This window comes from Myxocyprinus asiaticus, chromosome 4 (assembly GCF_019703515.2).
Source record: "Myxocyprinus asiaticus isolate MX2 ecotype Aquarium Trade chromosome 4, UBuf_Myxa_2, whole genome shotgun sequence".
NCBI lineage: Eukaryota > Metazoa > Chordata > Actinopteri > Cypriniformes > Catostomidae > Myxocyprinus > Myxocyprinus asiaticus.
The window spans coordinates 5,931,189-6,075,367 of record NC_059347.1 but is presented as its reverse complement, the minus strand read 5'-3'; the positions used below and the strand labels follow the sequence as shown (position 1 = coordinate 6,075,367).

Sequence of the window (144,179 nt, the reverse complement as noted above, 5' to 3'; positions counted from 1 at the left end):
AACTTAACATCTCTCCAAGGCCCATAAGCACCATTTTAAGCTTTGAAAGCTGTTTGGAGCCATTTCTCATCAGAATTAACTTTTTCAATGAAACGTTTTTTCACTATTGTTACTAATTTGCAGCTATGCACTGCCAAACAAAGCATATCCATTCAAAATGAAACCTTACTATATGTTTGCATATATTATAAGAAATATACAGTCATACTTTGAAGATATCTATATGTCAACACAAAACTGTGGAAACTTAATGAAATAGCTGTTGATATATCAAAAGCAATTTGTATGCTTAGAAATCAGTTAGAAGCAAGTTCTCATCAGAATTCACCTCTTATTTCAGTTAAGCATGTCTTTTCACTAATGTCTCTCATAGGCAGCTATGTATTGAAAATAAAAAAGCATTACTAGTCAAAATGCTTCATTGTAATATGTTGTACATGCATTATAGGAAACATACAGTCATTTTTATGAAGAAATATACATTTCAAAACAGAACTGTGCAAAGTTCATGAAACAGCACTTCAAGGCCAAAAAGCAACTTTTTAAGCTGTGAAAGCTGGTTTGAGCCATTTCTCATCAGAACTAACTTTTTCAATGAAACGTCTTTTCACTATTGTCACTCATAAGCAGATATAAATTGCAAATGAAAGCATAACCAGTAAAAATGCATCATTGCAACATGTTTGCATGCATTGAGATATACAGTCATTTTATTGTAAAAATTGAATGTCAACATATAAATTTGCCAACATCATGTAATGTCTGTCCAAGGCCCAAACGTATTTTTTTAGCTGTTAAAGCTGTTAGGAGTCAGTTCTCATCAGAAATAACTATTTCAATGAAACATATCTTTTCACTATTGTAACTAATTAGCAGATTTAAATTGCAAATGAAAGCATAACCAGTAAAAATGCATCATTGCAACATGTTTGCATGCATTGAGATATACAGTCATTTTATTGTAAAAATTGAATGTCAACATATAAATTTGCCAACATCATGTAATGTCTGTCCAAGGCCCAAACGTATTTTTTTAGCTGTTAAAGCTGTTAGGAGTCAGTTCTCATCAGAAATAACTATTTCAATGAAACATATCTTTTCACTATTGTAACTAATTAGCAGATTTAAATTGCAAATGAAAGCATAACCAGTTAAAATGCATCATTGCAACATTATAAGAGATATACAGTCATTTTATTGTACAAATCTGAATGTCAACATTTAAACTTGCGAACATCATGTAACATCTCTCCAAGGCCCATAAGCATATTTTAAGCTGTGAAAGCTGTTTGGAGCCATTTTTCATCAGAAATAACTATTTCAATGAAACATGTCTTTTCACTATTGTAACTAATTAGCAGATTGAAATTGCAAATGAAATCATAACCAGTAAAAATGCATCATTGCAACATGTTTGCATGAATTATAATAGATATACAGTCACATTATTGAAAAAATCTGAATGCAACATTTAAAATTGCCAACATCATATAACATCTCTCCAAGGCCCATAAGCATCTTTTTATGCTGTGAAAGTTGTTTGGAGACATTTCCCATCAGAAATAACTATTTCAATGAAACATGTCTTTTCACTATTGTAACTAATTAGCAGATTTAAATTGCAAATGAAATCATAACCAGTTAAAATGCATCATTGCAACATTATAAGAGATATACAGTCATTTTATTGTACAAATCTGAATGTCAACATTTAAACTTGCCAACATCATGTAACATCTCTCCAAGGCCCATAAGCATATTTTAAGCTGTGAAAGCTGTTTGGAGCCATTTCTCATCAGAAATAACTATTTCAATGAAACATATCTTTTCACTATTGTAACTAATTAGCAGATTTAAATTGCAAATGAAAGCATAACCAGTAAAAATGCATCATTGCAACATGTTTGCATGAATTATAATAGATATACAGTCACATTATTGAAAAAATCTGAATGTCAACATTTAAAATTGCCAACATCATGTAACATCTCTCCAAGGCCCATAAGCATCTTTTTATGCTGTGAAAGTTGTTTGGAGACATTTCCCATCAGAAATAACTATTTCAATGAAACATGTCTTTTCACTATTGTAACTAATTAGCAGATTGAAATTGCAAATGAAATCATAACCAGTAAAAATGCATCATTGCAACATTATAAGAGATATACAGTCATTTTATTGTACAAATCTGAATGTCAACATTTAAACTTGCCAACATCATGTAACATCTCTCCAAGGCCCATAAGCATATTTTAAGCTGTGAAAGCTGTTTGGAGCCATTTCTCATCAGAAATAACTATTTCAATGAAACATGTCTTTTCACTATTGTAACTAATTAGCAGATTGAAATTGCAAATGAAATCATAACCAGTAAAAATGCATCATTGCAACATGTTTGCATGAATAATAAGAGATATACAGTCACTTTATTGTAAATATCTTAATGTCAACATTTAAAATTGCCAACATCATATAACATCTCTCCAAGGCCCATAAGCACCATTTTAAGCTGTGAAAGCTGTTTGGTGACATTTCTCATCAGAAATAACTATTTCAATGAAACATATCTTTTCTCTATTGTAACTAATTAGCAGATTTAAATTGCAAAAGAAATCATAACCAGTAAAAATGTATCATTGCAACATGTTTGCATGTATTATAAGAGATATTCCGTCACAATATTGTAAAAATCTGAATGTCAACATTTAAAATTGCCAACATAACTTAACATCTCTCCAAGGCCCATAAGCACCATTTTAAGCTTTGAAAGCTGTTTGGAGCCATTTCTCATCAGAATTAACTTTTTCAATGAAACGTTTTTTCACTATTGTTACTAATTTGCAGCTATGCACTGCCAAACAAAGCATATCCATTCAAAATGAAACCTTACTATATGTTTGCATATATTATAAGAAATATACAGTCATACTTTGAAGATATCTATATGTCAACACAAAACTGTGGAAACTTAATGAAATAGCTGTTGATATATCAAAAGCAATTTGTATGCTTAGAAATCAGTTAGAAGCAAGTTCTCATCAGAATTCACCTCTATTTCAGTTAAGCATGTCTTTTCACTAATGTCTCTCATAGGCAGCTATGTATTGAAAATAAAAAAGCATTACTAGTCAAAATGCTTCATTGTAATATGTTTACATGCATTATAGGAAACATACAGTCATTTTTATGAAGAAATATACATTTCAAAACAGAACTGTGCAAAGTTCATGAAACAGCACTTCAAGGCCAAAAAGCAACTTTTTAAGCTGTGAAAGCTGGTTTGAGCCATTTCTCATCAGAACTAACTTTTTCAATGAAACGTCTTTTCACTATTGTCACTCATAAGCAGATATAAATTGCAAATGAAAGCATAACCAGTAAAAATGCATCATTGCAACATGTTTGCATGCATTGAGATATACAGTCATTTTATTGTAAAAATTGAATGTCAACATATAAATTTGCCAACATCATGTAATGTCTGTCCAAGGCCCAAACGTATTTTTTTAGCTGTTAAAGCTGTTAGGAGTCAGTTCTCATCAGAAATAACTATTTCAATGAAACATATCTTTTCACTATTGTAACTAATTAGCAGATTTAAATTGCAAATGAAAGCATAACCAGTAAAAATGCATCATTGCAACATGTTTGCATGAATTATAATAGATATACAGTCACATTATTGAAAAAATCTGAATGTCAACATTTAAAATTGCCAACATCATGTAACATCTCTCCAAGGCCAATAAGCATCTTTTTATGCTGTGAAAGTTGTTTGGAGACATTTCCCATCAGAAATAACTATTTCAATGAAACATGTCTTTTCACTATTGTAACTAATTAGCAGATTTAAATTGCAAATGAAAGCATAACCAGTAAAAATGCATCATTGCAACATGTTTGCATGAATTATAATAGATATACAGTCACATTATTGAAAAAATCTGAATGTCAACATTTAAAATTGCCAACATCATGTAACATCTCTCCAAGGCCCATAAGCATCTTTTTATGCTGTGAAAGTTGTTTGGAGACATTTCCCATCAGAAATAACTATTTCAATGAAACATGTCTTTTCACTATTGTAACTAATTAGCAGATTTAAATTGCAAATGAAAGCATAACCAGTAAAAATGCATCATTGCAACATGTTTGCATGAATTATAATAGATATAAAGTCACATTATTGAAAAAATCTGAATGTCAACATTTAAAATTGCCAACATCATGTAACATCTCTCCAAGGCCCATAAGCATCTTTTTATGCTGTGAAAGTTGTTTGGAGACATTTCCCATCAGAAATAACTATTTCAATGAAACATGTCTTTTCACTATTGTAACTAATTAGCAGATTGAAATTGCAAATGAAATCATAACCAGTAAAAATGCATCATTGCAACATTATAAGAGATATACAGTCAATTTATTGTACAAATCTGAATGTCAACATTTAAACTTTCCAACATCATGTAACATCTCTCCTAGGCCCATAAGCATATTTTAAGCTGTGAAAGCTGTTTGGAGCCATTTCTCATCAGAAATAACTATTTCAATGAAACATGTCTTTTCACTATTGTAACTAATTAGCAGATTGAAATTGCAAATGAAATCATAACCAGTAAAAATGCATCATTGCAACATGTTTGCATGAATAATAAGAGATATACAGTCACTTTATTGTAAATATCTTAATGTCAACATTTAAAATTGCCAACATCATATAACATCTCTCCAAGGCCCATAAGCACCACTTTAAGCTGTGAAAGCTGTTTGGTGACATTTCTCATCAGAAATAACTATTTCAATGAAACATATCTTTTCTCTATTGTAACTAATTAGCAGATTTAAATTGCAAAAGAAATCATAACCAGTAAAAATGTATCATTGCAACATGTTTGCATGTATTATAAGAGATATTCCGTCACAATATTGTAAAAATCTGAATGTCAACATTTAAAATTGCCAACATAACTTAACATCTCTCCAAGGCCCATAAGCACCATTTTAAGCTTTGAAAGCTGTTTGGAGCCATTTCTCATCAGAATTAACTTTTTCAATGAAACGTTTTTTCACTATTGTTACTAATTTGCAGCTATGCACTGCCAAACAAAGCATATCCATTCAAAATGAAACCTTACTATATGTTTGCATATATTATAAGAAATATACAGTCATACTTTGAAGATATCTATATGTCAACACAAAACTGTGGAAACTTAATGAAATAGCTGTTGATATATCAAAAGCAATTTGTATGCTTAGAAATCAGTTAGAAGCAAGTTCTCATCAGAATTCACCTCTTTTTCAGTTAAGCATGTCTTTTCACTAATGTCTCTCATAGGCAGCTATGTATTGAAAATAAAAAAGCATTACTAGTCAAAATGCTTCATTGTAATATTTGTACATGCATTATAGGAAACATACAGTCATTTTTATGAAGAAATATACATTTCAAAACAGAACTGTGCAAAGTTCATGAAACAGCACTTCAAGGCCAAAAAGCAACTTTTTAAGCTGTGAAAGCTGGTTTGAGCCATTTCTCATCAGAACTAACTTTTTCAATGAAACGTCTTTTCACTATTGTCACTCATAAGCAGATATAAATTGCAAATGAAAGCATAACCAGTAAAAATGCATCATTGCAACATGTTTGCATGCATTGAGATATACAGTCATTTTATTGTAAAAATTGAATGTCAACATATAAATTTGCCAACATCATGTAATGTCTGTCCAAGGCCCAAACGTATTTTTTTAGCTGTTAAAGCTGTTAGGAGTCAGTTCTCATCAGAAATAACTATTTCAATGAAACATATCTTTTCACTATTGTAACTAATTAGCAGATTTAAATTGCAAATGAAAGCATAACCAGTAAAAATGCATCATTGCAACATGTTTGCATGCATTGAGATATACAGTCATTTTATTGTAAAAATTGAATGTCAACATATAAATTTGCCAACATCATGTAATGTCTGTCCAAGGCCCAAACGTATTTTTTTAGCTGTTAAAGCTGTTAGGAGTCAGTTCTCATCAGAAATAACTATTTCAATGAAACATATCTTTTCACTATTGTAACTAATTAGCAGATTTAAATTGCAAATGAAAGCATAACCAGTTAAAATGCATCATTGCAACATTATAAGAGATATACAGTCATTTTATTGTACAAATCTGAATGTCAACATTTAAACTTGCGAACATCATGTAACATCTCTCCAAGGCCCATAAGCATATTTTAAGCTGTGAAAGCTGTTTGGAGCCATTTTTCATCAGAAATAACTATTTCAATGAAACATGTCTTTTCACTATTGTAACTAATTAGCAGATTGAAATTGCAAATGAAATCATAACCAGTAAAAATGCATCATTGCAACATGTTTGCATGAATTATAATAGATATACAGTCACATTATTGTACAAATCTGAATGTCAACATTTAAACTTGCCAACATCATATAACATCTCTCCAAGGCCCATAAGCATCTTTTTATGCTGTGAAAGTTGTTTGGAGACATTTCCCATCAGAAATAACTATTTCAATGAAACATGTCTTTTCACTATTGTAACTAATTAGCAGATTTAAATTGCAAATGAAATCATAACCAGTTAAAATGCATCATTGCAACATTATAAGAGATATACAGTCATTTTATTGTACAAATCTGAATGTCAACATTTAAACTTGCCAACATCATGTAACATCTCTCCAAGGCCCATAAGCATATTTTAAGCTGTGAAAGCTGTTTGGAGCCATTTCTCATCAGAAATAACTATTTCAATGAAACATGTCTTTTCACTATTGTAACTAATTAGCAGATTGAAATTGCAAATGAAATCATAACCAGTAAAAATGCATCATTGCAACATTATAAGAGATATACAGTCATTTTATTGTACAAATCTGAATGTCAACATTTAAACTTGCCAACATCATGTAACATCTCTCCAAGGCCCATAAGCATATTTTAAGCTGTGAAAGCTGTTTGGAGCCATTTCTCATCAGAAATAACTATTTCAATGAAACATGTCTTTTCACTATTGTAACTAATTAGCAGATTGAAATTGCAAATGAAATCATAACCAGTAAAAATGCATCATTGCAACATGTTTGCATGAATAATAAGAGATATACAGTCACTTTATTGTAAATATCTTAATGTCAACATTTAAAATTGCCAACATCATATAACATCTCTCCAAGGCCCATAAGCACCATTTTAAGCTGTGAAAGCTGTTTGGTGACATTTCTCATCAGAAATAACTATTTCAATGAAACATATCTTTTCTCTATTGTAACTAATTAGCAGATTTAAATTGCAAAAGAAATCATAACCAGTAAAAATGTATCATTGCAACATGTTTGCATGTATTATAAGAGATATTCCGTCACAATATTGTAAAAATCTGAATGTCAACATTTAAAATTGCCAACATAACTTAACATCTCTCCAAGGCCCATGAGCACCATTTTAAGCTTTGAAAGCTGTTTGGAGCCATTTCTCATCAGAATTAACTTTTTCAATGAAACGTTTTTTCACTATTGTTACTAATTTGCAGCTATGCACTGCCAAACAAAGCATATCCATTCAAAATGAAACCTTACTATATGTTTGCATATATTATAAGAAATATACAGTCATACTTTGAAGATATCTATATGTCAACACAAAACTGTGGAAACTTAATGAAATAGCTGTTGATATATCAAAAGCAATTTGTATGCTTAGAAATCAGTTAGAAGCAAGTTCTCATCAGAATTCACCTCTTTTTCAGTTAAGCATGTCTTTTCACTAATGTCTCTCATAGGCAGCTATGTATTGAAAATAAAAAAGCATTACTAGTCAAAATGCTTCATTGTAATATGTTTACATGCATTATAGGAAACATACAGTCATTTTTATGAAGAAATATACATTTCAAAACAGAACTGTGCAAAGTTCATGAAACAGCACTTCAAGGCCAAAAAGCAACTTTTTAAGCTGTGAAAGCTGGTTTGAGCCATTTCTCATCAGAACTAACTTTTTCAATGAAACGTCTTTTCACTATTGTCACTCATAAGCAGATATAAATTGCAAATGAAAGCATAACCAGTAAAAATGCATCATTGCAACATGTTTGCATGCATTGAGATATACAGTCATTTTATTGTAAAAATTGAATGTCAACATATAAATTTGCCAACATCATGTAATGTCTGTCCAAGGCCCAAACGTATTTTTTTAGCTGTTAAAGCTGTTAGGAGTCAGTTCTCATCAGAAATAACTATTTCAATGAAACATATCTTTTCACTATTGTAACTAATTAGCAGATTTAAATTGCAAATGAAAGCACTACCAGTAAAAATGCATCATTGCAACATGTTTGCATGCATTATAAGAGATATACAGTCACATTATTGAAAAATCTTAATGTCAACATTTAAAATTGCCAACATCATATAACATCTCTCCAAGGCCCATAAGCACCATTTTAAGCTGTGAAAGCTGTTTGGTGACATTTCTCATCAGAAATAACTATTTCCAATGAAACATATCTTTTCTACTATTGTAACTAATTAGCAGATTTGAAATTGCAAATGAAATCATAACCAGTAAAAATGCATCATTGCAACATGTTTGCATGAATTATAATAGATATACAGTCACATTATTGAAAAAATCTGAATGTCAACATTTAAAATTGCCAACATCATGTAACATCTCTCCAAGGCCCATAAGCATCTTTTTATGCTGTGAAAGTTGTTTGGAGACATTTCCCATCAGAAATAACTATTTCAATGAAACATGTCTTTTCACTATTGTAACTAATTAGCAGATTTAAATTGCAAATGAAATCATAACCAGTAAAAATGCATCATTGCAACATTATAAGAGATATACAGTCATTTTATTGTACAAATCTGAATGTCAACATTTAAACTTGCCAACATCATGTAACATCTCTCCAAGGCCCATAAGCATATTTTAAGCTGTGAAAGCTGTTTGGAGCCATTTCTCATCAGAAATAACTATTTCAATGAAACATGTCTTTTCACTATTGTAACTAATTAGCAGATTGAAATTGCAAATGAAATCATAACCAGTAAAAATGCATCATTGCAACATGTTTATGAATAGAGATATACAGTCAATTTATTGTACAAATCTGAATGTCAACATTTAAACTTGCCAACATCATGTAACATCTCTCCAAGGCCCATAAGCATATTTTAAGCTGTGAAAGCTGTTTGGAGCCATTTCTCATCAGAAATAACTATTTCAATGAAACATGTCTTTTCACTATTGTAACTAATTAGCAGATTGAAATTGCAAATGAAATCATAACCAGTAAAAATGCATCATTGCAACATGTTTGCATGAATAATAAGAGATATACAGTCACTTTATTGTAAATATCTTAATGTCAACATTTAAAATTGCCAACATCATATAACATCTCTCCAAGGCCCATAAGCACCACTTTAAGCTGTGAAAGCTGTTTGGTGACATTTCTCATCAGAAATAACTATTTCAATGAAACATATCTTTTCTCTATTGTAACTAATTAGCAGATTTAAATTGCAAAAGAAATCATAACCAGTAAAAATGTATCATTGCAACATGTTTGCATCTATTATAAGAGATATTCCGTCACAATATTGTAAAAATCTGAATGTCAACATTTAAAATTGCCAACATAACTTAACATCTCTCCAAGGCCCATGAGCACCATTTTAAGCTTTGAAAGCTGTTTGGAGCCATTTCTCATCAGAATTAACTTTTTCAATGAAACGTTTTTTCACTATTGTTACTAATTTGCAGCTATGCACTGCCAAACAAAGCATATCCATTCAAAATGAAACCTTACTATATGTTTGCATATATTATAAGAAATATACAGTCATACTTTGAAGATATCTATATGTCAACACAAAACTGTGGAAACTTAATGAAATAGCTGTTGATATATCAAAAGCAATTTGTATGCTTAGAAATCAGTTAGAAGCAAGTTCTCATCAGAATTCACCTCTTTTTCAGTTAAGCATGTCTTTTCACTAATGTCTCTCATAGGCAGCTATGTATTGAAAATAAAAAAGCATTACTAGTCAAAATGCTTCATTGTAATATGTTTACATGCATTATAGGAAACATACAGTCATTTTTATGAAGAAATATACATTTCAAAACAGAACTGTGCAAAGTTCATGAAACAGCACTTCAAGGCCAAAAAGCAACTTTTTAAGCTGTGAAAGCTGGTTTGAGCCATTTCTCATCAGAACTAACTTTTTCAATGAAACGTCTTTTCACTATTGTCACTCATAAGCAGATATAAATTGCAAATGAAAGCATAACCAGTAAAAATGCATCATTGCAACATGTTTGCATGCATTGAGATATACAGTCATTTTATTGTAAAAATTGAATGTCAACATATAAATTTGCCAACATCATGTAATGTCTGTCCAAGGCCCAAACGTATTTTTTTAGCTGTTAAAGCTGTTAGGAGTCAGTTCTCATCAGAAATAACTATTTCAATGAAACATATCTTTTCACTATTGTAACTAATTAGCAGATTTAAATTGCAAATGAAAGCATAACCAGTAAAAATGCATCATTGCAACATGTTTGCATGCATTGAGATATACAGTCATTTTATTGTAAAAATTGAATGTCAACATATAAATTTGCCAACATCATGTAATGTCTGTCCAAGGCCCAAACGTATTTTTTTAGCTGTTAAAGCTGTTAGGAGTCAGTTCTCATCAGAAATAACTATTTCAATGAAACATATCTTTTCACTATTGTAACTAATTAGCAGATTTAAATTGCAAATGAAAGCATAACCAGTTAAAATGCATCATTGCAACATTATAAGAGATATACAGTCATTTTATTGTACAAATCTGAATGTCAACATTTAAACTTGCGAACATCATGTAACATCTCTCCAAGGCCCATAAGCATATTTTAAGCTGTGAAAGCTGTTTGGAGCCATTTTTCATCAGAAATAACTATTTCAATGAAACATGTCTTTTCACTATTGTAACTAATTAGCAGATTGAAATTGCAAATGAAATCATAACCAGTAAAAATGCATCATTGCAACATGTTTGCATGAATTATAATAGATATACAGTCACATTATTGAAAAAATCTGAATGTCAACATTTAAAATTGCCAACATCATATAACATCTCTCCAAGGCCCATAAGCATCTTTTTATGCTGTGAAAGTTGTTTGGAGACATTTCCCATCAGAAATAACTATTTCAATGAAACATGTCTTTTCACTATTGTAACTAATTAGCAGATTTAAATTGCAAATGAAATCATAACCAGTAAAAATGCATCATTGCAACATTATAAGAGATATACAGTCATTTTATTGTACAAATCTGAATGTCAACATTTAAACTTGCCAACATCATGTAACATCTCTCCAAGGCCCATAAGCATATTTTAAGCTGTGAAAGCTGTTTGGAGCCATTTCTCATCAGAAATAACTATTTCAATGAAACATGTCTTTTCACTATTGTAACTAATTAGCAGATTGAAATTGCAAATGAAATCATAACCAGTAAAAATGCATCATTGCAACATGTTTGCATGAATAATAAGAGATATACAGTCACTTTATTGTAAATATCTTAATGTCAACATTTAAAATTGCCAACATCATATAACATCTCTCCAAGGCCCATAAGCACCATTTTAAGCTGTGAAAGCTGTTTGGTGACATTTCTCATCAGAAATAACTATTTCAATGAAACATATCTTTTCTCTATTGTAACTAATTAGCAGATTTAAATTGCAAAAGAAATCATAACCAGTAAAAATGTATCATTGCAACATGTTTGCATGTATTATAAGAGATATTCCGTCACAATATTGTAAAAATCTGAATGTCAACATTTAAAATTGCCAACATAACTTAACATCTCTCCAAGGCCCATGAGCACCATTTTAAGCTTTGAAAGCTGTTTGGAGCCATTTCTCATCAGAATTAACTTTTTCAATGAAACGTTTTTTCACTATTGTTACTAATTTGCAGCTATGCACTGCCAAACAAAGCATATCCATTCAAAATGAAACCTTACTATATGTTTGCATATATTATAAGAAATATACAGTCATACTTTGAAGATATCTATATGTCAACACAAAACTGTGGAAACTTAATGAAATAGCTGTTGATATATCAAAAGCAATTTGTATGCTTAGAAATCAGTTAGAAGCAAGTTCTCATCAGAATTCACCTCTTTTTCAGTTAAGCATGTCTTTTCACTAATGTCTCTCATAGGCAGCTATGTATTGAAAATAAAAAAGCATTACTAGTCAAAATGCTTCATTGTAATATGTTTACATGCATTATAGGAAACATACAGTCATTTTTATGAAGAAATATACATTTCAAAACAGAACTGTGCAAAGTTCATGAAACAGCACTTCAAGGCCAAAAAGCAACTTTTTAAGCTGTGAAAGCTGGTTTGAGCCATTTCTCATCAGAACTAACTTTTTCAATGAAACGTCTTTTCACTATTGTCACTCATAAGCAGATATAAATTGCAAATGAAAGCATAACCAGTAAAAATGCATCATTGCAACATGTTTGCATGCATTGAGATATACAGTCATTTTATTGTAAAAATTGAATGTCAACATATAAATTTGCCAACATCATGTAATGTCTGTCCAAGGCCCAAACGTATTTTTTTAGCTGTTAAAGCTGTTAGGAGTCAGTTCTCATCAGAAATAACTATTTCAATGAAACATATCTTTTCACTATTGTAACTAATTAGCAGATTTAAATTGCAAATGAAAGCATAACCAGTAAAAATGCATCATTGCAACATGTTTGCATGAATTATAATAGATATACAGTCACATTATTGAAAAAATCTGAATGTCAACATTTAAAATTGCCAACATCATGTAACATCTCTCCAAGGCCCATAAGCATCTTTTTATGCTGTGAAAGTTGTTTGGAGACATTTCCCATCAGAAATAACTATTTCAATGAAACATATCTTTTCACTATTGTAACTAATTAGCAGATTTAAATTGCAAATGAAAGCATAACCAGTAAAAATGCATCATTGCAACATGTTTGCATGTATTATAAGAGATATTCCGTCACAATATTGTAAAAATCTGAATGTCAACATTTAAAATTGCCAACATCATGTAACATCTCTCCAAGGCCCATAAGCATCTTTTTATGCTGTGAAAGTTGTTTGGAGACATTTCCCATCAGAAATAACTATTTCAATGAAACATGTCTTTTCACTATTGTAACTAATTAGCAGATTTAAATTGCAAATGAAAGCATAACCAGTAAAAATGCATCATTGCAACATGTTTGCATGAATTATAAGAGATATACAGTCACTTTATTGTAAAAATCTGAATGTCAACATTTAAAATTGCCAACATCATGTAACATCTCTCCAAGGCCCATAAGCATCTTTTTATGCTGTGAAAGTTGTTTGGAGACATTTCCCATCAGAAATAACTATTTCAATGAAACATGTCTTTTCACTATTGTAACTAATTAGCAGATTGAAATTGCAAATGAAATCATAACCAGTAAAAATGCATCATTGCAACATTATAAGAGATATACAGTCATTTTATTGTACAAATCTGAATGTCAACATTTAAACTTGCCAACATCATGTAACATCTCTCCAAGGCCCATAAGCATATTTTAAGCTGTGAAAGCTGTTTGGAGCCATTTCTCATCAGAAATAACTATTTCAATGAAACATGTCTTTTCACTATTGTAACTAATTAGCAGATTGAAATTGCAAATGAAATCATAACCAGTAAAAATGCATCATTGCAACATGTTTGCATGAATAATAAGAGATATACAGTCACTTTATTGTAAATATCTTAATGTCAACATTTAAAATTGCCAACATCATATAACATCTCTCCAAGGCCCATAAGCACCATTTTAAGCTGTGAAAGCTGTTTGGTGACATTTCTCATCAGAAATAACTATTTCAATGAAACATATCTTTTCTCTATTGTAACTAATTAGCAGATTTAAATTGCAAAAGAAATCATAACCAGTAAAAATGTATCATTGCAACATGTTTGCATGTATTATAAGAGATATTCCGTCACAATATTGTAAAAATCTGAATGTCAACATTTAAAATTGCCAACATAACTTAACATCTCTCCAAGGCCCATGAGCACCATTTTAAGCTTTGAAAGCTGTTTGGAGCCATTTCTCATCAGAATTAACTTTTTCAATGAAACGTTTTTTCACTATTGTTACTAATTTGCAGCTATGCACTGCCAAACAAAGCATATCCATTCAAAATGAAACCTTACTATATGTTTGCATATATTATAAGAAATATACAGTCATACTTTGAAGATATCTATATGTCAACACAAAACTGTGGAAACTTAATGAAATAGCTGTTGATATATCAAAAGCAATTTGTATGCTTAGAAATCAGTTAGAAGCAAGTTCTCATCAGAATTCACCTCTATTTCAGTTAAGCATGTCTTTTCACTAATGTCTCTCATAGGCAGCTATGTATTGAAAATAAAAAAGCATTACTAGTCAAAATGCTTCATTGTAATATGTTGTACATGCATTATAGGAAACATACAGTCATTTTTATGAAGAAATATACATTTCAAAACAGAACTGTGCAAAGTTCATGAAACAGCACTTCAAGGCCAAAAAGCAACTTTTTAAGCTGTGAAAGCTGGTTTGAGCCATTTCTCATCAGAACTAACTTTTTCAATGAAACGTCTTTTCACTATTGTCACTCATAAGCAGATATAAATTGCAAATGAAAGCATAACCAGTAAAAATGCATCATTGCAACATGTTTGCATGCATTGAGATATACAGTCATTTTATTGTAAAAATTGAATGTCAACATATAAATTTGCCAACATCATGTAATGTCTGTCCAAGGCCCAAACGTATTTTTTTAGCTGTTAAAGCTGTTAGGAGTCAGTTCTCATCAGAAATAACTATTTCAATGAAACATATCTTTTCACTATTGTAACTAATTAGCAGATTTAAATTGCAAATGAAAGCATAACCAGTAAAAATGCATCATTGCAACATGTTTGCATGCATTATAAGAGATATACAGACATTTTATTGTAAAAACTGAATGTCAACATATAAATTTGCCAACATCATGTAATGTCTGTCCAAGGCCCATAACGTATTTTTTTAGCAGTGAAAGCTGTTAGGAGTCAGTTCTCATTAGAAATAACTATTTCAATGAAACATGTCTTTTCACTATTGTAACTAATTAGCAGATATAAATTGCAAATGAAAGCATAACCAGTAAAAATGCATCATTGCAACATTATAAGAGATATACAGTCATTTTATTATACAAATCTGAATGTCAACATTTAAACTTGCCAACATCATGTAACATCTCTCCAAGGCCCATAAGCTTATTTTAAGCTGTGAAAGCTGTTTGGAGCCATTTCTCATCAGAAATAACTATTTCAATGAAATATATCTTTTCTCTATTGTAACTAATTAGCAGATTTAAATTGCAAAAGAAATCATAACCAGTAAAAATGCATCATTGCAACATGTTTGCATGAATTATAATAGATATACAGTCACATTATTGAAAAAATCTGAATGTCAACATTTAAAATTGCCAACATCATATAACATCTCTCCAAGGCCCATAAGCATCTTTTTATGCTGTGAAAGTTGTTTGGAGACATTTCCCATCAGAAATAACTATTTCAATGAAACATGTCTTTTCACTATTGTAACTAATTAGCAGATTTAAATTGCAAATGAAATCATAACCAGTAAAAATGCATCATTGCAACATTATAAGAGATATACAGTCATTTTATTGTACAAATCTGAATGTCAACATTTAAACTTGCCAACATCATGTAACATCTCTCCAAGGCCCATAAGCATATTTTAAGCTGTGAAAGCTGTTTGGAGCCATTTCTCATCAGAAATAACTATTTCAATGAAACATGTCTTTTCACTATTGTAACTAATTAGCAGATTGAAATTGCAAATGAAATCATAACCAGTAAAAATGCATCATTGCAACATGTTTGCATGAATAATAAGAGATATACAGTCACTTTATTGTAAATATCTTAATGTCAACATTTAAAATTGCCAACATCATATAACATCTCTCCAAGGCCCATAAGCACCATTTTAAGCTGTGAAAGCTGTTTGGTGACATTTCTCATCAGAAATAACTATTTCAATGAAACATATCTTTTCTCTATTGTAACTAATTAGCAGATTTAAATTGCAAAAGAAATCATAACCAGTAAAAATGTATCATTGCAACATGTTTGCATGTATTATAAGAGATATTCCGTCACAATATTGTAAAAATCTGAATGTCAACATTTAAAATTGCCAACATAACTTAACATCTCTCCAAGGCCCATGAGCACCATTTTAAGCTTTGAAAGCTGTTTGGAGCCATTTCTCATCAGAATTAACTTTTTCAATGAAACGTTTTTTCACTATTGTTACTAATTTGCAGCTATGCACTGCCAAACAAAGCATATCCATTCAAAATGAAACCTTACTATATGTTTGCATATATTATAAGAAATATACAGTCATACTTTGAAGATATCTATATGTCAACACAAAACTGTGGAAACTTAATGAAATAGCTGTTGATATATCAAAAGCAATTTGTATGCTTAGAAATCAGTTAGAAGCAAGTTCTCATCAGAATTCACCTCTTTTTCAGTTAAGCATGTCTTTTCACTAATGTCTCTCATAGGCAGCTATGTATTGAAAATAAAAAAGCATTACTAGTCAAAATGCTTCATTGTAATATGTTTACATGCATTATAGGAAACATACAGTCATTTTTATGAAGAAATATACATTTCAAAACAGAACTGTGCAAAGTTCATGAAACAGCACTTCAAGGCCAAAAAGCAACTTTTTAAGCTGTGAAAGCTGGTTTGAGCCATTTCTCATCAGAACTAACTTTTTCAATGAAACGTCTTTTCACTATTGTCACTCATAAGCAGATATAAATTGCAAATGAAAGCATAACCAGTAAAAATGCATCATTGCAACATGTTTGCATGCATTGAGATATACAGTCATTTTATTGTAAAAATTGAATGTCAACATATAAATTTGCCAACATCATGTAATGTCTGTCCAAGGCCCAAACGTATTTTTTTAGCTGTTAAAGCTGTTAGGAGTCAGTTCTCATCAGAAATAACTATTTCAATGAAACATATCTTTTCACTATTGTAACTAATTAGCAGATTTAAATTGCAAATGAAAGCATAACCAGTAAAAATGCATCATTGCAACATGTTTGCATGAATTATAATAGATATACAGTCACATTATTGAAAAAAATCTGAATGTCAACATTTAAAATTGCCAACATCATGTAACATCTCTCCAAGGCCCATAAGCATCTTTTTATGCTGTGAAAGTTGTTTGGAGACATTTCCAATCAGAAATAACTATTTCAATGAAACATGTCTTTTCACTATTGTAACTAATTAGCAGATTTAAATTGCAAATGAAAGCATAACCAGTAAAAATGCATTATTGCAACATGTTTGCTTGAATTATAAGAGATATACAGTCACTTTATTGTAAAAATCTGAATGTCAACATTTAAAATTGCCAACATCATGTAACATCTCTCCAAGGCCCATAAGCATATTTTAAGCTGTGAAAGCTGTTTGGAGACATTTCTCATCAGAAATTACTATTTCAATGAAACATGTCTTTTCACTATTGTAACTAATTAGCAGATATAAATTGCAAATGAAAGCATAACCAGTAAAAATGCATCATTGCAACATGTTTGCATGAATTATAAGAGATATACAGTCACATTATTGTAAAAATCTGAATGTCAACATTTAAAATTGCCAACATCATGTAACATCTCTCCAAGGCCCATAAGCATCTTTTTATGCTGTGAAAGTTGTTTGGAGACATTTCCCATCAGAAATAACTATTTCAATGAAACATGTCTTTTCACTATTGTAACTAATTAGCAGATTGAAATTGCAAATGAAATCATAACCAGTAAAAATGCATCATTGCAACATTATAAAGAGATATACAGTCATTTTATTGTACAAATCTGAATGTCAACATTTAAACTTGCCAACATCATGTAACATCTCTCCAAGGCCCATAAGCATATTTTAAGCTGTGAAAGCTGTTTGGAGCCATTTCTCATCAGAAATAACTATTTCAATGAAACATGTCTTTTCACTATTGTAACTAATTAGCAGATTGAAATTGCAAATGAAATCATAACCAGTAAAAATGCATCATTGCAACATGTTTGCATGAATAATAAGAGATATACAGTCACTTTATTGTAAATATCTTAATGTCAACATTTAAAATTGCCAACATCATATAACATCTCTCCAAGGCCCATAAGCACCATTTTAAGCTGTGAAAGCTGTTTGGTGACATTTCTCATCAGAAATAACTATTTCAATGAAACATATCTTTTCTCTATTGTAACTAATTAGCAGATTTAAATTGCAAAAGAAATCATAACCAGTAAAAATGTATCATTGCAACATGTTTGCATGTATTATAAGAGATATTCCGTCACAATATTGTAAAAATCTGAATGTCAACATTTAAAATTGCCAACATAACTTAACATCTCTCCAAGGCCCATAAGCACCATTTTAAGCTTTGAAAGCTGTTTGGAGCCATTTCTCATCAGAATTAACTTTTTCAATGAAACGTTTTTTCACTATTGTTACTAATTTGCAGCTATGCACTGCCAAACAAAGCATATCCATTCAAAATGAAACCTTACTATATGTTTGCATATATTATAAGAAATATACAGTCATACTTTGAAGATATCTATATGTCAACACAAAACTGTGGAAACTTAATGAAATAGCTGTTGATATATCAAAAGCAATTTGTATGCTTAGAAATCAGTTAGAAGCAAGTTCTCATCAGAATTCACCTCTATTTCAGTTAAGCATGTCTTTTCACTAATGTCTCTCATAGGCAGCTATGTATTGAAAATAAAAAAGCATTACTAGTCAAAATGCTTCATTGTAATATGTTTACATGCATTATAGGAAACATACAGTCATTTTTATGAAGAAATATACATTTCAAAACAGAACTGTGCAAAGTTCATGAAACAGCACTTCAAGGCCAAAAAGCAACTTTTTAAGCTGTGAAAGCTGGTTTGAGCCATTTCTCATCAGAACTAACTTTTTCAATGAAACGTCTTTTCACTATTGTCACTCATAAGCAGATATAAATTGCAAATGAAAGCATAACCAGTAAAAATGCATCATTGCAACATGTTTGCATGCATTGAGATATACAGTCATTTTATTGTAAAAATTGAATGTCAACATATAAATTTGCCAACATCATGTAATGTCTGTCCAAGGCCCAAACGTATTTTTTTAGCTGTTAAAGCTGTTAGGAGTCAGTTCTCATCAGAAATAACTATTTCAATGAAACATATCTTTTCACTATTGTAACTAATTAGCAGATTTAAATTGCAAATGAAAGCATAACCAGTAAAAATGCATCATTGCAACATGTTTGCATGCATTATAAGAGATATACAGTCATTTTATTGTAAAAATCTGAATGTCAACATTTAAATTTGCCAACATCATGTAACGTCTCTCCAAGGCCCATAACGCATTTTTTAAGCTGTGAAAGCTGTTTGGAGTCAGTTCTCATCAGAAATAACTATTTCAATGAAACATATCTTTTCACTATTGTAACTAATTAGCAGATTTAAATTGCAAATGAAAGCATAACCAGTAAAAATGCATCATTGCAACATGTTTGCATGCATTATAAGAGATATACAGTCATTTTATTGTACAAATCTGAATGTCAACATTTAAACTTGCCAACATCATGTAACATCTCTCCAAGGCCCATAATCTTATTTTAAGGTGTGAAAGATGTTTGGAGCCATTTCTCATCAGAAATAACTATTTCAATGAAACATGTCTTTTCACTATTGTAACTAATTAGCAGATTGAAATTGCAAATGAAAGCATAACCAGTAAAAATGCATCATTGCAACATGTTTTCATGAATTATAATAGATATACAGTCACATTATTGTACAAATCTGAATGTCAACATTTAAAATTGCCAACATCATGTAACATCTCTCCAAGGCCCATAAGCATCTTTTTATGCTGTGAAAGTTGTTTGGAGACATTTCCCATCAGAAATAACTATTTCAATGAAACATGTCTTTTCACTATTGTAACTAATTAGCAGATTTAAATTGCAAATGAAATCATAACCAGTAAAAATGCATCATTGCAACATTATAAGAGATATACAGTCATTTTATTGTACAAATCTGAATGTCAACATTTAAACTTGCCAACATCATGTAACATCTCTCCAAGGCCCATAAGCATATTTTAAGCTGTGAAAGCTGTTTGGAGCCATTTCTCATCAGAAATAACTATTTCAATGAAACATGTCTTTTCACTATTGTAACTAATTAGCAGATTGAAATTGCAAATGAAATCATAACCAGTAAAAATGCATCATTGCAACATGTTTGCATGAATAATAAGAGATATACAGTCACTTTATTGTAAATATCTTAATGTCAACATTTAAAATTGCCAACATCATATAACATCTCTCCAAGGCCCATAAGCACCATTTTAAGCTGTGAAAGCTGTTTGGTGACATTTCTCATCAGAAATAACTATTTCAATGAAACATATCTTTTCTCTATTGTAACTAATTAGCAGATTTAAATTGCAAAAGAAATCATAACCAGTAAAAATGTATCATTGCAACATGTTTGCATGTATTATAAGAGATATTCCGTCACAATATTGTAAAAATCTGAATGTCAACATTTAAAATTGCCAACATAACTTAACATCTCTCCAAGGCCCATAAGCACCATTTTAAGCTTTGAAAGCTGTTTGGAGCCATTTCTCATCAGAATTAACTTTTTCAATGAAACGTTTTTTCACTATTGTTACTAATTTGCAGCTATGCACTGCCAAACAAAGCATATCCATTCAAAATGAAACCTTACTATATGTTTGCATATATTATAAGAAATATACAGTCATACTTTGAAGATATCTATATGTCAACACAAAACTGTGGAAACTTAATGAAATAGCTGTTGATATATCAAAAGCAATTTGTATGCTTAGAAATCAGTTAGAAGCAAGTTCTCATCAGAATTCACCTCTATTTCAGTTAAGCATGTCTTTTCACTAATGTCTCTCATAGGCAGCTATGTATTGAAAATAAAAAAGCATTACTAGTCAAAATGCTTCATTGTAATATGTTTACATGCATTATAGGAAACATACAGTCATTTTTATGAAGAAATATACATTTCAAAACAGAACTGTGCAAAGTTCATGAAACAGCACTTCAAGGCCAAAAAGCAACTTTTTAAGCTGTGAAAGCTGGTTTGAGCCATTTCTCATCAGAACTAACTTTTTCAATGAAACGTCTTTTCACTATTGTCACTCATAAGCAGATATAAATTGCAAATGAAAGCATAACCAGTAAAAATGCATCATTGCAACATGTTTGCATGCATTGAGATATACAGTCATTTTATTGTAAAAATTGAATGTCAACATATAAATTTGCCAACATCATGTAATGTCTGTCCAAGGCCCAAACGTATTTTTTTAGCTGTTAAAGCTGTTAGGAGTCAGTTCTCATCAGAAATAACTATTTCAATGAAACATATCTTTTCACTATTGTAACTAATTAGCAGATTTAAATTGCAAATGAAAGCATAACCAGTAAAAATGCATCATTGCAACATGTTTGCATGAATTATAATAGATATACAGTCACATTATTGTAAAAATCTGAATGTCAACATTTAAAATTGCCAACATCATGTAACATCTCTCCAAGGCCCATAAGCATCTTTTTATGCTGTGAAAGTTGTTTGGAGACATTTCTCATCAGAAATTACTATTTCAATGAAACATGTCTTTTCACTATTGTAACTAATTAGCAGATATAAATTGCAAATGAAAGCATAACCAGTAAAAATGCATCATTGCAACATTATAAGAGATATACAGTCATTTTATTATACAAATCTGAATGTCAACATTTAAACTTGCCAACATCATGTAACATCTCTCCAAGGCCCATAAGCATATTTTAAGATGTGAAAGCTGTTTGGTGACATTTCTCATCAGAAATAACTATTTCAATGAAACGTCTTTTCACTATTGTAACTCATAAGCAGATTTAAATTGCAAATTAAATAATAACCAGTAAAAATGCATAATTGCAACATGTTTGCATGCATTATAAGAGATATACAGTCACTTTATTGTAAAAATCTGAATGTCAACATTTAAAATTGCCAACATCATGTAACTTCTCTCCAAGGCCCATAAGCATCTTTTTATGCTGTGAAAGTTGTTTGGAGACATTTCCCATCAGAAATAACTATTTCAATGAAACATGTCTTTTCACTATTGTAACTAATTAGCAGATTGAAATTGCAAATGAAATCATAACCAGTAAAAATGCATCATTGCAACATGTTTGCATGAATAATAAGAGATATACAGTCACTTTATTGTAAATATCTTAATGTCAACATTTAAAATTGCCAACATCATATAACATCTCTCCAAGGCCCATAAGCACCATTTTAAGCTGTGAAAGCTGTTTGGTGACATTTCTCATCAGAAATAACTATTTCAATGAAACATATCTTTTCTCTATTGTAACTAATTAGCAGATTTAAATTGCAAAAGAAATCATAACCAGTAAAAATGTATCATTGCAACATGTTTGCATGTATTATAAGAGATATTCCGTCACAATATTGTAAAAATCTGAATGTCAACATTTAAAATTGCCAACATAACTTAACATCTCTCCAAGGCCCATAAGCACCATTTTAAGCTTTGAAAGCTGTTTGGAGCCATTTCTCATCAGAATTAACTTTTTCAATGAAACGTTTTTTCACTATTGTTACTAATTTGCAGCTATGCACTGCCAAACAAAGCATATCCATTCAAAATGAAACCTTACTATATGTTTGCATATATTATAAGAAATATACAGTCATACTTTGAAGATATCTATATGTCAACACAAAACTGTGGAAACTTAATGAAATAGCTGTTGATATATCAAAAGCAATTTGTATGCTTAGAAATCAGTTAGAAGCAAGTTCTCATCAGAATTCACCTCTATTTCAGTTAAGCATGTCTTTTCACTAATGTCTCTCATAGGCAGCTATGTATTGAAAATAAAAAAGCATTACTAGTCAAAATGCTTCATTGTAATATGTTTACATGCATTATAGGAAACATACAGTCATTTTTATGAAGAAATATACATTTCAAAACAGAACTGTGCAAAGTTCATGAAACAGCACTTCAAGGCCAAAAAGCAACTTTTTAAGCTGTGAAAGCTGGTTTGAGCCATTTCTCATCAGAACTAACTTTTTCAATGAAACGTCTTTTCACTATTGTCACTCATAAGCAGATATAAATTGCAAATGAAAGCATAACCAGTAAAAATGCATCATTGCAACATGTTTGCATGCATTGAGATATACAGTCATTTTATTGTAAAAATTGAATGTCAACATATAAATTTGCCAACATCATGTAATGTCTGTCCAAGGCCCATAACGTATTTTTTTAGCTGTTAAAGCTGTTAGGAGTCAGTTCTCATCAGAAATAACTATTTCAATGAAACATATCTTTTCACTATTGTAACTAATTAGCAGATTTAAATTGCAAATGAAAGCATAACCAGTAAAAATGCATCATTGCAACATGTTTGCATGCATATAAGAGATATACAGTCATTTTATTGTAAAAATCTGAATGTCAACATATAAATTTGCCAACATCATGTAATGTCTGTCCAAGGCCCAAACGTATTTTTTAAGCTGTTAAAGCTGTTAGGAGTCAGTTCTCATCAGAAATAACTATTTCAATGAAACATATCTTTTCACTATTGTAACTAATTAGCAGATTTAAATTGCAAATGAAAGCATAACCAGTAAAAATGCATCATTGCAACATGTTTGCATGAATTATAATAGATATTCCGTCACAATATTGTAAAAATCTGAATGTCAACATTTAAAATTGCCAACATCATGTAACATCTCTCCAAGGCCCATAAGCATCTTTTTATGCTGTGAAAGTTGTTTGGAGACATTTCCCATCAGAAATAACTATTTCAATGAAACATGTCTTTTCACTATTGTAACTAATTAGCAGATTGAAATTGCAAATGAAATCATAACCAGTAAAAATGCATCATTGCAACATTATAAGAGATATACAGTCATTTTATTGTACAAATCTGAATGTCAACATTTAAACTTGCCAACATCATGTAACATCTCTCCAAGGCCCATAAGCATATTTTAAGCTGTGAAAGCTGTTTGGAGCCATTTCTCATCAGAAATAACTATTTCAATGAAACATGTCTTTTCACTATTGTAACTAATTAGCAGATTTAAATTGCAAAAGAAATCATAACCAGTAAAAATGTATCATTGCAACACGTTTGCATGAATTATAAGAGATATACAGTCACTTTATTGTAAAAATCTGAATGTCAACATTTAAAATTGCCAACATCATGTAACATCTCTCCAAGGCCCATAAGCATATTTTAAGCTGTGAAAGCTGTTTGGAGACATTTCTCATCAGAAATTACTATTTCAATGAAACATGTCTTTTCACTATTGTAACTAATTAGCAGATATAAATTGCAAATGAAAGCATAACCAGTAAAAATGCATCATTGCAACATTATAAGAGATATACAGTCATTTTATTATACAAATCTGAATGTCAACATTTAAACTTGCCAACATCATGTAACATCTCTCCAAGGCCCATAAGCATATTTTAAGCTGTGAAAGCTGTTTGGAGCCATTTCTCATCAGAAATAACTATTTCAATGAAATATATCTTTTCTCTATTGTAACTAATTAGCAGATTTAAATTGCAAAAGAAATCATAACCAGTAAAAATGCATCATTGCAACATGTTTGCATGAATAATAAGAGATATACAGTCACTTTATTGTAAATATCTTAATGTCAACATTTAAAATTGCCAACATCATATAACATCTCTCCAAGGCCCATAAGCACCATTTTAAGCTGTGAAAGCTGTTTGGTGACATTTCTCATCAGAAATAACTATTTCAATGAAACATATCTTTTCTCTATTGTAACTAATTAGCAGATTTAAATTGCAAAAGAAATCATAACCAGTAAAAATGTATCATTGCAACATGTTTGCATGTATTATAAGAGATATTCCGTCACAATATTGTAAAAATCTGAATGTCAACATTTAAAATTGCCAACATAACTGTAACATCTCTCCAAGGCCCATAAGCACCATTTTAAGCTTTGAAAGCTGTTTGGAGCCATTTCTCATCAGAATTAACTTTTTCAATGAAACGTTTTTTCACTATTGTTACTAATTTGCAGCTATGCACTGCCAAACAAAGCATATCCATTCAAAATGAAACCTTACTATATGTTTGCATATATTATAAGAAATATACAGTCATACTTTGAAGATATCTATATGTCAACACAAAACTGTGGAAACTTAATGAAATAGCTGTTGATATATCAAAAGCAATTTGTATGCTTAGAAATCAGTTAGAAGCAAGTTCTCATCAGAATTCACCTCTTTTTCAGTTAAGCATGTCTTTTCACTAATGTCTCTCATAGGCAGCTATGTATTGAAAATAAAAAAGCATTACTAGTCAAAATGCTTCATTGTAATATGTTTACATGCATTATAGGAAACATACAGTCATTTTTATGAAGAAATATACATTTCAAAACAGAACTGTGCAAAGTTCATGAAACAGCACTTCAAGGCCAAAAAGCAACTTTTTAAGCTGTGAAAGCTGGTTTGAGCCATTTCTCATCAGAACTAACTTTTTCAATGAAACGTCTTTTCACTATTGTCACTCATAAGCAGATATAAATTGCAAATGAAAGCATAACCAGTAAAAATGCATCATTGCAACATGTTTGCATGCATTGAGATATACAGTCATTTTATTGTAAAAATTGAATGTCAACATATAAATTTGCCAACATCATGTAATGTCTGTCCAAGGCCCAAACGTATTTTTTTAGCTGTTAAAGCTGTTAGGAGTCAGTTCTCATCAGAAATAACTATTTCAATGAAACATATCTTTTCACTATTGTAACTAATTAGCAGATTTAAATTGCAAATGAAAGCATAACCAGTAAAAATGCATCATTGCAACATGTTTGCATGAATTATAATAGATATTCCGTCACAATATTGTAAAAATCTGAATGTCAACATTTAAAATTGCCAACATCATGTAACATCTCTCCAAGGCCCATAAGCATCTTTTTATGCTGTGAAAGTTGTTTGGAGACATTTCCCATCAGAAATAACTATTTCAATGAAACATGTCTTTTCACTATTGTAACTAATTAGCAGATTGAAATTGCAAATGAAATCATAACCAGTAAAAATGCATCATTGCAACATGTTTGCATGCATTATAAGAGATATACAGTCATTTTATTGTACAAATCTGAATGTCAACATTTAAACTTGCCAACATCATGTAACATCTCTCCAAGGCCCATAAGCATATTTTAAGCTGTGAAAGCTGTTTGGTGACATTTCTCATCAGAAATAACTATTTCAATGAAACATGTCTTTTCACTATTGTAACTAATTAGCAGATTGAAATTGCAAATGAAATCATAACCAGTAAAAATGTATCATTGCAACACGTTTGCATGAATTATAAGAGATATACAGTCACTTTTTTGTAAAAATCTTAATGTCAACATTTAAAATTGCCAACGTCATATAACAGCTCTCCAAGGCCCATAAGCACCATTTTAAGCTGTGAAAGCTGTTTGGTGACATTTCTCATCAGAAATAACTATTTCAATGAAACATATCTTTTCACTATTGTAACTAATTAGCAGATTTAAATTGCAAAAGAAATCATAACCAGTAAAAATGTATCATTGCAACATGTTTGCATGTATTATAAGAGATATTCCGTCACAATATTGTAAAAATCTGAATGTCAACATTTAAAATTGCCAACATCATGTAACATCTCTCCAAGGCCCATAAGCATCATTTTAAGCTGTGAAAGCTGTTTGGAGACATTTCTCATCAGAAATAACTATTTCAATGAAACATGTCTTTTCACTATTGTAACTAATTAGCAGATTGAAATTGCAAATGAAATCATAACCAGTAAAAATGCATCATTGCAACATTATAAGAGATATACAGTCATTTTATTGTACAAATCTGAATGTCAACATTTAAACTTGCCAACATCATGTAACATCTCTCCAAGGCCCATAAGCATATTTTAAGCTGTGAAAGCTGTTTGGAGCCATTTCTCATCAGAAATAACTATTTCAATGAAACATGTCTTTTCACTATTGTAACTAATTAGCAGATTGAAATTGCAAATGAAATCATAACCAGTAAAAATGCATCATTGCAACATGTTTGCATGAATAATAAGAGATATACAGTCACTTTATTGTAAATATCTTAATGTCAACATTTAAAATTGCCAACATCATATAACATCTCTCCAAGGCCCATAAGCACCATTTTAAGCTGTGAAAGCTGTTTGGTGACATTTCTCATCAGAAATAACTATTTCAATGAAACATATCTTTTCTCTATTGTAACTAATTAGCAGATTTAAATTGCAAAAGAAATCATAACCAGTAAAAATGTATCATTGCAACATGTTTGCATGTATTATAAGAGATATTCCGTCACAATATTGTAAAAATCTGAATGTCAACATTTAAAATTGCCAACATCACTGTAACATCTCTCCAAGGCCCATAAGCACCATTTTAAGCTTTGAAAGCTGTTTGGAGCCATTTCTCATCAGAATTAACTTTTTCAATGAAACGTTCTTTTCACTATTGTTACTAATTTGCAGCTATGCACTGCCAAACAAAGCATATCCATTCAAAATGAAACCTTACTATATGTTTGCATATATTATAAGAAATATACAGTCATACTTTGAAGATATCTATATGTCAACACAAAACTGTGGAAACTTAATGAAATAGCTGTTGATATATCAAAAGCAATTTGTATGCTTAGAAATCAGTTAGAAGCAAGTTCTCATCAGAATTCACCTCTATTTCAGTTAAGCATGTCTTTTCACTAATGTCTCTCATAGGCAGCTATGTATTGAAAATAAAAAAGCATTACTAGTCAAAATGCTTCATTGTAATATGTTTACATGCATTATAGGAAACATACAGTCATTTTTATGAAGAAATATGACATTTCAACATACAGAACTGTGCAAAGTTCATGAAACAGCACTTCAAGGCCAAAAAGCAACTTTTTAAGCTGTGAAAGCTGGTTTGAGCCATTTCTCATCAGAACTAACTTTTTCAATGAAACATGTCTTTTCACTATTGTCACTCATAAGCAGATATAAATTGCAAATGAAAGCATAACCAGTAAAAATGCATCATTGCAACATGTTTGCATGCATTATAAGAGATATACAGTCATTTTATTGTAAAAATTGAATGTCAACATATAAATTTGCCAACATCATGTAATGTCTGTCCAAGGCCCAAACGTATTTTTTTAGCTGTTAAAGCTGTTAGGAGTCAGTTCTCATCAGAAATAACTATTTCAATGAAACATATCTTTTCACTATTGTAACTAATTAGCAGATTTAAATTGCAAATGAAAGCATAACCAGTAAAAATGCATCATTGCAACATGTTTGCATGCATTATGAGAGATTATACAGTCATATTATTTTAAAATTCTGAATGTCAAAAAATAAATTTGCCAACATCATGTAACATCTCTCCAAGGCCCATAAGCATCTTTTTATTCTGTGAAAGTTGTTTGGAGACATTTCTCATCAGAAATAACTATTTCAATGAAACATGTCTTTTCACTATTGTAACTAATTAGCAGATTGAAATTGCAAATGAAATCATAACCAGTAAAATGCATCATTGCAACATGTTTGCATGAATTATAAGAGATATACAGTCACTTTATTGTAAAAATCTGAATGTCAACATTTAAAATTGCCAACATCATGTAACTTCTCTCCAAGGCACATGCATAGTTTAAGCTGTGAAAGCTGTTTGGAGCCATTTCTCATCAGAAATTACTATTTCAATGAAACATGTCTTTTCACTATTGTAACTAATTAGCAGATATAAATTGCAAATGAAAGCATAACCAGTAAAAATGCATCATTGCAACATGTTTGCATGCATTATAAGAGATATACAGTCATTTTATTGTACAAATCTGAATGTCAACATTTAAACTTGCCAACATCATGTAACATCTCTCCAAGGCCCATAAGCATATTTTAAGCTGTGAAAGCTGTTTGGAGCCATTTCTCATCAGAAATAACTATTTCAATGAAACATGTCTTTTCACTATTGTAACTAATTAGCAGATTTAAATTGCAAATGAAATCATAACCAGTAAAAATGCATCATTGCAACATGTTTGCATGAATTATAAGAGATATACAGTCACTTTATTGTAAATACCTTAATGTCAACATTTAAAATTGCCAACATCAAATAACATCTCTCCAAGGCCCATAAGCACCAGTTTAAGCTGTGAAAGCTGTTTGGTGACATATCTCATCAGAAATAACTGTTTCAATGAAATATATCTTTTCTCTATTGTAACTAAATAGCAGATTTAAATTGCAAAAGAAATCATAACCAGTAAAAATGCATCATTGCAACATGTTTGCATGCATTATAAGAGATATTCAGTCACTTTATTGTAAAAATCTGAATGTCAACATTTAAAATTGCCAACATCACTGTAACATCTCTCCAAGGCCCATAAGCACCATTTTAAGCTGTGAAAGCTGTTTGGAGCCATTTCTCATCAGAATTAACTATTTCAATGAAACGTTTTTTCACTATTGTTACTAATTTGCAGCTATGCACTGCCAAACAAAGCATATCCATTCAAAATGAAACCTTACTATATGTTTGCATATATTATAAGAAATATACAGTCATACTTTGAAGATATCTATATGTCAACACAAAACTGTGGAAACTTAATGAAATAGCTGTTGATATATCAAAAGCAATTTGTATGCTTAGAAATCAGTTAGAAGCAAGTTCTCATCAGAATTCACCTCTATTTCAGTTAAGCATGTCTTTTCACTAATGTCTCTCATAGGCAGCTATATATTGAAAATATAAAAGCATTACTAGTCAAAATGCTTCATTGTAATATGTTTACATGCATTATAGGAAACATACAGTCATTTTTATGAAGAAATATACATTTCAAAACAGAACTGTGCAAAGTTCATGAAACAGCACTTCAAGGCCAAAAAGCAACTTTTTAAGCTGTGAAAGCTGGTTTGAGCCATTTCTCATCAGAACTAACTTTTTCAATGAAACGTCTTTTCACTATTGTCACTCATAAGCAGATATAAATTGCAAATGAAAGCATAACCAGTAAAAATGCATCATTGCAACATGTTTGCATGCATATAAGAGATATACAGTCATTTTATTGTAAAAATCTGAATGTCAACATATAAATTTGCCAACATCATGTAATGTCTCTCCAAGGCCCATAACGCATTATTTTTAGCTGTGAAAGCTGTTTGGTGACATATCTCATCAGAAATAACTGTTTCAATGAAACATATCTTTTCACTATTGTAACTAATTAGCAGATTTAAATTGCAAATGAAAGCATAACCAGTAAAAATGCATTATTGCAACATGTTTGCTTGAATTATAAGAGATATACAGTCACTTTATTGTAAAAATCTGAATGTCAACATTTAAAATTGCCAACATCATGTAACATCTCTCCAAGGCCCATAAGCATATTTTAAGCTGTGAAAGCTGTTTGGAGACATTTCTCATCAGAAATAACTATTTCAATGAAACATGTCTTTTCACTATTGTAACTAATAAGCAGATTTAAATTGCAAATGAAATCATAACCGTAAAAATGCATCATTGCAACATGTTTGAATGCATTATAAGAGATATACAGTCACTTTATTGTAAATACCTTAATGTCAACATTTAAAATTGCCAACATCATGTAACATCTCTCCAAGGCCCATAAGCATCTTTTTATGCTGTGAAAGTTGTTTGGAGACATTTCTCATCAGAAATAACTATTTCAATGAAATATATCTTTTCTCTATTGTAACTAATTAGCAGATTTAAATTGCAAAAGAAATCATAACCAGTAAAAATGCATCATTGCAACATGTTTGCATGCATTATAAGAGATATACAGACATTTTATTGTAAAAACTGAATGTCAACATTTAAACTTGCCAACATCATGTAACATCTCTCCAAGGCCCATAAGCTTATTTTAAGGTGTGAAAGCTGTTTGGTGACATTTCTCATCAGAAATAACATTTCAATGAAACATATCTTTTCACTATTGTAACTAATTAGCAGATTTAAATTGCAAAAGAAATCATAACCAGTAAAAATGTATCATTGCAACACGTTTGCATGAATTATAAGAGATATACAGTCACTTTATTGTAAAAATCTGAATGTCAACATTTAAAATTGCCAACATCATATAACATCTCTCCAAGGCCCATAAGCACCATTGAAAGCTGTTTGGTGACATTTCTCATCAGAAATAACTATTTCAATGAAACATATCTTTTCACTATTGTAACTAATTAGCAGATTTAAATTGCAAAAGAAATCATAACCAGTAAAAATGCATCATTGCAACATGTTTGCATGCATTATAAGAGATATACAGTCATTTTATTGTAAAAATCTGAATGTCAACATTTAAAATTGCCAACATCACTGTAACATCTCTCCAAGGCCCATAAGCACCATTTTAAGCTGTGAAAGCTGTTTGGAGCCATTTCTCATCAGAAATAACTATTTCAATGAAACGTTTTTTCACTATTGTTACTAATTTGCAGCTATGCACTGCCAAACAAAGCATATCCATTCAAAATGAAACCTTACTATATGTTTGCATATATTATAAGAAATATACAGTCATACTTTGAAGATATCTATATGTCAACACAAAACTGTGGAAACTTAATGAAATAGCTGTTGATATATCAAAAGCAATTTGTATGCTTAGAAATCAGTTAGAAGCAAGTTCTCATCAGAATTCACCTCTATTTCAGTTAAGCATGTCTTTTCACTAATGTCTCTCATAGGCAGCTATATATTGAAAATATAAAAGCATTACTAGTCAAAATGCTTCATTGTAATATGTTTACATGCATTATAGGAAACATACAGTCATTTTTATTGAAGAAATATGACATGTCAACATTTAGAACTGTGCCAACAGTTCATGAAACAGCACTCCAAGGCCAATAAGCAACTATTTTAAGCTGTGAAAGCTGTTTGGAGCCATTTCTCATCAGAAATAACTATTTCAATGAAACATGTCTTTTCACTATTGTAACTAATTAGCAGATTGAAATTGCAAATGAAAGCATAACCAGTAAAAATGCATCATTGCAACATGTTTCAATGCATTATAAGAGATATACAGACATTTTATTGTAAAAACTGAATGTCAACATATAAATTTGCCAACATCATGTAACGTCTCTCCAAGTCCCAAACGTATTTTTTTAGCAATGAAAGCTGTTAGGAGTCATTTCTCATTAGAAATAACTATTTCAATGAAACATATCTTTTCACTATTGTAACTAATTAGCAGATTTAAATTGCAAATGAAAGCATAACCAGTAAAAATGCATCATTGCAACATGTTTGCATGCATTATAAGAGATATACAGTCACTTTATTGTAAAAATCTGAATGTCAACATTTAAAATTGCCAACATCATGTAACATCTCTCCAAGGCCCATAAGCATCTTTTTATGCTGTGAAAGTTGTTTGGAGACATTTCCCATCAGAAATAACTATTTCAATGAAACATGTCTTTTCACTATTGTAACTAATTAGCAGATTTAAATTGCAAATGAAATCATAACCAGTAAAAATGCATCATTGCAACATGTTTGCATGCATTATAAGAGATATACAGTCATTTTATTGTACAAATCTGAATGTCAACATTTAAACTTGCCAACATCATGTAACATCTCTCCAAGGCCCATAATCTTATTTTAAGGTGTGAAAGATGTTTGGAGCCATTTCTCATCAGAAATAACTATTTCAATGAAACATGTCTTTTCACTATTGTAACTAATTAGCAGATTTAAATTGCAAATGAAAGCATAACCAGTAAAAATGCATCATTGCAACATGTTTGCATGAATAATAAGAGATATACAGTCACTTTATTGTAAAAATCTGAATGTCAACATTTAAAATTGCCAACATCATGTAACATCTCTCCAAGGCCCATAAGCATATTTTAAGCTGTGAAAGCTGTTTGGAGACATTTCTCATCAGAAATTACTATTTCAATGAAACATGTCTTTTCACTATTGTAACTAATTAGCAGATTTAAATTGCAAATGAAATCATAACCAGTAAAAATGCATCATTGCAACATGTTTGCATGCATTATAAGAGATATACAGTCACTTTATTGTAAAAATCTGAATGTCAACATTTAAAATTGCCAACATCATGTAACTTCTCTCCAAGGCACATACGCATATTTTAAGCTGTGAAAGCTGTTTGGAGCCATTTCTCATCAGAAATAACTATTTCAATGAAACATGTCTTTTCACTATTGTAACTAATAAGCAGATTTAAATTGCAAATGAAAGCATAACCGTAAAAATGCATCATTGCAACATGTTTGAATGCATTATAAGAGATATACAGTCATTTTATTGTACAAATCTGAATGTCAACATTTAAACTTGCCAACATCATGTAACATCGCTCCAATGCCCATAAGCATATTTTAAGCTGTGAAAGCTGTTTGGTGACATTTCTCATCAGAAATAACTATTTCAATGAAACATGTCTTTTCACTATTGTAACTAATTAGCAGATTTAAATTGCAAAAGAAATCAAAACCAGTAAAAATGTATCATTGCAACATGTTTGCATGTTATTATAAGAGATATACAGTCACTTTATTTTAAAAATCTGAATGTCAACATTTAATCTTGCCAACATCATGTAACATCTCTCCAAGACCCATAAGCATATTTTAAGCCGTGAAAGCTGTTAGGAGTCATTTCTCATCAGAAATAACTATTTCAATGAAACATATCTTTTCTCTATTGTAACTAATTAGCAGATTTAAATTGCAAAAGAAATCATAACCAGTAAAAATGTATCATTGCAACATGTTTGCATGTATTATAAGAGATATACAGTCACTTTTTGTAAAAATCTGAATGTCAACATTTAAAATTGCCAACATCATATAACATCTCTCCAAGGCCCATAAGCACCATTTTAAACTTTGAAAGCTGTTTGGAGCCATTTCTCAATAGAATTAACTTTTTCAATGAAACGTTTTTTCACTATTGTTACTAATTTGCAGCTATGCACTGCCAAACAAAGCATATCCAGTCAAAATGAATCCTTGCTAAATGTTTGCATATATTATAAGAAATATACAGTCATATTTTGAAGATATCTGATATGTCAACACAAAACTGTGGAAACTTAATGAAATAGCTGTTAATATATCAAAAGCAATTTGTATGCTTAGAAATCAGTTAGAAGCAAGTTCTCATCAGAATTCACCTCTATTTCAGTTAAGCATGTCTTTTCACTAATGTCTCTCATAGGCAGCTATGTATTGAAAATAAAAAGCATTACTAGTCAAAATGCTTCATTGTAATATGTTTACATGCATTATAGGAAACATACAGTCATTTTTATGAAGAAATATACATTTCAACACAAAACTGTGCAACAGTTCATGAAACAGCACTTCAAGGCCAAAAAGCAACTTTTTAAGCTGTGAAAGCTGTTTTGAGCCATTTCTCATCAGAACTAACTTTTTCAATGAAACGTCTTTTCACTATTGTAACTCATTAGCAGATTTAAATTGCAAAAGAAATCATAACCAGTAAAAATGCATCATTGCAACATGTTTGCATGCATTATAAGAGATATACAGACATTTTATTGTAAAAACTGAATGTCAACTTATAAATTTGACAAGATCATGTATTGTCTCTCCTAGGCCCAAACGTATTTTTTTAGCAGTGAAAGCTGTTAGGAGTCAGTTCTCATTAGAAATAACTGTTTCAATGAAACATGTCTTTTCATTAATGTATCTAATCAGCAGATTTAAATTGCAAATGAAATCATAACCAGTAAAAATGCATCATTGCAACATGTTTGCATGCATTATGAGAGATTATACAGTCATATTATTTTAAAATTCTGAATGTCAAAAAATAAATTTGCCAACATCATGTAACATCTCTCCAAGGCCCATAAGCATCTTTTTATTCTGTGAAAGTTGTTTGGAGACATTTCTCATCAGAAATAACTATTTCAATGAAACATGTCTTTTCACTATTGTAACTAATTAGCAGATTGAAATTGCAAATGAAATCATAACCAGTAAAATGCATCATTGCAACATGTTTGCATGCATTATAAGAGATATACAGTCACTTTATTGTAAAAATCTGAATGTCAACATTTAAAATTGCCAACATCATGTAACATCTCTCCAAGGCCCATAAGCATCATTTTAAGCTGTGAAAGCTGTTTGGAGACATTTCTCATCAGAAATAACTATTTCAATGAAACATGTCTTTTCACTATTGTAACTAATTAGCAGATTTAAATTGCAAAAGAAATCATAACCAGTAAAAATGCATCATTGCAACATGTTTGCATGTATTATAAGAGATATACAGTCACTATTATTGTAAAAATCTGAATGTCAACATTTAAAATTGCCAACATCATGTAACATCTCTCCAAGGCCCATAAGCACCATTTTAAGCTTTGAAAGCTGTTTGGAGCCATTTCTCATCAGAATTAACTTTTTCAATGAAACGTTTTTTCACTATTGTTACTAATTTGCAGCTATGCACTGCCAAACAAAGCATATCCAGTCAAAATGAATCCTTGCTATATGTTTGCATATATTATAAGAAATATACAGTCATATTTTGAAGATATCTAAATGTCAACACAAAACTGTGGAAACTTAATGAAATAGCTGTTAATATATCAAAAGCAATTTGTATGCTTAGAAATCAGTTAGAAGCAAGTTCTCATCAGAATTCACCTCTATTTCAGTTAAGCATGTCTTTTCACTAATGTCTCTCATAGGCAGCTATGTATTGAAAATAAAAAAGCATTACTAGTCAAAATGCTTCATTGTAATATGTTTACATGCATTATAGGAAACATACAGTCATTTTTATGAAGAAATATAAATTTCAACACAGAACTTGCAAAGTTCATGAAACAGCACTTCAAGGCCAAAAAGCAACTTTTTAAGCTGTGAAAGCTGGTTTGAGCCATTTCTCATCAGAACTAACTTTTTCAATGAAACGTCTTTTCACTATTGTCACTAATAAGCAGATATAAATTGCAAATGAAAGCATAACCAGTAAAAATGCATCATTGCAACATGTTTGCATGCATTATAAGAGATATACAGTCATTTTATTGTAAAAATCTGAATGTCAACATATAAATTTGCCAACATCATGTAACGTCTCTCCAAGGCCCAAACGTATTTTTTTAGCAGTGAAAGCTGTTAGGAGTCAGTTCTCATCAGAAATAACTATTTCAATGAAACATGTCTTTTCACTATTGTAACTAATTAGCAGATTTAAATTGCAAAAGAAATCATAACCAGTAAAAATGTATCATTGCAACACGTTTGCATGAATTATAAGAGATATACAGTCACTTTTTTGTAAAAATCTGAATGTCAACATTTAAAATTGCCAACATCATGTAACATCTCTCCAAGGCCCATAAGCATATTTTAAGCTGTGAAAGCTGTTTGGAGCCATTTCTCATCAGAAATAACTATTTCAATGAAACATGTCTTTTCACTATTGTAACTAATTAGCAGATTGAAATTGCAAATGAAATCATAACCAGTAAAAATGCATCATTGCAACATGTTTGCATGAATAATAAGAGATATACAGTCACTTTATTGTAAATATCTTAATGTCAACATTTAAAATTGCCAACATAACTTAACATCTCTCCAAGGCCCATAAGCACCATTTTAAGCTTTGAAAGCTGTTTGGAGCCATTTCTCATCAGAATTAACTTTTTCAATGAAACGTTTTTTCACTATTGTTACTAATTTGCAGCTATGCACTGCCAAACAAAGCATATCCAGTCAAAATGAATCCTTGCTAAATGTTTGCATATATTATAAGAAATATACAGTCATATTTTGAAGATATCTATATGTCAACACAAAACTGTGGAAACTTAATGAAATAGCTGTTAATATATCAAAAGCAATTTGTATGCTTAGAAATCAGTTAGAAGCAAGTTCTCATCAGAATTCACCTCTATTTCAGTTAAGCATGTCTTTTCACTAATGTCTCTCATAGGCAGCTATGTATTGAAAATAATAAAGCATTACTAGTCAAAATGCTTCATTGTAATATGTTTACATGCATTATAGGAAATATGCAGTCATTTTTATGAAGAAATATACATTTCAACACAAAACTGTGCCAGTTCATGAAACAGCACTTCAAGGCCAAAAAGCAACTTTTTAAGCTGTGAAAGCTGTTTTGAGCCATTTCTCATCAGAACTAACTTTTTCAATGTAACGTCTTTTCACTATTGTAACTCATAAGCAGACATAGATTGCCAATTAAAGCATAACCAGTAAAAATGCATCATTGCAACATGTTTGCATGCATTATAAGAGATATACAGTCATTTTATTGTAAAAACTGAATGTCAACATATAAATTTGCCAACATCATGTAATGTCTGTCCAAGGCCCAAACGTATTTTTTTAGCTGTGAAAGCTGCTAGGAGTCAGTTCTCATCAGAAATAAATATTTCAATGAAACATATCTTTTCACTATTGTAACTAATTAGCAGATTTAAATTGCAAATGAAAACATAACCGTAAAAATGCATCATTGCAACATGTTTGCTTGCATTATAAGAGATATACAGTCATTTTATTGTACAAATCTGAATGTCAACATTTAAACTTGCCAACATCATGTAACATCTCTCCAAGTCCAAAACGCATCATTTTTAGCTGTGAAAGCTGTTAGGAGTCATTTTTCATCAGAATTAACTATTTCAATAAAACATGTCTTTTCACTATTGTAACTAATAAGCAGATTTAAATTGCAAATGAAATCAAAACCAGTAAAAATGTATCATTGCAACATGTTTGCATGTTATTATAAGAGATATACAGTCACTTTATTTTAAAAATCTGAATGTCAACATTTAATCTTGCCAACATCATGTAACATCTCTCCAAGACCCATAAGCATATTTTAAGCCGTGAAAGCTGTTAGGAGTCATTTCTCATCAGAAATAACTATTTCAATGAAACATATCTTTTCTCTATTGTAACTAATTAGCAGATTTAAATTGCAAAAGAAATCATAACCAGTAAAAATGCATAATTGCAGCATGTTTGCATGCATTATAAGAGATATACAGTCACTTTATTGTAAATATCTGAATGTCAACATTTAAAATTGCCAACATCATATAACATCTCTCCAAGGCCCATAAGCAACTTTTTAAGCTGTGAAAGCTGTTTGGTGAATTTCTCATCAGAAATAACTATTTCAATGAAACATGTCTTTTCACTATTGTAACTAATTAGCAGATTTAAATTGCAAAAGAAATCATAACCAGTAAAAATGTATCATTGCAACACGTTTGCATGAATTATAAGAGATATACAGTCACTTTTTTGTAAAAATCTGAATGTCAACATTTAAAATTGCCAACATCATGTAACATCTCTCCAAGGCCCATAAGCATCATTGAAAGTTGTTTGGAGACATTTCTCATCAGAAATAACTATTTCAATGAAACATGTCTTTTCACTATTGTAACTAATTAGCAGATTTAAATTGCAAATGAAATCATAACCAGTAAAAATGCATCATTGCAACATGTTTGCATGCATTATGAGAGATTATACAGTCATATTATTTTAAAATTCTGAATGTCAAAAAATAAATTTGCCAACATCATGTAACATCTCTCCAAGGCCCATAAGCATCTTTTTATTCTGTGAAAGTTGTTTGGAGCCATTTCTCATCAGAATTAACTTTTTCAATGAAACGTTTTTTCACTATTGTTACTAATTTGCAGCTATGCACTGCCAAACAAAGCATATCCAGTCAAAATGAATCCTTGCTATATGTTTGCATATATTATAAGAAATATACAGTCATATTTTGAAGATATCTAAATGTCAACACAAAACTGTGGAAACTTAATGAAATAGCTGTTAATATATCAAAAGCAATTTGTATGCTTAGAAATCAGTTAGAAGCAAGTTCTCATCAGAATTCACCTCTATTTCAGTTAAGCATGTCTTTTCACTAATGTCTCTCATAGGCAGCTATGTATTGAAAAATAAAAAAGCATTACTAGTCAAAATGCTTCATTGTAATATGTTTACATGCATTATAGGAAACATACAGTCATTTTTATGAAGAAATATAAATTTCAACACAGAACTGTGCAAAGTTCATGAAACAGCACTTCAAGGCCAAAAAGCAACTTTTTAAGCTGTGAAAGCTGGTTTGAGCCATTTCTCATCAGAACTAACTTTTTCAATGAAACGTCTTTTCACTATTGTAACTAATTAGCAGATTTAAATTGCAAATGAAAGCATAACCAGTAAAAATGCATCATTGCAACATGTTTTCATGCATTATAAGAGATATACAGACATTTTATTGTAAAAACTGAATGTCAACATATAAATTTGCCAACATCATGTAACGTCTCTCCAAGGCCCAAACGTATTTTTTTAGCAGTGAAAGCTGTTAGGAGTCAGTTATCATTAGAAATAACTATTTCAATGAAACATATCTTTTCACTATTGTAACTAATTAGCAGATTTAAAATGCAAAAGAAATCATAAACAGTAAAAATGCATCATTGCAACATGTTTGCATGCATTATAAGAGATATACAGTCACTTTATTGTACAAATCTGAATGTCAACATTTAAAATTGCCAACATCATGTAACTTCTCTCCAAGGCACATGCATAGTTTAAGCTGTGAAAGCTGTTTGGAGCCATTTCTCATCAGAAATAACTATTTCAATGAAACATGTCTTTTCACTATTGTAACTAATTAGCAGATTGAAATTGCAAATGAAAGCATAACCAGTAAAAATGCATCATTGCAACATGTTTGCATGCATTATAAGAGATATACAGTCACTTTATTGTAAAAATCTGAATGTCAACATTTAAAATTGCCAACATCATATAACATCTCTCCAAGGCCCATAAGCACCATTTTAAGCTTTGAAAGCTGTTTGGAGCCATTTCTCATCAGAATTAACTTTTTCAATGAAACGTTTTTTCACTATTGTTACTAATTTGCAGCTATGCACTGCCAAACAAAGCATATCCAGTCAAAATGAATCCTTGCTAAATGTTTGCATATATTATAAGAAATATACAGTCATATTTTGAAGATATCTATATGTCAACACAAAACTGTGGAAACTTAATGAAATAGCTGTTAATATATCAAAAGCAATTTGTATGCTTAGAAATCAGTTAGAAGCAAGTTCTCATCAGAATTCACCTCTATTTCAGTTAAGCATGTCTTTTCACTAATGTCTCTCATAGGCAGCTATGTATTGAAAATAATAAAGCATTACTAGTCAAAATGCTTCATTGTAATATGTTTACATGCATTATAGGAAATATGCAGTCATTTTTATGAAGAAATATACATTTCAACACAAAACTGTGCCAGTTCATGAAACAGCACTTCAAGGCCAAAAAGCAACTTTTTAAGCTGTGAAAGCTGTTTTGAGCCATTTCTCATCAGAACTAACTTTTTCAATGAAACGTCTTTTCACTATTGTCACTCATAAGCAGATATAAATTGCAAATGAAAGCATAACCAGTAAAAATGCATCATTGCAACATGTTTGCATGCATTATAAGAGATATACAGTCATTTTATTGTAAAAATCTGAATGTCAACATATAAATTTGCCAACATCATGTAATGTCTGTCCAAGGCCCAAACGTATTTTTTTAGCTGTGAAAGCTGTTAGGAGTCAGTTCTCATCAGAAATAACTATTTCAATGAAACTTGTCTTTTCACTATTGTAACTAATTAGCAGATTTAAATTGCAAAACAAATCATAACCAGTAAAAATGTACCAATGCAACATGTTTGCATGTATTATAAGAGATATACAGTCACTTTATTGTAAAAATCTGAATGTCAACATTTAAAATTGCCAACATCATGTAACATCTCTCCAAGGCCCATAAGCATCTTTTTATGCTGTGAAAGTTGTTTGGAGACATTTCTCATCAGAAATAACTATTTCAATGAAACATGTCTTTTCACTATTGTAACTAATTAGCAGATTTAAATTGCAAATTAAATCATAACCAGTAAAAATGCATCATTGCAACATGTTTGCATGCATTATAAGAGATTATACAGTCATATTATTTTAAAATTCTGAATGTCAACATATAAATTTGCTAACATCATATAACATCTCTCCAAGGCCCTTAAGCACCATTTTAAGCTTTGAAAGCTGTTTGGAGCCATTTCTCATCAGAATTAACTTTTTCAATGAAACGTTTTTTCACTATTGTTACTAATTTGCAGCTATGCACTGCCAAACAAAGCATATCCAGTCAAAATGAATCCTTGCTATATGTTTACATATATTATAAGAAATATACAGTCATATTTTGAAGATATCTAAATGTCAACACAAAACTGTGGAAACTTAACGAGATAGCTGTTAATATATCAAAAGCAATTTGTATGCTTAGAAATCAGTTAGAAGCAAGTTCTCATCAGAATTCACCTCTGTTTCAGTTAAGCATGTCTTTTCACTAATGTCTCTCATAGGCAGCTATGTATTGAAAAAAAAAAAGCATTACTAGTCAAAATGCTTCATTGTAATATGTTTACATGCATTATAGGAAACATACAGTCATTTTTAAGAAGAAATATAAATTTCAACACAGAACAAAGTTCATGAAACAGCACTTCAAGGCCAAAAAGCAACTTTTTAAGATGTGAAAGCTGGTTTGAGCCATTTCTCATCAGAACTAACTTTTTCAATGAAACGTCTTTTCACTATTGTCACTAAAAAGCAGATATAAATTGCAAATGAAAGCATAACCAGTAAAAATGCATCATTGCAACATATTTGCATGCATTATAAGAGATATACTGACATTTTATTGTAAAAACTGAATGTCAACATATAAATTTGCCATCATGTAACGTCTCTCCAAGGCCCAAACGTATTTTTTTAGCAGTGAAAGCTGTTTGGAGTTAGTTCTCATCAGAAATAACTATTTCAATGAAACATATCTTTTCACTATTGTAAATAATTAGCAGATTTAAATTGCAAAAGAAATCATAACCAGTAAAAATGCATCATTGCAACATGTTTGCATGAATTATAAGAGATATACAGTCACTTCACTGTAAAAATCTGAATGTCAACATTTAAAAGTGCCAACATCATGAAACATCTCTCCAAGGCCCATACGCATATTTTAAGATGTGAAAGCTGTTTGGAGACATTTCTCATCAGAAATAACTATTTCAATGAAACATGTCTTTTCACGATTGTAACTAATTAGCAGATTGAAATTGCAAATGAAATCATAACCAGTAAAAATGCATCATTGCAACATGTTTGCATGCATTATAAGAGATATACAGTCACTTTTTGTAAAAATCTGAATGTCAACATTTAAAATTGCCAACATCATATAACATCTCTCCAAGGCCCATAAGCACCATTTTAAACTTTGAAAGCTGTTTGGAGCCATTTCTCATCAGAATTAACTTTTTCAATGAAACGTTTTTTCACTATTGTTACTAATTTGCAGCTATGCACTGCCAAACAAAGCATATCCAGTCAAAATGAATCCTTGCTAAATGTTTGCATATATTATAAGAAATATACAGTCATATTTTGAAGATATCTATATGTCAACACAAAACTGTGGAAACTTAATGAAATAGCTGTTAATATATCAAAAGCAATTTGTATGCTTAGAAATCAGTTAGAAGCAAGTTCTCATCAGAATTCACCTCTATTTCAGTTAAGCATGTCTTTTCACTAATGTCTCTCATAGGCAGCTATGTATTGAAAATAATAAAGCATTACTAGTCAAAATGCTTCATTGTAATATGTTTACATGCATTATAGGAAATATGCAGTCATTTTTATGAAGAAATATACATTTCAACACAAAACTGTGCCAGTTCATGAAACAGCACTTCAAGGCCAAAAAGCAACTTTTTAAGCTGTGAAAGCTGTTTTGAGCCATTTCTCATCAGAACTAACTTTTTCAATGAAACGTCTTTTCACTATTGTCACTCATAAGCAGACATAGATTGCCAATTAAAGCATAACCAGTAAAAATGCATCATTGCAACATGTTTGCATGCATTATAAGAGATATACAGTCATTTTATTGTAAAAACTGAATGTCAACATATAAATTTGCCAACATCATGTAATGTCTGTCCAAGGCCCAAACGTATTTTTTTAGCTGTGAAAGCTGCTAGGAGTCAGTTCTCATCAGAAATAAATATTTCAATGAAACATATCTTTTCACTATTGTAACTAATTAGCAGATTTAAATTGAAAATGAAATCATAACCAGTAAAAATGCATCATTGCAACATGTTTGCATGCATTATAAGAGATTATACAGTCATATTATTTTAAAATTCTGAATGTCAACATTTAAATTTGCCAACATCATGCAACATCTCTCCAAGTCCCAAAGGCATCTTTTTTAGCTGTGAAAGCTGTTAGGAGTCATTTCTCATCAGAATTAACTATTTCAATGAAACATGTCTTTTCACTATTGTAACTAATAAGCAGATTTAAATTGCAAATGAAAGCATAACCGTAAAAATGCATCATTGCAACATGTTTGCATGCATTATAAGAGATATACAGTCATTTTATTGTACAAATCTGAATGTCAACATTTAAACTTGCCAACATCATGTAGCATCTCTCCAAGACCCATAAGCATATTTTAAGCTGTGAAAGCTGTTAGGAGTCAGTTCTCATCAGAAATAAATATTTCAATGAAACATATCTTTTCACTATTGTAACTAATTAGCAGATTTAAATTGCAAATGAAAGCATAACCAGTAAAAATGCATAATTGCAGCATGTTTGCATGCATTATAAGAGATATACAGTCACTTTATTGTAAATATCTGAATGTCAACATTTAAAATTGCCAACATCATATAACATATCTCCAAGGCCCATAAGCAACTTTTTAAGCTGTGAAAGCTGTTTGGTGAAATTTCTCATCAGAAATAACTATTTCAATGAAACTTGTCTTTTCACTATTGTAACTAATTAGCAGATTTAAATTGCAAAACAAATCATAACCAGTAAAAATGTACCAATGCAACATGTTTGCATGTATTATAAGAGATATACAGTCACTTTATTGTAAAAATCTGAATGTCAACATTTAAAATTGCCAACATCATGTAACATCTCTCCAAGGCCCATAAGCATCTTTTTATGCTGTGAAAGTTGTTTGGAGACATTTCTCATCAGAAATAACTATTTCAATGAAACATGTCTTTTCACTATTGTAACTAATTAGCAGATTTAAATTGCAAATGAAATCATAACCAGTAAAAATGCATCATTGCAACATGTTTGCATGCATTATAAGAGATTATACAGTCATATTATTTTAAAATTCTGAATGTCAACATATAAATTTGCTAACATCATATAACATCTCTCCAAGGCCCTTAAGCACCATTTTAAGCTTTGAAAGCTGTTTGGAGCCATTTCTCATCAGAATTAACTTTTTCAATGAAACGTTTTTTCACTATTGTTACTAATTTGCAGCTATGCACTGCCAAACAAAGCATATCCAGTCAAAATGAATCCTTGCTATATGTTTACATATATTATAAGAAATATACAGTCATATTTTGAAGATATCTAAATGTCAACACAAAACTGTGGAAACTTAACGAGATAGCTGTTAATATATCAAAAGCAATTTGTATGCTTAGAAATCAGTTAGAAGCAAGTTCTCATCAGAATTCACCTCTGTTTCAGTTAAGCATGTCTTTTCACTAATGTCTCTCATAGGCAGCTATGTATTGAAAAAAAAAAAAGCATTACTAGTCAAAATGCTTCATTGTAATATGTTTACATGCATTATAGGAAACATACAGTCATTTTTAAGAAGAAATATAAATTTCAACACAGAACAAAGTTCATGAAACAGCACTTCAAGGCCAAAAAGCAACTTTTTAAGATGTGAAAGCTGGTTTGAGCCATTTCTCATCAGAACTAACTTTTTCAATGAAACGTCTTTTCACTATTGTCACTAAAAAGCAGATATAAATTGCAAATGAAAGCATAACCAGTAAAAATGCATCATTGCAACATATTTGCATGCATTATAAGAGATATACTGACATTTTATTGTAAAAACTGAATGTCAACATATAAATTTGCCATCATGTAACGTCTCTCCAAGGCCCAAACGTATTTTTTTAGCAGTGAAAGCTGTTTGGAGTTAGTTCTCATCAGAAATAACTATTTCAATGAAACATATCTTTTCACTATTGTAAATAATTAGCAGATTTAAATTGCAAAAGAAATCATAACCAGTAAAAATGCATCATTGCAACATGTTTGCATGAATTATAAGAGATATACAGTCACTTCACTGTAAAAATCTGAATGTCAACATTTAAAAGTGCCAACATCATGAAACATCTCTCCAAGGCCCATACGCATATTTTAAGATGTGAAAGCTGTTTGGAGACATTTCTCATCAGAAATAACTATTTCAATGAAACATGTCTTTTCACGATTGTAACTAATTAGCAGATTGAAATTGCAAATGAAATCATAACCAGTAAAAATGCATCATTGCAACATGTTTGCATGCATTATAAGAGATATACAGTCACTTTTTGTAAAAATCTGAATGTCAACATTTAAAATTGCCAACATCATATAACATCTCTCCAAGGCCCATAAGCACCATTTTAAACTTTGAAAGCTGTTTGGAGCCATTTCTCATCAGAATTAACTTTTTCAATGAAACGTTTTTTCACTATTGTTACTAATTTGCAGCTATGCACTGCCAAACAAAGCATATCCAGTCAAAATGAATCCTTGCTAAATGTTTGCATATATTATAAGAAATATACAGTCATATTTTGAAGATATCTATATGTCAACACAAAACTGTGGAAACTTAATGAAATAGCTGTTAATATATCAAAAGCAATTTGTATGCTTAGAAATCAGTTAGAAGCAAGTTCTCATCAGAATTCACCTCTATTTCAGTTAAGCATGTCTTTTCACTAATGTCTCTCATAGGCAGCTATGTATTGAAAATAATAAAGCATTACTAGTCAAAATGCTTCATTGTAATATGTTTACATGCATTATAGGAAATATGCAGTCATTTTTATGAAGAAATATACATTTCAACACAAAACTGTGCCAGTTCATGAAACAGCACTTCAAGGCCAAAAAGCAACTTTTTAAGCTGTGAAAGCTGTTTTGAGCCATTTCTCATCAGAACTAACTTTTTCAATGAAACGTCTTTTCACTATTGTCACTCATAAGCAGACATAGATTGCCAATTAAAGCATAACCAGTAAAAATGCATCATTGCAACATGTTTGCATGCATTATAAGAGATATAAAGTCATTTTATTGTAAAAACTGAATGTCAACATATAAATTTGCCAACATCATGTAATGTCTGTCCAAGGCCCAAACGTATTTTTTTAGCTGTGAAAGCTGCTAGGAGTCAGTTCTCATCAGAAATAACTATTTCAATGAAACTTGTCTTTTCACTATTGTAACTAATTAGCAGATTTAAATTGCAAAACAAATCATAACCAGTAAAAATGTACCAATGCAACATGTTTGCATGTATTATAAGAGATATACAGTCACTTTATTGTAAAAATCTGAATGTCAACATTTAAAATTGCCAACATCATGTAACATCTCTCCAAGGCCCATAAGCATCTTTTTATGCTGTGAAAGTTGTTTGGAGACATTTCTCATCAGAAATAACTATTTCAATGAAACATGTCTTTTCACTATTGTAACTAATTAGCAGATTTAAATTGCAAATTAAATCATAACCAGTAAAAATGCATCATTGCAACATGTTTGCATGCATTATAAGAGATTATACAGTCATATTATTTTAAAATTCTGAATGTCAACATATAAATTTGCTAACATCATATAACATCTCTCCAAGGCCCTTAAGCACCATTTTAAGCTTTGAAAGCTGTTTGGAGCCATTTCTCATCAGAATTAACTTTTTCAATGAAACGTTTTTTCACTATTGTTACTAATTTGCAGCTATGCACTGCCAAACAAAGCATATCCAGTCAAAATGAATCCTTGCTATATGTTTACATATATTATAAGAAATATACAGTCATATTTTGAAGATATCTAAATGTCAACACAAAACTGTGGAAACTTAACGAGATAGCTGTTAATATATCAAAAGCAATTTGTATGCTTAGAAATCAGTTAGAAGCAAGTTCTCATCAGAATTCACCTCTGTTTCAGTTAAGCATGTCTTTTCACTAATGTCTCTCATAGGCAGCTATGTATTGAAAAAAAAAAAAGCATTACTAGTCAAAATGCTTCATTGTAATATGTTTACATGCATTATAGGAAACATACAGTCATTTTTAAGAAGAAATATAAATTTCAACACAGAACAAAGTTCATGAAACAGCACTTCAAGGCCAAAAAGCAACTTTTTAAGATGTGAAAGCTGGTTTGAGCCATTTCTCATCAGAACTAACTTTTTCAATGAAACGTCTTTTCACTATTGTCACTAAAAAGCAGATATAAATTGCAAATGAAAGCATAACCAGTAAAAATGCATCATTGCAACATATTTGCATGCATTATAAGAGATATACTGACATTTTATTGTAAAAACTGAATGTCAACATATAAATTTGCCATCATGTAACGTCTCTCCAAGGCCCAAACGTATTTTTTTAGCAGTGAAAGCTGTTTGGAGTTAGTTCTCATCAGAAATAACTATTTCAATGAAACATATCTTTTCACTATTGTAAATAATTAGCAGATTTAAATTGCAAAAGAAATCATAACCAGTAAAAATGCATCATTGCAACATGTTTGCATGAATTATAAGAGATATACAGTCACTTCACTGTAAAAATCTGAATGTCAACATTTAAAAGTGCCAACATCATGAAACATCTCTCCAATACGCATATTTTAAGATGTGAAAGCTGTTTGGAGACATTTCTCATCAGAAATAACTATTTCAATGAAACATGTCTTTTCACGATTGTAACTAATTAGCAGATTGAAATTGCAAATGAAATCATAACCAGTAAAAATGCATCATTGCAACATGTTTGCATGCATTATAAGAGATATACAGTCACTTTTTGTAAAAATCTGAATGTCAACATTTAAAATTGCCAACATCATATAACATCTCTCCAAGGCCCATAAGCACCATTTTAAACTTTGAAAGCTGTTTGGAGCCATTTCTCATCAGAATTAACTTTTTCAATGAAACGTTTTTTCACTATTGTTACTAATTTGCAGCTATGCACTGCCAAACAAAGCATATCCAGTCAAAATGAATCCTTGCTAAATGTTTGCATATATTATAAGAAATATACAGTCATATTTTGAAGATATCTATATGTCAACACAAAACTGTGGAAACTTAATGAAATAGCTGTTAATATATCAAAAGCAATTTGTATGCTTAGAAATCAGTTAGAAGCAAGTTCTCATCAGAATTCACCTCTATTTCAGTTAAGCATGTCTTTTCACTAATGTCTTTCATAGGCAGCTATGTATTGAAAATAATAAAGCATTACTAGTCAAAATGCTTCATTGTAATATGTTTACATGCATTATAGGAAATATGCAGTCATTTTTATGAAGAAATATACATTTCAACACAAAACTGTGCCAGTTCATGAAACAGCACTTCAAGGCCAAAAAGCAACTTTTTAAGCTGTGAAAGCTGTTTTGAGCCATTTCTCATCAGAACTAACTTTTTCAATGAAACGTCTTTTCACTATTGTCACTCATAAGCAGACATAGATTGCCAATTAAAGCATAACCAGTAAAAATGCATCATTGCAACATGTTTGCATGCATTATAAGAGATATAAAGTCATTTTATTGTAAAAACTGAATGTCAACATATAAATTTGCCAACATCATGTAATGTCTGTCCAAGGCCCAAACGTATTTTTTTAGCTGTGAAAGCTGCTAGGAGTCAGTTCTCATCAGAAATAAATATTTCAATGAAACATATCTTTTCACTATTGTAACTAATTAGCAGATTTAAATTGCAAATGAAATCATAACCAATAAAAATGCATCATTGCAACATGTTTGCATGCATTATAAGAGATTATACAGTCATATTATTTTAAAATTCTGAATGTCAACATTTAAATTTGCCAACATCATGCAACATCTCTCCAAGTCCCAAAGGCATCTTTTTTAGCTGTGAAAGCTGTTAGGAGTCATTTCTCATCAGAATTAACTATTTCAATGAAACATGTCTTTTCACTATTGTAACTAATAAGCAGATTTAAATTGCAAATGAAAGCATAACCGTAAAAATGCATCATTGCAACATGTTTGCATGCATTATAAGAGATATACAGTCATTTTATTGTACAAATCTGAATGTCAACATTTAAACTTGCCAACATCATGTAGCATCTCTCCAAGACCCATAAGCATATTTTAAGCTGTGAAAGCTGTTAGGAGTCAGTTCTCATCAGAAATAAATATTTCAATGAAACATATCTTTTCACTATTGTAACTAATTAGCAGATTTAAATTGCAAATGAAAGCATAACCAGTAAAAATGCATAATTGCAGCATGTTTGCATGCATTATAAGAGATATACAGTCACTTTATTGTAAATATCTGAATGTCAACATTTAAAATTGCCAACATCATATAACATATCTCCAAGGCCCATAAGCAACTTTTTAAGCTGTGAAAGCTGTTTGGTGAAATTTCTCATCAGAAATAACTATTTCAATGAAACTTGTCTTTTCACTATTGTAACTAATTAGCAGATTTAAATTGCAAAACAAATCATAACCAGTAAAAATGTACCAATGCAACATGTTTGCATGTATTATAAGAGATATACAGTCACTTTATTGTAAAAATCTGAATGTCAACATTTAAAATTGCCAACATCATGTAACATCTCTCCAAGGCCCATAAGCATCTTTTTATGCTGTGAAAGTTGTTTGGAGACATTTCTCATCAGAAATAACTATTTCAATGAAACATGTCTTTTCACTATTGTAACTAATTAGCAGATTTAAATTGCAAATGAAATCATAACCAGTAAAAATGCATCATTGCAACATGTTTGCATGCATTATAAGAGATTATACAGTCATATTATTTTAAAATTCTGAATGTCAACATATAAATTTGCTAACATCATATAACATCTCTCCAAGGCCCTTAAGCACCATTTTAAGCTTTGAAAGCTGTTTGGAGCCATTTCTCATCAGAATTAACTTTTTCAATGAAACGTTTTTTCACTATTGTTACTAATTTGCAGCTATGCACTGCCAAACAAAGCATATCCAGTCAAAATGAATCCTTGCTATATGTTTACATATATTATAAGAAATATACAGTCATATTTTGAAGATATCTAAATGTCAACACAAAACTGTGGAAACTTAACGAGATAGCTGTTAATATATCAAAAGCAATTTGTATGCTTAGAAATCAGTTAGAAGCAAGTTCTCATCAGAATTCACCTCTATTTCAGTTAAGCATGTCTTTTCACTAATGTCTCTCATAGGCAGCTATGTATTGAAAAAAAAAAAAAGCATTACTAGTCAAAATGCTTCATTGTAATATGTTTACATGCATTATAGGAAACATACAGTCATTTTTATGAAGAAATATACATTTCAACACAGAACTGTGCAAAGTTCATGAAACAGCACTTCAACGCCAAAAAGCAACTTTTTAAGCTGTGAAAGCTGGTTTGAGCCATTTCTCATCAGAACTAACTTTTTCAATGAAACGTCTTTTCACTATTGTCACTCATAAGCAGATATAAATTGCAAATGAAAGCATAACCAGTAAAAGTGCATCATTGCAACATGTTTGCATGCATTATAAGAGATATACAGTCATTTTATTGTAAAAACTGAATGTCAACATATAAATTTGCCAACATCATGTAATGTCTCTCCAAGGCCCAAACGTATTTTTTTAGCTGTGAAAGCTGTTAGGAGTCAGTTCTCATCAGAAATAACTATTTCAATGAAACATATCTTTTCACTATTGTAACTAATTAGCAGATTTGAATTGCAAAAGAAATCATAACCAGTAAAAATGCATCATTGCAACATGTTTGCATGCATTATAAGATATATATTCTCACTTTATTGTAAAAATCTGAATGTCAGCATTTAAAATTGCCAACATCATGTAACATCTCTCCAAGGTCCATAAACATATTTTAAGCTGTGAAAGCTGTTTGGAGACATTTCTCATCAGAATTAACTATTTCAATGAAACATGTCTTTTCACTATTATAACTAATTAGCAGATTTAAATTGCAAATGAAATCATAACCAGTAAAAATGCATCATTGCAACATTTTTGCATGCATTATAAGAGATATACAGTCACTTTATTGTAAAAATCTGAATGTCAACATTTAAACTTACCAACATCATGTAACTTCTCTCCAAGGCCCATAAGCATCTTATTATGCTGTGAAAGTTGTTTGGAGAAATTTCTCATCAGAATTAACTTTTTCAATGAAACATGTCTTTTCACTATTGTAACTAATTAGCAGATTTAAATTGTAAATGAAAGAATAACCAGTAAAAATGCATCATTGCAACATGTTTGCATGCATTATTAGAGATATACAGTCACTTTTTTGTAAAAATCTGAATGTCAACATTTAAAATTGCCAACATCATGTAACTTCTCTCCAAGGCCCATAAGCACATTTTTAAGCTGTGAAAGCTGTTTGGAGCCATTTCTCATCAGAGTTAACTTTTTCAATGAAACGTTTTTTCACTATTGTTACTAATTTGCAGCTATGCACTGCCAAACAAAGCATATCCAGTACAAATGCATCATTGCAACATGTTTGCACGCATTATAAGAGATATACAGTCATTTTTTTGTAAAATTCTGAATGTCATCATTTAAAATTGCCAACATCATGTAACATCTCTACAAGGCCCAAAAGCATGTTTTTAAGCTGTGAAAGCTGTTATGAGCCATTTCTCATCAGAATTAACTTTTTCAAAGAAACATGTCTTTTCACCATTGTCACTCATTTGCAGCTAAGCACTGCCAAACAAAGCATATCCAGTCAAAATACTGTACATCCTTGCTATGTTTGCATACATTATGCGAAATATACAGTCATATTTTGAAGATATCTAAATGTCAACACAAAATTGTGGAAACTTCATGAAATAGCTGTTTATATATCAAAAGCAATTTGTATGCTTAGAAATAAGTTAGAAGCCAATTCTCATCAGAATTCACTTCTATTTTATTTAAGCATGTCTTTTCACTAATGTCACTCATAGGCAGCTATGCATTGAAAAAAAAAAGCATTACCATTCAAAATGCTTCATTGTAACATGTTTGCATGCATTATAGGAAAAATACAGTCATTTTTTTGAAGAAATCTACATTTCAACACAGAACTGTGCAAACTTCATGAAACTGCTGTTAATATATCAAAAGCAATTTGTATGCTTAGAAATCAATTAGAAGCCAATTCTCATCAGAATTCAACTCATTTAAGCATGTCTTTTCTTTAATGTTACTCTTAGGCAGCTATGCACTGAAAAAAGTTATTACCTGTCAAAATGCTTCATTGCAACATGTTTGCATGCATTATAAGAGATATACAGTCATTTTATTGTAAAATTCTGAATGTCAAAATTTAAAATTCCCAACATCATGTAACTTCTCTCCAAGGACCAAAAGCATGTTTTTAAGCTGTGAAAGCTTTTAGGAGCTATTTCTCATCAGAATTAACTTTTTCAATGAAACATGTCTTTTCACTATTGTCACTCATAAGCAGATATAAATTGCAAATGAAAGCATAACCAGTAAAAATGCATCATTGCAGCATGTTTGCATGCATTATAAGAGATATACAGTCATTTTATTGTAAAATTCTGAATGTCAACATTTAAAATTGCCAACATCATGTAACATCTCTCCAAGGCCCAAAAGTATCTTTTTAAGCTTTGAAAGCTGTTAGGAGCCATTTCTCATCAGAATTAACTTTTCCAGTGAAACATTTCTTTTCACTATTGTCACTCATTTGCAGCTATGCACTGCCAAGCAAAGCATATCCAGTCAAAATGCATCCTTGCTATATGTTTGCATACATGATAAGAAATATACAGTCATATTTTGAAAATATCTAAATGTCAACACAAAACTATGGAAACTTCATGAAATAGCTGTTAATATATTAAAAGCAATTTGTATGCTTAGAAATCATTTAAAAGCCAATTCTCATCAGAATTCACCTCTATTTCATTTAAGCATGTCTTTTCTTTAATGTCACTCGTAGGCAGCTATGCATTGAAAAAAGTTATTACCAGTCAAAATGCTTCATTGCAACATGTTTGCATGCATTATAGGAAATATACAGTCATTTTTTGAAGAAATCTATATATCAACACAGAACTGTGCAAACTTAATAAAAAAGCACTCCAAGGCCCAAAAGTAACTTTTTAAGCTGTAAAAGCTGTTTTGAGCCATTTCTCATCAGAATTAACTTTTTCAATGAAACATGTCTTTTCACTATTGTCACTCATAAGCAGATATAAATTGCAAATGAAATCATAACCAGTAAAAATGCATCATTGCAACATGTTTGCATGCATTATACGTGATATACAGTCATTTTATTGTAAAAATCTGAATGTCAACATGTAAATTTGCCAACATCATGTAACAACTTTGCCACGCCCTAGCAACCATTTAGAGCACCCTAGCAACAAAAACACCTTTGACTTCCATTCAAAAACACTAATATGGGTATCTCAGGATCAGAATGTTGTAGAGACTTCCATGTTAATTTATTTCACTCAGAATAGCAAGGAGCCTCATTAAGTATCCCTCTGGAAACCGCCTAGCAACCAGATGGGGTTACCCTAGCAACCAAGTTACAAATCACATATCTCTGCACCAGAAAGTTGTAGACTTCCAGGTGGACTTATTTTAGTCAGGATATCAAGGAGCCATGTTAAGTATCACCTTGGTAACTGCCTAACAACCAGATGGGGTTACCATAGCAACCAAGTAACAAATCACTTATCTCTGCAACAGAAGATCGTAGAGACTTCCAGGTTTTTTTTATTTCACTCAAGATGACAAGGAGCCTTGTTAAGTATCACACTGATAACTGCCTAGCAACCAGATCGGGTTACCTTAGTAACCAAGTAACAAATCACATATATCTGCACCAGAACATCGTAGAGACTTCCGGGTTGACTTATTTCACTCAGGGTGGCAAGGAGCCTTGATAAGTATCACCCTGGTAATTGATTAACAACCAGATGGGGTTACCCTAGCAACCAAGTAACAAATCACATCTCTGCACCAGAACATCATAGAGACTTCTGGTTTTGTACATTTTACTCAGGCTAGGAAGGAGCATTGTTATTATCACCTTGGTAACTGCCTAGCAACCAGATGGGGTTACCATAGCAACCAAGTAACAAATCACATATCTCTGCAACAGAACATCGTAGAGACTATGGGTTTCTTTCATTTGACTCAGGGTAGCAAGGAGACTTTTGAGTATCACCTTGGTAACTGCCTAGCAACCAGATGGGGTTACCCTAGCAACCAAGTAACAAATCACATATCTCTACACCACAACATCGTAGAGACTTCAACTTTGGCTTATTTGACTCAGACCAGCAAGGACCTTTAAATATCATGCTGGACAATACTTAGCCACACCCTAGCAACCATTTAGTGCATCATAGCAACCAAAACCCATTAACTTCCTTTAAAATGAGCTTAGATGGATATCTCCAGATCAAAATATCATAGAGACTTCATTGTTGGCTCGAATGACTCAGGCCAGCAAGCAGCCTTGTTAGTATCACCCTGGAAACTGATTAGCAACCAAATGAGCTCACCCTAGTAACCAAGTAACAAAACATATCTCTGCACCAGAACATTGTAGATACTTCCGATTTAGTTCATTGGACTCAGGGTAACAAAGAGCCTTTTGAGTATCACCTTGGTAAATGCCTAGCAACCAGATGGGGTTACCCTAGCAGCCAAGTAACAAATCATATATTTCGGCACCAGAACATAGTAGAGACTTCCGGTTTTATTCATTTGACTCAGGATAGCAAGGAGACTTTTGAGTATCACCTTGGTAACTGCCTAGCAACCAGATGGGGTTACCCTAGCAACCAAGTAACAAATCACATATCTCTGCAACAGAACATCGTAGAGACTTTGGCGTTCTTTCATTTGACTCAGGGTAGCAAGGAGACTTTTGAGTATCACCTTGGTAATTGCCTAGCAACCAGATGGTGTTACCCTAGCAACCATTTAACAAAACACATATCTCTGCACCACAACATCATAGAGACTTCAACTTTGGCTTATTTGGGGAGAGCCACGTGACGCCATGCGAAGGGCAGATATGTATGAGACAGCTCTGCACACTTTGCTAATTTTTTTAATTATTTTCATGATATGTTTGAAAATCGATACATCCAGTTACACATTTACTGTTTGAGCTAAACTTGGCAAAGAAGTCAAAATCCTCGGGCTCTGGAGACATTAAAAGACACTTATGGGTTCAAGATGAAAGCCCAGACAGGCCTATGGACAGGGGACTCGATTTAGATGGCGTGGCGGGAGAAGGAATCCAGCGTCAACTGTCCAACATGTCGGTGATGTTGATGAAGGTACTTGCGGACTTGGAGGAATTCGCTGTAATACGTCGATTGATTACGGCGATGGAAAAAAAATTATCTGAGCTAGTCACAACAGTCACAGATGTTGAAAAACGAATTGCTTATTTGAAGGCATCAGAGAGGGAATTAGCCACTAATCCGCCCGCGACCAAAGTTGATTTGGAACGTGTTCTTGAAAAGCTTGAAGATCTTGAGAATAGAAGCCACAGGAATAACATTCGAATTGTTGGAAATCCTGAGCATGAGGAGGGCAGAGATATGGTGAAATTCCTAGATGAGCTTTTCCCGAGTCTGCTCGACATAACAGGCCACAAGCTGGAAATCGAGCGAGCTCACAGAGTCCCGGCTCGCAAATCTGCTGAGGGAGACAGGCCCGATCGATTGTGGCCAAATTTTTGAAATCATCCAATAAAGATCTCGTGTTGCGCCAGGCAAGGAGCAAAGGAAAGCTCTCTTGGAAGAATTACAATATTTTCTTGCTCCTGGAATTTGCGAACTCGACAAGAGAGAAACGCGATCGGTCGAAGAAACTCTTACATCAGCGGAAGATCACTTTTGCTCTGATGTTTCCGGCCAGACTGAGAATAAACACCAAGGACAGCAGCAAAGTATTTACATGTCCCAATCAGGCAATGTCTTTTATTGAAACAATGGGTGAGTATTGGGTGTTATTCTTGTGAGTGGATTGGCTCACTGTACATGATCTGGCTTTCGGAGGAAGCTGGGCGCCATTTTTGTTTCTTTTTGCGTTGGCTCCACCGAGTGGTTCGAGTTTGTTTTGTTTTGTGGATTAACACTTTTCCTTAAAGAAACTTTTGCACTGACGGAAGATCACTTTTACAATGAAGTTCCCGGGCAGATTGAGAATAGACACTACGGATGACCGCAAAATATCTACATGCCCACACAAAAGATGTCTTTTATAAAGTTGGCAGACTGTGTAAATCATGGGATATACTTTTATGTGGCCTCCAAGTGATTTGACACTTGAGCATCCGAGGAACCGAGATGCATGTTTCGTTTCCTTTTGTGCTGGTCCTGCCTAGCGGTTGGAGCTTGTTTTGTTAAATAACACTACTTTGGGACAGTTATGGATGAATCTGTCAGTTCCTTGTGCTTATGCCTCCTGTTGGCTGGAGTATGATTTGTGGAGTATTTTCGTGGGACACTGGAATGATTATGTCATCTGCTGCACTCATCAGCTGGCTCACTGAAGATTCGTTTGTCTGACCGAGGAAACTGAACGGCTTTATATCGGCTGGAATTTGTTTTGTGAAGGAACACACCTTCGAGACAGTTCTGTGAATGAGTCTACACATTCTTTGTGTTTATTCTGCTTATTGGCTGGGGTATGTTTTACAAAATATTTGATGTTATGTAATTTTGCCTTATAAATTTGTGAGGCAAAATTGAGCAATCCGATGGCAAAGGTGTCGCGGGGGCTCTCGTAGGCGTACATGGACTCTTTGAGTTTAAAGGGATTGACACCGATTGGCGCTGTCGTGCACGGGGTTAATGCGCACATTTTCTGTTTGTTTTGTTCTGGGGGAAGTTCAGGGTTTTATTGATGCATTAATGTTGAAATGTGGTCTTCATAATTTTGTTTTTTGGCACACAATTTATTTTTTCTATTATATCAAAATGTCAGATGTTAAAATGAGTGTAATATCTCTCTCCACATGGAATGTGAATGGGTTGGGGCACCCCATAAAAAGAAGGAAGGTTATTTATTTTCTTAAACGTCAGAAATATGACATAGTATTTCTTCCAGAAACGCATCTTTCCCCGCAGGAAGCTGAAAAATTTGGGAAGATATGGGGTGGGCATGTTTTCTTTAGTGTTGACTCAAGTAAGAGCAAGGGAGTCATTATATTGGTAAATAAACATTTACAATTCAAATGTCTCAAACAGTTTAATGATAAATTAGGAAGAGTCATTATTGTTTTAGGAGAAATTCAGGGGCAAAGTCTGATTTTGGCTAATATTTACGCACCTAACACTGATGATCAGGGATTTTTTATAGATCTTGAAGGGATGTTGCAAGCCGCTGGCACCCCTCATGATATAATTTTGGAAGGAGACTTTAATCTTTTGATGGACTCAGTCCTTGATCATAGTGAAGTAAAAGTGTGTAAGCCCCCTAGAGCAACATTGATGCTTCACAGGATGTATAAAAATCTTGGTCTTACAGATATTTGGACACTTTTGAACCCATCTGGTAGAGACTATACATTTTTTTCATCAGTCCATAAGATTTATTCTAGAATAGATTTTATTTTATTTTTTTATATACAAATCCCTCATTTCATCTGTTGTTGATTGCTCAATTGGAAACATTTTAGTATCGGATCACGCCCTGGTGAGTTTAGAGGTGTTGCCACATATAGAGAAAAATAAATAATATAGTTGGTGCCTTAATGTATCCCTTTTGCAAAATCCTGATTTCCAACAAATGTTAAAGACTGAAATCAATATTTATATGGAGACGAACTGGCCCTCGGTATCCTCTGTGGGCGTGGCTTGGGAGGCACTTAAGGCAGTTCTTAGGGGTCGGATCATACAGTATGCCTCATTCATCAAAAAATCCAAAGCACGAGAATTCCTGGAGTTGGAAGGAAATATTAAAAGTGCAGAGGCAGAGCTGAAGCACCGTATGTCATCTGATGGCCTCAGAGAATTGACCCAATTGAAATATAGATATAATACTATTTTGTCGCAGAAAGTGGAGTTTTGGTTATTCAGGGCAAGACAGTCATACTTTATATAAAAGATATATAAAGCAGAGAGAGTCTCTTTCTATCATTCCCTCTGTGAAATCTGTTGGTGGTGAAATTTTTACCTCAGCCATTGATATTAATAATGCCTTTAAAGAGTTCTATCTTGATCTTTATAGTTCCACGTCTTCGTCTACAGATGAAGATATTAGAAACTTTGTGGAACTATTAGAACTCCCTAAATTGACAACTGAGCAAAAAATTTCTCTTGATTCTGACATAACCTTGGAGGAGCTTGATGAGGTAATTAAGGCCTTGCCTCCTGGCAAAGCTCCGGGGCGAGATGGTTTTGCCACTGAATTTTTTAGATCTTATGCTGCAGAACTGACTCCAATTTTGTTAGGAGTTTATAGAGAATCATTAAAGAATGGAAAGCTTCCACCAACCATGGCGCAAGCCTGGATCAGTCTGATTCTTAAAAAGGACAAAGATTGAAGCGAGTGTAAGAGTTACCATCCAATTTCCCTGATCCAGCTAGATGTAAAAATATTGTAAAAAATTTTGGCTAATCGATTAAGTAAAGTTATGACATCTCTTATACATATAGATCAGGTGGGGTTTATTAGGGGCCGCAGCTCTTCTGACAACATTAGGCGTTTCATCAATATCATGTGGTCAGTGGCGAATGATCAGACTCCGGTCGCTGCCACCTCACTTGACCCCGAAAAGGCGTTTGATATGGTAGAATGGGATTATCTTTTTAAGATTTTGGAAATATATGGGTTCGGGAGTACATTTATTGGTTGGATTAAGTTACTTTATAGACACCCTGTAGCGGCGGTACAAACAAATGGATTAATTTCAGATTATTTTACTTTGAATAGGGGCACTCAGCAGGGTTGCCCTCTTTCCCCATTATTGTTCTGTCTTGCCCTGGAACCATTAGCAGCTGCGATAAGAAAGGAGGATTTTCCAGGGGTAGTGGCGGGAGGTGTGGCGCATAAACTTTTGCTTTATGCAGATTATATTTTATTATTCATCTCTGACCCTACTAGATCTATGCCTTGCCTCCACAGAATTATTAATTCCTTTTCTAAGTTTTCAGGATACAAAGTCAATTGGTGTAAATCCGAAGCTTTGGCTTTGACAGTGTACTGCCCAGTGACTCCCTGTTAATTCAGAGTCTGGGGGACGGAACTTCAGCTTCTCTTAAGAGATTATGGGAGAAAGATCTAAACTTGGTATTGGAGGAGGGAGTATGGGCCAGGATTCTAAAAAAACGTCAAATCTGCATCTAGAGATGCAAGGGTTCGTCTTATGCAATTTAAGATTTTACATAGAGTCTATTGGACCCCCTCTAGGTTGCATAGGCTTGGTCATAAAGACACACCCACCTGCTGGCGATGTCAATCAGAAGATGGAGACACAACTCATGTCTTTTGGGGATGTGTTAAGATTCAAGAGTTCTGGTTGAGGATTCAGTTTTATGTGTGAGGTTTTGGCCTCTCAGATTTTATTCTGCCCCAGACTCTGTATCTTAGTAGATGGGGCAGTTATTTATTTGGAGAATAAACACGTGAAAAACTGGGTCCTAACTAGTATTATAATTGCCAGACAGATTATTCTAAGGAGTTGGAAGTCGGCTGGAGTGCCCCCATTTCAGGAGTGGTGTTCAGTGGGTCACCAGAGGGGCAGCTCTTGAGGAGCGGATATCCAGAAGACTGGGGAGTCTAGACCCGTTTGGGGAGAAATGGGGCAAATATCTGTCTTTTTTGGAGGGCTCTCGGGGAGGGACAGTGAAGAGAGGTGTAGGGGATATGTGCGATTAGTTTATTATTTATTTTATTTTTATTTATTTATGTATACTTTTTTTTGTTGTTGTTGTGTGTCTGTAATTATGTGATGGGGGTCGGGTGAGGGATGGGTGTGGGGATAGTTAGTGTAAAATATTGATTCTTTGTATGTATATATTTTGCTGTTCCTTTTTAATAGATTAATCAATAAAAATGTTAATCACAAGACCACATTCCCCATTAGTGCAACCATCAACCCCTGAAGTACCCCCGGAACAAAAAAAAAAAACAAAAACAGAAAACAGAAAAATGTGCGCATTAACCCTGCGCATGACAGTAAAAAATAGTCTATAAAACAAACTCCAGCCAATAAAATGAATAAACACAAAAAACGTGTAGATTCGTCCTAGAGGAACCAGCAAGAAAAAAAAAAAAAAGGGGCTGCTCTGTTCTTTGGACAGTAAAATGACTGACAGCTTGAGCATATAAGTGTCTTTTAATGTCTCCTGAGCCCGAGGATTTTGAATTCTTTGACGTACTGTCTTCATAGAACAGTTAAGAATCAGGATGTATTACAGAAATAAATAATAAAACAAGCCAAGTGCGCAGAGCTCGCCGTTCACATGTCCGACCCTTGCATGGTGCTACGAGACTCACCGCCCAGTTAATTGTTAACATTCAGATTTCTTCATTAAAATTACTGTATATCTCTTATAATGCATGCAAACATGTTGCAAAAAAGTATTTTTACTGGTTATGCTTTCATTTGCAATGCATAGCTGCCTATGAGTGCCAATAGTGAAAAGACATGTTTCATTGAAAAAGAAGTGAATTCTGAAGAGAAATGGCCCCAAACAGCTTTCACAGCCTAAAAAGTTGCTTTTGAGCCTGTTACATGAAGTTTGCAAATGTATGTGTTGACATTCAGATTTTTTCAATAAAATGACTGTATATCTCTATAATGCATGCAAACATATGATGCATTTTGACTGGTAATGCTTTTTTGTTAATGCATAGCTGCCTATGTGTGAGAGTGAAAAGTCATGTTTTATTGAAAATGAAGTGAATTCTGATGAGAACAGACTGTTAACTAAAAGTTAACAGCTTCTAAGCTTAAAAAGTTGCTTTTGGTGTTTTAAGAGCTGTTTCATGAAGTTTGCCCAGTTCAGTTTTGACATTCAGATTTCATCAATAAAATGACTGTATATCTCATAATGCATTCAAACATGTTGCAATGATGCATTTTGACAGGTTATGCTTTCTTTTTCAATGCATAGCTGCCTATGAGAGACAAAAGAGAAAAGACTTGCTTTTCTGTGTTGACATTCAGATTTCTTCAATAAAATTACTGTATATCTCTTATAATGCATACAAACATGTTGCAAAGGTGCATTTTTACTGGTTATGCTTTGTTTTGCAGTGCATAGCTGACTAAGAGTGACATTAGTGAAATGTCATGTTTTATTGAAAAGGAAATGAATTCAGATGTGAAATAACTCCTAACAGCTTTCTGAGATTAAAAAGTTGTTTTTGGTCATTTAAGAGCTGTTTCATGAAGTTTGTAAAGTTCTGTGTTGACAATCAGATTTCTTCAATAAAATTACTGTATATCTCTTATAATGCATGCAAACATGTTGCAATGATGCATTTTTATTGGTTATGCTTTCATTTGCAATGCATATCTGCCTATGAGTGACAATAGTGAAAAGATATGTTTCATAGAAAAACAAGTGAATTCTCAAGAGAAATGGCTCCAAACAGCTTTCTTAGCTTAAAAAGTTGCTTTAATGTATTATAATGCTTAATTGCACATGTTGCAATGAAGCATTTTGACTGGTAATGCTTTCTTTTTCAGGCATAGCTGCCTATGAGTGACATTAGTGAAAAGTCATGCTTAATTGAAAAAAGAGGTGAATTCTGAAGAGAAATGGCTCCAAACAGTTTAAAAGGTTGCTTTTTGGGCCTTGGAGAGCTGTTACATGATGTTTGCAAATTTATATGTTGACATTCAGATTTTTACAATAAAATGACTGTATATCTCCTATAATGCATGCAAACATGTTGCAATGATGCAGTTTTACTGTTTATGCTTTGTTTTGCAATGCGTAGCTGACTAAGAGTGACATTAGTGAAATATCATGTTTTATTGAAATGGAAGTGAATTCTGATGTAAAATGACACCTTACAGCTTTCTAAGATTAAAAAGATGCTTTTGGTCTTTTAAGAGCTGTTTCATGAAGTTTGCACAGTTCTGTGTTGACATTCAAATTTCTTCAATGAAATGACTGTATATCTCTGATAATACATGCAAACATGTTGCAATGATGTATTTTGACTGGATATGCTTTGTTTGGCAGTGCATAGCTGCCAATGAGTGACAACAGTGAAAAGACATATTTCATTGAAAAAGTTAATTTGATGAGAAATGGCTCAAAACAGCTTTCACAGCTTAAAAAGTTGCTTTTGGGTCTTGGAGAGCTGTTTCATGAAGTTTGCACAGTTATGTGTTGACATGTAGATTTCTTCAAAAAATGACTGTATATTTCCCTTAATGCATGCAAACATGTTGCAATGAAGCATTTTGACTGGAAATGCCTTTTTTTCAATGCATAGCTGCCTATGAGTGACATTAGTGAAAAGACATGCTTAACTGAAAAAGAAGTGAATTCTGATGAGAATTGGCTTCTAACTGATTTCTAAGCATAAAAATTGCTTTTGATATATTAACAGCTATTTCATGAAGTTTCCACAGTTTTGTGTTGACATTTAGATTTCTTCAAAATATGACTGTATATTTCTTATAATATATGCAAACATATAGCAAGGATGCATTTTGACTGGATATGCTTTGTTTGGCAGTGCATAGCTGCCAATGAGTGACAGTTGTGAAAAGACATGTTTCATTGAAAAAGTTAAAACCATTTTTGTAATGAAAATTTTTATTAAATCATACAATAACAATGAAATGTACAACATTATATATATATATATATATATATATATATATATATATATATATATATATATATATCAACATTAAACCCCACAACCCCCCTTCCCCGACCCCGCCTCCCCAAAAAACAACCCTGTGGTCAAACATAAGAAAATATATAAAAATAAAAATAAAACCGACACACACACACATATATATATATATATATTTACACATATACATACATACATATATAAACATAAATACATATACATATATATACACATAAATACATACACACACATAATAATCATACTAACTATAATACACTACTCTCCCCACACCCCACCCGAGAGCCCTCCAAAAACTCTAAATACCTGCCCCATTTCCAAATAAATTTATCCAAGCCACCCCGTCTTCCCGATGACACCTCCTCATAAGCTGCCACCCTCCCCACCTCCGTGCACCACTCCGGATATGAGGGCGCACCAGCTGACCTCCAACTCCTCAAAATAACCTGCCTAGCGATCATCACACGTGTCAGAACCCAGTTCTCTATATGGCCTCTAAACCTTCGACCAGAATTTCTGGATCTCGACACACCACCAAAAAACATGGGCCATGTCTCCATCCTCCGATTGGCATCTCCAGCAGGTGGGTGTGTCTTTAAGACCAAGTCTATACAGTCTAGAGAGGGTCCAATAAAATCTGTGCAAAATTTTGAATTGAATAAGACGCACCCTTGCATCACTAGATGCAGACTTAACGTTTTTAAGAATCTTAGCCCACACTCCTTCCTCCAATGCCAAGTTGAAATCTTTCTCCCAAACTCTCTTGAGAGAAGTTAAGGCTCTGTCCCCCATACTCTGAATTAACAGGGAGTAGCATGCTGATGCCTCATGACCTTTTCCAAAAGCCGCAATCACCTCTCCCAAAGCATCTGCCTCCTTAGGGGGATGTGTGCTACTCCCAAAAATAGTACAAAGCAGGTGGCGCAGTTGTAAATACCTATAAAACTGAGGTCTGGGGATCCCAAAATGTTGGACCAAGTTTTCAAACGATCTCAACACACCACTTTCATATAGGTCACCGAGTGTAGCAACAAAATCAAGTGTAGCAATCAAAGATAATCGTTAATTGTTAACATCAATGAAACATTAATTAAAATTAACCCTAGCTTATTGATCAAATTCAACAATCATCAAAGATAATTATCAATTATCAAAAATCAATAGAATATTAATAAGGATTAACATTTGACGGGGCACCACCCTGGAATCAGGGACTAATAACCAGATAGTATAATAGTCTCAATATTAGATTGTTTTCTTAGGAAAATCGACATCCGAAGAATATCGATTTTTGGGAAAAAAAACAATGAATCCGAGCACTGACATCCCGTTAGCATGACACAGGCGTATGCAAAACAAAACCAAAACACTTCTCTTTATAATATAAACAAAGTTTATTTATGCAGTAATATCAATTAATAATTAATACAATGCAGTCAACAAACTTCCGACTTACAACTACAAACTAAACAGTGATATGATTAGATATCAAAATATCCTATAACACATGAGGGTGTGTGTGTTTGTGAGGGGTCGCGCGCATGTGTGTGTGTGTGTGTGTGTGTGTGTGTGTGTGTGTGTGGTTAGTACGAGAGAGAGAGAGAGAGAATAAAGTGACGGCCCTAAAGCCGATTTCGCGATCGTGAGAGAGAAAGCAGCTGTTAGTTTATCACTCAGAGACGCGGTGGTGGCTCGTAAACAGTCCCGCGTTCTTTGACTCTTCAATGGATGAACTCAGTTTACCTGTCTTACCCGCGATGCCGAAATTGCACAACAGTCCAATTTGGTTGGACCACAATACAGCAAAACAAATTCGTGATAATTAATACCCTGAGTATTAATAATGAGCGGACATGGCGGTCCATAAACTGTACAAGCACAAAACCTTGAAACACAAGAATAACACACTATAATATTCTATCTCTGCCCAGACATAAACCTCTTACTTGAATCACATGAGGACACAGGTAGAATGTGTGTTCCTCCATCCTTTAACTCCGACCCGGTTCCTTGAGGCTCCGGTGATGACGGGAGTCCATTTCCTCGCTCTGTTGGCGGGCACGGCTGTTGATTCTTGGCGGGTGGCGGAGAACTCAGAAATGTCGACTTGATTGAAGATGGAAGAGAAATCTTTAATCTCTTCACTTCTGCAGGCAAACGGATGAAGATGCGGATTGCTCAGTGGTCTCCTTCGGATCCGTTAGAGTGTTCAGTTGAACACAGAGTAATCTCAACTCGTCCAGCGAGATGGAGATTGTATGTCCACAGTTTCAAGTCGGGCGTTACTTCCTTGTGCCACGAGGTTGCACCTGAGAGCAGCGATGATCTGCGTCTACACACTGCAAACAAAGTTGCTGGAAGCAAATCCTGGAAGCATTTCAGAGGTATTTCTACTCCTGATGATATCATGTTTTGAGGGACATTCTGTTGTGTACCTCATCCAATAGGAGTTGAGAGTTCGATCCTTTAGTGAGCAAGGCTTCATGGGATTTGTAGTCTGTTTTGGACTCCTTTGGTTGATTTTGGTTTTATCAGTATAATTTATGACTTGGTGTGTGGGGGCTGAGTTAGGTTTTACGACTGTGTAAGGCCTGCCTTTGTCTTCTATCTGAATACATGAGGCCCAAAATATTTAATGCAATGTTTGGGCCATTGGAAGGCGCCCGGCTGAAAAGCCGTTACTGGGCAGTACGCTGACAGAGCCAAAGCTTTGGATTTAGCTGAAATGACTTTGTATCCTGAGAACTTGGAAAAGGAATTAATAATTCTGTGGAGGCAAGGCATAGATCTAGTAGGTTCAGAGACAAATAATAAAATATCATCTGCATTAAGCAGAAGCTTATGCGGCACACCTCCTGCCACCACCCCTGGAAAATCATCCTCCTTTCTTATTGCGGCTGCTAATGGTTCCAGGGCAAGACAGAACAATAATGGGGAAAGAGGGCAGCCCTTCCGAGTGCCCCTATCCTGGGTAAAATAATCTGAAATTAATCCATTTGTTTGTACCGCTGCTACAGGGTGTTTATAAAGTAACTTAATCCAACCAATAAATGTACTCCCGAACCCATACATTTCCAAAATCTTAAAAAGATAATCCCATTCTACCATATCAAAGGCCTTTTCGGCACCAAGTGAGATGGCAGCGATCAGAGATTGATTATTCGCTACTGACCACATGATATTGATGAGATGCCTGATGTTATCAGAAGAGCTGCGGCCCCAAATAAATCCCACCTGATCTATATGTATAAGTGATGTCATAACTTTACTTAATCGATTAGCCATCTGGATATTTAAAAAAAATCTATCCTAGAATAAATCTTATGGACTGATGAAAAAAATGTATAGTCCCTACCAGATGGGTTCAAAAGTCTCCAAATATCCGTAAGACCAAGATTTTTACACATCCTGTGAAGCATCAGTGTTGCTCTAGGGGGCTTGCACACTTTTGCTTCACTATGATCAAGGACTGAGTCCATCAAAAGATTCAAGTCTCCTCCCAATATTATATCATGAGGGGTGCCAGCGGTTTGCAACATCCCTTCAAGATCTATAAAAAAGCCCTGATCATCAGTGTTAGGTGCGTAAATATTAGCCAAAATCAACCTCTGTCCTTGAATTTCAGCTAAAACAATAATGACTCTTTCTAATTTATCTTTAATCTGTTTGAGACATTTGAATTGTAGATGTTTATTTACCAATATAATGACTCCCTTGCTCTAACTTGAGCCAGCACTAAAAAAAACATGTCCACCCCATATCTTCCCAAATTTTTCAGCTTCCTGCGGGGAGAGATGTGTTTCTTGAAGAAACACTATATCATATTTCTTACGTTTAAGAAAAGTAATAACCTTCCTTCTTTTTATGGGGTGCCCCAACCCAGTTTATATTCAATGTGGAGAGAGATAGTACACTCATATTAACATTTTACATTTTGATATAGTAGAAAAAATGAATTGTGTCAAAAAAAAAAATTATACAGACTACATTCCCCATTAGTGAAACAATCAAACCCCGAACTTCCCCCCAAACAAAACAAACAGAAAAAAAGAAAAACGTGCACATTAACCCCGTGCACGACAGCGCCAACCGGCGACAATCCCTCTAAACTCAAAAGGTCCATGAACGCCCACGAATCCCCACGACAACTTTGCCATCGGAATTCTCAATTTTGCCTCACAAATTTGTGAAGCAAAATTACATAACAGAAAATACTTTATAAAATAAACCCAGCAAATAGGAAGAATGAATACAAAGAATATGTAGATTCATTCACAGAATTGTTTTAAAGGTGTGATCTTCCACAAAACAAATTCCCGCTGATATAAAACTGAACAGATTCCTCGGACAGACAAATGAATCTTCAGTGAGCCAGCTGTTATGAGTTCAGTGGATGACGTAATCATTCCAATGTCCCATAAAAAAAAAAAAAAAACTCAACAAAACAAACTACAGCCAGCAGGAGGAATAAGCACGAAAAACGAACAGATTAATCCACAGCTGTTCCAAAGGAGTGTTATTCAATAGAACCAGCTCCAGCCACTAGGCGGAATCAATACAAAAAGAAACAAAACCGGCATCCCGGTTCCCGGGATGGTCGAGTCAATTCACTCGGAGGCCGTATAAAAGTATATACCATGACTTACATAATCCGTCAACTTCATAAAAGACATCCTTTGTGTGAGCATGTAGATATGTTGCGGTCATCCGTAGTGTCCACTCTCAAACTGGTCGGGAACTTCCATGCAATATTTCTTTAAGGAAAAGTGTTATTCACAAAACAAGCTCCAGCCACTTGTCGGAGCCAACGCAAAAAGAAAAAAGAAACCAAAATGACGTCCAGCTTCCTCAAGAGTAAGTACAGCGTGTCGACCCACTCACATGAGAAACATCCAATGGTTTACTCAGACATTGATTCTATAAAAGACATTGCCTGATTTGGACATGTAAATACTTTGCGACCGTTTTTCGTTTCTATTCTCAGTTTGGCTGGAAACATCAGAGCAAACGAGATCTTTTTCTGATGTAAGAGTTTCTTGCATTCCTTAAACCGATCGCATTTCTCTCTTGTCGAACTCGCAAAGTCCGGGAACAAGAAAACATTATGGTTCTTCCAAGAGAGCTTCCCTTTGCTCCTCGCCTGGCGCAACATAAGATCTTTATCGGATGATCTCAGAAATCTGGCCAGAATTGATCGGGGCCTGTCTCGGCAGATCTGTGAGCTGGGACTCTGTGAGCTCGCTCGATTTCCAGCTTGTGGTCTGTTATGTCAAGCAGACTCGGGAAAAGCTCCTCAAGGAATTTCACCATATCTCTGCCCTCCTCATGCTCAGGAATTCCAACAATTCAAACATTATTCCTGTGGCTTCTATTCACAAGATCTTCAAGCTTTTCAAGGAGATGTTCCAAATCGACTTTGGTCACGGGTGGATTAGCGGTTAATTCCCTCTCCGAAGATTCCAGAAAATCGATTGGTTTTTCAACATCAGTCACTCTTGTAGCTAACTCAGAGAATTTTGTTTCCATCGCCGTAATCGATCGACGTATTACAGCGAGATCCTCCAAGTCAGCAAGAATCTTCGTCAACATCACCAACATGTTGGACAACTGACGCTGGATTCCTTCTCCCGCCGCGCCATCCAAATCGAGTCCCCGGTCTGTAGGTCTGTCGGGGCTTTCATCCTGAACACGTAAGTGTCTTATAATGTCTCCAGAGCCCAAGGATTTTGACTTCTTTGCCATGTTTTGCATCAAAGAGCAAATGTGTAACTGGGTATATCAAAATTCACCAGATTATAACATGAAAATAATTAAAAATTTAGCAAAGTGCGCAGAGCTCGTTGCTCACACGCCTCTTGCATGGCGTCACGTGACCCCCAACTGTAGTTGATTTTATTCAATTATACACAATCAAATTTACAATATTACATTATGTCAAGAGAAAAATGTGACTAATCCAGATAGTCCAAGTAGGTTCTAGCTGAATTTTTCAAGAGTGGAGTGTTGAGATCCTTTGAAAATTTGGTTCAACATATTGGGATTCCCAGATCTCAGTTCTATAGGTATTTACAGCTGCGCCACCTGCCCTGTATTGTTTTTGGGAGTAGCACCCCCCCCCCCAAAACAGCAGATCCTCTGGGAGAGGTGATTACTGCTTTTGGAAAAGGTCATGAGGCATCAGTGAATTACTCCCTGCTAATTCAGTGTCTGGCGGACGGAGCTTCAACTTCTCTCAAGAGATTACTTGAGAAAGATTTAAATTTGGTATTGGAGGAGGGAGTGTGGGCTAGGATTCTAAAAAATGTCAAGTCTACATTTAGAGATGCAAGGGTTTGCCTTATGCAATTCAAGATTTTACATAGATTCTATTGGACCCTATCTAGATTGTATAGGCTTGGTCTTAAAGACACACCCACCTGCTGGTGATGCCAATCAGTAGATGGAGACACAACCCATGTTTTTGGGGGGGTATTAAGATACAAGAATTTTGGTTGAAGGTTCAGAGTTTTATATGTGACGTTTTGGGCACTCAAATGTCATTCTGCCTCAGACTCTGTATTTTGGGCAATGGGGCGCTCATAAATTTGGGGTATAAACACATAAAGAATTTGATTCTGACCAGCATTATGATTGGCAGTCAAATTATTTTAAGGGGATGGAAGTCAGATGGAGTGCCCTCATTTCTGGAGTGGTGTGCGGAGATAGGGAGGGAGGCTGCTTTCGAGGAGATGTCAAGCAGAAGGCTGGGAGTTCAGAATGTGTTTGACAGGAAGTGGGGCAATTACTTGGCATTTTTGGGGGACTCTCAGGGAGGGGCTCTGGAGAGAGATGTTTAGTTTTTTTGTGTGTGTATCTATTTGTGACCACAGGGGTGTTCGTTGGGGGTTAGGTGGGGTTGGTGATTGGGGAGGTGGAGGGGTTTTAGGGGGGGTTAAATGTTAAATGTTGATTCATTGTATATATGTTGTGTTTTTTATTTTGTTATATGTTTATGAATCAATAAAAATGTTAATTGAAAAAAAATGCTTATGATCTGAAAATCAAGAATACATATATTAAGCTTAAAACAGTACTTCAACTTGATTAGTTAACATTACAAATAGCCTAATGTTACATGATGAGCCAACTTGCTCTTCAGATGCTGAAAATAGTTACATTGTCAGAGCCGCCGGTAATAATGTTAACCTTAGATAATTATATAATGTTAGCTAGCTAGATATAATGTTACATACGTTATAAATTTTTTTCACGACAAGCAGCCGGAAATGTCAGTTGACATGAGCGAGAGGACTGACAGCTAACGTCGTTAACTAACCTTAACGTTATCTAACTTAGCTAACGTTAGATTAAAGTTAATTATCAATGATAACTTCTGCAGTAACTTCATCTGTTTGCTGTCGTACATTGATAATGATACAATTGTGTTTGGACTAGTGGATAACTGCAGTGGATATTGTAACGTTAGTTAAAGATACTTACCTCAAATTATGATATGTCCTCAAATTGCCTTGGTTTCACGGATGCAGCCAGGTGGTTCCAGTGCGTGCGTATGTGAGCATGCGCACATACAGCTGGGGGGGGGTGTTGCTGACTGATGGAGTGAGAGATGCTTTGCCGAAGCAACTGCACAAAACACAATGTTAGAGACCTTTTATGTTATTATGAGAAGTGTAAAAATATTTTTGGTTCATTATGAAACAGTGGCGGGACAGACTGTGGCGGGCCGCCAAGTGTCCAATAACAAGAGGGTTACTGAGATTAAGATAGTATTCAGTTGGTCATGTGATTCTAAAATGTCAGCCCCCATGAGGCGCCCCTGCCCCATATAGTATAAAAACAGCTTTTATAAGATTAATTAAATTTTTATTTGTTTAACCCACAGCTATTATATCACTTCTGAAGATATGGATTTAACCACTGGAGTTTTATGGATTAATTCCATGTTTCCTTTATGTGATTTTTGGAGCTACAAAGGGATGATCTCCATTCAGCATTGTATGGACCTACAGAGCTGAGGTATTCTTCTAAAAATCTTTGTTTGTGTTCTGCTGAAGAAAGAAAGTCATACACATCTGGGGGTGAGTAAATAATGAGAGAATTTTCACGTTTGGGTGAACTATGCCTTTAAGGCCAATCTCTGTTTCACATGGAGACGGTGCAGGAGAAATCAGCTCTTTGAGCAGCTGCGTTCTTGGCTGAGAACCATTAATGATGAAAACGGCTTTACTAGATTAAAGTCTACGATTTAACAGTACGGAGGAGATGATAGGCAAAACCTGCGGCAAACATTTCCCCTGTTAATACTGTGATTAGCAATCATGTCGTTTTCAATAGATTTACCCACAACCTATTGAAAGACTGTAAATGATCGTTTGCCAGCTATAAAGAAAGTCTCAGTTAAGTTGAAAACTCGCTTGAGCAGCTGTGTAAACAATGGCTTGAATTAAAATGAAAGATAAAGCATTAAAAAGCTCCCAATTTGCTGACACAGTACCGCAATTTTCTTAAGATATTAATACGTTCCTAAAGCATTGGAGGTTATTAAACATTCTCAGGTTTCTTGACGTTTTCTTAATGTTTCCAAATGTGGTACACATCTTAAAGATTTGTTTTAGTAACGCGTTTTTTCTGTTCCCAATGGCGCAGAGTCGGAGAGCAATGTATTTTCGAAACGCGTTTTTACAGATCTAATGTCCCTACATACTCACGGTCGCAGTGCGTGTTCTGTGAATCTGTCTACCACTGATGACAACACATGAGCGCAGACTGAATAGAAATATTGCACACCATTCACTAATGCAGTTATACATGCGCGTGGTAAATGAGATATTCATCGTGTATGTGCTCCTGGTTAGTTGTCAGAAACGTTTAAAATTTACGCGCAATTGTTTGTTTTGCTTTGATTCTTTTTTGTCTTGTTTCCGAGTTAGTGTGTGAATGGTTTGCCCATGGTAACTTAAATGGGAAATGTCCGCAAAATATTAGTTTTAATCTGTTTAAATAAATAAATAACGTAAGTACTTTGGTGCATTGTTTTATTTATTTCAGATATGTCTCTCAGAGCACAGATATATCCTCCGCTGTGGTGTTTTTTTTTATTTTTTATTTTCTTCTGATTTTAGGTCCGTCTCTTTGAGCACTTATATTATGCTATGCTCTTTCTTTGTGTTATATAATTTTTAAATCGTTTTCTTTTTATTTCAGATCTGTCTGAGTTGATATGATCCTCCTCTGTGTCAGATGTCAGCAAGGGCACTGATGCCTAGAATCAACAGAACAGTTGTGTTGACACTCCTCATAACAACCAGCTCCATATTTCTCCTCTTCCAGCTCTACTACTACAGGCAGTATGCATCAAAGGTGACATGACAAAACCACTATCATCTGTTGCCGGAATTATATGCTAGAAGCCTGAAACCGTTCACTTTATTGCCTAAGATCACACTGATAATATTGATTGTGTTGTACATGCTTACACATTGTTTTATTTTTGAGAAGCATTGATGAAAATCAGTGGCGTGCCCAGATTTTTTTGACTGGGGTGGCCCATAATGTCCCTGATAATAATAATAATAATAATAATTTTAAAACCCTAATAATAATAAGATTATAAGAATAACTAGATAGTAAAGTTTGAAGACAAACTTTATGTAGGCTTGACAAAGCCTTATCTGAAAGTTTAAAATAGTTTGAAGAGTTGGAAATTTGAAGGTCTTACAGTCAGACAGACAGAAGGAACATCATACAGATAGACAGCCAGCTGCAAGAAGTCCTATGCATCCCTACCCCTTGCTTGTTTTTTCTGAATGGCAAATTGGTTGCTAGGCAGTTACCAAGGTGATACTCAAAAGGCTCCTTGATACCCTGAGTCAAATGAACAAACCAGAAATCTCTACAATGTTCTGATGCAGAGATATGTGATTTGTTACAAGGTTGCTAGGGTAACCCCATTTGGTTGCTAAACAGTTACCAGGTTTATACTTATCAATCCTTCTTTCCATCCTGAGTGAAATAAGTCAACCCGGAAGTCTCTACGATGTTCTGGTGCAGAGATATGTGATTTGTTACTTGGTTGCTAAGGTAACTGCATCTGGTTTCTGAGCATTTACCAGGGTGATACTTTTCAAGGCTCCTTGCCATCCTGAGTGAAATAAGTCAACCCAGAATTCTCTACGATGTTCTGTTGCAGAGATATGTGATTTGTTACTTGGTTGCTAGGGTAACCCTATCTGGTTGCTAGGCAGTTACCAGGGTGATACTTAACATGGCTCCTTGCCATCCTGAGTAAAATAAGTCTACCCAGAAGTCTCTACGATGTTCTGGTGCAGTGATATGTGTTTTGTTACTTGGTTGCTAAGGTAACTGCATCTGGTTTCTGAACATATACCAGGATGATACTTATCAAGGCTCCTTGCCATCCTGAGTGCAATAAGTCAACCTGGAAGTCTCTATGATGTTCTGGTGCAGAGATATGTAATTTGTTACTTGGTTGTTAGGGTAACCCCATCTGGTTGCTAAGCAGTTACCAGGGTGATACTTATTAAGGCTCCTTGCCATCCTGAGTGAAATAAGTCAACCCAGAAGTCTCTACGATGTTTTGGTGCAGTGATATGTGATTTGTTACTTAGTTGTTAGGGTAAATCCATCTGTTTGCTGAGCAGTTACCAGGATGATACTTATCAAGGCTCCTTGCCACCCTGAGTGAAATAAGTGAACCTTGAAGTATCTACGATGTTCTGGTGCAGAAATATGTGATTTGTTATTTGGTTGCTAGGCTAACCCCCTCTGGTTGCTAAGCAGTTGCCAGGGTGATACTTCTCAACCCTCCTTTCCATCCTGAGTGAAATAAGTCAACCCGGAAGTCTCTACGATGTTGTGGTGTAGAGATATGTGATTTGATACTTGGTTGCTAGGATAATCCCAAATGGTTGCTAGGCAGTTTCCAGGGTGATACTTAACACGGCTCCTTGCCATCCTGAGTGAAATAAGTCAACCCGGAAGTCTCTACGATGTTCATGTGCAAAGATATTTGATTTGTTAATTGGTTGCTAGGGTAATCCCATCTGGTTGCTATGCTGTTGCCAGGTTGATACTTATCAAGCTTCCTTTCCATCCTGAGTGAAATAAGTCAACCCGGAAGTCTCTACGATGTTCTGGTGTAGAGATATGTGATTTGATACTTGGTTGCTAGGATAACCCCAAATGGTTGCTAGGCAGTTACCAGGGTGATACTTAACATGGCTACTTGCCATCCTGAGTGAAATAAGTCAACCCTGAAGTCTCTACGATGTTCTGGTGCAGTTATATGTGATTTGTTACTTGGTTGCTAGGGTAACCCCATCTGGTTGCTAATCAGTTACCAGGGTGATATATATCAATGCTCCTTGCCGTCCTGAGTTAAATAAGTGAACATTGAAGTCTCTACGATGTTCTGGTGCAGAGATATGTGATTTTTTTTTTTGGGTTGCTTGGCTAACCCCATCTGGTTGCTAAGCATTTAACAGGGTGATACTTCTCAAGGCTCCTTTCCATCCTGAGTGAAATAAGTCAACCCGTCTCTATGATGTTCTGGTGCAGTGATATGTGATTTGTTACTTGGTTGCTAGGGTAACTCCATCTGGTTGCTGAGCAGTTACCAGGATGATACTTATCAAGGCTCCTTGCCATCCTGAATGAAATAAGTCAACCTGGAAGTCTCTATTATGTTCTGTTGCAGAGATACTGTATGTGATTTGTTACTTGGTTGCTAGGGTAACCCCATCTGGTTGCTAGGCAGTTACCAGGTTGATACTTATCAAGGCTCCTTGCCATCCTGAGTTAAATAAGTGAACCTTGAAGTCTCTACGATGTTCTGGTGCAGAGATATGTGATTTGTTACTTGGTTGCTAGGTTAACCCCCTCTGGTTGCTAAGCAGTTGCCAGGGTGATACTTCTCAACCCTCCTTTCCATCCTGAATGAAATAAGTCAACCCAGAAGTCTCTACGATGTTCTGTTGCAGAGATATGTGATTTGTTACTTGGTTGCTAGGATAACCTCAAATGGCTGCTAGGCAGTTACCAGGGTGATACTTAACATGGCTCCTTGCCATCCTGAGTGAAATAAGTCAACCCTGAAGTCTCTACAATGTTATGGTGCAGTGATATGTGACTTGTTACTTGGTTGCTAGGGTAACCCCATATGCTTGGTAGGCAGTTACCAGGGTGATACTTACAAAGGCTCCTTGCTATCCTGAGTGAAATAAGTCAACCCTTAAGTCTGTACGATTTTCTGGGGCAGAGATATGTGATTTGTTATTTGGTTGCTAGGGTAACCCCATCTGGTTGCTAATCAGTTACCAGGGTGATACTTATCAAGGCTCCTTGCCATCCTGAGTTAAATAAGTGAACCTTGTAGTCTCTACTATGTTCTGTTGCAGAGATACTGTATGTGATTTGTTACTTGGTTGCTAGGGTAACCCCATCTGGTTGCTAGGCAGTTACCAGGTTGATACTTATCAAGGCTCCTTGCCATCCTGAGTTAAATAAGTGAACCTTGAAGTCTCTACGATGTTCTAGTGCAGAATATGTGATTTGTTAAACCTTGAAGTCTCTACGATGTTCTGGTGCAGAGATATGTGATTTGTTACTTGGTTGCTAGGCTAACCCCCTCTGGTTGCTAAGCAGTTGCCAGGGTGATACTTCTCAACCCTCCTTTCCATCCTGAATGAAATAAGTCAACCCTGAAGTCTCTACAATGTTCTGGTGCAGTGATATGTGATTTGTTACTTTGGTTGCTAGGGTAACCCCAAATGGTTGCTAATCAGTTACCAGGGTGATACTTATCAAGGCTCCTTGCCATCCTGAGTTAAATAAGTGAACCTTGTAGTCTCTACGATGTTCTGGTGCAGAGATATGTGATTTTTTTTTTATTTGGTTGCTAGGCTAACCCCATCCGGTTGCTAAGCATTTAACAGGGTGATACTTCTCAAGGCTCCTTTCCATCCTGAGTGAAATAAGTCAATCCGGAAGTTTCTACGATGTTGTGGTACAGAGATATATGATTTGTTACTTGGTTGCTAGGGTAACTCCATCTGGTTGCTTTGCTGTTACCAGGTTGATACTTATCAAGCCTCCTTTCCATCCTGAGTGAAATAAGTCAACCCGGAAGTCTCTACGATGTTCTGTTGCAGATATATGTGATTTGTTACTTGGTTGCTACGGTAACCCCATCTGGTTGCTATGCAGTTACGAGGTTGATACTTATCAAGCCTTCTTTCCATCCTGAGTGAAATAAGTCAACCTGGAAGTCTCTATGATGTTCTCGTGTAGAGATATGTGATTTGTTGCTTGGTTGCAAGGGTAACCCTATCTGGCTGCTAAGCAGTTACCAGGGTGATACTTATCAAGGCTCCTTGCCATCCTGAGTGAAATAAGTCAACCCGGAAGTCTTTACGAATTTCTGGTGCAGTGATATGTGATTTGTTACTTGGTTGCTAGGGTAAGCCCATGTGGTTGCTAGGCAGTTGACAGTGTGATACCAAGAAGGCTGCTTGCTGTTCTGAGTCATTCAAGCCAACAATGATGTCTCTTCGACATTCTGATCCTGAGATACCCATCTTAGTGATTTTAAATGGAAGTCAGTGGGGTTTGGTTGCTAGGGTGCTGTAAATGGTTGCTAGGGCGTGGCTAAGTAGTTTCCATGATGATACTTGAAGACTGATTGCTCACCCAATTCAAACAAGCCAAATCTCATGTCTGGAGGACATTCTGATCTGAAGATAACACACTCAGCCTTTTTGAATGGAAGTAAAAGGGGTTTGGTTGCTAGGGTGCTGTAAATGGTTGCTAGGTCGTATGCAGTTGCTAGGGTGTTAAAGTGATGGAGTGAAAGAAAGAATAAAAAGAGTGGAGTGATGGAAGGATAGAAAAGAGGGTGATAGAAAGTATTGAGTGGTAGAGTGATAGTAAGTAGATTGAATCCTCTAAAGGAGTTATTACATGGAAAAGTTTTCACACCTTGAATGGGAGTCAATTTAAAATCAGTCCTGTTCGGAAGTCTGATACGGGAATACCGGAAGTCCGATCAGTTAGAAAAGAGAAAGTGTCCCGAGTCAGACCAGTCTGAAAGTCTGTGGCGAGTTTGGTGTTTGTAGCTTGAAAGCTCTAGGAGGAGATACTGTTTAAATTTTGGCTCAGAATAATAATAATAAGCTTAAATAGTAGATCAGTATGTTGGAGTGTCTCTTAAAACTACATAAATGTTTTGGACACTGCTAAAATGGTTACGGTTACTTTAAGAACTGCTCATCACTAGGGCTGTGCCAATACTATCAAGTATCGATATATCGTGATACTTTTCCTCATAATATTGTATCGATACTTTAGATCCCTGTATTGATATTTTCATTAAACTGTTTCTGTATTCAGGTCACGTCCAACAGTTAAAAAAAGACAAAGCAGGTTGTCTAAATAAGTGCAAACTCAGAGCAGTATTTCTTAGTACAGTCAGAGGCGCTTCTGGCCTGAGTGAGACTGAAACTGTGCCTGTTTCTTTCATGACACGCTGGTCCTCTCTCACACATTTAACACCAGGCTGTGCAAAAATATAAATTTTCCGACTAACCGCAACCTTCATTTGATTTTATCGATATCAATTCTTAAAATCTTAAAAGTGATCTTTTACTCTGTGTGCAGAACTTTACAATCAGAGTATATCACTCACATACTTAAATGTCTGTAATGAGCCACTCACCAGTTCAGCACCGAGATCAGCATCCTTTCACTGCATGTTGAGAGTAAAAGTTTGATTTGCCTATTTTCAGATGTTTTCATAAAACCGTGTAACAATTTTTATTTATTTATTTTTTCTGGGTAGTAAATGTTATTTCCTAATTGCTTATGCCTCAAAAGTATAGAAAATGTCTGTTATTCTCCACAAACTTTACTTTTGTGACCAGGACAGTGATATATTGAAATTTACCTATTTCCAATGCAAAAACGGGTGAACTTGTGTCTTTTTGTTCACAAAGTCAGAAAAAAACAACATATGATTCCAAATTAACTTGTATTTATACTAAAGTAATATTCAAAGCCGTGCTGGTCCATAATGGTAACAAGTACCCGTCTCTTCCCCTGGCTCACTCGGTGCACCTCAAAGAGGATTACAACAGCATCAAGACCTTGCTGGACGCCTTGAAGTATGATGAGTATGGCTGGGAGGTCATAGGAGACTTCAAAATGGTGGCATTCCTGATGGGTCTCCAAGGCGGTTTTACCAAGTTTCCCTGCTATCTTTGCCATTGGGATAGCAGGGACACCAAGGCGCACTACCACAGGCGGTACTGGCTACAGCGGACCGAGTTCTCTGTGGGGAGGAACACGTCAAGTGGGAGCCACTGGTGGACCCCCGGAAGGTGCTGATGCCACCACTGCATATCAAATTGGGCCTTATGAAACAATTTGTCAGAGCTCTAGATAAGGAGTTGGCAGCCTTCAAGTACCTTCAAGACTTCTTACCTATGCTGTCTGAGGCAAAGGTCAAAGCCTTTGTCGGACCACAGATAAAGAAGGATTTTGGATTCATATGTTGTTTTTTTTCTAACTTTATGTGAACGAAAAGACACAAATTCACCCGTTTTCTCATTGGAAATAGGTCAGTGTTCGTCGTGGAAATTAACGATCAATTAATCGATTTATCGTTAATATCGCAAAACGCACATGGAGGACTCCAAATACTATGTGCATGTAGCCTATTGTTTAAATATAATTTAAATTAATACACTTAAGAAATGCAAGTATTGGCATTTTCCTCTTAAAATGTTCTTAGTTCAGTGTATTTAAATACATTTAGGCTATGTTTAGTTTGAATTTGGGAATTGTTTCATTACTGTTAATTAAATACTGTTAGTAGTAACTTCTATTTTAAGATACTTATGATATACAGTATAATTTGTATACATATTTGAGTTCATCAAAACTTCACATTGTGGATCGTGGGATATTTCAGATCTTTGCACGTATTTTTTATTTTGAAATTAAGTCAAATAATAACTGGGTCAACACAGTGAGAATGGTGAGATGTCAGCTGAATGTACCTTCGAGCTTTCCCGGCGATCGCTGACGTAATTGTAGGTTGGGATGAAACAAAAAGATCAACTGTGCTTGTTGGCATGTTGTACTTTATCACACTGTCACAGTGTGTGCAGAAAACATTAATATTCATTTGTAGAGAAACGCTCCAACATTGGCTGTGTCTCGTTTGGAAGACTGCGTCCTCCGGTGGTCGCATTTGTTGGCCGCAGCACTCAAAGTGCTTGCGCTTGTTAAAGAGATGCGTGCTGTCATAACAACCTTGTTACGTTCCATTTCCGTTTGTCCTATGAAGGCCGACTGTGGCTGTGTCTCGTTTGGAAGTCTGCATCCTCCGGAGGTCGCATTTGTCGGCCGCATACGTCATCGAGGCTGTCTCATTTCAGAAAAGGCAGTAGGACACTTTGAATGCAGCCTTCAAATGCGACCTTTCACTGGAATTCGGAGGATGCATGAGGTGTATCCTTCGTGGGCACTCACAACCCACAATTCTTTGCTTCAACGGAAATGTTTAAAAAAAAATAATGCCAATTTGCCCATAAATATGTTCAAATGCAAGTAATGTTAATTCCCAAGTTGAAGTACCTCAGTAGATGGGTGCAGAGTATATAATATGTATAATTATATTAATTTAATATAATTAAAATAATGTATTAGACTAAAAGTACACCTGTAAAATCTATTTTCTTTTCTCTTTACATCATTTTAACTCTCCTAAAATGTACCTCATACATTTCCTTCCAAAGGGACTTTGTTCCCTTGTCACTCAAAGCCCTCGCGCTTGTTAAAGGGTGGCGTGCTGTCATAGCAACCATGATACGTTACGTTTCCATTCGTCCTATGAAGGCTGTCTCGTTTAAACGAGATTTGTTTAAAGGAGGACGCTCGGTATACTGCAGCCTTCAAAGGACGCGTCCTAACTAACATGCAGCCTTCCAAACGAGACACAGCTTGTGTCTCGTTTGGAAGGCTGCGTCCTTTGTTTTGTTCCCTTCTCACTCAAAGCGCTCGCCCTTGTTAAAGAGTGGCGTGCTGTCATAGCAACCATGTTATGTTATGTTTCCGTCTCGTTTGTTTAAAGGAGGACACACGGTATACTGCAGCCTTCAAAGGACGCGTCCTACCAAGCACGCAGCCTTCGAAACGAGACACAGCCGCCGTCTCGTTTAAACGAGGCTTGTTTAGTGGACACTCGGTATACTGCAGGCTTCAAAGGACGCATCCTACCTAGCACGCAGCCTTCGAAACGAGACACAGTGATTGTTTACATTGAGCCTGCTTCATCTCTGATCTGTTCATGGGCTCTTCTTCTGTGAATCGGATGATGACATGCAGCGCACAGGCGCCCTCTAGTGGCGGGTGACTGTATAGACCGTCTTATCAACGTCTGCTGTCATGATTACTGAAAGCATTTGTCCTGAAATTAATTAATTGACGATCTTCAAACTTAATCGATTAAGTTTGAAGATGCCGCAGTGGCATGCAAAAGTTTGGGCACCCCTGACCAAAATTTCTGTTGCTGTGAATAGTTAAGTGAGTAGAAGATGAATTGATCTCCAAAAGGCATAAAGTTAAAGATGAAACATTCTTTTCAACATTTTAAGCAAGATAAGTGTATTATTTTTGTTTTGCACAATTTTAGAGTGAAATAAAAAGGAAAGGAGCACCATGCAAACGTTTGGGCACCCCAAGAGACTTTAGCTCTCAGATAACTTTAACCAAGGTCTCAGACCTTAATTAGCTTGTTAGGGCTATGGCTTGTTCACAATAATTGTTTGGAAAGGCCAGGTGATCTAAATTTCAAAGCTTTACAAATACTCTGACTCCTCAAACCTTATTACAACAATCAGCAGCCATGGGTTCCTCTAAGCAGCTGCCTAGCACTCTGAAAATTAAATAATTGATGCCCACGAAGCAGGAGAATGCTATAAGAAGATAGCAAAGCGTTTTCAGGTAGCCGTTTCCTCAGTTCGTAATGTAATTTAAGAAATGGTAGTTAACAGGAATGGTGGAGGTCAAGTTGAGGTCTGGAAGACCAAGAAAACTTTCAGAGCGAACTGCTCATAGGATTGCTAGAAAGGCAAATCAAAACCCCTGTTTGACTGCAATAGACCTTAAGGAAGATTTAGCAGACTCTGGAGTAGTGGTGCACTGTTCTACTGTGCAGCGACACCTACACAAATATGACCTTCATGGAAGAGTCATGAGAAGAAAACCTTTCCTGCGTCCTCGCCACAAAATTCAGCGTCAGAAGCTTGCAAATGAACATCTAAACAAGCCTGATGCATTCTGGAAACAAGTCCTGTGGACTGATGAAGTTAAAATCTAACTTTTTGGCCGCAATGGTATGCTTGGAGAAAAAAGGGTGCAGAATTTCATGAAAAGAACACCTCTCCAACTGTTAAGCACAGGGGTGGATCGATCATGCTTTGGGCTTGTGTTGCAGCTAGCGGCATGGGGAACATTTCACTGGTAGAAGGAAGAATGGATTAAATTAAATACCAGCAAATTCTGGAAGCAAACATCACACCATCTGTAACACACCTCAAAATCCACAATGGACGACCTCAAGAGGCGCAAGCTGAAGGTTTTGCCATGGCCCTCACAGTCCCCCGACCTAAACATCAAAAATCTGTGGATAGACCTCAAAAGAGCAATGCATGCAAGACGGCCCAAGAATCACAGAAGTAGAAGCCTTTTGCAAGGAAGAATGGGCGAAAATCCCCCAAACAAGAATTGAAAGCTCTTAGCTGGCCACGAAAAGTGTTTCAAGCTGTGATACTTTCCAAAGGGGGTGTTAATAAATACTGACCATGCAGGGTGCCCAAACTTTTGCTTCGGGCCCTTTTCCTTTTTCGTTTTTTTGAAACTGTAAAAAATGGGAATAAAAAATTGCTTAAAATATTATAGAAATGTGTCACCTTTAACTTTATGCCTTTTGGAAATCAGGCCATCTTTTGCTCGCTTAGCTATTCACAGCAACAGAAATTTTGATCAGAGGTGCCCAAACTTTTGCATGCCACTGTATATGTGTATATATAATATATATAATATATATGTATGTATGTGTGTGTGTATATATATATATATATATATATATATATATATATATATATATATATACATATATATATATATATATATATATATATATATATATATATATATATATATATATATATATATATATATATATATATATATATATATATATATATATGCATATATATATATATATATATATACACATATATATATATATATATATATATATATATATATATATGCATATATATGCATATATGCATGCACACACATGCAATTTTTTGACAGATTATTTATTTATTTATTTTTAAAAGGTAAAATGTGACCAAAGTGATGAAAAACTACTGATAAAAAGCATTAACTGAGAGAGAATTTCTCTCCTTTGTAAGCAGAATGGACATACCTAAAATATAGGCTACCAATATTTTTTGGAATGAAATTGAGAGCAAGTGAATCATAAGGAAATTGAACCATGATATCGTGATGTATAGCAGTATATCGTATCGTGACATATGTATCATGATACGTATTGTATCGTGAGGTTGCTGGCAATACCCAGCCTTAATCATCATGTAACATTGATTACACAGTAATTCTGTGCAGTTTTGTGGAGTTTTGGAGAGATGAGGCTACCATGGCATGATGTAGTCCCAGCAAACATAGTTACGTTGGGAAGACGTTACCGGACCGTATTCGTCGCAGCGATGTTCCAAATAACGTACTGACATTACTTTGATAATCTCTTATTCACCGTGACGATGTTATTGTTACTATGTTGCTGGTATGTTCATTGTATGTTCCAGTTACCTAACACAATTATGTTGTGAAAACGTAACCAGACCGGACCATATTCGTAGCAGCAACATTCCAAATAACGTTGTACTGACTAGTGTTGTCACGATACCAACATTTCAGTAGTCCAGTGAAATTTCACGATTCTCGATACCAATTTCGATGCCACAGCAAAAATGTGCTAATATGGTAATGTGCTATTGAACACACTCCTTTAGCCTATTTAAAGTTAAATTTCAATGTAAATAATACATTTATAAAAATGCATGTTTCCCTAAGTGTTTCTCAATTAAACGTTCATTGCTTAAGAGTTTTTCAGCAGGGCCCCACTGAAATCTGTTTTGTTTTTTCTAGATTTCCATGTTTTAAAGTTTAATTTCATCATCAAAATGGTGTCTAATCAAATTAATTATTTTTTCTGATTAACATTTTTTATTGATTCATACATTAAACACAGAAAAGCAAAACATATATACACAGAATCAACATTTAACCCCTAATATTTGCCTTCCCCCTCCCCAATCCCCAACCCCACCCCCACACTGACCCTCAACAAACATCCCTGTTGTCACATGTAATATACACAAAAAAAAAAAAAAAAAAAAATATATATATATATATATATATATATATATATATATATATATATATATATATATATATATATATATATAATTATATACAGGTGCATCTCAATAAATTAGAATGGAAAAGTTCATTTATTTCAGTAATTCAACTCAAATTGTGAAACTCGTGTATTAAATAAATTCAATGCACACAGACTGAAGTAGTTTAAGTCTTTTGTTCTTTTAATCGTGATGATTTTGGTTCACATTTAACAAAAGCCCACCAATTCACTATCTCAAAAATTTAGAATATGGTGACATGCCAATCAGCTAATCAACTCAAAACACCTGCAAAGGTTTCCTGAGCCTTTAAAATGGTCTCTCAGTTTGGTTCACTAGGCTACACAATCATGGGGAAGACTGCTGATCTGACAGTTGTCCAGAAGACAATCATTGACACCCTTCACAAGGAGGGTAAGCCACAAACATTCATTACCAAAGAAGCTGGCTGTTCACAGAGTGCTGTATCCAAGCATGTTAACAGAAAGTTGAGTGGAAGGAAAAAGTGTGGAAGAAAAAGATGCACAACCAACCGAGAGAACCGCAGCCTTATTATTGTCAAGCAAAATCGATTCAAGAATTTGGGTGAACTTCACAAGGAATGGACTGAGGCTGGGGTCAAGGCATCAAGAGCCACCACACACAGACATGTCAAGGAATTTGGCTACAGTTGTCGTATTCCTCTTGTTAAGCCACTCCTGAACCACAGACAACGTCAGAGGCGTCTTACCTGGGCTAAGGAGAAGAAGAACTGGACTGTTGCCCAGTGGTCCAAAGTCCTCTTTTCAGATGAGAGCAAGTTTTGTATTTCATTTGGAAACCAAGGTCCTAGAGTCTGGAGGAAGGGTGGAGAAGCTCATAGCCCAAGTTGCTTGAAGTCCAGTGTTAAGTTTCCACAGTCTGTGATGATTTGGGGTGCAATGTCATCTGCTGGTGTTAGTCCATTGTGTTTTTTGAAAACCAAAGTCACTGCACCCATTTACCAAGAAATTTTGGAGCACTTCATGCTTCCTTCTGCTGACCAGCTTTTTAAAGATGCTGATTTCATTTTCCAGCAGGATTTGGCACCTGCCCACACTGCCAAAAGCACCAAAAGTTGGTTAAATGACCATGGTGTTGGTGTGCTTGACTGGCCAGCAAACTCACCAGACCTGAACCCCATAGAGAATCTATGGGGTATTGTCAAGAGGAAAATGAGAAACAAGAGACCAAAAAATGCAGATGAGCTGAAGGCCACTGTCAAAGAAACCTGGGCTTCCATACCACCTCAGCAGTGCCACAAACTGATCACCTCCATGCCACGCCAAATTGAGGCAGTAATTAAAGCAAAAGGAGCCCCTACCAAGTATTGAGTACATTTACAGTAAATGAACATACTTTCCAGAAGGCCAACAATTCACTAAAAATGTTTTTTTTATTGGTCTTATGATGTATTCTAATTTTTTGAGATAGTGAATTGGTGGGTTTTTGTTAAATGTGAGCCAAAATCATCACAATTAAAAGAACCAAAGACTTAAACTACTTCAGTCTGTGTGCATTGAATTTATTTAATACACGAGTTTCACAATTTGAGTTGAATTACTGAAATAAATTAACTTTTCCACGACATTCTAATTTATTGAGATGCACCTGTATATACAGTTGTGCTCAAAAGTTTGCATACCCTTGGAGAATTGGTAATATATGTACCATTTTTAAAGAAAACATGAGTGAGCAAGCAAAACACATTTCTTTTATTTCTTATGGGATTCATATTCAGCTGTAGGTTATAACAGAATGGCACAATCATAAAACAACATGGCAACAAAGAAAAAAATGAAATGACCCCTATTCAAAAGTCTGCATACCCTTAGTTCTTAATACTGTGTATTGCCCCCTTTAGCATCAATGACAGCATGCAGTCTTTTGTAATAGTTGTCTATGAGGCCCCAAATTCTTGCAGGTGGTATAGCTGCCCATTCGTCTTGGCAAAATGCCTCCAGGTCATGCAAAGTCTTTGGTCGTCTTGCATGAACTGCACGTTTGAGATCTCCCTAGAGTGGCTCAATAATATTATATGGCCACTCTAGAACCTTCACCTTTTTCTGCTGTAACCACTGGAGGGTCAACTTGGCCTTGTGCTTAGGGTCATTGTCGTGCTGGAAAGTCCAAGAGCGTCCCATGCGCAGCTTTCGTGCAGAAGAATGCAAATTGTCTGCCAGTATTTTCTGATAACATGCTGCATTCATCTTGCCATCAATTTTCACAAGATTCCCCGTGCCTTTAGAGCTCACACACTCCCAAAACATCAGTGAGCCACCACCATGCTTCACAGTGGGGATGGTATTCTTTTCACTATAGGCCTCTCCAAACATAGCGCTTATGGTTGTAACCATAAAGCTCTATTTCAGTCTCGTCACTCCAAATTACAGTGTGCCAGAAGCTGTGAGGCGTGTCAAGGTGTTGTCGGGCATATTGTAACCAGGCTTTTTTGTGGCATTGGCGCAGTAAAAGCTGCTTTCTGGCAACTCGACCATGCAGCTCATTTTTGTTCAAGTATCGTCATATTGTGCTCCTCGAAACAACCACACCGTCTTTTTCCAGAGCAGCCTGTATTTCTCCTGAGGTTACCTGTGGGTTTTTCTTTGTATCCCGAACAATTCTTCTGGCAGTTGTGACTGAAATCTTTCTTGGTCTACCTGACCTTGGCTTGGTATCAAGAGATCCCAGAATTTTCCACTTCTTAATAAGTGATTGAACAGTACTGACTGGCATTTTCAAGGCTTTGGATATCTTTTTATATCCTTTTCCATCTTTATAAAGTTCCAATACCTTGTTACGCAGGTCTTTTAACAGTTCTTTTCTGCTCCCCATGGCTCAGTATCTAGTCTGCTCAGTGCATTTACGTGAGAGCTAACAAACTCATTGACTATTTATACACAGACACTAATTGCAATTTAAAAAGCCACAGGTGTGGGAAATTAACCTTTAATTGCCATTTAAACCTGTGTGTGTCACCTTGTGTGTCTGTAACAAGGCCAAACATTCAAGGGTATGTAAACTTTTGATCAGGGCCATTTGGGTGATTTCTGTTATCATTATGATTTAAAAAGGAGCCAAACAACTATGAGATAATAAATGGCTTCATATGATCACTATCCTTAAATAAAAGACAGTTTTTTTTGTATGATCAGTCATATTTTCAAAATCAATGCCAAAATTTCACAATTTCTGCCAGGGTATGCAAACTTTTGAGCACAACTGTATAATAATCACACACATTTAAAACTATGCTTCTGTCTCCACTGCCCCTCCCCGAGAGCCCTCCAAAAACGCCAACTATTTGTCCCGTTTTCCCCCAAACGAGTCCAAATTCCCCAGGCCTTCTTCGAAAGCCACCACCCTCCCAATCTCCGAGCACCACTTCTGAAATGGGGGCGCTCCAGCTGACTTCCATCCCCTTAAAACTATTTTTCTGCCTATCATAACACTGGTTAGGACCCAGTTTTGTTTTATGTGCTTATCCCCTGTATTGATGACCGCCGCATCTCCCAAAATACAGAGTCTGGGGCAAAATGAAACCCGAGTGCCCAAGATGTCACATACAAAACTCTGAACCCTCAACCAAAACTCCTGGATCTTAACACCCCCCCCCCCCCAAAAACAAAAATCAAATCAAATCACTTTTATTGTCACACAACCATATGCACAAGTGCAACAGTGGGTGAAAGTCTTGGGTGCAGTTCCGAGCAACATAGCAGTCATGACAGTGGTGAGACATATACCAATTTACAATAAACATCAGATTTACACAACACAATTTACATATCTAATATACACATAATTACACAACACAATATTATACAATGTACAGTATACAATACACACAATATAGAATACACATACAATAAAAATAGTATATAAAGTATATATAAAATATACAGTAGGTTGTATTGTACTGTATTGACATTCAGGCTGTCGGTTGATAGTCAGTTGCCAGTGTGTTGTTAAGAGAGAATATAATTTATGACAGTCCAGTGTGAGATAATAAGATTAATAAAGTGCAGTGCTGATGTATATTGATCGTGAGAGATCAAGAGTTCAAAAGTCTGATTACTTGGGGGAAGAAGCTGTCATGGAGTCGGCTGGTGCGGGTCCTGATGCTGCGATACCGCCTGCCTGATGGTAGCAGTAAGACCAGCCCATGGCTCGGGTGGCTGGAGTCTCTGATCCTCCGAGCTTTTTTCACACACCGCCTGGTATATATGTCCTGGAGGGAGGGAACACCTCCGATGACACCTCCGATGATGTGTCTGGCAGTTCGCACCACACTTTGCAGGGCTTTGCGGTTGTGGGTGGTGCTATTGCCATACCAGGCAGTGATGCAGCCAGTCAGGATGCTCTCTACAGTGCTGGTGTAGAACCGCGTGAAGATGTGGTGGTTCATTCCAAACTTCCTCAGCCATCTCAGGAAGAAGAGGCACCGATGAGCCTTCTTCACAACGGCCTCAGTGTGGACAGACCATGTGAGTTCCTCTGTGATGTGGACACCGAGGAACTTGAAGCTGCTGACTCTCTCCACCGGTGCTCCATTGATGGTGATGGGGCTGTGTTCTCTTGTCTTTTCCCCTGAAGTCCACCACAAGCTCCTTGGTCTTGCTGACGTTGAGGGAGAGGTTGTGCTCCTGACACCAGTGTGTCAGAGTGTGCACTTCCTTTCTGTAGGCTGTTTCATCATTGTCAGTGATCAGACCTACCACCGTCGTATCATCAGCAAACTTAATGATGTCATTGGAGCTGTGTGTTGCCACACAGTCATGTGTGTACAAGGAATACAAGAGTGGGCTGAGAACACAGCCCTGCGGGGCTCCAGTGATGAGGAGATGTTGCTGCCCATTCTAACCACCTGGAGTCTGCTTGACAGGAAGTCCAGGATCCAGCTGCACAACAAGCTGTTTAAGCCCAGAGTTTTACATGAAGCTTGGAGGGCACTATGGTGTTGAATACTGAGCTGCAGTCTACAAATAGCATTCTCACATAAGTGTTCCTTTTTTCCAGGTGGGAGAGAGCAGTGTGTAGTGCAGATGCAATGGCATCATCAGTGGAGCCATTGTTGCGGTAAGCAAACTGCAATGGGTCCAGTGAGGCAGGCAGCACAGAGCAGATGTAATCTCTGAGTAGCCTCTCAAAGCATTTGCTGATGATGGTGGTCAGAGCAACAGGAGGCCAGTCATTTAAGCAAGTGATTTTGGATTGCTTTGGTACAAGCACAATGGTGGATGTTTTGAAGCATGTGGGGACTACAGACAAGGAGAGGGAAAGGTTGAAAATGTCCGTTAAAACACCAGCCAGTTGGTTCGTGCATGCTCTGATGACGTGGCCTGGAATGCCGTCTGGACCCGCGGCTTTACGGATATTCACGGGTTGTGTCTCCATCTTCTGATTGGCATCGCCAGCAGGTGGGTGTGTCTTTTTTTGTTATTAACTATTTTATTGATTCCAATCATAAAACAAACACGACATAAAAAACTGAATCAATTATTCACATTGAACATCGCCCCCCCCCCCCCACCCGAAACAAACACGCACTATTTTGGTCACCAACAATTAGAACATAAAAATCAAAACAAAAAAAACAGATATATATTCAGACAACATCAAAAATACACATACCCAACTAAACTACAAATCCCTCTCCACAGCTCCTCCCTGAGAACCCTCCAAAAAAGCCACATAACCCCCCACTTTCTGACAAACAAATCCCATTTCCCCAGCCTTCTAAAAAACATCTCCTCAAACACAGACACCTCGCCCATCTCCCCGCATCACTCCCTAAATGAGCGTGCCGACTTCCATCCCCTGAGGATGAGTTTTCTGCCAATCATGACTCCGGCTTGGATCCAACTTTTTAAATATCTGTCCCCAATATTAACAGCCATCTTATCACCCAGGATACAGAGTCTGGGGCAAAATGAAAATTCAGTGTCCAATATCTCACACATAAAGTTCTGTACCCCCAACCAAAATTCTTGGATATTAACACATCCCCAAAAAACGTGTTGTGTCCCTGTCTTCTGATTGGCACCGCCAGCAGGTGGGTGTGTCTTTAAGACCCAAACTATACAATCTAGAGGGGGTCCAGTAGAATCGATGCAAAGTCTTAAATTGCATCAGACAAACTTTTGCATCTCTAGATGTAGACCATTAGCAGCATGCATTTTTCCCCGCAGGAAGCTGAAAAATTTGGGAAGATATGGAGTGGACATGTTTTCTTTAGTGCTGGCTCAAGTAAGAGGTGGGGAGTCATTACATTGTTAAGTAAACATATACAATTCAAATGTCTCAAACAGATTAAAGATAAATTAGGAAGAGTCATTATTTTAGCAGAAATTCAGGGGCAAAGGTTGATTTTGGCTAATATTTACGCACCTAATATTGATGATCAGGGCTTTTTTATAGATCTTGAAGGGATGTTGCAAGCCGCTGGCACCCATCATGATATAATATTGGGAGGGGACTTTAATCTATTGATGGACTCAGTCCTTTATCATTGTGAAGCAAAAGTGTGCAAGCCCCCTAGAGCAACATTGACGCTTCACAGGATGTGTAAAAAATCTTGGTCTTGCAGATATTTGGTGACTTTTGAACTGTAGGAAATTCAGAAGTGAAGACCAGGAGACTTGGGTACGTCTTCAGCAGAATTCTTTATTGAGAACGTGCTGTGTGGCGCTGCAGTCATCAACTCCAACTAAGTGAGACTTACATTGTAGTTTTATAGACATTTTGGTGGGCAGTCCTTCAAGTGAAGACAAAGTACTCAGTTGATGACCGTTAACAAAGTATGCAAAGGAAGTAAACAGTTGTAAGAACCCACCCCAGACCCTGGAGTGTCACCAGCCCTTAATCCAACCAGCATAACTATATCACTTAGACATCTTCATTATCATAGACATAAAGCTCACACCTAAAGAACTGTCTTTACATTTGACTCAGACATTAACCATGGTCGTCAATTCAGGGATTGGGATGGAGACATCAAGGGCCATCAAAGGAGATAACCTCAGTCACCAATGCCCATTTGACTCAAAATGAGGTGAATAGGAGCTGGCAGAGACCTCCACTTAGCAACTCTGTTTAACAGTATAATGCTTTTCTCTACTCTATCAAAACATAGTAATTTTAAATTTATGTTTCCACAGTTCCCCCTTTGAGAGTTCTAATAACTCTCATAACAAGTAAATTTAAACTATATACAAAAAGCTATATACAACATTTAAAAAAAATCTATGGGTAATAGTTTTTTGTTGTTATTGAGAGTGACTACTTTACGAGATGAGGTAGTAATTTGCCATTTGAAACACTTGATAACACGAAAGCTAGCATAGCACAGAAATAGAAATGTCCAAAGCCACTGTGGTGCTCATAATTGTCACTAGTATAATCCAATGGTACATGGTGAATTGTTCCAAATTTAGTTGTCAGGTCAGCTGGACTGTCGGTGCAGTGCTTTGTCTTGGCCAAGGGTGTCTGTCTTGGTGATGAGGAGGTTGCAGAGAGGAGTTCTGCCCTGACCTGTATCTGTAACAAAAAAATAATTAAAAAAAATTATATTTCAAGTCTTTGTGATCGTATGGTTTCTAATAGTTCCCTAATCTGTAGTTTATGACACCTATGGGCTAGTAAGGTGGGTATAAGCTACTGAAGTGGAAAAACCTATGAGGGAGTCTTCACCACAGGCCTATTGCACTTCGGTTCTTCCCTGGGCTCCTTGCTGGTCCGTGCGTCCTAATCTATCCCTGTAGGTGGTAGAACAACTTTACAATGAGAGACATGAGTCCAGGTCTTTTTTCCTTGGCATAATACTGCAGCATCTGTGACTAATAACACCTGATATGGTCCCTGCCACCTGGGTTCTAAGGGTTTGCTCTTAAATGACCATATCATTACCCATTGTCCTGGAATGATAGCATGTCCACCCTCGGGTGGAGGTTGCCAACAAGCAGCTACTCTGTCTTTAGCCTTCTGCACGGCTTGAGTGAGATTTTCACAGTAAGATATCAGGGCATCTGAAGCAAGGTGTACATTGGCACTTCTAAGATCAATGGCTCCTGGCATAGACATGGGGCATCCTGTGATGAGTCCAAAAGACCGGTTTGGGGATGCTCTTATGCTACATAATACTGTTGGCAGAGCTTCAACCCATGGTATGCCTTCCTGATGCATTTTACTTAGTCTTTTCTTGATTGTCCTGTTTGTCCATTCTACCTGACCTGAGGCTTGCAGGTCAGTGAAGGTTCCACTTGATTTTAAACATCCTTGCAACTCCCTTTACTACTCCTGTAAAGTGTGTGCCCTGATCTGAATCAGTTGAATCAGGCAAGCCCCATCTAGGAATGAAGTCATTGATTCCACCATTGATTTGAGAAATGGTTAGTCATTGCTGCTGGGTTAATGTGACCTAAATTATGAAGCTGCTCTGTAGTCAACTGTGAGTCGCCATGTTCCATTAGCTTTTTTGATTGGCCATATTGGAGAGTTACATGGGCTATTGGTCTTAATTATAACTCCTTGGGCCAGCAATTTTTCTATGATAGGTTTAACTTCTTGCACAGCTTCTTTACTCAATGGATATTGCTTGGTGGCAGGAGGTGGTGTTCCTGTGAGCCTAACAGGTTCTACTGAAGTCAGGAACCCGCAATCATCCTTATCTCTAGCCCATATAGGATGGTCTTGCAAATGTGCATAGTCAGGTGTCAATACACTGTCCGTAGAAACCTGTGTAGTAGCAGTAATCCTTTGTTATTGTCTCGGGCAAAGAATTGACTCGGGTCTTCATTCAAGTTTCAATCATTTACTGAAAATTCTTGCACAATTAAAAGGAACAAAAATAAATTCTGATCAAAAACTGTGTTGCTCCATCTTTCGTTCTTAAAGGAAACGTATCAATCTTAAAGGGAACGCCAAATCTTAAAGGCGCAGTACTAAAACGGAGCAAACCATTACAGAATAAATATGGGGGGGGGGGGTGCTCATCAAATGTACATAGATAACATAAACCTAAACTAATTTAAATATCTACTCAAACATTTATGCCTTTAGTGTTAAATTTTAATTATCCAAATTATGGCTCTTACAACCTGTGCTGAAGCTATTTTGATTGTGGCAGACTCTGAAGACATGTCTAACATTAGATGCACTTGTCTTAGCAGATCCATTCCCAATATAGCACCAGTATTCAAATGAGCACACAACAGAGGTGTAGTTAATACCTTGGGGCCTAGCTGAACTTCAATGAGGGAAGTTTTATACAAAACTGAATCATGGGCCACAACACCAGTTAAAAACTGCTTGGTTTTCTGGTAGGAAATACTTAAAATTTTAGCCAATGTGAGTGGAATCACTGTAATTTCTGCACCTGTGTCTTAACAAAAAAATCAACCTCCTTTTGTTGTATGGTACCTTTTACAAAAATTATCTTATAATTTCTGTAGATTACAGGGGAAAGGTATGCACCCGCAGTCCCAACAATTAGTTTTTTGTCTGTTCTTTCTGTTCCTGTTGTGCTCTCAGCAGTGCCTGAGCAAGCTGCCCTAGGGTTTCTGTAGACAGATTAGGAGTTACTTCAGGGTTGTAAGCAAGCTGGGTAGGATAAGAGTTATGTTGTGCATTTCTCCTGATATCTAATTGCTTCTTTCTACACTCCTTCACCCAGTGCCCTGTTTTTCCACAGTAGTTACATTTTCCCTCTCTCCTAGGAAATTTGTGTTCTTGTCCCTTTTCTATGTGAGAGTTACTCAGTGATGCTGCTGCAACTTTCACCTTTGTCTTAACATCAGAGTCTCTTTTCCAAGTCGCCATCCTGCCCAAGTTGTTTCGCTGGACCATGTCAAATCTAAGAAAGGCAGTGCATTTCTGTATTCTACTGAAAGGCCATCAAACCATGCACGGACCAGTGGTCCCTTATCTAATACACTTTCAGGATTATTGGCTATTCTGTTGTATGCAACAGCTGATTGACAAAATCTTTCTGTATATTCACTCACAGATTTTTCCTTTTTTTGCACACAACTAGTGACTCTGGACCAATCAACCTTTGGTCCTGTGATGTTCTTTAGAACTTTCAGCACTCCCTCTCCCTCTTAAGTCATCTCGGCTGGCATGCCTGAACTCAGAAGTATCAACAGCAGTTTCAAAACTATGGAACTCAGATTCAGTTAAAATCTGTTATATAAGTTGGGTGATCTCAATTAGAGACATGTCGTAGAGTTGCATTTTCTTAGCTAATGTTCTCCTAAACTCTGAAAAGTTAGCACACGCCGATGGCAAATTATCAGCCTCAGGGCCAAGGGCTTTGATGACCTTTTGCACCTGAACATTCGGAAATGTGAAGGGAATATTTTCAACCTCTTCTATCCCACCCTGAGCTCTTCTCTTTGGTCCACACACTTCAGCAGCATTAAATGTTTTATCAATCACTACAGCAATATTGTTGATAGATAAATCATCGCTCTCGGTTCTAAATAGAGACTGTAAATCAGGATAAATCTTTTCTTGTTGCACAGATTTTCTCTCATTAACGTTGTTTGAGGATTTGCTGTGGTCCAACTTCTTTGTTAAAGAAGATACTCTGGCTCGCAATTCTTTATTTTGCTCTTCCAGCTCTGCAATGCGCTGGGTTTGCGCTACAGCTTTAGCTAAGCTGAATTCTCTCTGGCAACAGATAATGCCTTTTGTGTCTTTTTTTCCTAATACATGCACTTAACACTTTTAAGAGGTGTTGCCACATACGGAGAAAAAAAATCATATAGTTGGTGCTTTAATGTATCCCTTTTGCAAAATCCTGATTTCCAACAAATGTTAAAGGCTGAAATCAGTGTCTATATGGAGACCAGTATCCTCAGTATCCTCTGTGGGCATGGCTTGGGAGGCACTTAAGGCGGTTCTTAGGGGTCGGATCGTACAGTATGCCTCATTCATCAAAAAATCCAAAGCACGAGAACTCATGGAGTTATATTAAACAGGAGTATTAAAAGTGCCGAGGCAGAGCTGAAGTGCCGAATGTCGTCTGATGGCCTCAGAGAATTGACCCGATTGAAATACAGATATTATACTATTTTGTCGCGGAAATTGGAGTTTTGGTTATTCAGGGCAAGACAGTCATATTTGGAGTCGGGGGACAAAGCAGGGTAACTTTTGGCTAGATATATAAAGCAGAAAGAGTCTTTTTCTACCATTCCCTCAGTGAAATCTGCTGGTGGTGAAATTTTTTACCTCGGCCATTGATATTAATAATGCTTTTAAAAAATTCTATCTTGATATTTATAGTTCCACGTCTTCGTCTACTGATGAAGATATTAGAAACTTTGTGGAACCATTAGATCTCCCTATATTGGCGACTGAGCTAAAAAAAATTCTTGATTCTGAGATAACCTTGGAGGAGCTTGACGAGGTAATTAACGCATTGCCTACAGGCAAGGCTCCGGGGCCAGATGGCTTTGCCACTGAATTTTTTAGATCTTATGCTACAGAACTGGCTCCACTTTTGTTAGAAGTTTATACGGAATCATTAAAGAATGGAAAGCTTCCGCCAACCATGACACAAGCCCGTATCAGTCTGATTCTTAAAAAGGACAAAGATCCAAGCGAGTGTAGGAGTTACCATCCAATTCCCTGATCCAGCTAAACATAAAAAATATTGTCTAACATTTTGGCCAACCGATTAAAGTTATGACATCTCTTATACATATAGATCAGGTGGGGTTTATTCGGGGCCATAGCTCTTCTGATAACATTAGGTGTTTTATCAATATCATGTGGTCAGTGGCGAACGATCAGACTCCGGTCGCTGCCATCTCACTTGACGATGAAAAGGCATTCATTATGGTAGAATGGAATCATCTTTTTAAGGTTTTGGAAATATATGGGTTTGCAAATACTTTTATTAGATGGATTAAGTTACTTTATAGACATCCGGTAGCGGCAGTACAAATGAATTGATTAATTTCAGATTATTTTACTCCAGATAGGGGCACCCGACAGGGTTGCCCTCTTTCCTCATTATTGTTCTGTCTTGCCCTGGAACCATTAGCAACTGCGACAAGAAAGGAAGATGATTTTCCAGGAGTGGTGTCAGGAGGTATGGCGCATAATCTTTTGCTTTACGCAGGTTATATTTTATTATTCGTCTCCGACTTTACTAGATCTATGCCTTGCCTCCACAGAATTATTAATTCCTTTTCTAAGTTCTCAGGATACAGAGTCAATTGGTCTAAATCCAAAGCTTTGGCTTTGACAGCGTACTGCCCAGTAACGGCTTTTCAGCCGGGCACCTTCCAGTGGCCCCAACAAGGCATTAAGTATTTGGGCATCTTATTCTCAGCCAATCTGTGTGATTTAGTTAGAGTTAATTTCGACCCCTTAATAAAAAGGTTTTCGAGCGATGTGGGCAGGTGGGCTTCATTACATTTATCTATGATTGGAAAGGTTAATGTTATTAAATGAATTGTATTCCAAAATTCAATTACCTGCTACAATCTCTCCCTGTAGATGTCCCCCTCTCTTATTTCAAGCAATTTGATAGTATAGCGAAGTCCTTCATTTGGAATGGTAAACATCCCAGATTACATTTCAATAAGTTACATAGGCCGATTAACAAAGGTGGGTTAGGCCTACCCAAGATTTTGTTTTATTATTATGCATTCGGTCTCAATCGTTTGGCTCATTGGTCACTTCCACCTGAGAGAGCCCCTCCCTGGTTTTGTATCAAACAGAAATTTCTTGCCCCTATTTTGCCACTGCAAATCCTATCTATTAAACTAACCAGAGAAGTTAAGTCACACCCTGTTATCACACATTTGCACGCAGTATGGACAAAAGTGTCCAGAGTGTTTAATTCGGACATTTATTTAAATGTTGCCTCGAGCATATGGCGTATTAATAAGTCCCCTTTCTGCTGGTCATAGTGGATTGTGATGGGGGTTACTACACTCGGTGACCTATATGAGAGTGGAGTGTTGAGATCTTTTGAAAATTTGGTTCAACATTTTGGGATTCCTAGATCTCAGTTCTATAGGTATTTACAGCTGCTCCACCTGCTCTGTATTGTTTTTGGGAGTAGCCCCCCTAAAGCGGCAGATACTCTGGGAGGTGATTACTGCTTTTGGAAAAGGTCATGAGGCATCAGTGTATTACTCCCTACTAATTCAGAGTTTGGGGGTTGGAGCTTTACTTTCTATCAAGAGATTATGGGAGAAAGATTTAAACTTGGTATTAGAGGAGGAAGTGTGGGCTAGGATTCTAAAAAACGTCAAGTCTGCATCTAGAGATGCAAGGGTGGTGTTGGGCCTCATGTATTCAGATAGAAGACAAAGGCAGGCCTAACAGTTATAAAAAACATTCCTCAAGCCCCCTCCTTCTAAGTCAGATGTTGTACTGATAAAAATCGCGCCAAAATCAAACAAAGGGAGTCCAAAACAGACTACAGATCCATGAAGCCTTGCCCTCTAAAGGATCGAGCTCTCAACTCCTATTGGATGAGGCACACCACAGAACGTCCCTCAAACATGACATCATCAGGACTTCAAATAATTCTGAAATGCTTCCAAAGTTGCTTCCAGCGACTTAGTTCACCGAATACGGACGTAGCTTTTTGCTGCTCTCCGGTGCAACCTCGTGGCTTAAGGAAGTAATGTCCGACTTGAAACTGTAGCCATACGATCTCCATCTCGCTGGACGAGTTGAGATTACTCTGTGTTCAACCGAACACAGCAATTCGCATCTTCATCCGTTGGCCTACAGAAGTGAAGAGATTAAAGATTTCTCTTCCATCTTCAATCAAGTCGACATTTCTGAGTTCTCCGCCAGCCCGCCGAGAATCAACAGCCGTACCGCCCATCGACAGCGCGAGGAAACGGCCCCCGTCATCACCCGAGCCTCAAGGAACCGGGTCAAAGTTAAATGACGGAGGAAAACACATTCTACCTGTGTCCTCATGCGATTCAAGTAAGAGGTTTACGTCTGGGCAGAGATAGAATATTATAGTGTGTTATTCTTGTGTTTCAAGGTTTTTGCTTGTACAGTTTACGGACCGCCATGTCCGCTCATTATTAATACTCAGGGTATTAATTATCACGAATTTGTTTTGCTGTATTGTGGTCCAACCAAGTTGGACTGTTGTGCATTTTCGCCATCACGGGTGAGACAGCAACTGAGTTCATCCATGAAAGAGTCAAATAACAAGGGACTTTTACGAGCCCCGCTCGTAAAACCGCGTCTCTGAGTGATGAACACGGCTGCTTTATCTCCAGCTATCGCGAAATCAGCTTTCGGGCTGTCACTTAATCATCTCTCTCTCTCTCTCTCTCTCTCACTAACCACACTGACACACACACACACTCTCTGTCACACACACACCTTATGTGTTATAGGATTCTTTTTATTTCCATATCTAATCATGTCACTGTTTAGTTTGTAGTTGTAAGTCGGAAGTTTATTGACTGCATTGTATTAATTATTAATTGATATTACTGCATAAATAAACTTTTGTTTATATTACAAAGAGAAGTGTTTTGGTTTGTTTTGCATACGCCTGTGTCGTGCTGACGGGATGTCAGTGCTCGGATTCAAACCTTCATTCATTGTTTTTTTTCCCGAAAATCGATATTCTTCGGATGTCGATTTTCCTAAGAAAACAATCTAATATTGAGACTGTTTTAATATTCGGTTATTAGTCCCTGATTCCAGGGTGGTGCCCCATCAATGTTAATCCTTATTAATATTCTATAGATTTTTGATAATTGATAATTATCTTTGATTGAATTTGAATGATCAACAAGCTAGTGTTAATTTTAATTAATGTTTCATCGACGTTAACAATTAACGATTATCTTTGATAACTGTTGATTTAAAGGATTTAAAAAAACTAACATTGATTCTAATCAATGTTCTATTGATTTTAATAATTAATAATTATCTTTGATAATTATTAATTATTGCTAATAACCAAACTTGCTCCTAAACGTAGCGCACTACATTTACTGGACCCCATATGAGGTTTTAATGAGTTAGATCCAATTAATTAATTTAAATATTGATTAATAACTACAGAAATAATTATTAATTATTTCTGATAGTAACACTGATCTAAACAACCAGTAAAGCCCTACAGTGGGTGCACCTTATGCAATTCAAGATCTTACATAGATTCTATTGGACCCCCTCTAGATTGTATAGGCTTGGTTTTAAAGACACACCCACCTGCTGGTGATGCCAATCAGAAGATGAAGACACAACCCATGTTTTTTGGTGGTGTGTTAAGATCCAAGAATTTTGGTTGAAGATTCAGAGTTTTATGTGAGACGTTTTGGGCACTCAGATTCATTTTGATGGTGAGTTTTTTGTGTGTGTGTGTGTGTGTGTGTACTTATTTGTGACCACAGGAGTGTTCGTTGGGGGTCAGGGTGGGGCTGATGATTGGGGAGGGGTAATAGTGGGGGTTAAATGTTGATTCAATGTTCATATGTTGTGTTTTTTCTTTGTTATATGTCAATATGAATCAATAAAAAATGTTAATTGAAAAAAAAAATGATTTTGTGAATTGACTGGTTTGGGAACACTTTTATTGGATGGATTAAGTTATTTTATAAACAACCATTAGCGGTGTGGTGCATAAACTTTTACTCTATGCAGATTATGTATTATTATTTGTCTCATATACTAGAAGATCTATGCCTACCCTCTATAAATGTATTAATTATTTAATTAATTATTAAAACACGTTGTTGCCTGTTCATTTGTAATAGTGACACGAGTTACCCAGAGAGGATACCTGCAGTGTTTTTCTTTCTTTGTTTTTTAAAATATTTAAATAAATCTGGAGAAGAGCATGTTATAGATTAAACTGTGTCAGCTCTCATTCCCAAATGAACATATAACCTCTGCAACAACACCTACATTTACTCCAAGATAAATTAAAGCTAATAACTGAACATTAATTATTTTATGTATTGATTCAAGTCATAGTAAAGGCGATAGTAAATAAATAGTTCACAGCATCAAAATGAGTGTGTTATAAGACGTTGTAAACAGCTCTGTTTACTTACACTAATGTTATTAGATGTGAAATTGCTATTAAATTACATTTTTCTATTTTCATATGACTGTAATCATTTGCCTTGATTCTGATTCACATTCTCTTCAGTTTTTAATCAAATTAATGTGTCATTTAACAATTTCTCTTACAAAAAAACTTAAGATAAATATGCATTACAATGTCACTCTTCATACCAGCCCTCTTAAAAATATTATCCATTCAGTTTATGAGAATATTTTGTCAAAAAACGCATCTTCATTGCAATCTCCCATTCATTCCAGTGGGGAGTTCTGCAGAGCTTGTCAGAGCAAGCAACCGTAACCAAGGGGGGCGGAGCTTATCGAAGGGTCAATTGGTCTAAATCGGAAGCTCTTGCTCTGACAGCAAATTGCGCTACAACAGATTTCCAACCTGGCACCTTTCAATGGCACAAGCAAGGCATTAGGTATTTAGGCATTTTATTTCCAGCAAATTTGAGGGATTTTAGTTAATTTTGATCCATTAATGAAAAGGTTCCCGTGTGATGTTGATAGGTGGGCTTCACTACATTTGTCTATGGCTGGGAATGTCAGTGTTATAAAAATGAATTGTGTCATCAAATTCAGTTATCTACTGTAGTCTCTCCCTCTAGAAGTTCCACTTTCTTATTTTAAACAATTTTATATTGAAGTCTTTTATTTGGAATGGTAAACAACCTCGGTTGCATTTTCAGTAAGTTACATAGACCAATTGACAAAGGAGGTTTAGGCCTCCCCAAAATTTTGTTTTATTTCATTCATTCATTCAGCTGTCCATCGTGTCCGATGAAGACATCCTGTGAATCTGTTTCCTCCACAAATTTCTGTCTTTGACGAGAGTTTGCCAGCTGTTGAGAGGAATCTGTTTTGCTTTTAGGTTTCGTTTGATAGTGTCTTTGTAACGCAGTTTAGGTCTGCCTCTGCTGCGAAACCCTTCTTGAAGTTGTGAGTACAGGATTAGTTTGGGTCGTCTAGCCGGATGACATGACCAGTGCATCGCAGATTTTGCAGGGCAAGGAGTTCATGCATGCTTGGTAAATTTGCACGCTCAAGGATGGAGTTTTTTGGTATGTGTTGCCACCATTTGATGTTCATTATCTGCCGGAGCTGCCTCATCATAAAAGCATTTAGCTTGTGAGCAGCAGCCCTGTATACAGTCCAGGATTCGACAGCTCATAGAGAAGTGTTGGGAGCACAGTGGCCCGATATACTGTACATTTTGTTCTCAAGGTGAGGTGTCTGTTCTGCCAGACCCTGTCCTTTAGTCTTCCAAAGGCTGCTTGATTTCCGTAATTCCAGCTCTGCATCCATTTTGTTGTCACAGTTGACAGTGGAGCCGAGGTACCTAAACTGGTGCACCTGCGCGAGGTCTTCTCCATCTATCTGAATTTTGTTGCCCGTGCCAGGAGGTGCTTGATACATCATCTCCGTCTTCTTGATATTGATCTTCAGACCGAAGGCTCTGGCTGCCCTTATGAAACAAAAGATGATATCCTGTGCATCTCTGTGAGTATGGGCTACAAAGGCGGTATCGTCAGCGAACATGAGTTCACGTACTACTACTTTCCTGGTTTTTGTGGCTGCTTTGAGCTAATTCCCTTGAAGCAAGTCTGCGCCTGTTATTGTCTGTATGCGCACACCCTCTTCATGGCCTTTGAAAGCATGGGCCAGGACAGCAGAGAGATATATCGAAAAGAGTGTCGGGGCAAGCACACAGCCTTGCTTCACAACATTGTTGACTTCAAATGGGTCTGAGGTCTCCCTTCATGTTGACTGAGGCTTTCATTCCAGAGTGTAAGGCAGCAATAAGGTCGGTGAAGTGTTTGGGGCAGCCAGCTCTCTGGAGGACTTTCCAGAGATCATCTCTATTGACAGTGTCAAAGGCCTTCATGAAATCCACAAAGACCATGTAAAGCAGCATATTTTGTTCTACACATTTTTCCTGTAATTGCTTGAGGGAAAATATCATGTCTACTGTGCCTCTACCAGAGCGGAAGCCACACTGGGACTCAGGCAGCAGGGTGTCTGTGTAGAAGGACAAGTGCGAAAATCTTTCCTGGTATAGAAAGGAGTGATATACCATGATAATTTCCGCACAATCGTCGATCACCCTTTTTAAAGATTGTCCCAATCTGGCGTCCTCCCAGTCCTGTGGGACTTTAGCATGGCTCCACGCTTCCTTGATGATGGTATAGAGTGCTTCTGTCATTTTTTTGACCACCATGCTTGATTACCTCGGTGTGGAGTCCATCTGCACCAGGAGATTTGCCATCACTCAGCATATTGATGGCCTCCAAGACTTCGGCTTCGTCGGGACATTCGTCCATCCTGTGTTGAATTGGAGACTGCGGGATGCTGTTGATGACATCATGGCTTACAGAGGTGCTTTCATTGAGGAGGATGTTGAAATGCTCTGCCCATCTGTTGAGCATGTCCCGCTTCTCAGTGAGCAGCGTTTGGTTGTCATTTGCCAGCAGTTGGTCAGGGTAGTTAACTCGTGGTCCCCAGACAGCTCTCATACTTTGGTAAAAACCTTTTGTGTCATTCCTATCAGCATGCTCCTGAAGCTTTGCTGCTTTAGCTGTCCACCACTGGTTCTTAATTCCCTGTCCCTTTGTTGGAGTTTCTTGCGGGCATTCCTGTATTTTGTCTTGTTTGAGCGTGTGTTCCGATTCAGAAGATTGACCCAAGCTGTGTTCATAATGGCTACGAGTGCAGCCAGTACTTTGTCGTTCTCATCGAACCAGTCTTCATGTTTCCTGGTGGCAACGCCCAATGTTTATTACTATGCTTTTAATCTTAGACACTTGGTCCATTGGTCTCTTCCACCAGAGAGCCCCTCCCTGGTACAACATTGAACAAGTGGTCCTTGCCCCAATCTCACCATTGCACAGACTTTCTATTAAATTGCCTAGAGAAGTAAAATTGCATCCTATTATTTCACACTTACATTCAGTATTGATAAAGGTTTCCCGTATGTTCAATTTTGATACCTAAATGTTTCAAGTATATGGCTGAACCCCAAATTATGTATTAACAAGTCCCCCTTTTGCTTGAAAGAATGGATAGAGAGGGGTGTTGCTACACTTGGTGACCTTTATGAAAATGGAGCTTTGAGATCATTTGAAAATATAACACAGCAATTTGGGATTTCTAGGTCTCAATTTTACAGGTATTTATAGTTGTGCCATTTACTTTGTACTATTTTTGGTGGTAGTACACAGTCCCCTAAGGCTGCAGACACTTTGTGTTTTACTCACAGCCTTTGGAAAGGGTCATGAAACGTCAGTGTATTATTCCTTGTTGATTCAGAGTCTTGGTGATGGAGCCTTAACAGCTCTTAAGAGGTTATGGAAAAGAGATTTGAACTTGGTATTGGAGGATGGTGAGTAGGAAAGAATAAAAAAAAAAATGTTAAAAATATGTCTAGGGATGCAAGAGTACACCTTATACAGTTTAAGTTGTTGCATTGTTTCTACTGGACTCCCTCTAGATTGTTTAGGCTTGGTTTAAAAGACACACTGATCTGCTGGCGATGTCAGTTGGAGGATGTAGACATAGCTCATGCTCTGTGGTTCTGTGCTAAGAATTCTGGGTAAGAGTCCAGAATTTTATCTGTGAGGCTTTAGATACTCAAATTTAATTCTGCTCTTGACTATGTATATTGGGTGATGGGGCGGTTATTAAAGTAGGTGACAAATATACAAAAAGCTGGGTCCAAACTAGTGTAATGATTAGCAGACAGATGGAAGTCAAATGGCTCTCCCTCTTTTCAAGAATGTTTCACTGAATTGAGCAGGGTGGAGGCATTTGAAAAGATTTCATATAAACTGCTCGGCAGATTATGATGTGTATGTAGTAGGACAAATACTTGACCTTTCTGGAATGGTCTCGTTGAGGACCACGTGGAGAGAAACATGATTATGGTCGAAATTGTAAATTGTATCCTTTGTGGAATTTTTCTTTTCTCCTTTTCTCTCTTTAGTTGTTGACTGTTTTATATTTTTATTTTCTCAAAAATATTATTTTATTTTATTTTTTTATTTTTTTGTGTGTGTTTATATTGTATGTGTGTAACTCAGACTTGACCACAGTGATATCTGTTGAGGATTAGGGTGGGGTTGGGGATTGGAAGGGGGATAGGGAATTAATGGGGGTTAAAAGGGGATAATTGTTGATTCTGTTCATTTATGTTCTCCTTTGTTCTGTATTATGTATGCGAATCAATAAAAAAAAAAAAGTGTTAATCCTCCCCAAAAAAGCAAGCTACATGTCTGTAAATGCCCTAAATCACTCTATTTCAATTGTTTGTGCTCTCGTAGTACCCCTGTTTTTCTTTCGGTGAGCTCCACATGACAGTGTTCAGAGAGAGAGAGTTGTGGTGAGCTATGTGTGCCACGCCTCCACCATTTTGTGTTGGAAAGTGTGACATACCTCACACTGAGAAACGGTCTGCAGGTGTCACACCCTTGGCCAAAATCGAGCCAACTGTAGTCCTCAAGTGTGGTGGCAGCTTTATCAGACTAGTATGTGTGAATGTGCGTTAAATCTCTGAAAACCAACAGAGCGCATTTTATAAAAAGTCAACTTACACAGTTTTTCTGAATAATAATGTGAATGTGGACATAATGTGAAATGATAAAAATATGATAGCTTTTATGTAGACTTGAGTTTATACATGTGCATTACCCTAATGCCATCGTTATTGGTTTCTATGTTAGCTCAAGGTGAGTGCAAATGTTTTTGCTGTTATTTTTAATGATTATTATTATTTTGTATTTTTTTTAATTAATGCATTTCGCTCACTTTTTATATATATATATATATATATATATATATATATATATATATATATATATATATATATATATATATATATATGTTATTTTAAAACAATTACACATTTTTTATGGGGTTGAGTACTCCAAAATTACTCAAAAATGCCCATCCCCACTGCATTACAGTAATGAGGAGACTAATGGGAACTTGAAAAAAATACATCTGGATTCATTACAGTAATAATTGTGTTTAATTGTCCTTAAAGTAATATCACTGTGCAAATAATTTTAATGGTCCTAAAATAGGCTTAATTTAAAAATGTTATAATATATTTTTTAAAGGTTTTTGGGACCTGGACATGTTTGTTGTGAGATTCACCCATGTGTCATGCACCCAAGTTTGTTGACTGATGTCTTGTAAGTAATGAAATCATTTTTTTTTTCACTGTAGAATGGGCTTAACATCTTGAGTGGTAAAGGATATCTTTCTGGGAAAGATGCACAGTGGGTGAGTCTAATTTAACAGTTGTGATGATGGCAGTTGTACTGTCCAGATATTATACTGTGTTCTGTCACTATTTAGGGTGCTAATACCATGTCTTGTTTTCTCCTTCGTGTGTATTTCAATCTAGCATTTGGTGAAGAAGTTCCTCGGGCTGGTCCATAAATTTAATTTGCCTGTGTTTCTGGTGGACACTGCCTCTCTGAACCTCCTGTCCCAGGATGCCATTCTATACAGGGACAGTCAGCTGAAAGAGCCCCACTGCAGTTTTCTCTGCACACACAGGGACTTCACCACCTTTGCGCTGCTTGGAAACCTCTGGAAATATAATGTAAAGAAATAAATAGACACACTTATTTGGATTAATTGTTGATCCTTTTTCATTGTTCAGTTGAAAAAGCAAAAAAGCGTGCACACACATACACACACACAAACTAAAACCAAAGACTTTTTTGTGGACACCCCTTTTAATTAACAGTTTGGCTAGGCCCCTTAATTCCAGTGAAGACAAATCTTAATGCTGTGACATACAATGACATTCTCGACATTTGTGTATCTCCAACTTTGTGGTTTGGGGAAGGCCCTTTTCTGTTCCAGCATGACAGTGCTCTTATGCATAATACAAGGTAAAAATGTTTGACAAAAACAGTGTGCCAATAGAGTAGGACAGTGATTCTCAACCGGGGGTATGCGAGCAGTTTACAGGGGGTAAGCGAAAATAATTGGATTTTGCCATGTTGAACTTATAAAACAAAATGTATTTAAAATAAAAATTACAGGGATTAAGGATCTTCATGTGAACAATCTCAATATCCATTTTATAAAATACCAGGATCAAATTATTTTTATTTTGTATTTTTTTTTAAACATACAGTATCTTTATTACAGAAGTATGAAAGATAACAAGAAAACATCCATACAAAAAAAGAGAAATATTACATAGTGGTCGAGCGATACATCGCAGGGGCCAATAAATCAGCAGATATTCTGAATATTTTTTATTTTAAATTTTATTTTGATCTCCTCACATTCCTAAATACAGTGAAAGAACGTTCCTTTATAGTTTTGACACTTAAAACAGAGATCTGGCATGTTCGGGTTGAACTTATTCATCATTTCAGGGGTGACATAAGTGCGAATTATCCAGTTATATTGGATCATCTTAAATCTGGTGTAAATTGACAAGTACTGGGCTCTAGTACATATCTGACTCCATTCTGAATTTGAGAGGTCATATCGCAAATCTATACTTCAAGCTTCCCTCTTTGATTAGGATGATCCTTTAGAGTTGTTTATAAATTTGCTGTAAAGAAACTTGATTTGAGCTTCTTTTCTCATAAAACGTGACCATTTGAAGTTCTGTCGGAGAAGGTCTAATTAGTGAATGATTTTGCTTGGCATTGATATAACTGCGAATTTGTAAATATTTATAGAAGTGTGACTAAGGGATGCCAAATTTTTCTTGGAGATCATTGAAAGACATTAATGTATCTTGCTAAAAAAAAAAGGTCACCTATCTTACAAATGATCTTTAATGCCCACTGTTTAAAACCCATATCGTATTTCCCTTGTCTAAAGTCCCCGTTTCCCCAAATAGGGGAAAAGCAAGAAAGCTGGGACTTATCACTAAACATTGGTGACAATGGGCATCCTTGCCATGTAAGTAAGTTAAAAGATTTAGATACTGTAGTATTAATCCTAACCTCCGACATTGGTTTACATTTCAAAATTTTAACCCATTGCTGAATTGTACTTCCAAAACCGAAACGAGACAATACCTCAGTCATATACAGCCACTCTACCCTATCAAACACTTTTTCAGTGTCGAGTGATAGAATATACGGAACTGGGGCTTCCCTTTTTTCATACATAATGTTTAAAACCAGCCAGAAATTGTGGGTGGCCTGACCATTTTCTAGTCTTGAGGCGAAAATTTTGGCAATGATCTTTGCATCTGTATTAAGTAGGGAGATTGGTCTGTTTGACTCACATTTGGTTGGAGATTTGTCAGGTTTTAAAATTAGAGTAATTGTATCACATCTCAGTGTGGGTGGTAGATAACCATTTTCAAAGGCATCTACGTACATTTCTTTCAAAGGGCCATTGAGTTTGTCTTTGAAAAGCTTGTATGTGTCGACTGGCAGTTCATCGGGGCCTACTGATTTACCGTTCTTTAGATTAGATATAGCTTCCAAAATTTCACTTTCTTCAAGAGTGTCATCCAAAAAAAATTGTCGTCTTCTGACAGGTGTGGGAACTGAAGGTCGCTGAGGAACTGAGATTGGTCTTCTATAAAGTTGGCTAATTCAGACTTATATAAAGCTTTATCAAATGAAACAAAAGTGTTATTTATCTGTAAAGGGTTAGATGTTATTTCTCCATTCAGAGATTGAATATTATTATTAGCTTTTTCAGCATCTAATTTTTTAATCTGGCATGCTAGTAATTTCCCTGCTTTTTCCCCGTGCTCATAAAAACATTGTTTCAACCTTATTAAACCGTTTTTAGCTTTCGTTATAGAAAGGCTATTAAGTTCTTATTGTATAATACCTAATGTGCCTAAATAGGCCTTTTCCTCTGCAATCTTGATTTATTTTTCCAATGTTTCTAATTCCAATTTTAAGTTTTTGAGTTTGTATAGCAAATTGTCTGTCCTCGAATATATGCCTTAAATGGTTCCCACCACGTAGAGTTTTGTTGTTTTATAAATTAAGGTAACTGCGCCATGGTTAGAGATGACAATTCGACACTCTTGGAAAGAGTAGCCTGAGTATATTCATTTACTAGGGTATAACCTCCTCCACGGGTCACACAAATTAAGTTCTTTCATAAAATCCCATAACTTTTTCCTAGATTGTAAATGTACTGTATACGAGCATGTTGAATGGTCAAGATTATGAGACGGTGTGCAGTTAAAGTCCCCAGCTATTAGTAATTTATCCGGAAGGGAAGATTAAAAAAAAAAAAAAAAAACTTTGACAGTCTGTTTTGGGGCCATAAACATTAGCCATTATCACAGTTTCATTAAAAATACAGCCTTGAACTATTATGTATTGTCCTGCTCTATCCCGTATAATCTTAGATATTTTAAATTGGATTGATTTGTGTATTGGCATCATAACCCCCCTAGAATTAAAGCTGCAAAAACTTGGCCTCTCCAGCGTCTTCGTATTAGTGTGGCATTCTTGCAAAAATAAGATTGAAGAATTGAGTTGTTTAATTCTTGTAATTGCTTGCTTGAATTTTGTTAATTTCACCAATTTCTCCTCTCACATTCCACAATATTATCTTTATCTCCGAACTGGTGTTCATTATTGTTTTAATGCATAAATTGTGATCTTATCAAGACTACTAATCTGTCTCTTAGCCTGTTTACAATGATGTACAATTTGTCCCGTAGTTGGAAAAATAGTAAAATAAACATAGGACGCTTCTGTTAGCACTGGCACCCCAAACTCGCCAGCACTTTGCCCATCCTCCTCCAAAATCTAAGATCCAACACTTTGTCCCTCTGATCCTACTGCTAGGAGCAGATTACCGCAGAACATTTGCAGGTTCTCTACCATATTTTACTCCCACAAACAAACTGCTTAACATATTAGAAATGATGAAAAATAGCCTATATTTACATCAACTATTCAAAAATAATCAAAAATAATTAATTTGCAAAATTCTAAGAGCTCTAAAGCAAACCTCAAATTTAGAACACTAGTTCAGTAATATTAGATGCCGTCACAACCATAATTAGTACCATCTTTGGGTAAAGTCACTTGGGATGTCTGATCAGTCCAACACACTCTGAATACCTTGTCAGTCCCGTATTGCAGGCTCGCTTCTGGGACGTGACTGATCCTTTCTTTTGTATCAGCCTGCTTAAGTTGAATGATTAGTAGCTTGTAATTTTTATGTTCTGAATAAAAGTTTCAACCTCTGCTGGACTCTCAAATATGTGATTTCATCTTGCGTGCATGATGCGCTGATGCACTGGATGATGCACTGGAAATACTATTCCGTATTGGATGTTCAATCTCTTGAGTTCAAGAAATGCATGATGAGTCCTGGTGAAGTTGTGATCATGGCGATCCTGGAAGCGATGAACTCTTTCAATGATGATCAGGTTGGGATAGATTCCACTCCCAATACCTCAGGCAGCCATCGCTCAAGGAAACCCACCGTATCTGAGCCCTCAACACCTTCGGAGAGGCCAAAAAGGCAAACATTATTGCGACGGCTTTGATTTTCTTGGTTATCCAGTTTAATGCAAATAAGTTTCACCTGGTGCTGGAGAGTATCTACGGTATTTTGCAGCACGGAGACCTGATCTTCTGTATCGTCAATACGCTGTTCCACCGAATCCAATCTCTCAGAAAATTCCTTAACATCTTGTTTAACCTCCTGTATGCTGAGAGGATCCCCGTGTTTTGGACTGAAAACTCTTCTCTCATGCTCGCAATTGCACTCGTAGGCCCCGATTTACTAAATGTTTGCATCTATAAAAACACATGCAAACATGATTGCACGTGCAAAAAATGTCCGAGCTGATCCAGTAACGCATGCTTATGAAGATTGTGTCTTTCAGATGCTCAAAATAGCACATCTTGGCAATTTTCCTGAAAATTTCCTTAAGTTTCCCTGAAATGAATATGCAATTAAGAGGCGTGCCTCTAAATGAGCAGAAAAAAGGGCGGTGTCAATGCAAATGCTTTAAAATGCTCCAGGAAAGTGATTTATCAAGCCTGAAAGTCATTTCAGAAACGCAAACTGCAAGAGCAAATTGATGTTCATTCAAATTGAATGAAAGGCAGGTATAATCTGATTTGCACTGTGTATCAGTGTTGTCATTTTGGCAAAATAGAGACTTTAAAAAATGCAGAATTCATAGAAAACCCATTTATGACACAATATGTTATATTAAAATATTGTTTTCATAAAAAATGGTGCGATGGCTTAACGTACATAATACTGTATATTTTTTCTTTTTGACTTATGAATTGAATCGATTTTGTCATTCTAATATATTTCAAGTGAAGAGTGTAATACACAAGTATTCTAATCAACTGCTCTACATTTGCTAAACATCGAATAAATATTAAATAAAAAATAAAATGGTATCTAGTTAGAGCCTTAATGTAGGTGAGCATGCATTTGGTGCAGTTATCCCACGCAAAAGTCTCCTTTTGGAGGATGTGTCAAAAATATTTGCACGTAGTTATTTGCATGTTTTTTTCTTAGTAAATCACCCGCAACATGCCAAAGACGTGCTCACACAATTTCATAGATTGCACAAGCAAATTAGTACCCATTATTTGGGAGCTTAATAAATCGGGGCCATAATGTTGCCATCCTGATTTTTATTCATATTTGCGCTGGCATCTTTGCCCTCAGCTAGCATGCTAGCGATTTGAATAGCAGACTGGGAATTGGAGTCGTCTTGATTTCCCGTTTTTTTTTTTTTTTGCTGTATGCAATGTCATTGTGCCCTAGAGTTGTTAATAGTATCTTGCAGGTACTTGTTCGATTTCAGACATAATGAGGCTGTTTTTTAGATATAATTTGCCACTGTTCACTCTAATCGATTGATCCGAGCTGAAACCCTCAACAGAACTCTTCACCTACTCACAGACAATATCATCCCTCACCCCACAGCCTTCTCAATTTTCTCTGTTTAAAAATCAGCCCTCCACAATGATTCAGCCAGTTCTGTCTGTGCCTCATTCACCCCCTACAACAACTAAAAATGTGTTATAATAAAGAATCTGTCACTCCCCTCTCTTTAATATTCGCTCAACCAAAACCCGGAACAGTTTTCTAAAGAGACAGTACCATTTTAGCTTTTGCTGTACATATCAGTGCAAATACTATTGTTTGTTTAAACATGTTAATATTCTGTCTACCAAATGATAAACTAATGATACATTTTTTATTTATTTTTTATTAGATAAAGTGTATAAATGATATTTAGCCTGTGGTAAACATCTTTGGTTTTGTGTCAATGAAGGGGTACTTGAGCCTTACTGATGGTGCTGTAGAGGTGCTTATGGCAAAAAAGGTTGGGAAACACTGATCTAATCAATTCCCAAAGGATACAATCAGAATGAGAATTTATTGCCACGTATGCTTACACATACAAGGAATTTGTCTTGGTGACAGAAGCTTCCAGTGCACAAACAATACAACAACAATACAGAGATAATAATAAAAATAAAAATAGAACAAAAATAAAAAGTGAATAGAAAATATAAGTACAATAAAAATACACAATAAGACATATATCTGTATATATATATATATATATATATATATATATATATATATATATATATATATATATTTCTGTGTGTGTGTATATATATATATATATATATATATATATATATATATATATATATATATATATATATATATATATATATACAGATAATGCAAGGGAATGTAATGGCAGAAGAGGTAGGATATGTTGGATAAATATAAATAGACTAAGCTGTGTTTTGCACATAATTATTGCAATCCAACATTTGTTTCCTATTGAATATCCTGTTCCACTCTTCTGAATATCCACTAGATGTTGAAAAATGGCGGGGATTTACTCCGATTCAGACAGAATTCTGAAAAACAGCGTCAGTGAGGTTGGACAGTGATGTTGGTGATGGAGGTCCAATTAGGGATGCACCTATACCACTTTATCTCAATTCCGTTACTTGAACTTCCTATCTGGACTTGGACATCTGGAAGTGGATTCAGATCTCTTTTTTGCTCACTTTAGTTGTAATAAGATATCAGTCCATTTTCCATTCACAAAGTTAGTTTTTGGAACTCAGTCAACTTAAATATTATTGTAATTTGTAAAATAATAATAATAATGATGAATGTGAAGTATGACGAGTGGTGGTGCTAATTCTCTATGTATGCAGACTATAGCTGCTTTTGAAATCGTATACTCTTGAGTATTTACTGCGTTTGAAGAAAGACACACTTCTCGGCTGTTAAAACAGTACTTTCTTTAGAAAGCAGGTGAGTAGTATAAATACATTTCGGACAAACTTCATCTGGGAACATGGTCATTGTCCCATGACCCGAATATATGACATAATAACAACAAACACAAAAGTAATCTTTTCTGGTTTTGTTAAACAAGTACCATTTAAACACAAAGAACTTTCTTGTTATATACAACACTTAGAAATGAAAAGAGCCTCCATGATGTTTCTTTATTCTGCCTTTTGAACATGACATCTCATCAGGTACCATTGCATTATGGGATAGTAAAGTGTCCAGTCGATCCGCACTTCAGAAACTCGCCAGAAATTTTAGTTGTCTGGGTATTTCTTTCTTATGAATACTGAGGTTTCGGACACCCTACATCAGTGTTTCCCAACCTTTTGCTGTAAGTACCTCCACAGCACCATCAGTAAGACTGAAGTACGCCATCATCAACAAAACCAAAGATGTGTACAAAAGATTAAATATCATTTATACATACACCGATCAGCCACAACATTAAAACCACTGACAAGTGAATAACATTTGTTATACCATTACAATGGCACCTGTCAAGAGGTGGGATATATTAGGCAGCAAGTGAACAGTCAGTTCTTGAATTTCATATGTTGGAAGCAGGAAAAATGGGTAAGCGTAAGGATCTGAGAGACTTTGACAAGGGCCAAATTGTGATGGCTAGAAGACTGTTCCCGGTATGCATTGGTTAGTACCTACCAAAAGTGGTCCAAGGAAGGACAACCGGTTAACTGGCGACAGGGCCATGGGTTCCCAAGGCTCATTGATGCGCGTGGGGAGTGAAGGCTAGCCCGTCTGGTCCGATCCCACAGAAGAGCTACTGTAGCACAAATTGCTGAAAAACTTAATTCTGGCCATGATAGAAAGGTGTCTGAACACACAGTGCATAGCAGCTTGCTGCGTATGGGGCTATGTAGCTGCATACTGGTCAGAGTGCCCATGCTAACCACTGTCCAACGGCGAAAGCGCCTACAATGGGCACATGAGCGTCAGAACTGGACCATGGAGCAATGGAAGAAGATGGCCTGGTCTGAAGAATCACGTTTTCTTTTAGATCATGTGGATGGCCGGGTGCATGTGTGTCGTTTACCTGGGGATGAGATGGCAGCAGGATGGTTTATGGGAAGAAGGCAGGCCGGCGGAGGCCGTGTGATACTCTGGGAAATGTTCTGCTGGGAAACCTTGGGTCCTGGCACTCATGTGGATGTTACTTTGACACGTTCCACCTACCTAAAGATTGTTGCAGACCACGTAGACCCCTTCATGGCAACGGTATACCCTGATGGCAGTGGGCTCTTTCAGCAGGATAATGCGCCCTGCCACACTGCAAAAATTGTTCTGGAATGGTTTGAGGAATATGACAAAGTGTTCAAGGTATTAAATATTAGGCAGGTTGTTTTAATGTTGTGGCTGATCGATGTATATACAGCTCTGGAAAAAATTAAGAGGCCACTGCAATATGATCAGTTTCTATGGATTTATTATTTATAGGTATGTGTTTGAGTAAAATGAAAATTTTTGTTTTATTCTCGACCTGGTCATCTGATGGTTAGATGGAGACCTGGAGAGGCCTTCAATCCACAGTGTCTTGCACCCACTGTGAAAGTTGGTGGAGGATTGGTGATGATCTGGGGTGCTTCAGCAAGGCTGGAATCGGGCAGATTTGTCTTTGTGAAGGATGCATGAATCAAGCCACATACAAGGTTATTCTGGAAGAAAACTTGCTTCATTCTGCTCTGACAATGTTCCCCAACTCTGAGGATTGTTTTTTCCAGCAGGACAAAGCTCCATGCCACACAGCCAGGTCAATCAAGGTGTGGATGGAGGACCACCGGATCAAGACCCTGTCATGGCCAGCCCAATCTCCAGACCTGAACTCCATTGAAAACCTCTGGAATGTGACCAAGAGGAAAATGGATGGCCACAAGCCATCAAAAAAAGCTGAGCTGCTTGAATTTTTGCGCCAGGAGTGGCAAAGTCACCCAACAGCACTGTGAAAGACTGGTAGAGAGCATGCCAGTACGCATGAAAGCTGTGATTGAAAATCAGGGGTTTTCCACCAAATATTGATTTCTGAACTCTTCCTAAGTTAAAAAATGTGTGTTGTGTTATTTAAAAATGAATATGAACTTGTTTTCTTTGCATTATTCGAGGTCTGAAAACACTGCATCTTTTTTGTTATTTTGACCAGTTGTCATTTTCTGCAAATAAATGCTCTAAATGACAATATTTTTATTTACAGTTGGGAGAAATGTTGTCAGTACTTCATAGAATAAAACAAAAATGCTCATTTTACTCAAACACATACCTATAAATGGTAAATCCAGATAATTTTGCAGTGGTCTCTTAATTTTTTCCAGAGCTGTGTGTGTATGTGTGTGTATGTGTGTATATATATATATATATATATATATATACAGTTGAAGTCAGAAGTAATTCAAACTAATTTTTTAAACACTACACAGATTTCCTATTAGCAAACTATAGATTTGGCAAGTCATTTAGGACATCGACTGAACTTAGTGCGTGACACGAGTAATTTTTCCAACAATTGTTTACATACAGATTTTTTCACTTTTAATTGACTATATCACAATTCCAGTGAGTCAGAAGTTTTCATACACTAAGTTAACTGCCATTAAGCAGCTTGCAAAATTACAGAAAATAACGTCAAGCCTTTAGGCAATTCGTCAATTAGCTTCTGATAGGAGGTGTACTGAACTGGAGGTGTACCTGTGGATGTATTTTAAGGCCTCCCTTCAAACTCAGTGCCTTTTTGCTTGACATAATCGGAAAATCAAAAGAAATCAGCCAAGACCTCGGAAAAATATTGTGGACCACCACAAGTCTCGTTCATTCTTGGAAGCAATTTCCAAATGACTGAAGGTACCACGTTCATCTGTACAAACAATAGTACGCAAGTATAAATACCATGGGACCAGGCAGCCATCATACCACTCAGGAAGGAGATGCATTCGGTCTCCTAGAGATGAATGTAGTTTAGTGCGAAAAGTGCAAATCAATCCCAGAACAACAGCAAAGGACCTTGTGAAGATGCTGGAGGAAACAGGTAGACAAGTATTTATATCCACAGTAAAACAAGTCCTATATCGACATAACCTGAAAGGCTGCTCAGCAAGGAAGAAGCCTATGCTCCAAAACCACCATAAAAAAGCTAGACTACAGTTTGCAAGTGCACATGGGGACAAAGAACTTACATTTTGGAGACATTTCCACTGGTCTGATGAAACAAAAATTGAACTTTTGTCCATAATGGCCATTGTTATGTTTGGAGGGAAAAGGGTGAGGCTTGCAAGCCGAAGAACACCATCCCAACTGTGAAGCATGGGGATGGCAGCATCATGTTGTGGGGGTGCTTTGCTGCAGGAGGGACTGATGCACTTCACAAAATAGATGGCATCATGAGGATGGAAAATTATGTGGATATATTGAAGAAACATCTCAAGGCATCAGTCATGAAGTTAAAGCTTGTTCGCAAATGGGTCTTCCAAATGGACAATGACCCCAAGCATACCTCCAAAGTTGTGGAAAAATGGCTTAAGGTTTTGGAGTGGTCATCACAATGCCCTGACCTCAATCTGATAGAAAATTTGTCGGCAGAACTGAAAAAGCGTGTGCGAGCAAGGAGGCCTACAAACTTGACTCAGTTCCACCAGTTCTGTCTGGAGGAATTTGCCAAAATTCCAGCAACTTATTGTGAGAAGCTTGTGGAAGGCTACCCAAAACGTTTGACCCAAGTTAAACAATTTAAAGCAATGCTACCAAATACTAACTAATTGTATGTAAACTTCTGACCCACTGGGAATGTGATGAAAGAAATAAAAGCTGAAATAAATCATCCTCTCTACTATTATTCTGACATTTCACATTCTTAAAATAAAGTAGTGATCCTAACTGACCTAAGACAGGGAATGTTTTTTTACGATTAAATGTCAGGAATTGTGAAAAACTGAGTTTAAATGTTTAGTGTATGTAAACTTCTGACCAACTGTATATATATCTCTAGTTTTTCATTATTTTGGGGAGAACAGTTTGGGCATCAATCGCTTCCTACAAAGTAGAGCAGACAGAGTGTTAGACGCAGAACTTATCTGCGAGGTTAGTCTTTCAATCTCCTATTGATGATTGAATAGGATACAGGTGTGTACGCTGCACTGTTGATTATGGTCTTTTCTCTATCTTTTGAGGAAAGGGGGACCTGACAGTGGCCTTTGGTAAGATTGCCCATGGAGATGATCCGGGCCTTCCCTAGCCGTTCTATTAGCTGGTCCACTAAGGGCATTGGGTAGTCATCGAACGTCAAGACTCTTTGGTACCATCGTGATAGGACTGGACCAGTAGTGCGTTACAATAATCGAGTCTTGACATCATAAACGAACGAATTAGCTTGTCACCATTAGAAACAGAGAGCTAGTGTCGTAACTTAGTGATTTTTCCGAGGTGGAAGAATGCTGTTCTACAAACATTGGAAATGTGATTTTCAAAGGACAGATTGCTATCAAACATAACACCCAAATTCTTAAAGCTACACTATGTACCTTTTGGCCCTCTAGGTTGAAGCATAGAACTGCAAGTTACTTGTGGAGGCACTCTATTTTAGTAATTACGTCAGTAGGGCTTTGGCTCTGCTCTTCTGCGTGGATGAATCTGATGGTTTGAATACCACCGGTGTAACCATGGTTACAGGTGATCAACTTATCAGAGCGAATGTCACTAACAACAACAAAACTCGCCCCACCTTAAAAAAAATAAAAATAACGAAAGGAAGAAAAAGACAGATATCCGAAAAATATGTCTTAATAGCAGGTAAGTAGCACTTCCACTGTTGTAATATAAATAGCAAAAGTTAGGCAACGATGACATTAGACATAACGATTGCTAGTCATATCAGATGAAGTCAAACAGTGGAAAAATGACTTAGCTTATGACTTATGACTTAGCTAGCAGGCAAATAGACCAAGGTAGTATCTGGTTTAAGGATTGGCGTTACTAGCATAAATGTTTTTGTTTTTTTTCATTGTCCTTCCTGGAAAATGAAATTGAAAACACTGGAGTACCACAATCCATAATAAAATGCCCCATTTGAGTGGCTAATGCTATCTAACGAACGCTAAGAGATGGTCCAATAAAATAGTCCAGACCGGTCTCTTCATTTTATTGTTCCAAAAAAATATCTTACCTGTCGAGCGAGAAAAACTCCATTTCTGGGTCGGTTTTAAATCCTTTCTCAGAGTTGTCGCCACCTATGAAAAAGGGTGTTTCCCCAGAAGATTGCCTTTCTGAATAATCCATGGTCAGTGTTGCTCATCTGTTGTGGCTACAAGCTGTCAGCTTCAAACTACTGCCACGCCTATCACTGCACATACACACGTTCTGTAGTAGCTAGCTGGACCTTCTTTTCTTGATTTACGGACATGACGTAAACGCACGGATGACTAATGGAAGTATGCAATTTCCCACCAAATCCATCCTAAAAGCTCAAAAATATGAATAATTATTATAGGCTTACCGTAGTGAATCAGGGTAAGGCAAATACATGGTTTGGAAGATGGAGTGTTGGTGTACTTGCTTATGAATGCAATTTTGTTAATTTCTAACAAAAAAAAACAACAAAATCTTACATTGTGTAGCTTTAACTGTAAAAGATGACGTATCAGTACATTCATCAAAAGACAAATTACATTCTAGCATCTTATGTTTAGAGGTTTTTGGTCCAATAATTTATACCTCTGTTTGGTCAGAATTTAGTTAAAAAGGGTATGGAATTTTAGGATGGAAAATGCCAAAAACAAATTTTCTCACCATCTTATCTGTGTGTTTGCTAAAGCATGTTTGACTGTTGTTGTTTTTTTAGATTATAAATGGAATAGAACAACGATTATTTGCTGTGCTCTTGTGCAGGCTGCTCTGCTTGAGGCGGCAGAAGAACGAGGTCTGGAACTGCTGGAGATACATGGGAAGGACCCCAGACTTATTAACATGGATGATCTGATGGGAAATGAGATACCTCTGCACTTTCTGTTCCGCTTTAACAATCATCTGGTTCATGTGGTCGTTCTGTATGAGCGCAGCGGGCAGTACCTCTGGCATGCCCCCCTCAGGCTGAGAACAAGTATGGACAGAACCTTTGCCCCCTTCAGGAATCTGGACTTTGGCCGTCATGCAGGTGCCTATGACAGGTAATGCCATGATAATTGTATGTGTACACAAAATTTAGGTAAATAAATGTAAATGTTCTGGGAGTTCAGATGCATGTTGACTGTGTCCATCTGTATACCTGTTACCAAAGAACTAGTCAGTCACTGATACCTTCAAACTACATACAAACAATAATACTAGCACAAGATTTATTATCTTAGCTCACATACTGGGATTTCAAGAAGTTATTTTATTTTGTGACTTTTCCAGGCCTGAGCTCATTCTAACCACTCTTGATGGGCTAGATGTACGAATACCCAAAAACTACTCGCTTTTTCTCCATGAGCATTCCAACAACCGCTTTTTGGAGTGTAGCTACAGAGAAGCTAGGGCCTTCTACCAGGTATTTAGCACTGTTATTCGATGGGCAAAAAAGAAACCTATCTGCATTTGTGATTGAAGTGTAAGTACTTGAAACTGTTTAAAGGAATAGTTCACCCAGAAATGAAAATTCTCTCATTATTTACTTACCCTGATCCAGATGTATATGACTGTCTTTCTTCAGCAGAACACAAATTAAGATTTTTAGAACAATGTTGAAGCTCTGTAGGTCCTTATAATGTAAGTAAACAGGTGCCATCAGGCTGCTGGCTATATGATGGTCCATAAAGCATAAAAGTAATCCACATGACTCCAGTCGATCAATTATTTTTGATAGTTCTGATCCTCATTGAAAAAACAAAAACAAAAAAAAAACCAGACATTTTTCAAAATAAATTGCACAGAAGAAGGAAAGACACTGGTTTTAAACAGCACGAGGGTGAGTAAATGATGAGAATTATTATTTTTGGGTGAGCTATTCCATGGGACTGATTGAAATTTAAGCATTACATGTCTATAGGGCTTTGTCACTTATCAGTGTCCAAATCATTATGTGCAGCTCTACCCAGACGATACCTCTCTAGAGGCGATGAACTTCAGGATGAGGGCAAAAAGTCTTATTCACCTTGCTTCTAAAGTCCTCTCTGTACTTGGGGTCCCTTTTTGGCTGAGCAGTGGAACATGTCTTGGTGAGAAACTCTGTAAAGATGAAAATTCTCAATCATTAAACTAAGTTCCTAAACTAAATTCCTAGTTTGAGAAGCATGTCTAGTCTTAGTGTAAAGTCTAAAATCAGTTTCTGCATTTGCAGGTCAGAGATTCCATCAGCAGGTGGTAATAAAGTCCATGTCCCACCTTTGAATATAAAGTGGAACATCAAATAATGTCCCCTGACAATCACTTTTGTAGCTGTTCTATGAAACAAAAATTATGAGATTTGTGTTAAACTTTCTAGAGGTTGTCATGGAAATTCTAAATCTGACTTGAGTCCCTCATTGGCAGGGTTTGAAATTAACACCCACCAACCTGCCAAATGGGGCAAAAATCGGCAGTGGCGGGTAACTCCGTCACTCTTACCAGCCACTTTGAACTGTACTTTTCAGGGTTTTTCCTGTATTCAAAATTCTACGAAGGTTGGGTAACTCTGAGCAGCTGCCGAAGCAAATTTAATGGTATTCAAGCCTCTCATAACTTATACATGCATCTGTGTGGTGCAAATTAATTGTGTTACTGCCGCAGCGCACATTATGTGGGGTGCCCACTAATGCGTGATGAGCGAAGTGAAGCGAGCATTCTGTAATTCATTCAATGGGAGCCGAGCGAGGTGGATTCTCATCAGAATGAATTGAAATCAGTGGACACATGCCAGTGGAAACGTACGGTCAGCGTGCTCCAGAGCGAAACTTGCGTGATTCATTTGGGCTTTACTTGATATCAGGGTGTCCGGCAGAGACAATAAAACTTGTGTGACCCATTTGAATTCTACAGAGAACATAGTATAAAGCTGTATATGGAGGAAATCAAACCCCTCAAACTGCTAGACATCCACTTCATTATAAACAGCACTGGTGAGGTAAAAAGGAAACAAATAATACACATGATCAGTTTTTAAAATACACATCATCCGAGGTCACGTGAAGCCATGCAAGAGGCAGACGTGTGAGCAACGAGCTCTGCGCACTTTGCAAAGTTTTTAATTATTTTCATGGTATAATCTGGTGAATTTTGATACACCCAGTTACACATTTGCTCTTTGATGCAAAACATGGAAAAGAAGTCAAAATCCTCTGGCTCGGGAGACATTAAAAGACACTTACGTGTTCAGGATGAAAGCCCCGACAGACCTACGGACCGGGGACTCGATTTGGATGGCGCGGCGGGAGAGGAATTCCAGCGTTAGTTGTCCAACATGTCGGTGATGTTGACGAAGATTCTTGCTGACTTGGAGGATCTCGCTGTAATACGTCGATTGATTACGGCGATGGAAACAAAATTCTCTGAGTTAGCTACAAGAGTGACTGATGTTGAAAAACGAATCGATTTTCTGGAATCTTCGGAGAGGGAATTAACCGCTAATCCACCCGCGACCAAAGTTGATCTGGAACGTATTCTTGAAAAGCTTGAAGATCTTGAGAATAGAAGCCGCAGGAATAATGTTCAAATTGTTGGAATTCCTGTGCATGAGGAGGGCAGAGATATGGTGAAATTCCTACAGGAGCTTTTCCCGAGTCTGCTCAACATAACAGGCCACAAGCTGGAAATCGAGCGAGCTCACAGAGTCCCAGCTCACAGATCTGCTGAGGGAGAGAGGCCCCAATCGATTCTGGCCAGATTTCTGAGATCATCCGATAAAGATCTTGTGTTGCGCCAGGCGAGGAGCAAAGGAAAGCTTTCTTGGAAGAACCATAATGTTTTCTTGTTCCTGGACTTTGCGAGTTCGACAAGAGAGAAACACGATCGGTTCAAGGAATGTAAGAAACTCTTGCATCAGAAAAAGATCTCGTTTGCTCTGATGTTTCCGGCCAAACTGAGAATAGAAACGAAAAATGGTCACAAAGTATTTACATGTCCAAATCAGGCAATGTCTATTATAGAATCAATGTCTGAGTAAACCATTGGAGGTTTCTCATGTGAGTGGGTCGATTCGCTGTACTTACTCTTGAGGAAGCTGGGCGTCATTTTGGTTTCTTTTTCTTTTTGCGTTGGCTCCGCCTAGCGGCCGGAGCTTGTTTTGTGAATAACATTTCTCCTTAAAGAAATGTTGCATGGAAGTTTCCGACCAGTTTGAGAGTGGACACTACGGATGACCACAAAATGTCTACATGTTCACACAAAGGATGACTTTTATGAAGTTGACGGATTATGTAAGTCATGGTATATAATTTTATGTGGCCTCCGAGTGAATTGACTCGACCATCTGGGGAACCGGGATGCCGGTTTTGTTTCTTTTTGTGTTGGCTCCGCCTAGCGGCTGGAGCTTGTTCTATTGAATAACACTCCATTGGAATAGCTGTGGATTAATCTGTCCTTTCTTCGTGCTTATTCCTCCTGCTGGCTGTAATTTGTTTTGTTGAGTTTTTTTTACGAGACATTGGAATGATTACGTCATCCGCTGAACTCATAACAGACAGCTCACTGAAAATATCTGATCGGTTTATATCAGCTGGAATTTGTTTTGTGGAAGACCACACCTTTGAGACAGTTCTGTGAATTAATCTACACATTCTTTGTGTTCATTCTTCCTATTTGCTGGGTTTATTTTACAAAGTATTTTCTGTTATGTAATTTTGCCTCACACATTTGTGAGGCAAAATTGAGCAATCCGATGGCAAAGTTGTCGTGGGGGCTTGTGGGCATTCATGGACCTTTTGAGTTTAGAGGGATTGACGCCGGTTGGCGCTGTCATGCGTGGTTTGATTGTTTCACTAATGGGGAATGTGGTCTGTATAATTTTGTTTTTGACACACAATTTATTTTTTCTACTATATCAAAATGTCAAATGTTAATATGAGTGTACTATCTCTCTCCACATGGAATGTAAATGGGTTGGGGCACCCCATAAAAAGAAGGAAGGTTATTACTTTTCTTAAACGTAAGAAGTATCATATAGTGTTTCTTCAAGAAACACATCTTTCCCCGCAGGAAGCTGAAAAATTTGGAAAGAAATGGGGTGGAGATTTTTTTTTTTTTTGCTGGCTCAAGTAAGAGCAAGGGAGTCATTATATTGATTAATAAACATCTACAATTCAAATGTCTCAAACAGACTAAAGATAAATTAGGAAGAGTAATTATTGTTTTAGCTGAAATTCAAGGACAAAGGTTGATTTTGGCTAATATTTACATACCTAATGCTGACGATAAGGGCTTTTTTATAGATCTTGAAGGGATGTTGCAAACCGCTGGCACCCCTCATGATATAATATTGGGAGGAGACTTGAATCTTTTGATGGACTCAGTCCTTGATCATAGTGAAGCAAAAGTGTGCAAGCCCCCTAGAGCAACATTGACGCTTCACAGGATGTGTAAAAATCTTGGTCTTACAGATATTTGGAGACTTTTGAACCCATCTGGTAGGGACTATAAATTTTTTTCATTGGTCCATAAGATTTATTCTAGAATAGATTTTTTTTTTTGTTATCCAAATCCCGCATTTCATCTGTTGTTGATTGCTCAATTGGAAACATTTATTCTTGGATCCTGCCCTGGTGAGTTTAGAGGTGATGCCACATATAGAGAAAAATAAATCATATAGTTGGTGCCTTAATGTATCCCTTCTGCAAAGTCCTGATTTCCAACAAATGTTAAAGACTGAAATCAATATTTATATGGAGACCAACTGGTCCTCAGTATCCTCTGTGGGCGTGGCTTGGGAGGAACTTTAGGCGGTTCTTAGGGGTCGGATCATACAGTATGCCTCATTCATCAAAAAATCCAAAGCACAAGAACTTATGGAGTTGGAAGGAAATATTAAAAGTGCCGAGGCAGAGCTGAAGCGCCGTATGTCAGCTGATGGCCTCAGAGAATTGACCCAATTGAAATACAGATATAAAGCAGGGAAGCTTCTGGCTAGATATATTTAAAGCAGAGAGAGTCTTTTTCTACCATTCCCTCAGTGAAATCTGCTGGTGGTGAAATTTTTACTTCAGCCATTGATATTAATAATGCTTTTAAAGAATTCTATATTGATCTTTATAGTTCCACGTCTTCGTCTACTGATGAAGATATTAGAAACTTTGTGGAACCATTAGATACTGATTCATTAAAGAATGGAAAGCTTCCTCCAACCATGACACAAGCCCGGATCAGTCTGATTCTTAAAAAGGACAAAGATCCAACGAGTGTAAAAGTTACCGTCCAATTTCTCTGATCCAACTAGATGTAAAAATATTGTCAAAAGTTTTGGCTAATCGATTAAGTAAAGTTATGACGTCACTTATACATATAGATCAGGTGGGATTTATTCAGGGCCACAGCTCTTCTGATAACATCAGGCGTCTCATCAATATCATGTGGTCAGTAGCGAATGATCAATCTCCGATCACTGCCATCTCACTTGATACCGAAAAGGCATTTGATATGGTAGAATGGGATTATCTTTTTAAGATTTTGGAAATGTACGGGTTCGGGAGTACATTTATTGGTTGGATTAAGTTACTTTATAGACACCCTGTAGCAGCGGTACAAAAAAATGGATTCATTTCAGATTATTTTACTTTGAATAGGGGCACTCGGCAGGGTTGCCCTCTTTCCCCATTATTGTTCTATCTTGCCCTGGAACCATTAGCAGCTGCAATAAGAAAGGAGGATGATTTTCCAGGGGTGATTGCAGGAGGTGTGCAGCATAAGCTTCTGCTTTACGCAGATGATATTTTATTATTTGTCTCTGAACCTACTAGATCTATGCCTTGCCTCCACAGAATTATTAATTCCTTTTCCAAGTTCTCAGGATACAAAGTCAGTTGGGCTAAATCCGAAGCTTTGGCTCTGACAGCGTACTGCCCACTAACGGCTTTTCAGCCGGGCACCTTCCAGTGGTCCAAACAGGGCATTAAGTATTTGGGGATTTTATTCCCAGCAAATTTGTCTTATTTAGTTAGTGTTAATATTGACCCTTTAATAAAAAGGTTTTTGAGCGATGTCAGCAGGTGGGCTTCATTACATTTATCGATGATTGGGAAGGTTAATGTTATTAAAATGAATTGTATTCCAAAAATTTAACTACCTGCTACAATCTCTCCCTGTAGATGTCCCCCTCTCTTATTTCAAGGAATTTGATAGCTTAGCGAAGTCCTTCATTTGGAATGGTAAACGTCCCAGATTGCATTTTAATAAGTTACATAAGCCGATAGACAAAGGAGGGCTAGGCCTACCCAAGATTTTGTTTTATTACTATGCGTTCAGTCTCAGACATTTGGCTCATTGGTCACTTCCACCTGAGAGAGCCCCTCCCTGGTTTGTTATTGAACAGGCAGTTCTTGCCCCTATTTCACCATTACAAAGCATCTCTATCAAACTAATCGGAAAAGTTAAGTTACACCCCGTTATTTCGCATTTACACTCGGTATGGACTAAAGTGTCCAGATTGTTTAAATTGAACACTTATTTAAATGCTGCCTCAAGCGTATGGCAGAACCCAAGACTGTGTATTGGCAAGTCTCCTTTCTGCTGGCCGGAGTGGATTGTGAGGGGGGTTGCTACACTCGGTGACCTATATGAAAGTAGTGTGTTGAGATCATTTGAAAACTTGGTCCAACATTTTGGGATCCCCAGACCTCAGTTTTATAGGTATTTACAACTGTGCCACCTGCATTGTACTATTTTTGGGAGTAGCACACATCCCCCTAAGGAGGCAGATGCTTTGGGAGAGGTGATTGCGGCTTTTGGAAAAGGTCATAAAAAGTCTTAAATATCTAAATAATGATACAACAAAAGTCTTAATTTTTATTTAAAGAGGTCTTAAATTTGGAACCGGAAAGGCAGGAATTGTGATATGACCTAATGTGATTATCAATCTTCAAAAGAAAACTATTTAATTAAATAAATGCATGCGCTGCGTCCCTCAAAGTGAAAATGCGGCATTGTATTTTATCCAAGCATGCGAGGGCTTGTCAGTGTTTCCAGCTGTTGCAGAGCAGTTCGCAATCATTAAGCCATATCGGAAATTTATGACAAGCGATCACTAATGATCATCTGTTGATGATAATGGTATAGTGTTGATGAAATATGACAATGTTTAATTGTTTATATTGTAATACGCTATAGATCATTGTAGGAGTGCACCTTTTATTTCTCTTATCTGTTTCAATGAGCAGCTGGAAGCAGTGAAGTGCAAACATTTCAAAATAAGAATCCCCAGTGTATTTCAAAGTTAAAGTGCATCTGGAATTTAATTACATTTGGACACTTGTAGCCTCTTTCTGGCCCTCCCCGCAGGAAGGAAAGACTAAGAATGTTAAAAACCTATTGGCAGACTAACTGGCTTTCTTTCAACACATTATCGAATCAGCACAATCCAATATCGGTCAACCTCTAATTTGTATTTATTTATATAATGGTACATAAACCAATTTTACTGTGATATATATGTGAAAAACATGTCTTGAGTATTTTAAACTTGCATATATACTACCCTGTTTTATTGATAAGCAATTTTAAGGCCATGTTGTGCCCCTGCCTAAGTAAGAGTCTGTGATACATGATTTATTTTGAGATTGTGTTGGTTTGTTTTGGTATGGGGATACGTTATTAATTTTATTTGCTCAGATCTTGAAAAAGGTCATAAGTCATACATTTGATTTTAAAAACTCTGCAGCAACCCTGTAACTCCCATAATGCTTGTTTACTTCATTCTGATTGGTTTAAAGTTTACATATTACTAAGTAAAATGTCCCTGTTTGAAATACATTACATACAACAGTAAAATGTCAATAGTGTACACTGATCAGCCACAACATTAAAACCACTGACAGGTGAAGTGAATAACATCGATTATCTCGTTACAATGCCACGTGTCAAGGGGTGGAATATATTAGGCAGCAAGTGAACAGTCAGTCCTTGAATTTCATGTGTTGGAAGCAGGAAAAATGGGCAAGTGTAAGGATCTGAGCGACTTTGACAAGAGCCAAATTGTGATGGCTAGACGACTGGGTCAAAGCATCTCCAAAACGGCAGGTCTATCGGATGTGCCGAACCAACAAGTCCGATCCATGGAGGCCCCACCTCGCAACTTACAGGACTTAAAGGATCTGCTGCTAACGTCTTGGTGCCAGATACCACAGGACACCTTCAGAGGTCTTGTGGAGTCCATTCCTCGACGGGTCAGAGCTGTTTTGGCAGCACGAGGGGGCCCTACACGATATTAGGCAGGTGGTTTTAATGTTGTGGCTGATCGATGTATATAACCCTGCAAATGTCAAAATTTGATTGATAGATGAGATAAGTGATTGATTGATTGATAAGAATGGGGGGGGGGGACTTAGGGGTGTGGTTGACCGGATGTGTGTGTTAGATAAGGTGTGACCATTGGCGACAGGATGTGTGTTTGTTGTCGATAAGGAATGTCCATTAGGATGACCGGATGTGTGTTTGTGCTAAGTTTTGACCGTTAGGATATGTGTTTGACTGATAAGTTGACAGTTTGTGGTTAACGGATGTTTTCAACCGATAAAGTTTGACTGTTTTTGATTAGCGATGTGTGTTTGTCTGATAAGTTTTGACAATTTTTGTCAAGCAAGTGGTTTAAAAGGTGTGTGTTTTCTTGAGTGTGGATAAGTCACCACATTCAGAAAATATTCTGAAGTCTGGTGACAGTGACCACTGAAATGGCTGAAGATCGACTTTTTGTATCAAAGAGATTGTGGGGTCCGAGTTTGACCAAGTTTCTCCACAATCCTAGTAGTATCAAGTATCAGTTTAATTTATCCGGTAATCGTCTGTGTATGTATGATTTTAAGCAAACAAATTGCAAAGTGAAACTGTACAACACGCATGCATGGTATGTGTGGGACGAAGACCCTTACTTGTTTTCACAGAAAAAGACTGGAATGTGTTCTACAATAAAGTCTGGATGGATTTGAATGATCATGGAGATGAACCGCTATTCATCAGCGAATGGTATTGTACAATGGTGCCTTACCATAGGTATTGTGTGGTCGGCGATCATACCCGAAAGAAACCGGAGGCTTACATATTCGTCTGCGAGAGCAAGTCTGACCTCGGTGAGTGTGTCTGTCCAGTCTCTGAGACAAAGCACAACAAGCGGTTTCAAATTAAATATTTATTTCAGTGGGAAGACCTGTCCATTATGAATGAGAAGACCTGCCCATTATGAATGAGTTCTTCTCAAAGATTCAGTGAATGTTCAAGTGGTTTGAGACGTACGATCGTTATGTTCAAGTGAAAGATAAAATGTTTCACCTCGAGATGTGTATGCGCAGTTGCACAGGAGTGCAACACGTAACCCCGCCCATCTATTACAGCAATGCCTAAAAAGGGTGCGCTCCAACCACATTCAGCCATCATGTGTCAAGACCGTGATTCAACGGCATGCGGGCCCCCCATCAGCAATGCTTGTGGTTCGTCAACTGAAACTTAGAGCCATGCAACTGCCACTTGGTTGGATAAATTCTGTACCGAACTGGGTTACCATAACTTAAGTTTCATCACTGCCTACTCCAGCACCGGTGCCATTGTGGCCGCAGCAGCAGTGGATGCAAACCATACCGGGGATGATGCTGTTGACGGCTGTATCGGTGTAACCGGCTATAAAATCATTAAAGTCATTATCAGCATTATTCCGAGTCATGCTATTCAGATTAACAATTTTTATTGATTCTCATAAATGAACACAGAAAAACAAAACATATATACACAGAATCAGTCTTAACCCCCACTATTACCCCTCCCAATCCATAACCCCACCCTGGCCCCAACAACATCCCAGTGGTCACAAATTATATAGACACACAGACAAAAAAAATAAAAAATTACATAAAAATTATATAAATAAACAAATAAAAAATATAATAAAAATAATCACCCATCCATAAATGATATATACTGTACCCTCCCCATTTCTCCACGAACCTGTTGTATTTCCCCATTTTCCTAAATTACCCATCCTCAAAGGCCACCACCCTTCCCATCTCCGAGCACCACTCCTGAAAGCAGGGTGCTCCAACCGACCTCCAGCCCCTTAAAATTATCTGTCTGGCGATCATGTCACTGGTTAAGACCTAACTCTTTATATGTCTATTTTCAATGTCAATGACTACCCCATCACCCAAAATACAGAGTCTGAGGCAAAATGATACTCAAGTGCCTAATACATCGCACACCAGACTCTGAAACTTCAGCCAAAACTCCTGAAACTCAACACCCCCCCAAAAGACATGGGTTATGTCTCCATCCTCTGATTGGCATCGACAGCAGATGGGTGTGTCTTTAAGACCAAGCCTATACAATCTAGAGGGGGTCCAATAGAATTGATGTAAAATCTTGAATTGCATAAGGTGCACCCTTGTGTTTCTAGATGCAGTCTTGACATCTTTAGAATTATAGCCCACTCTCCCTCCTCCAATTCCAAGTTTAAATTTTTCTCCAATAATCGCTTGAGAGTGGTTGAGGTTCCATCCCCCAGACTCTGAACAGGGAGTAATTCACTGATGCCTCATGACCTTTTCCAAAAGCAGTAATCACCACTCTCATAGTATCTGCATCTTTAGTGGATGAATGCTGTTCCCAAAAATAGTACAGAGCAAGTGGCACAGCTGTAGATACCTAATCTGGGGATCCCAAAATGTTGAACCAAATTTTCAAAGGATCTCAACACACTACTCTCATATAGGACACCGAGTGTTGTAACCCCCTCACAATCCACTCTGACCAGCAGAAAGGGGACTTATTGATACGTAGTTTAGGGTTCAGCCATAAGCTCGAGGCAACATTTAGATAAATATCCGAATTAAACACTCTGGACACTTTTGTACAGATACCAAGTGCAAATGCAAGATAACATTGGCAAAATAGGTGCAAAAACTTCATGTTCAATACATATCCAGGGAGGGGCTCTTTCAGGTGGAAGCGACCAATGAGCCAAATGTCTGAGACCGAAAATATAATAATAAAACAAAATCTTCGGTAGGCCTTGCCCACCTTTGTAAATCAGCCTATGCAGTTTACTGAAATGTAATCTGGGATGCTTACCGTTCCAAATGAAAGACTTTGCTATGCTCTCAAATTGCTTGAAATAAGAGAGGGGGACATCTATAGGGAGTGACTGTAACAGGTAGGAATTTTGGAATACAGTTAATTTTAATAACATTAACCTTCCCAATCATCGATAAATGTAATGGAGCCCACCTGCCCACATCGCTCAAACCTTTTTATTAAGGGGTCAAAATGATCTAACTAAATCAGACAAATTTGCTGGGAATAAAATACCCAAATACTTAATGCCCTGTTTGGGCCACTGGAAGGCGCCTGGCTGGAAAGCCGTTACTGGGCATTATGTTGTCAGAGCCAAAACTTCTGATTTAGACCAATTGACTTTGTATCCTGAGAACTTAGAAAAGGAATTAATAATTCTGTGGAGGCAAGGCAAAGATCTAGTGGGGTCAGAGACGAATAATAAAATATCATCTGCGTAAAGCAGAAGCTTATGCCATCACCCCTGGAAAATCATCCTCCTTTCTTATCGCGGTTGCTAATGGTTCCAGGGCAAGACAGAACAATAATGGGGAAAGAGGGCAACCCTGCCAGGTGCCTCTATCCAGATAAATCCGGTAAATCCATCTGGCCCTGGAGCCTTGCCTGTAGGCAGGGCCTTAATTACCTCATCAAGCTCCTCCAAGTTTATCTCAGAATCAAGAGAATTATTTGCTCAGTCATCAATTTAGGGAGTTTTAGAGGTTCCACAAAGTTTCTAATATCTTCATCAGTAGATGAAGACATGGAACTATAAAGATCTTGATAGAACTCTTTAAAAGCATTATTAATATCAATGGCTTACTTAAATATTTCACCACCAGCAGATTTCAATGAGGGGAATAGTAGAAAAAGTCTCTCTCTGCTTTATATATCTAGCCAAAAGTTTTCCTGCTTTGTCCCCCGACTCAAAATATGACTGTCTTGCCCTGAATAACCAAAACTCCACTTTCCATGACAAAATAGTATTATATCTGTATTTCAATTGGGTCAATTCTCTGAGGCCATCGGACGACATTCGGCGCTTCAGCTCTGCCTCGGCACTTTTAATATTCCCTTCCAACTCCACGAGTTCTCGTGCTTTGGATTTTTTTAATGAATGAGGCATATTGTATGATCCGGCCCCTAAGAACTGCCTTAAGTGCCTCCCAAGCCATGCCCACAGAGGATACTGAGGACCAGTCTGGAGTTTGTTTGTGTAGCAAACAACAGGTCTCCATATAAACATTGATTTCAGCCTTTAATATTTGTTGGAATTCAGGATTTTGCAAAAGGGATACATTAAAGCACCAACTATATGATTTCTTTTTCTCCATATGTGGCAACACCTCTAAACTCACCAGGGCGTGATCTGACACTAAGATGTTTCCAATTGAGCATTCAACTACAGATGAAATGAGGGACTTGGGTATATATATAAATAAAAAAATCTGTTCTAGAATAAATCTTATGTACTGATGAAAACATTGTATAGTCCCTACCAGATGGGTTCAAAAGTCGCCAAATATCTGCTTGCAACATCTCTTCAAGATCTATAAAAATGCCCTGATCATCAGCGTTAGGTGCGTAAATATTAGCCAAAATCAACCTTTGCCCCTGAATTTCTGCCAAAACAATAATGACTCTCCCTAATTTATCTTTACTCTGTTTGAGACATTTGAACTGTAGATGTTTACTTATCAATGTAATGACTTCCCAAAATTTTCAGCTTCCTGCGGGGAAAGATGCATTTCTTGAAGAAACACTATATCATATTTCTTACATTTAAGAAAAGAAATAACCTTCCTTCTTTTTATGGGGTGCCCCAACCCATTCACATTCCACGTGGAGAGAGATAATCCACTCATATTAACATTTGACATTTTGACATATTAGAAAATATAGATTGTGTGTCAAAAAAAAGATTATAAAGACCACATTCCAACATTATTTCAACAGTTAAACCCCAAACTTACCCCCGAACCAAACAAACAGAAAAAAAAACATGCACATTAACCCCGCGCAAGACAGCGGCAGCCGACGTCCATCCCTCTAAACTCAAACAGTCCATGTGCGCCTACGAGAGTCCCCGCGACAACTTTGCCGTCGGATTGCTCATGTCCGATGTTTCTATACAAATTTTGAGACAGATTTACATTACAGAAAATAATCTATAAAACAAACTCCAGCCAATAGGCAGAATAAACACAAAGAATGTGTAGATTCATTCACAAAACTGTCTCAAAAAAAAGAAGAAAAAAGAAATGTTCAGTTTCCTCGGGCAGTCAAACGAATGTTCAGTGAGCCGGCTGTTTCATAAGTGCAGCCTAATCCACATCCACAACACTGTCCCGAAGGAGTGCTGCTACACAAACAAACTCCAGCCACTAGACCAAACCAGCACAAAAAGAAACAAAAAAAGGCACCCAGCTTTCTCAGACAGTCAAGTATATGTTCAGCGAGACAAGCTCACTTGGAGGCAACGTGAGAAACACCAAATGGCTTACTCACTCCAATATTTTTATGAAGGATAGTGCTTGCTGTGGGCATGTAAATTCTCTACGTCCATCCTTAATATCTATTCTCAGTTTGGCCAGAAACATCAGAGCAAAAGCGATCTTCCATTGTAGAGTTTCTTGCATTCCCTGAATCGTTCACATTTCTCTCTTTTTGAATTCGCAAAGTCTGAGAACAAGAAAATGCTGTGGTTCTTCCAAGAAAGCTTTCCTTTACTCCTCGCCTCGCATAACACGAGATCTTTATCAGATGATCTCAGAAATTTGGCCAGAATTGATCGAGGCCTGTATCCCTCAGATGATCTCTGTGTCGGGTCTCTGAGAGCTAGCTCGATTTCCATCTTATGGCCTGTTATGTTGAGTAGACTCGGGAAGAGCTCGTCTAGGAATTTCACCAGATCTCTGCCTTCTCATGCTCAGGAATTCCAACAATTCAGACGTTGTTTTGCCGATTACGATTCTCCAAATCCTCCAGTTTTTACCAAACACGTTGCAAGTCTGTCTTGGTCGTTAGCGGATTAGCAGCTAATTCCCTCTCCGTTGACTCCAGATAATCGATCTGTTTTTCGACGTACGACAATCTTGTAACCAACTCAGAGAATTTCGTCTACATGGAAGTAATCGATCGACGTATTACAGCCAAATCCTCCAAGTCTGCAACAACCTTCATCAGCATTGCCGACACATTCATCAATTCATGCCGGATTTCTTTCAGTTCACCGTCCGAATTGAATCCGGGGCTTCTGGCCTGCTGATGCGGGGAATCAGCTTGAGCACGTAAGTGTCTCCAGAGCCCGAGGATTTTGAATTTTTTTACCTATTGTCTTCCTAGAACAGTTAAGAATCAGGGTGTAACAAATCTCACTGGTTTATGACACAAATAGCATTAAAACTAGCAAAGTGCGCAGAGCTCGCCACTCACACCACCGCTCCTCACACGGCGCCACGCGACTCTCCTGCGCGGATCATATTATTGATGGCCGAGTTCAAATCTCCTGCTTTGGTGAGTTTTTTTTATTTTTATTAATCTTGCATACTTCTGCCGTTCAATCTAATAATACCACTCATTTTAATCTGTACAATGATGCCAGCATCATTTAGTAAATTTACATTTAATGGAGAGCAATATATTGAGTCAGGGGCATGATTTTCGGAATCAACGAATCTGCTGCCGGTCGTTCACATCTTGTGTAAAACTGAATAAGGTCATCAGTTAACATGAAAACCAGTTGAACCGGAACACTGGCATGCATCATTTCATGTTGGATCTTCTCGTAGACAATTTATTCCCCTTTGCGGTCTCTCTAGTTAATTTCGGATCTCCGTAAAGACCATATCACAAGTAAAATGCTTGTTTCATCTGCGTTACCTGAATGCTTTTGATGTCTGATAATTTTGTGTTTTTTTTTTATTGTTTTTATAGAGTAAAGAAGTACTCTTTGCTGCAGACAGTAGCTACTGTTGTTGTTTGGGAAAAATGTGGCGATGAATCTTTATCCTACCCTCCGGCCCCTGATGTAATCGGTTCCTGCATTGAGACCAGCAAGCTTTTGGGGCCGGTGTCGAACCAGGTTTTAGGAACTGTTCAAGAATTCGCACCGCCCTGAACTATGTCGGTGAAAAGGGCTATTTCAGACATAATACTGAGAACTGCTGATCAGTGAGCTGCTGATGAGCATGCGTGAACCGAGGACTTGAACGATGGAGCGAAACATTTCAATCGATAGATATAAATGAATTTTACTATTAAGTATTGTGCATGCAGATTATATTTGAAGTTGTTCTGAGCTGGATCATGGTTTCTGTAAAAAAGGGTGAGTTGATTAAGACTAGTTGAATCACTTTATATGCTTTAGACACGTAGAACATCTGCGTATGTATATCATTGTCAGTATTGGGTGCTTTAGGTGCAAAACTTTAATGTAGGATTTATTGTAAGATCACTGAATGAAACACAATAAACACCCTTATTATTATAACTTAAATAGATGTAATAATGTAATATGTAATGTAATAATCAGCAATATGCGCTTACATATGGCCTTATTGAATGTGTTTGAGTGTGTATTCTACGACGCTGGCGTATTATGGTGCGTTCAAGTCCACCTGGAAAGTTCATACTTATGAGGTCAGAGATCGTACATACGATGTCATGTGCGTTCAAGTGATTTTAGTCGGAAAGAATGGACCTGTTTTGCAATTTCAGATTTATTTCTCTCTTTTTCTCATACTGGTGAAACTAAGAAGCGTTTTCAGCACCGATGCAACAAAATGAAGTGAAAGCTGCACATTAGGTGCTTTATCTAGTTTTTCTAGTCTATCTAGTCACTCTCCTGCAGCTACATATAATGATGGGACATGTAGTTTTATTGCACAAGCCTGTCACTGCACAAACCAGTTAAAATGTCTTATTTTATGGCAAGTTTTATTGTTATTCTTCATTAACAGTACAAAAATGCATACAGACTGAACTCCTTGAACTGCACGGTCAAAATCCACAAGCAAAACAGAATTATTACCCAAAACAATTTGCTTCCGCCATGATTCTTAAATTGACACGCCACCAACTCGGAAAGTCAGGGCTCAAAGAAAATCCAGTTTCCCACTAGTAATTATGACTTTGTGGTGGCGTTCATGTATGCTCAACTTGTAAATACAGTCATTCCGACATGACTTGAACGCACCATTAGCATTATGTACAGTGACGTTATTACGTGATAACTGGTTCATTGAAACGAACTGTCTGAAAAAAACAGTTTGTGGAAAAGAATCAGACTTCCCTTCACTACCAATCACAGACTGCAGCACCTCCCAAAGTCCCACAGTTTCTATAGAGCACAACAGTCTGGTTCCGGAAGTAAAAATCCCATTAATTTTTCCCATTGACAAATTGATGTTTAACAATAACTTATAAACCTTTAAAGACAGACCTACCGTGAGCTCCGAGGTTGATAATCCGTGGTATATGCTTTTGTTGAAGCCATCCGCCTGCGTTATTTCAACTTCATTGTTTAAAAATCGTGTTTAATAGCGTAACTCCAGGTGAACAATTACAGTACCCATGGTACAGCATGAAAGATCCACCAATCATAGAACCGCGGACAAGAAAGCCCACAAAATAAGACCGGAAGCGACCGCCCACTTCAGTGACGCACTCTGAATGACGCAAACGAGTCGGTCTCCCTGCACTTATATATTTCTGCATATATATTCAACAACCTAAAATTAATAGTTTTATATATTTCCATAGTTTTATATTTGATCATGTCATTCGCAGTGATTCATGGGATTGTAGTTTCATGCCCTTTTTAATTTTAAAATACTTTTTTGCCTTAAAATAGAGTCTGTAATATTGCGATTTACCTCGTAGCTGGTTGGTTTGTTTCATGCTTTACAACTCTTTAATGGAGGGTTTTTTGAAAAGTCTATGGAAGAATTGAATGGGAAAAATACTTCCGGAACCCAGACGCTGAATAAGTGGGCGGGGCACTGTAGCGCTCTATTGATTTTATTCAGCCCCGCACCTTTTTAGCGCTGCATGCTTCCGTGTTTTGTCTCTTACCTTCCGGTTTGAATTGACGCTACTGAGAAGAGCCGAGCTAAATTGATCACTTGTGGGAGCACAAAGTATTTTTTACCAAAAGTTGATGGTGTGAGTCTGCACCACCCCTTTATTACATTAAAATGCTAGTGAGGTGTTTTTGCTGTCACTGTAAGTGTTTTTTTTTCCAACACTTATGGAGGTAAATCGGACCTGGCAGATCACATTCAGACAGCTATGAACACTGCATTTTTTCATGATACACGTGTTTAATTGTCATACGTGTAATTCTGCTTATTTTTTTTAAGTTTCACCTTGTTAATAATTTGTTAAAATGTGTAGTTGAAGTTAAATTTCAAACAGTGACGGCTCGTATTATTTCATATGCATGTTCATAACATTTAAGAAAATTGCATATGTATTATTTAAAATTTATTCGCAACCCTCATTTTTAAAAGGCTTAAATGTGATTAAAATGGTCGTAAATGGAATATAAAATAAAATGTACACTTTCACATGTACTGTGCAAAAGTTTTAGGCACTTTAAGATGTTTCACAAAAACAGTTGTCTTAAGATGGTTATTTATATCTTCAGCTTTAGTGTGCAAATAGGAAATATACATTTTAGACTCCCAAACATTCCTTTTGCAAAAAGAATAGAATAGAAGAACAGGGAGCCCTGCAACAGATGGCATGGCCCCCCACAGAGCCCCCCCCCACCCCACTGAACATCGAGTCAGTTTGGGATATACATGAAGAGACAGAAATGACTGAGACATCCTAAATAAATAGAAGAACTGTGGCAAATTCTCCAAGAAGCTTAGAACATCCTATTTGCCAAAAACAAAGAAAAACTGTGTCCAGGTGTACCTAGGAGAATTGGTGCTAGTTTGAAGGCCAAGGTGGTTACACCAAATATTGAATTAGCTTTTTTATGTTCACTGGGCTTTAACTGACGTTAATTGATAAATGAAAACTATTTATTGCATTATTTTTGAAGATATCCTCACTATGCAACTTTTTTGACAAGTGCCTAAAACTTTTGCACAGTACTGTATATTTGTGTGTATGTGTGTGTATATAAATGAATAGTAACATCCTTCCCCCGTCCCGGTTTAACACAAAATCTGCTCACATTAACTATAAAGCGATGTGTGAATGACATGAGAAGATGGTCAGAGGGGTTGTACAGAGATAATTTTAATGACTTTGTGTTGTCTCTTGGAGTTTCATGAACACAGATGCATATCAGTGCGTCCACAGCGTGAAGGTAGGATCTTGTGGATTTATGAATGAAGTAATCTTATTTTAAAATCTTCCCGCTCTGCTTCCAGTTTTTATGACTTCCACTGAACACTTTAAAATACTCAACATAACTTTTGGCAACTCTAAACCTGTAAATCCACTTCACTAGCTGATTACACTTTGATATCAGCACCAAGAGATCTATATAGCAACCGCTGGACCGGAAGTTCAAAGACAAAATTTTCAAGATGGCTGCGTGCTTGTTTCTCTGGTGCATAAGGTCAATACACCCCAAAAGTATCTACCCCGTAGTAGGAGATAAAAATGCCCCAAAACGGCTTTGAGGAACTATAGTTCCTTAGGTGTGAAAGCGACAAAAGCACTAGCCCCAGGGAAAAGTACCTAAAACAGACTTTAGTTCCGCCAGTGGGAAAGGCCCTTTATTCTACTTTTCTTGTAATCATAAGTACCTGCTGCTAACTCAGCTATTCCAAATAAGAGTACCTGTGGAATTGTTTAAGATACAAATATAACACTAGATAGGTATGCTGATAATATGACAATGATGATAATAGATAATATGTATGTTAAATAACATTCTTCCTTTTTCACAGGCTGGTACAGACAGTGTAATATTATTCCCTACAGTAAAGACGTGGATCTGGGCATTTGGATTAAAGATTATCGGCATGACATCACTCAGGCATTTCAGAAGGCTGGTCTCCCTCTGAAACACAAGTTTGGTAAGGTGAGGGGTAGTTAATTACCTGTCTGGACTGTAGCTTTACTGGATACTTTTTGAGTTCATTTGAAACAATAGATCGGGATCCTCAGAAATGAGCAGATACAGGTGATCTGTATGAAGTCAGCATAGAAACGTTTGAAGCATAGAAAGCATTCGCTAAAGCAGTACCTCTTCAGCCAGACAGTTGAAGCAGCAGTGGATTGTGCTTTAAAACACCAAAAGACCAAAGTATAGAGACTGTAAGGCGGTGCCAATTTGTCTGGACTTGCTTCCTGAGAAAACATAGAACCTCTGAGAAAATCAACATAAGAACTCTCTCACATAGTTAGCATCTTTACATGAGACACCATACCCGACTGAGCAATTATTGCCTAATTGTTGTCCTTCCAAATCTGTTCCTTCTCCCACTCTCCTCTCTTCCCACAAGATGGTGCTATAATAAGCTAATTAAATTTTTTACAAATAACTCCAGAACTGTATAGGCTACAATTAAAATGGTTAGTTTCTCTGAATCCGTCGGTTCCCCCAAATCATATGGTCATATGGATTTCCATTTCCATAAGAAAACTTTTCTACCTTTTAAATGTTTTTTTTGTTGAAAAATTCAAACTCGAACTCATCCTAGACCATTTATCCTATTTGCACGAAATTTGGTCTACATCATCTACCCTCTCACATAGTTAGCATCTTTACCTGAGACACCATACCCCACTGAGCGATAATTGCCTAATTGTTGTCCTTCCACATCTGTTCCTTCTCCCACTCTCCTCTCTTCCCACTCTTTTCAGCTCAAAATCACCTCAAACTCACCTTATGCTTACATGTAAAAATAACTTTTTGTATTTACACAACAAATCAGGACTATACACATTGCAAATCATTTATAAGTTCTCAGTGTGACTGGTACTGTAGTCTCAGTTCCACAGCAGTAGACTTGGTCATAACAAAGATTTGGTATTTAGAGAAATTGTCTCTGCTGTGGGTTTCCTGGGGTCTTCAATGTAAATTACTTTCAGGATTTAGAAAGGTGTCTCCTCCTGAGTTACTGAATTCTATTCAGTTCCAAATTCCTATTGTTTACCATTTGCCGATGATGTTTATTATGTCTGAAAATTTAAGGGAAGCTTGCATAGTCTGAGAGAAAAATAGTAAATCAGATATCCCGCACAGTTGCTGTGTCGTTCTGTTGTCAGGAATGTTTCTCTGATTTGTGATATGTTTCTTCTGATCTTTTGTGAAATTGACATGTACTTTGATTGATCCAATGATGTAAAGTTTTAATCCTATCTGTCAAATAAATTGTTAATTTTGATAATCCTGGATTCTCCTTAACTCAGGGCTGCCAACTTTCACGCATTGAGCATGAGACTCACGCAATTGACACTGTTCTTGGCCCTTACAGAACAAATGTAAGAGGAGGTGCTGTTTAAAAAAATAAATGCACAGTAACTTTCATTTACTCTTCCTCTTTGGTATTGAAAACTACTGCCTTAACTGCTTTAAAAAAAAAAAAAAAAAATCTTGTATGCTCATATTTTCATAATTCCCATGAAAATTAACAAATGAAAGAGTAATGACAGAAAAATAGAATTTGTCTTAGAAATTAGTGCATTTTTCAAAATTGCTTAATGTGAACAGACCTTTCACCATCATAACATAACACCATCAAACAATATTTATACACATTCTATAATAACAAACAAAACTGTACTGTACATATTGAGATTGGAGAAAGTATATTAACAATAAAAAAATACACTTAAAATCATTCATTTTGAGATTGAATCAGTATTGGTCTCTACCACAGACAGATAGCTGACAGACCGTCCACAATCTGTGCACTAGCCACCTAATGCATTTTGCACTCACGACTGGAAAATGCTTTAAGTCAGTTTTTTATATATACATATCACATGAGGACCAACTACTCGCATCTGTAGTTTTTTTTTTTTTTTTTTTTTTTTTTTTTGTCACATACATTCATCATCGGTGAACACTTACTTATTGGTTACCTCTTTTACCTTGAGCACTCAGTTTGGCCATGAAGCCAGCTCTAGGAAGAGTCCTAGTTGTTCCAGACATCATCTATTTAAGAATTATGGAGGCCACTGTGCTCTTGGGAACCTTCAATGCAGCAGAAATTTTTGTAGCTTTCCGCAGATCTGTGCCTCGACAGACACAGTCATGCCTCCGAGATCTGCAGGCAGTCCCTTTCACCTCATGGCTTAGTTTTTTCTCTGATATGCGTTGTCTGTTGAGAGACTTTATATAGACAGGTGTGTGTGCCTTTCCAAATCATGTCCAGTCAACCCCAGGTAGACTTCAGTCAAGGTGTAGAAACATCTCAAAGATGATCAAAATAAATGGAATAGACCCAAGCTTAATTTCAAGTGTCACATCAAATGGTCTGAATTCTTATGTCAAATTGTTTTTTTTTATGCTAAAAAGTGTAGTGATGACATGATTGCATGTGAAAATAATGAGTGCTGAATTTGCTGAATTCTCCATTTTTGTAAGGGCATTTTCAGCACCCCAGTTTGTAAACTGCTGGTATATGTAAATTTGTTCTACCTAGAGAGCATGTGTTCAGTTATGGAGACAACAATTTTTGTTTTTTTAAAAACATTTTTATCGTGATTTTATTTGATTTTTTCAGGTAGAGGACAGTTTAGAGCTCTCCTTTCAGGGACCTGATTTGAAGCTGGACATTTTCTTCTTTTATGAAGACAATAATATTGTCTGGAATGGAGGCACACAGGCAAAGAGTGGCAAAAAATTCAAGTGAGTATTGAAGAGATGTTCATTAGATTGAGTTTTCTCTTAATATCAGTCATATGCTTTGAGGTATTATCATTGATTTTGGCATTATGTAGTACACAGTGAAAACATTGTCTGTGTGTTTCATCATGAAATATGTCTTCTTTTATTTGCATTGTGTCATGTCAGATATGTGTTTCCACGATTCAGTCTGTGTTGGACAGAGCTGGTGGAGCTAAAGGTGCAAGTTCCTTGCGAGACTTTGGACTATGTGATGGCCAACTACGGACCCAACTGGAATGTTCCTTTGAAGACCTGGGACTGGAAGAGCTCTCCACCCAATGTGCAGGAGAATGGGATGTGGCCTGTGAGAGAATGGGATGATGTCATCCAGGTTTACTGAGGCATCAGGGGAGTGACAGTATTTAAAAGTAATCCAATTTAAAGGTAGAGATGTAGGCCACATTGTTGTTAAAGTATTACACACTGGGCTACTACAAACTCTGTCTTAGTTCTTCTTAAATGTCCACAGACCTTGACTGTATTTGTAACACTACAGGAACGTTGACAAAAATGATTGATGAAGAGAATAAAACAGAAACATTCATGTTTGACTTCTTAAAAATAAATGACCTATCCTCTACAGAGGATACTAGTCGCATATAGGACTTACATAGTAGTTCAGAATGTGTATATGAACTGCAGCTGTACACTGTTATCATGGCTACTGATATGTGTGCTTTTATTCAATAAAAAAAGCCTTCTGTGTAATATTTAGGCTCTCATTATCGACTGATATGCTTTTGTTTAACGCTTTTATTATCGAATGATATGCTTTTTTTTTAAGGTGGATGCCAGTCTCTATAGAGGATAGTGGCTGATTATTGTGCAATTATATACAATTGAATGAAAACAGATAAGATGCACAAAAAATTGCTGAATTTAAGTGAATACTTATTTTACACAATTTACTCATAAACCGAAAACACACTGCTTCCAATTGACCGTTGGAAGATTTTGGAACTTACAAAATTTGGAATGACCACTTGTGTTAATCGGCTATTTGGGCACTGCCAAATGGCCATCAAGATGGTCATAGCAGACATATCGGCCAATCACTACTTAACACTTCTCTTTAGACTGAAAAGAGCTCAGATTTTTAAGACCTCAAGACCTTCCGATGTGTTGGATTACATAACTTGTTCCTCTTGGCTGGGCTGGACTCTAGGTGACACTATAATAAGTACTTTTACGTTTCTCTAATAACTCCAGAATCGTAAGGGCTAGAATCACAATCCTTTTTTTTTTCTCTGATTCCCTAAGGCAAACAAAATGTACCTCCAATATCTCTAATTCCATTTTTGGTTCAAAAAGTTTTGATTCAAATTCTAACAGATCCTTAAAATATTGATTTAACAAATAAAAAAAAAATGGCCGCCAGCAGCCATTCAAACTTCAGCACCTAAAAACTTAAATGGTGAATAGACAATGGTCATGAAACTTATAAACAAGCACGGTGTCTACATGAAGCTGAATATAAAATTTTGTGAGAATCGACCACAAGATGGTGCTATAATAAGCTAATTTAATTTTTTACAAATAACTCCAGAACTGTCTAGGCTACAATAAAAATGTTTAGTTTCTCTGAATCCGTCGGTTCCCCCAAATCATATGGTCATATGGATTTCCATTTCCATAAGAAAACTTTTCTACCTTTTAAATTTTTTTTTTCTACCTTTTAAAAATTCGAACTCGAACTCATCCTAGACCATTTATCCTATTCGCAAGAAATTTGGTCTACATCATCTACCCTCTCACATAGTTAGCATCTTTACCTGAGACACCATACCCCGCTGAGCAATAATTGCCTAATTGTTGTCCTTCCACATCTGTTCCTTCTCCCACTCTCCTCTCTTCCCACTCTTTTCAGCTCAAAATCACCTCAAACTCACCTTGTGCTTACATGTAAATATAACTTTTTGTATTCACACAATGAATCGGGACTATACACATTACAAATCATTTATAAGTTCTCAGTGTGACTGGTACTGTAGTCTCAGTTCCACAGCAGTAGACTTGGTCATAACAAAGATTTGGTATTTAGAGAAATTATGTCTCTGCTGTGGGTTTCCTAGGGTCTTCAATGTAAATTACTTTCAGGATTTAGAAAGGTGTCTCCTCCTGAGTTACTGAATTCTATTCAGTTCCAAATTCCTATTGTTTACCATTTGCGACAAATGACAAAACATTATAAAAATAATTTTTATTTGTTAAAGGGTCACGAAACACACCTAGCTGATCCCCAGTATTTCACACCTCAGACTGCGAAACGAATCTTGAAATGGGTGGGAAAATATGTAACTATCTGGGCGGGTATTGTGGCCGGGAAGAGGGAAAACGGAAGGGGGTCAAGAGCTACTTCCAAAAACACACACACACAACAGAGATGGCTGAACCTCACATTATGAGTGGAGATTAAAATAATATTATTGTATTCATATATTAATCATGGGACAAATGTGTGAAGAGTTAAGGTGATAGAGCAGTTTGCAAATCTGTAAAAAGATTTGGATGATTTGTTCAAACTTTTGAGAACGAAGTGAAAACAGCACTCAGAGCAGACATTACCATCAAAACCAGCACTTCTGAACATCATTGACATGGACGCCATGTGAGGAGCGGATGTGTAATCCGCGAGCTCTGTGCACTTTGACTAGTTTTTCATTATTTTTATGTAATAAACCGGTGAGATTCAATACACCATTACATAACTGTTCTTGAAGTCAACATGGCAAAGAATTCAAAATCTTCGGGGTCTGGAGATATTAAAAGACACTTACATGCTTAAGCTGATACCTCAGACAGCCCGCAGACCAGGGACTTGGTTTGGACGGTGCAGCGGGAGAAATTCAACGGCAACTGTCCAACTTGTCTGTGATGCTGATGAAAGTTGTTACTGACTTAGAGGATCTTGCTGTAATATGTCGATCGATTACTGTGATGGAAACAAAATTCTGTGAATTGGTTACAAGAATCGGGGATGTCGAGAGACGGATCAATTATCTGGAGTCATCGGAGGGGGAATTAGCTGCTAATCCACTAAGGACCAACATAGACTTGGAACACAAGTCTGTTTGTTTGGTTCTGGGGGAAGTTTGGGGTCTAACTGTGGCACTAATGTTGGAATGTGGTCTGTGGCAGCGGGGGCGTGGTCAAGCATCTCTCTGGAGAGAGAGAAAGCGGTAAGGGCGCTTACACCTGAGCTAAATTATGTCTAACACCTGTCTCTAATTTCAGTGAGCACGGGGAGAGCGGCATAAATAGAGCCACACCGCAGGTAGACGAGAGAGAGAGCCTGGATACCAGAGATCCGTTTGTGAAGCCAAGGGTTTATTATTGTGACGCTGAGTTTATTATTGTGAAGAAGTTTGTTTATGTTGAGAGTGAATTATTGAACAGCGTGAAATCCCTGAAAGAGTGTATCTACTACAGTGAGAATAAAACGCT

The 144,179-nt window shown here is 36.0% G+C and overlaps 1 protein-coding gene across 5 annotated transcripts; it reads left to right on the top strand.

Annotated features, from left to right (window-relative positions):
• Positions 1-72,460: 72,460 nt before the first annotated feature.
• On the top strand, positions 72,461-141,457 carry fktn (fukutin). 5 transcript variants are annotated; one of them, XM_051689610.1, is made up of 10 exons: positions 72,461-72,551; positions 72,939-73,094; positions 105,581-105,637; positions 105,762-105,962; positions 118,568-118,845; positions 119,075-119,207; positions 119,745-119,874; positions 137,785-137,918; positions 140,572-140,696; positions 140,862-141,457. In XM_051689610.1, exons 2-10 carry the CDS (start codon positions 72,975-72,977, stop codon positions 141,073-141,075), a joined length of 1,392 nt encoding a protein of 463 aa, XP_051545570.1. In that variant the 5' UTR covers positions 72,461-72,551; positions 72,939-72,974; the 3' UTR covers positions 141,076-141,457. The 5 variants fall into 5 exon arrangements, with proteins under 5 accessions (XP_051545570.1, XP_051545578.1, XP_051545586.1 ...); XM_051689618.1 differs by having other exon boundaries at positions 72,467-72,571; XM_051689626.1 differs by having other exon boundaries at positions 72,467-72,747; positions 140,883-141,457.
• Positions 141,458-144,179: the final 2,722 nt, after the last annotated feature.

What these genes read in the sequence shown, in the direction of transcription:
- fktn (XM_051689610.1), top strand. Translation starts at nt 72,975, where the DNA reads ATGTCAGCAAGGGCACTGATGCCTAGAATCAACAGAACAGTTGTGTTG. An exon ending in ACAGGCAGTATGCATCAAAG is followed by an intron (nt 73,095 to 105,580) that starts GTGACATGACAA and finishes TTTTCACTGTAG; the next exon opens with AATGGGCTTAACATCTTGAG. An exon ending in TGAAACACAAGTTTGGTAAG is followed by an intron (nt 137,919 to 140,571) that starts GTGAGGGGTAGT and finishes TGATTTTTTCAG; the next exon opens with GTAGAGGACAGTTTAGAGCT.